This window comes from Vigna unguiculata, chromosome 10 (assembly GCF_037176805.1).
Source record: "Vigna unguiculata cultivar grain cowpea cultivar isolate G323 ecotype 2 chromosome 10, ASM3717680v1, whole genome shotgun sequence".
NCBI classification, from domain to species: domain Eukaryota; kingdom Viridiplantae; phylum Streptophyta; class Magnoliopsida; order Fabales; family Fabaceae; genus Vigna; species Vigna unguiculata.
The window spans coordinates 42025151-42169329 of record NC_140801.1 but is presented as its reverse complement, the minus strand read 5'-3'; the positions used below and the strand labels follow the sequence as shown (position 1 = coordinate 42169329).

Below are 144179 nucleotides of genomic sequence, written 5' to 3'. Positions count from 1 at the left end.
CAATAAGTCTTTTTTTCAATAAGAGAGAAAAAAGAGATGTAACAAATGGAAAAGGAAGAGGGAAGTGTATAGAATTTTTTTTTTCTTTTAATCATGTAACCAAATTGTGTATTTATATACACACACATTGCGTGAAAAATATAAGGAAAGAAAGGAATTGTTCTGATCATAATAGCAGTACATTACAAAAATTAAAATCAAACATAATATCAAAAGTATTGATTTTAGTTATTATCAGAATTATTGTTTTTAATTATTATAATCAAATTAATATTTTCTCTGACTGAACAATTTGGTGCAGCACATAATAGAAATCAACTCAAAGTAAAATATCAGTATATTGTTTCTAACTATTATCAGAAATATTGTTTAAATTATTAAAATCATACATTTTTCTAAAAACAAGTGACATGTCTGAAGAGAGGTGTAAAAAACAAAGAATGGAGATGAAAACATGTTGGGCCATTGGACTAATGAAAAGAAACGTGATAGTTAAAAATTAATTGAGTTTTCCGTTTTTTTGACCTCCTCATATTTTCGTCTCTCTTCAATTTTTTTTTCATTTTTCTTTGTTAAAATTAAAGTTCGAAAATCTTTAAAAACAAAATTATTTCACATTTTATTAGCTAAAAAAATTTATTTAATTTTTTTAAAAAATATTTATCTAAACAAAATTGAATATTTATATATATATATATATATATATATATATATATATATATAAATTCAATAATATAGAATAATTAAATAAAATAAATTAGTAACATAATAATAATAATAATAATAATAATATAACGAAAATGATATTGCAAACATTTCATTAAGTAACGACAATTTTATAAAATAAAATAATATCAGAAACGAATAAAAATAATGAATAAATAAAATAAAATTATAATCATTTTACTAAAAGAATGAATATAAAATATATTAAATAAATAAATAAATAAAATGATACATGTTTTATTTCTGCGGGCATTAGTATCTCATTACAATAAATGGTAGAAAAAATTATAAATAACTTTAGTTGTATTTTTCTCTTTCAAATGTATTACTTTCTCTATTTTATAAATAAAAAATTATATATATATATATATATATATATATATATATATATATATATATATATATATATATATATATATAAACACTAAAAGTGTCTCAACTCTTATACAATAATATTAAGAGTTCACCGTGATATTGTGGTTCACACACAATTCTATTAATCCTATGGAAGAACCATGTAAAGGACAAATATAAGGAGATATGTTTGTCTTTAGCCTTTATACAAACACAAATTAATGGGTTAATTATGTTTTTGGTCCCTAAATTGTTAAGTGATTTTAGTTTTAGTCTCTCTTTCAAAATTTGTTCTAGTTAAGTCCCTAACCTTTTGAAATTCATGGAATTAGTCCTCAATGATTAACGATGTTGGTAATTTTCTATTACGTAACAAATTGTGTTGCACTCAAACATTTTATTTGGAACATGTAACAAATTATTTAATTTAAAAAATAAAATTACTTTTTCACTTCATCTTTTTCTTCTTTCTGAAAACACCCATCCAGAGTTTGTGTATATGTAGGAGAAAAAAATGAAGGTTCTTGATGGTGGGGTTGGAGTAGATGATGGAACTGAGATGGAACTGATGATTGTTTTGGAGCTCTATTTTTTTATTATTATTATTTGTACAGGTGGAAGATGTGTGTGATAATGGATGGTGATGAAAAGGACGAAGGTAATGGAGAGGCATTGATGGGTTTGGTTTTGTGATGTGCTTGTTGGCTAAGAAGAAAAAAAGTATGAAGGTTAATGGATGGTGCTAATGTGGTGGAAGGAGGCAACATGTTTGTTGGTGGTTAATTAGGGGAGAAGGTTTAGTATTGGATGATGTGTGGAGTTGGAGGTTGGTGATGATAGAAATGAAGGCAATAGCTAGAGGTGAAAGGGTGTGTTGTTGGAGGTGCATGAATGCTTTCAGGGTGAGGAAGATGATGGTCAGGAAGATGATGGAATTAATTTCATACCTACTGCATAAAAAAGTCATATCTTAAATTTTATTTTCTAGGTGTCATTAAAATGAAATGGTGACATGGACTTATGTTTGCCACATAAGAAAAAAAAATACTAACATTGTTAGTTATCGAGGACTGATTCCATAAATTTTGAAAGGATAAAGACCTAGCTAGAGAAAACTTTGAAAGATGGACTAAAACCAAAATCAGTTAATAGTTTAGGGACAAAAAACATAGTTAACACAAAACCAATATATGAAATGTGCTTTATACCATGAAACATCAAACCTATTAATTCAACAAACCATCTTATTTCCCCACATATGTGGTATACAAAAAAGGGCCTCAATGTTAGGGTCGTTAAACCTTTTTGGCTAGTGAACTCTAAAAACATAAGGTATGCATGGGTTGGATGTATTAAGAGCTTCCACCAATGGGCAATGCACTCCAAAACTTTCTACAAAAACATCAAAGAGAGATATCTAGACTATAAATAGCTTGAGTCGGGTTAGCTTCTAAAAGTTATATTTCTTATTATTGGTCACTAATCACTTCAAACTAATTCACATGCGTGTAAACAGTGGGATACAATAATTTTGGTATATCAATATTGTAATTCATAGCTATGTGAAATTTTATCCTCGTTGGTAGTAGTATTAACTACCTGTAGTGTTAAGTGCTACTTTAGTAAGTAGCAAATATAACCCAATATAGAATTGGTTATTAGAATTGTGAGATGCATTGTATCCTTTACTTTTATGTGCATTCAAATTTTGGTAGTGTTGTTGTTTGTTTTTAGTTTTCTCCTTCTTTTACAAGCCTAATGTGAGTACAATGCTTGTTAATGGTTTTGCTGGAGAGTATGCAACCTACTTTATCTTATTCAACCTTTCTTTATTATTACTCGCCTTCATATCAGATTTAGGTTTCTAAGTTTCTAGGTAATTGATTTAATGCACTCAATTGGGCATTGACTCCAATTTAGTAAGAAAATTAACAATAAGAATTTGATGTTTCATCCATTCTCAAGTACTTATTGTGTCAAAGTAAGAATTTCTTCTACATCCACTTTTGCTTGCTTAACTATAATCTTATTCTTATGGGACCATTTGTTCCAAACGATTGATATCTATAACCCTTTTCATAGTTTATTTCCTTTGCCATTAAATGCCAATAAGGAGAATTGTTGAAAATGCACAGTTAGCTGGTTATGGTTGATTGTATTTATAGCTACTCATTTTTTACACAAATTTCATGCATACTTAAAATGTTACATGTAACAAATAAATGGGTTATTGTTTCTTCTTTAAAGCACATAGAGTCTCCTAAAGGTGATCCTCTCCTTCTAAGGTTTTCCTTCATCGCCACCTTATTTAGATTTTTCCACTAAGCAAAATGTTGTGCTAATGGAACCACCTTTATGCTTCAAAATATGTTATACATATCATATTGTTCTCCTATATTTAAATTTTGTAGTTTTATATATGAAGATTTAAAAACATATATCTACTCCTCATCTTTCTAGATCCATAAATCATCACATTCTCTCTTGATTGGTTTTTATTTATTACTTGTATGAATTAAACTAATTGAGTCCTTTCCCACTCAAACAAATCTCTTCTCCATTTGTTTGTCCATTCCTACACATTGTCAAACCATCTCCAAGACTCTCTTATTATTTTATTCAATAAAAGAATTTGTGTATACTCTTGGAAACTTAATATATAAAGGAGCTTCTCCAACCCATGTATCTTCCTAAAAGTTAATCTTTGACCTAGAACCGACTTTCCACTCTATATTTTGATCAAACCATCTCCTTTCTTCACCTTCCCCACATAACTCGCTTAAATCTTTCCACCACCTAGGTGTATATTGTTTTCTAGTTCCCATTTAAAAGCCTATCCAAGATCCATATTTTGATTCTAGGATATCCTTCCATAATCCTTGATCTTTCGTACCTAACCTCCATTTCCATTTAGCTAATAAAGCTTTGTTGAACAATTAAATGTCTTTTATTCCAATGCCACCTTGTTTAGGTTTACATAAGTGTTACTATCTTAACCAAGCAATCTTTTTACCCTTGTGTCCCCATCCCCAGAGAAAATTTCTTTAATGGTTCTTAATGATCTTGCATCACTACTGCAGTTTTGGGATTTTGCCTCGCATTATAGGCTTCGGTTATCACGAACACGAAGCATATAATGGCATGATGCATTTTTGCAATTTCTGCCAACTTTTCTGCCTCGGTTCCACAAATACCTAAGGCAAAATATGCTTTTCTGTCTCGGTTACAAAATACTCGCTGCCATAAAGCTTTATAGGCTTCCATTTCATTGACCCAAAGGAAAAAAAGTTCGTTGATATTTCAAAAATTGAACCGAGACTATATACCTAATTAGGGATTCAAAACGCGAATGCATTGTTCTTCATCTTCCACAACGTTGCATCTCCGTTTTGTCTCCTCTGATTTGTGCCTTCGTCAACAATTGTTGTCCCTCACACTACTCCTTCATCAGAACTTCGTCGAACACTTCATTCAACCACGACCCCACCATCCCTACATCAACCAATCGCTTTCAACCTCGACGGAGCAACATCCTCCACACGAGCCATCGCGCAACAAATGGAGACACCTCGAAACCTCCATGGCAGCGCTCGTCACAAGCCTCGTGCAAGCGACGAAACAAACACCATTGAAAGCACATCAAGTTGGAAAATAGAAGTGAAACTACGAGCTCCACTATCAACCACGTCGCCTGAAATGTAGCAAAGTGCAACGTGAACACAAATCTCCATTGCCATCACTCACCAACGTTGGAATGAAAACCTAATGGGGAGAGAGATGGAATGCCACATGTCAAACTCTATCTGGCTTCAGTTTTCAAAAGAACTGAGGCAGAATGGGGTGTTCTACTTCTGTTCACACTCGAGGCCAAAAGCTAACCCTTTTTTGCCTCGACCTTATATACCTTGGTTCTAGAATTGGGGTAGAATGGCAAAATTAACCGTTGCCAAATCACCTTTCTGGACTGTTGCATTCTCTGATAAAAGCTTTACAAAAGGAAAAGTAGTAAAAAGGTAGGGTAGTGATCATTTATTTCATAAGACATATTCGTCCTACAAATAATAGAAACTTTCCTTCCTAACTAGACAATCTATTTGACTTTAGTAACCACTGACTACCAAAAAGAATGCTTGGTTTGGTTACCTCCCAAAGTCATATTTGAATGGTACTTCCATTATATTGCAATTTAAAGCATCTGAGAAACTCTTTACTAAATTTTTGTGCACACCTACCCTAATACTTGAAGCCAACTCGAAGCATCTAAGAATACTTTTTATAGCCAATACATTTTGAATGTTTGCTTCAAACACAAATAATGTATCATTAACAAATTGTGGGAGATTGACCCTAACCTTATTTTACCTTACTTCCATTCATGTGTATAATTGCTTTCTAATAGCTTGATTTACCATTGTTGATAAGCTCTATGCCATTATTAAAAATAGAGAAGGTGTTATAGGACTTGTCTCAACCCTCTTGTAGGATTGAATTGTTTGATTAGGTTGCCATTTACCAATATTGATGGTGGATGACTCTAAGCACTCTTTAATCCAGTAAATCCAACGTCTATAAAACCTACTCTTCTTTTTTTGATCAACAATAACAAATAAATTGAAAGGGGACAATAGGGTTGTCCTAACCCTTATACAAAACTAGAATAAAAAAAAACAAAAGATACCCAACTTATGGATACTACCCATAAAAAACAAAACAGAAACAAAAAGCTCCCGTAAAGATCAAACCCACAAAGCTTTCCTGACAACCACAATACCAAGAAAAAACATACAACCTGACAAATTGACAAGAATGTTTTTCACATCAAATCTTCAATTATATAAACCTTTGGCTATAATGTTGTTATATTGTCTTATCCCATTATCATTCCCATTAAAACTATCTTTAAGGATATTTCTTGGTTTGTCCACAATTAATGTCGCTCTCACTTTCCTTGCTTTTGTCGTTTAATATCTCAAAGGTTTTCAAAAGCCAATTAAAAGTATCATTTAGACACGTATTAAGAAGATGGGCATGGACATTATTTTTTCTTGGTTAATGAAGCTTCAAGTCCGTCAAGTTTGCAAATTGGTGCAATAAAGAGGTTAAAAGACCCAATTATTGAATTTGCACCAAAAGAGAAGAAGAACAACCACCATCCACACAAATAAAAGCAACACAAGCATGTATTATACAATGAAAAAAAAATAAACTGAACAAGAAAACCAATATTTGTCTGCAAGGCCGTTTTCAAGGAAGTTGCCAACTCATCTAACTTCGCATTGAGTTCCTCGACATCCGACCCCCGAGATTGGCACAGATCGAAAGCCATCATCTTGCCTAAAAGCAAGGTCTGGGTGGCCAACTCCATGAAGATATCGTGAAGTTGTTAAATAGGTATAGACATGAAGGCCTTTTGATCAGTAGGGGGAGCACCATGGTTGCCTTCTCAGTCATATGAAGTTCCGGCTTAGAAGCTCCCAACCGAAGGAGGACTTAGATACCTTCTTACCAAATGAAGACTTACCTATGTCCTTCTTTGTTCCCTCCCATTGATAGTTGGGACGAGCTCTCTTGGTCAATGTCAAAGTAGTCCCGATCATAGGAACAATTTGGAGGGGTGTAACATCCTCCAAATTATAAAATTATGAAATTGTAAAATTTTAAACTTGTAAAATCATTAAATTATAAAATCATAAAATTATAAAATTGTAAGTAATAAAATTAACGCAAAAGCATAGCCACATATGTGGGGGGCAACATGGAACTATTAAAATGACTTACCATAAGTCACAACAATACCTTTTAAAAACAAAGTGCATACACAAATCAAATCAAATAAAAAAAATCAACATCTTATACATCATCATGACTTTGACCATCTATAACTTTTAAACTTGACATAAACGGTTCTTTTAATACTATTTTTGTTATTGAAATGAAAATGTTACTTCAGCACGAACTTTATCGACTTTATTAAATACTAGTAAAAACACATACGTTGTTGTGCTTGTGTGTTCGCATTTTTTAATTTTCATAGAAATTTGAGTTAAGATGATAAGAAATATGTAATTAATTTTTAAAATAGTTGTTAAATGTAAAATTAGAAAAATAAAATATGTACACAAAAGAAGTTTTTAAAATAATTTTTAAATTCAAAAGAGGTTTTTAGAATAACGGTTAAAGATAAATTATTTATAAAATAATTTTAGAATAATAATTAAGAGTAAAATAGGAATAACAAAATATGGACACAAAATAGGATATCCTCTTATAGATACCTAAAATACTACATATAAATTTTGTTCTAATAAATTAATATCAACATATTTTAGAGTATTACACTAGCAAAACAAATCAAAGGAGACATTTTGGATGCATAGGAAAAGTATTACCATCAAATGCATAAAATTTTCAGAAGAAGCTGAGAAGAGAATTAATTATTAGCATGCATAATTATGTGCTAGCCTGGTATGTGAGATGCACCAATATTCAACTATTACTCTTGGTACTCAAATGGGCAGAAGATTCAAGAGCCTGTTGTATTTTGATGATGTCCAAGAAAACCAAGGTACAAGAGTATGTTCACACTAGGCTAGAAGCTATGTCTAGAAAAATTATAAAGTCAAGTTAAAATGTTTTTAAAGTTAATATAAACATAGCTACTTGATATAATATTGTAATGGCACGAAAATAGTACATTTTCAAAAAGTACTCATTAAATTGACAAAATAATCAATAAGTACATAATCTAATCAATTAATGTAGTGAAATGGGAGAAAATAATTTCATGATGTATTAATCAATTAATACAATAATATAATCGATTAATCTAGTTCTGGAAATTAGAAATGAATATATTTAGTCGATTACCTCACTAATGTAATTGATTAAGTCATTCAGAAAAAAAAATTTCACTTTAAAATCTACCTTTATGTTTCAAAACAATGATTATCTTCTAAAATAAAAGACTTGAGAAAGAATTTGAAGTGTTTTTGGAGAGTTCTTTCTAAAGTTGCTAGAAAACATAAAAAATTATTCAAGAACGTGTTGATTCAAAAGCTTTTGACTTGGCATAGGTTAAATTTGTAATATTTGCACATAACAGGTGTATTCCTTCTAGTTTCTCTGTGTATGTCCTGTCTTTTAAAATCTTGAAGTGTATTCAAGTGTTCTTGTGTATCTTGAGCGTAGGTATTATGTAAGATCCGTGAAAATTAATTAATTAAATAATTAATTAATTCATAAATACGGGTAGTGAGAGCCTTTATGACATTAAATATTGACAATTGTGACATGGAAAAGTACTAGCTTAAGTGGTTAAGAGTACTTGATTATGTGAGAGGACTTGAGTTCAAGTCCTATATATGCCATTTATAAGTTATTTAATTTATTATTATTTTAATAATATGCTGGATCATGAAAATTGAACCCGAAATTTTATGTTCTGGTATTATTTGCATGATGTATGATGAACACCCGCTAGGCGACGCAAGTCGAGTTGACTCGATTTTGATGTTTTTCGTGTTCTAGGAAGATTCTGATCAAGGAGAAATCATGTTCTAATTGGTTGTGAATGATTAGACATCATATATCCTTGAAATTCGTGGAATTTGTGGTTAAATTGGATGAACTCATACGAGCATAATTTAGGGTTTGGCAAATTGGAAATTTGGGGGTATTAATGTTTGATGCTAGAATTGTGTTGATAGTATGTAAAATTCAACTCTGGTTGGAGCATAGGTACTCTTAGTAGTAATAATTGACTGTGGAAAGTGGGTAAAAGATCATTAAAGGGTGGTTTGGAGTTAGTGAACATTTGCAGGTGTAGTGAAAAGCAAGAATGCTTCCAGACTTCCATGCAGCGCCTGGCGGCGCCTATATCTCCGCCAGGCGCCAGCGCAGTGGATTCTGCACTGTGTGACTGTGATGGCAGGCATTGGGTTTAGATTCTGTTGCAGTCCTAAATGGAACTGGAAGGATGGATTTGGTGACGTTTTTGGATAGTTAATGGTGGAACTCTAATGCATGAACTAGGGTAGTTGGTTAAACTTAGGATTGATTGGATATAGTAGCAAAGTGATGTAAGGGAGGTGTTGATTTTGTTAGTTGAAGGAGGACTAGAATGAATGAGGCCTAATTTGTTGTGGTAATGATTATTCTGAGACTTAGCTTAGGCTAAAGTATAGTATAGTGTAAATTATGGTTGTGGGCAAGCTATGTGAGAAAGGTCCAGAAAATTGATCATGTTCTTTGATAGATTCGGATTTATGACTAAAGTATTGGTGAACGCTTGGGTAGTAGGGAATGGAAATTTGAGATCAAGCTAGTACCTAGAAAATAAGTGGAATATGGCATATTATGAAAGAATAAGGTTGACCTTAAGGAGGCCTAATTTTTGTAGACTTGCGTGGTTGAACTTAAATGGAAGTAGGAAACTTGATAAGGGGTTAGCCACTAGACAAGTGATACCAATAAATTGGTGTAGTTAATCGTAAGCCTTGACGTCTTGAAGGAGGAATGGAAACGGGTCTGAATGACTCTAAACCAGTACTGCGCAAGTACTGATACGACGCTTAGTGGTGGTGTTAGACCATTAGTCGATAGCTTCCAATTCAGAGAGGTACTGAACGTGTGGTGTCTGGCGGTGAGAGTCATTCCGCCAGGCGACACTTGGAGGTAGTGGCACTATAAGCGCTTGGCGCCTAGCGGCACGTGTCCCTCGCCAGGCGGTCTGGAAGCCTGTTGCGCCAGGCAATACTATAAGGCAAAGGTGTTTTACTTGTTTTGGATGTGTGTGGTCTACAAGGCTTTGGTGATACTTCAAAGGTCGGCTTGTTGGTGTTCCTTGAATTGTGGCTCGGAACGTATCCCTTGAGTTGTGGCTCGGGATAAGGGTTAAGCACGTGGCATTCCTTGAGTTTTGGCTCGGAATGGCATCTCTTGAGATGTGGCTCGGGATGGCGGATTAACACGAGGAACTCTTGAGTTATAGCTCGGGTTGGTGAGTGTTGCCGGTGTGAGTGTGCATATTGTGGCGTGTACGGATAGGTCCAGTTAGATTGCCTTTCTCAGTATTAGGCTGACGAGTTTGGTAGTCTTGGGACGTTACGAATGTTATTCGTATTGGGAACTCCACTTAGCGTTACGAAGTGTGGTCCATAGCATGGTTTCCCGCACGTGTTATACTAGTTATGGCTGGTAGGTGTGGCAACAAGACATCTTGAAGTACTCATCAGAAGACGTAGAACACGGTTAACATGGTGGTGGCCATGTGGTATGGAATCAAAGGATGGAATTCCTTTGGTGTGATTGTAATATATGTATGTTTGTATATATATATATATATATATATATATATATATATATATATATATATATATATATATATATATATGATTATTTTAATTGTTAGCTCACCCTATCTGCTTGTGTTTGACGATGATCGTGTATGTGGTACACGGGAACATATGATGTTGCAGGAGGATCTGGTGAGCCTTAGCGTCAAAGCGGGGCTAGATTGGGAGAAATTTTTATCATTGTTTTGATGTTTATGGTTTTGGAATGAATTTGTAAACACTTATTTGACATTTTATACTTCATTCGAGTTATGATTATGGAATTAAGTTATTTTACATTAGAAAAGTTTTAAATTTCCCGTGTTTTTGGGAAATGATATTTCAATAAATGTCGCTTATTTATTATTTATTTAATTTTATTATTTAAATCCGTAATATCCAGTCGGGATGTTACATATTACATATAGGAGAATCTTGTAATATAACTCTAGATATATTAGTGGATTTCTAGCTAAGGTTGCTAGAAACTGGATGTAGATTCTTAAAGAATTTAACCAATATAAAATTTGTTGTTTTGTTTCTTCTTTCATCCACAACTAATTCCCCTTCCCTCCTTCTCCTCCCCCCACCCCTCTCTTGTTTGTGAAATAATTAGAGTTCTAGAACAACCAATTCCCCTTCACCCCCCACCCCCCACCCCTCTCCCCCTCTCTTGTTTGTGAAATAATTAGAGTTCTAGAACAACCAATTCCCCTTCACACCCCTCCCCCTCCCCTTCTTGTTTGTGAAATATTGGCTGCAACTATTTTAACATCAACAACCCACTTTGCTTCTTCTTGTCATCAATGAATTTCAAGATTTTTGTTATGAATCACATTTATTCTCTTAAACCATAAATTCAAGGAACAAGAAGTAATTATAACACTTATTCATGTTCACAACTATGAGTTGAAAGTTTCATATTAAATAAAAGTGAGAAAGTTAAGTAATGTATAAAGAAAATATCCTAACATTAAATCTTAAGATTTTATGTTAAAAATTGTGTCAATTTTCTTATAATTAGTTAAATCTTTTGTGTCTATTCTAGTAAAAATTTTCAAACAATTTGACCATCCATTCACTCACTGCTTTTGTGATGTTACATAAGTAATAGATCGATTCAAATCTACATTTGATTCTTATTTGGAAGATATCATGTGCTCCTCAGTATACTAAGCGAAATTAATGAAGATAAAATACATATTTCTTGTTTTTGGTAAATTTTATTCTTATATAATAATGTTAGATATTTTGGAAGAGTCATGTTAAAATGACAACGGGTTAGGTCGAGTATAGATAGTTCCTATCAGTTACCCAATCTATAAAAAAAAATTGTTTTGTTATCCACCTTGTCAAATATTCGTTAAAGAAATATCCATAGATTTTTTAAAATTCTTGGGTATACCCGCAAATATTTAAAAATAAATAATTTATAGATTATAGATTTGTAAAATGAAATATAAATAAAATTACAAAAAACATAAAAATATAGTATGTAGTATGATATAAATGGATAATGCATACACATGTGCACATGTAGTATGATATTCGTACTAAATTCATTTATAAATAAATAGTAAATTATCCAATACCCATTGTTTCTGGGTACCCATTTGAAGTATCCAAATTACTTACAATTTGTAGCAAATTTTATCCGCAAACATATATATTTTTATCATTATATATATATATATATATATATATATATATATATATATATATATATATATATATATATATATATATCACTACAAGATAATCCTCAAATAAAAACCAATTTTAGAAACAAAAAATAGTTTGTCATTGTGACTGATTTAAATAGACAAAATTAAAAATAATTTGTTACTAAAATAGTCACAAATATAATTAAAAAATTATAATTGGTTACTAAATTGGTCACTAATTAATTAAAAAAATATGTTATTTGGTAGCCAAAACCTAGGTAGCTAATTTTCAGTGACCAATTTCCTTTGGTAACTAAAACCATGGTAGCTAATTTTAAAAACCAAGTTAGTGACCAATTATATTTTTTTTTCATAATAGTGATTATTTTTAGTAACCAATATTTTTTAGTTTTGTAAATTAGTTTCTAAATTAGTTACTAATCATTATTAGTCACTAAATGTGGTCACTATTTATAAGTTTTCTTATAGTATATATATATATATATATATATATATATATATATATATATATATATATATATATATATATATATATATATATATATATATATATATATTACTACAACAAAAATCGCTTTAGGCAACAACACAAAATTATGAGTTAAATTACAAAAACTGTAGGCTGAAGTTTAGACAACAATTTTTTAAGTATAGTCTAGGTGAGCGTAACTAAAGGTATGTCACGGTTTTTAGTACGGCAACAATTTTAAAATCGTTGCTTAAAATTCTCATAAAAGGCAACAGTTTTGATGTACATGTTTTTCAAAACTTCACATTTTCAACGCTATGAATTCTTGGCGTTTTCAACCTAAAATCAAAGGGATGGAAGAAATTCAATTTTTTGTGTTTTTTAAACTAAGTTTTGCATTTTCAGTCAAAAAAGGAGGGAAGGAATATTTCTAATCTAAAAACTATAATTTTTAATGTATTTTTGACCACATTTTTATACATTAGCCCACATTTTTTATAGGTAACGTTTATATAAATGTTTAAGATAATTTTTAAGTCACATCTAAATAAATATTGTCTTTCCTATATTTAGACCACTTTTATATTCGTGATCTCGTTTAATGTTGTCTAAAATTATTTTTATTATAATATATATATATTATTTTACGTAAGAGTACAATAAAAGAGGAAAAAAAGGACAATTTAAAAGAAACATAGTTAAAGATTAAATGATGTACGATCACCGACAACATGCATAAATACTCTTTTTCTTGTCGCAACACAAATGCAGAAGCATCCAATGGAGAACCTAGCTGGGTTAGAGTACTGATGTATGCAAAACTCTCCTAATGTCTAATTTTTTTATTTATAAGAGAATAACTTTGAGGGATTTTATGTGATAATACTCTTACATTATCTGATAGTTTTTTATTAGATTATTCTATAGCAATCTTATTATATGAATCATATCTACAAAATCTTGTATGTCCTCAAAATTCTTTACTACTTCGAGTGAGTGATGTACATCAAAATTGACATATATAGATTTTCCAAATATATGAATCTTTTAAGTTATGCTAATATAAACAAATGAGATATAATAATTGAATAAATAAAATATATATTACGCTAAAAGTTACTTTTTGTTAAGTTCTTACCATTAATATCGGTTAGTGTGCAAATTGAAAGAAGCTTGAGTTGTCCTGAAGTGTAATTTGACAATAAAACTTTGATAATTTTTTTATAATATGAAGTAGTATTTTATTGGTGATTTTAAAATATAAAAAATGAAAAATCATTAAAATATTATCTCAAATTATAAAATAAAATTATCAAAATTTAATTATTAAAAAATTAATTTTCTAATTCAAAAACCATATTTGTTGACCATATTACACCAAATTAAAATGAAAAATTATCCTAATCAACACCAAACTCATTTCAAGTAACTGGTGTGTTACTTGATCAAAAAGCACATTGTATATTATACTAAGGACTAAATTTTTAATTCTTCAAGAAATTGAAATTGAAATATATTCTTTTTTGAAATTATCGTAAATTTTGATTTTCAAATTTTTAAAATAAATAAATATAAATTTTTTAATCCCAGATTAAATTTTTGGTGCGTCAAATGTATGTTTTAATTTATATCAAAATATAGTATGTCAAATAATAACCAATTTAAATATTAATATAAAATATGTTTAACATGTCAAAAAAATTAAATTTTTTAAATTAAAAAAATTATATTCATTTATCTTTAAATTTCTTAAATAAAAAATATATCAAAGTTTAATTTTGTATAAAATTTCAATAAATAAAAACATATTTCATCTTTATATTAATATCGACTCATTAAAGACTAGTAAATCTCTTGATCCCATTAAAGCATTCTAACTACGGTATCTATTTCTGAACCAAACAAAGTGTGTTGTGTTGTGATACATGAGCAGATTCACTACACAATGGGAACTGCAGCATTGAGGTGAATTGATTGGATGAGATCAGAGTCTGGCAGGTTGAGTGGAGGCAGAGAGAAAGGACTCTGAGTGGAGCTACCTTTTCTCATCTCTTGCATTGTAAGTAAAGCTGCAACTGTGTTTCTGAATATTCCTTCTCCTGCAACAGTGATGGCCTCTTTTGCTTCCTTTGCTCTCTCTGCTTCTTCCTCAGCAGGGAACACTGCATCGATTATGCATTCACATTCCTTCACAAGCTTTGAAATTAGATCTGTTGTGTAAAAAGGCTGCTCCAACACTTTCTGAATGAATGGCAAACGCAGAAGCCCCCCTGTCCTCTTGTCATATTTCTTCAGAATTTTAGCCAATCCTGCAGAGATTTCAATGTTCTTATTGTCATGCCGATTAGATTTTAAATTTGACTCAATCTCACAAAATCAGTTTGTAGGATAAGATTTGCATATACTTAATCAGTTTGTAGGATAAGATTTGCATATATATATTGATAAATTAAAAAATTAAATATGTTTTTATTTCTTAAATTTTTGTGAATTTTATACTAATTTAGTCATCTAATTTTATAAATGCGTAAATTTAATTTTTTTTTATCAAATTTTATTAAGTTTATTTGATATTTTAAACTCATTTTATTATAATATTTGAGTTAAGTTAACATTAAAGTGAAAATGTGTCAAACTGTATAAATAATTCAAATACTATCATAAAATATGCTTGAAACGTCAAATAAACTTAAAAAAATTTGATTAAAATGACTAAATTAATCAAAAATTAAAAAAAAAAACTAATTTCAAATTTTACTAAAATATATTTAATCCTAAATTAAATTATCTCTATGAACAAATTACTGAAGTTTAGAACATGGTACCTGTGTAATTGATGTTGCTGTAATTTACTAAGAGAACCATTTCACCGTGGAAGTCAACTATAGCTTTTCTGATTTTTGCCATCTCTTCTTTATAATCTGCTTCTGAGGGTGCACTGCCATTTGGACCCCATAAATCAACTACTCTCTTTATTCTCTGTTGTACTTCCTGCACCAAATATATCTAATAAAAAACACTCTTCCCTACCCATATATATTTCCAACATTGAGTCAGAAATTAAAATAATTTAATATTAACAAGATTAAATTAAAAAAAAAATCTTATTTCTACTTCATAAAGTATGCATTAATTAAAGATTAAATAAAAACAAGAATGTAGTTGATGAAATATACTTAACATTATTTTAAACTTTTATATGTTCCAAGTGAAAACCAATCATGCTCCATTTTCTCCCCCATAAAAGTGGTCGATTTTCTTTGGCAACCACCGGACCACTAGCTTTAGATTCCAACATAATCATATCCACTGTTAACTTAAAAATTCATATTTATTATTGTTCCAATGATTAGTGCTAAGTTCAGAAGACCCATCTATTTTAACTAAGTGACCTATAATAAACTATGAAACATGATTTATATGCATTAGATTTTGATGTATGAAAATGTTGTATCTAATCAACTAATGCATAACAGTTTGTTTATGTATCAAATGTGATAAACTTTCACTTGGACAAATAGTAGAAACGTGTGATCTTAAGTATTATATAGTATGATTCTAACATTCTAAAAATGATATTCTATATTGAAGACAGAGTATTTTGTGTTCGCCTTTATTTCACGGAAGCCTAAAAAATTCTTAAAGAACGCGTTAGAGTTGTTGTTGAAATGTCAACCTCGTAAGATTGTACACTTTTCCCTAATTTTGAAAAAAAAAATTATCTGATTTATATTTGATAAGTCATGTTATGTATTAGAATGTTGTGCGAAGAAAAAAAGCCATATTGTACTTTTTTCAACTTAAAAAACTTTTTATCTTGCATCTATATTTAGACTTAGAGATTAAATTTGTAATCTTTTATATCACTTATTTATTACTTGTTTAATTAGGAATAGTTGTCGTCTAACAATACTTGGTCTTAGTCATAAGTGACTATATTATAAATTATACTCGATCTTAACCAAAAGTGATTGTATTTTAAACAATTTTCGATCTTAGTCAAAAGTTGTTGTAGTCCAAATAATCCTCAATATTAACCATAAATGGTTGGGTCCAAAGAATACATACCTTGTATATTTGCAACATTACTCTATTAGTGAAACATTATCAAAGAATTAGGTATAGTTTGATTTTTCAAATGAAATAATATAGAATCATCGAACGTTAATCTCTTTCTACTTTAATATTTTTTGAATAATATATTATTGATCTACAACTAACTAAAGAATGATAGATTCATTAAAATTAGCTTTAACATAAAAATAGGCATTCATACCACCTAATTTACGTTTGACAACGAAAAAATCCATGTAAAAAAAGTGTAGTGGTATTTTTATAAATAAGTGAGTAATTTGCATCAGACTTTGTAGTGTCCGACGTGAATTATCTAATTTACGTCAGACAATAAGATGTCCAACATAAATTTTTTTATATATCTGAATTAGGGTTCCTTCTTCATTTCTCACTACACAAAAATAGCAACAACGTTCTTGCACATTAGGATTTGATCTTTGACAACAAAATGATGGTGGTTTGAGGATTATTTTACGTCTTTGTTTTCATTGGTTTTGCTTCGTCATTGAGGTTTATTTGCTAATTTTTACATTTTCATTTCTTATTGTGACTGTTTATTGCAGATTTCAATCATAGATTTGCATCATCAATGTCCCTTTTATTTTGTTTGCGGTGTTTGTTTGTAAGGTAAAAAAAGTTTGTGTTTTTTACTTTCACGACATTTAAAACCAAAATTGAATCTTGTTCTCACCTTGGTTCATTTCTATCACCAAATAAAAAAAAACTACATTAAAATGAGTGTTTTTGAACTTGTTTCTATTTAGGGTGTTGCATATGAAAAGAAAGATTCTTTATAAAGTTGAAGAGTAATTGGTGAATAAGAAAGTCAAACCTAGGAGAGAGGTTGGGTCATCCTATAAGAAGATTAAGTTGACCCCACATCTTTTCTAACTTCAAGGGTATCTTCTTCTATTGTGACCCAACATCTTTTCTAACTTTCCCTCATTACCAATCCTTCTTCAATTCTATCAATCCTTCCTTTAGTATGCAACACGCCAAATTGAAACAAATTCATAAATACTTATTTAATTGTAATCTTTTTTATTTGTCGTAAACTTTTTGACATTATCGGATACGCATCGTATTTGATACACGTATTGTATCCTAACATCATAGTCTTTGATTGTCACTACCTAAACCTTTTTAATTTTATTTTTTTACTACTAGTATTTTTCTTTGAGAAATTTTAACATAGAAGTTTTTTTTTTTTTAAATTTACAAATTAAAAAGCTTGATTGGACCGTTTTACCAACATATTAATTTTTTTAAGAAACTAATATGACATGTTTTTATAATTTATAGGCGTAAAAGATTGAATATATATATATATATATATATATATATATATATATTACGATAAAAAAATTAATATATTTGATTGATAAAATAAAAATATAATAAACATTGATTCGTCCAACTAAAACAGGGATTAAATTCACTCTCTACCTTTATTAGGAACTGCTTTAGGTTTTTTTTTTCACCTCATTCCCTCTTCTGTAGAAAAATTAATATACTATATATAAATTTTGTGTTCAACTTCTTCTTATAATGTTATCCCACCTAAAATTGTGCACTTAATTTCACTTTTCATTTATATAAGCTTATCGAACTATGTAGTATATTGTGCTCAAGATTAATAGGTACGCAGTGTTCATTTCCGTGAATGGTACGGTGTAATGTTATTTGAAAGAGCGGATTTTGTCCATACAGCGCGTTCCTTTTCAATGATTTAGGCAGATGTAGGAGAGTGAATTTCGGGGATGGATGGATTAATTCATCCCCTCAAAATTGTGCTGATAGTGGTATAATATTAGGCACATTACCAAAATGACCTTGTGATCATGTTTCCCATACAACTAGAGCAGCTACCATGATCATTGTGAATGTTGGCAACATGGTGGTCGTAGTTTGTTTTGAGAGGTGAGTAATGGTTTTACTGCAACACAGCGTGGGTGTGTGTGTGATTGTTGAGTCCATCCATGGAGGGGGAAGATGAGGTGGTTGGGTGCGGTGGGCGAGGAAGAGGATTAAGGGGTGCACTGTGGTGGCGTAGGAATCAAGTGGTGGTGGCGTGATGGTGATGAAGATATGCATCCGTTAGCTAACCGATGCGGTGCAAGTGTGTGTGTGGATGGCACCGGTTACATAACCGGTGCCTTGACAATGAAGGGAATGACACTGATTACGACACTGTGTGTGTGTTTTCGTTTACTTTTTTTTTTAACTTTTTATAACTTTTTTATAACTTTTTTATAACTTTTTTATATAACTTTTGTTTAAAATTTAATTGTATAATTTGTTTTTTAAATTTAATTGTATAAATTTTTTTAAATTCATAAATTTTAATTTTTTTATTTTAAATTTTCATACAATTTTAATATTTTTTTATTTGTATTAATTAATTATAATTGTTTTTATAACATCAAATTACAAAATCATTCTTTTTTTCATCAAGGGTATTTTGGTAACTTTTCAATTCTATTTATTTTTACAATTAATTTTATCTATCACATCAATCAAATCTCTCACTAACTTTCATAAAACTTGTTTCTAAATTCACTCACTTTACTCTCTAAATCTACTAAAAAATACACAAAAATTCATCCGCCCAAATCTACAGAAATTCATCTTCACACTCTCCCCTATATTCACCCCAAAGGAACACACCCTTATGGTGTGTTTGGATGAAGCAATTTAAGAGAGTAATTCATTTATTTGAAGAATTTGAATTTCTTTGGAGTAAAATGACTTGTTTGGATGAGGAAATTAAAAGGGAATTGAAATTGAAGAATTTTAAGAAGATATTTCAAATCACTAAAATAGTAGAATTTGAAATTCACTCAGAAAGGAAGGAAACTGAAATTCCACAATTTGTGAAATTTCTCATTCTTCAATATTAGAAGTGTCAATTGAGCCTAGACGACCTAGATGAACTAGATAGGCCAGGCTGGTACGATGACCCATACGGGCCCGGCCAACCAAATGATCCAGACTGATTGAGCAAGCCCCACGACATAGACGGGTCGGACAAGCCCAACTACCAAAACGAGTCAGGCAGGCCCGACAACCCAAACAGGTTGGGCGAGCCCGATAACCCAAACAGGTTGGGGGCCTGATGAACCAGACGATCCCGACAATCTGGACGGACCAAGCCGTCTAAATTTTGAAATTCATCCAAATTTGGCCGAGTTGACCTCGACCAAAATTTGGAAAAATTTGGTCTAGTCTACATTGGTCAAAATTTGGTGAAATGTGACTGAGTTGGCTCCGACCTAAATTTGGTCAAATTGAACTGAGTTTACATCAACCAAAATTTGACTGAATTTAGTCAAGTCAGCTCGATCGAAATTTGGTCGATTTTAAAAATTATATATTAAATAAATATTATTAAAATAAAATTTTATCTCATAAGAGAAATTTAATTATTTTATCCAAATAAGAGATTGAAATGTAAAGTATTTCAGTTACTTTATCCAAACAAATTATTTAAAAAAACAAAGACAATTCAATCGCAAGAATTTCAAATACAATATGTTTCAATTTCTTAAAATTATTGAAATGCTTCGTCCAAACACAACAAGAAAATTCAATAGCTCTCGCATATAAAACCTACTATTTTTGGTTATTCAAAATTGCCGATAACCGTTCGTTACTGAGCACCACCTACTTAATACATTATGGAAAATTATCTTTTTTTAACAAACTTTTGACAAAGTTTCTATAAATAGAATTAAATAGATTAATTTTTTATTTTTTAATCAAAATAAAGTAATAATTGTAATACTTATTTTACTTAAAAAGGCAATTCGTCAAAAATTTGTCAAAAATTTTTGTTGAACTATCATCTTCCATATATTATATTAGACGTACTTGCGGAAAATCTTTCCATAAATACTTTTATTAAAAAATACAAAATAATGAAATTAACTTAAAATTAGCTTACAGGAAAATTAAAAGTAAAAATTTAGAAAATAAATAAATTATCTAATTTAATTTATCGTCTTCTTATTTTATTGTTTTAAAAGTGTTTACAAGGGAAAAATTACGCGCGAATAATATAAATAATTTGGTACTAGTTTTGTCGTATTAATTACGTTTTCACAGCTGGTCAACACTACCTCCACACTAATCATAATTACCAACATAGGTAATGCAAAACTTTCAATCTTTTACTCTTAATACTAAACGTTCAAAAGAATATTCCTAAGAATAAACTAGGAGATTATGATGAACAACGAAATGAATTACCACACACAAAATAATTCCCCCTAAAAAGACACTTTTTCGTCTAATAAACTATGACATGTAATTGCGTGATTGCTTAAAACAAGGATAAAGACATGTACACACACTCTACTATTTCACACCATAAAAAGAAAACGAAAACAATAGTTGATAACATAAAAAATAATATCAAGAAACGATCAAATGGGTGTTTGAATTAATATTAATATATAGACATCACGGACCAAAACCATGCTTTATAAATATATAAAAATAACGTATATAAAAGAAATAACAAAACAAGCATACACTAATTTACGATTCAAACATAGCATATGTATAAAAAAAAATAAAAAAAAAAACTAAAGAACACAAATGAATATAATGAAAATATATAGATTATCGGAGTGTGAAGAAGAAGAAGATTACCATGTGGCGAATGATGAAATCCTCTTCTTTCTCCATGAAGAAGCCATTGAACTTGTCTATTTCAATGTTCAACAAGCACATGAACTCAGCCTCGGTTTTGCCATATTCCAAGGAACCATTCAACAACGTTGGTGCCTCCGATATGAGACGCACCAGCTTCTTCAGTTCCTTGTACGACAAGTACTTGTCCCTCCACTCCGGCAACGACTCCTGAATCTGTTGCTTCAGTCTCTTTCCAAACTTCATAACGTTGGGAAAAAAATGTGTTTTTTTAACGAATAAACAGTGTGAAGAAGATGAAATGCAGAAAAGGGTTGGTGTAATATGAATGAAATGTGATGAAGGTAGAAAAAAAAAGGGGTTAGAGAGGGGAATTTATGAGCTAAGTTTGCTAGAATATTAGAAAGCATATGCTTAACGTGATGAAGTGGCGGTTTGAAAAGGGTGGTTGAAGGGAGCATGAGAATTGTTAGAAGCATATTCTGTTACTGTGTTACTACTTCATGGTCGTTATTATGACCAAGACTTTGAAAAATTAAAACTTTGGTTGCTTCTTTCGTTGGTGGAAGCAAAATGTGGTTGAGTTTAGTAACCAGGGAACAATAGGGTTTGGGTTTCTCAAGTGGGTCCTCTACTTTTTCTATGACTATCTTATTTTATGTTCTGTATGGATATTTGTTTCGTTAGAGTTGTCACATCACACTTTCTTAATCTTTTTCTTTTTCTTATCATGATCTTGTAAACAAGGTAAATTATATTGAATTCTTAGCGTATTAAGTGGTATATTAGTCCTAATTCAACGGAAAAAATGAAAATTTAAGCTAGTAAAATATCCTTGAAAATAGTATCATTTTGCAACTTCGAAAAATTATCTTTAACTTGTTTTAGTTTAGTCTTTATATTTCTATGTGATAATTTATATTAATAGCATAAACTAAACATGTTTTTTGTTAACATTGTATTTAAAAAACTTATTACTATATTCAGATAAGTTAATTTATTTTGGATTAGAAAATACAATTTATTATAAATGATATGATATTTGTTATTTAAGATTGTTTTTGACTTTTTTTCTATTATAAATATAAATTTCATGTGTTTAGAATTATTTAGCTTTTGAAAGAAGTTTGTTATATCTTTTTTTTTTCAAAAGATCATTGGTAAGGTTTCTAATAATATATTTCATGTGAATTTGGATATATATTTTAAGATGTCAGCCTAATAACTAACATAACTTTTATAAAAAAAATAAATTAAATTCAAGAGCATTAATAGCAATTTAGGTCCCTCTTTAATTAGTTTTTTCTACAATTTTCACTTCTATATTTTATTTCCATCAAATTCAGTATATTTTCTTCCCCCAGATTCAGTCACAACGTTTTAAAAAATTCACAAATTTGACGTAATATTCAATTTTGTCTATCTTTTCATTATTTACTGATCATTCACGAATGTAGTATTAGTCTAAGATGCATTAGTGAAAAATAAAATAGGAAAAGATAAGTAAAACTGAGAGCTGGATAAATACTGTGGATTAAAATCTCAAATCAAGAATTTAGGGAGACTAGAATTGCAATTTAAGCGATTCAAGTTAAGATTTACTAAGATTTCTGATAAAACATATATTTTAATTTGATATCATGTTAAATTGAAGGTAATTTTATAAGTTAGAAATCAAATTGAATTAATTTAAATAACTATAATACTCAAATGATAAAAAAATAATAAATTGTCAACATAGGAAAAGCCCCATAGTTTGAAAAGGAAAGTCCCTATAAAAACAATATCATTTGAAAATTTCAAAATTTTGACATTAAGATAAATATTGTTGACATATACATATGTGGTTGGAAGGTTTAGTAAGTAATATTGTTCTTAGTAGTGGAAAAAGGTGTCATGTGGGTTGTGGGGGATAGGATGATTCCTTGGAATCTACTAAGAATCGTCCATAGAAAACAAAAAGTGTGCATTCGTGAGTATTAATTAAAGTATACAAATATATGGGGACTTTCGCAATTGTGAAAGCACCCAAATGAGGAATATCTTTCACAAAATGCTTTGCTTATTTATATTATTATTATTCATTGAGTGTGTCATCATCAACCATACTTCTTTGGTTCACAATGGTGGATTTTATTTTTTATTTTATTTTTTTGGCATGAGTGGCAAATTCATAGGGTTTGGCACTTTTTTGTCGAATTGGGTTTGGATTATATATCGATTAGTGTTCTTAATTTTCTTGCATGCCTCTTGGCTCTAACATTGCAATGTTAAGTGCATTTGTTCTTTAAAATATTATATTTAAACAAATTAAAAGGAAAGAAAAGGGAGTGTGAGTAGGGATATCAACAGAGTGGGTAGTAGCTCCCTCGTACCCTACCCATTGGATAAATATCCATTCCGTACTCATATCCACATTCGTCGGACATCCGTTATGCGGGTATCAGCTTATTTTTTGTTCATATCTGTGGGTATCCACAGGTACCAGTGGGTATTTACATAATTCTTTAAAAACCAAATATTTAATCATAAATTCAAATAAAATAAAATACATCACTGTCATAAATTTTAAATAAAATTCAAATAAATTCAAGTTCATACAAGTCCAAATAATTATAAAAGTAAATATAAAATGACGTTCAACATAATGAAAACTCTTTAATTAATGCTTTGATAAAAAGTTCACTTTCTCCAATTGATTCCTGAAAAATAAACAAAAGAAACAAATAATAAACCTCAATTGCCACGTGCCAAGTATTCTTATTTTGATTCCATCATTTGACAACAAGCATATCATAAACGTCACTGTCTATATAGGATTTGATGTATATGCCCAATTTCAAAGAAAGGAAAGAGAAGAATGTCAAGGGATGTACCTGGAAGAAGACAATGTACCAATACTTGAAGGTGAAAAAATGAAGATAGAAGACAAGACAAGATGTGCAACTTAGAAAAAAAATTAGGTTAGAATGTTTTTTACTAATATATATATATATATATATATATATATATATATATATAAGGGTATTTTTGTAAATTAAAGTTTAGCGGGTACGGATACTATGATACCCGTACTCGCCCAGTTAACATGTGGGTATCAAAAATACTGGTACCCGCGGGTAATAAGTATCCATTTTTAATATTCGCTTCCTACCCGTTGTGGATTTTATTCGCAGATACCCGTAGATAAGGATTTTTTTGACATTTATAAGTGTGAGGATGTGGAGAATAAGACAAATTTAGAAGATAATTTGTGTTAACCTATTCTAAGGAATATTTCAAAATGATATTTCCGTATAATCGGTAGAGGAAAATAATACTTATATATACATATGTTCATTTGAGTTGACAAAATTTATCTACATGCATTTTGCTTTAAATTTTGCTTTAAGCATCTTAAATTAGGGATAATCACATGTTAAATCATGGTGGTGTTGAAGGAAATTTTCAAATAATTGAACTACGAGATCGAACCCCCTATACGTATTAAAAAAAATGCTAGATTCTATGCCACGAAATTCCATTGATGTTAATAATTGCTTACACAAGCTATTTTCGGGTATATATTCTTTTGTTACCAAAATATCAATTCCTATATTTTGATGATTCTCGGCCACTACAAAAATTCCTCATAAACATGCACAACACAAGGCATAAGGTGTCCTAAGAGAACTTTCTAAAAATAATATCGATTGAAATGATATATTTAAAGGATATTGATTATAAGAGTCAGAGATCTTACGATCATTAAATACAAAACTCAATCACTATTGAACTATTTATAAATATTTAGTCTTATGTTTCATGGTTAGTAATGGATCGTGTTGAAATAAGAAGTGGTCTTTAAACCTAATTCGGTTTTATAAAATCGGTTTATAAAGTAAAGTTTGTATCTATTTTATATATTATAAATTGATCTTATTTCTAGTTGATGTAAATATTTCACCTAATGAAACTTTTTATTTACAAATTGATTTTATTAGATTGATTTTTATGTCATCATCTTTCTCTAGAAAAATATTCCTCACCATCCATATTTTGTAGCTTTTGCGATACAAACATGATAATTCAACAACCTAAATAACTCATTTCCCCTCTTCTCATTCCGCCTCCTTTAGTAGAAATTTCAAATCTTTAGCATGACTAAGTCCTAAATAATCCAACAATTGATTCATTTTTGGTTAAGTTTTATACTTTTTAAAATAGTGTTTTTTTATTGAAATTAGAAATGTAAAGAGTAAAATTAATTTTAATATTTAGATGGAGTGATTTGATATATAAATTCTAAAATATTGTTTTAACATGTATATGTAACTTATAATTAGGCTTAAAGTGACTAATTTGGTCTTACTTTGAAAAGGGACATAATTGCTCAATTTTAATAAAAACTATAATTCAATTTAGTCAAAATTTTAAATACAGGGAGTGAATTAAATTCAAGGCATTAGTATGTGAAACTGACATTGACATGTGATATTGACACTCACACTGTCACTAACATTGTCATATGACATTACACGACATGAACTTGACATGTGACAAAAACGCTTAAAAAAAGAAAAATAAATAAAAATATCATTAATTGACACATGGCATATAGAAAGACTGTGCTAATCTAACGGTTTTAAAAAAAATTAAGACTTAAGTGAATAATAAAAAAAATAAAGATATCAAATTGAATAATTAAAATGAAAATTAAGACGAAATGAGAATTTTAGGCTAATATATAATTATAGGTGTTATATCATGTACCATTTCGAATCAGACACTCGTATCACATGACATATTTTGATAATACCTACTACCATAAAAACACTAACTTGCAATTAGAAATGTCACGAGTTATGCTCAATGATCAACCCGTCAGCCCAACATGAAAAAGGTGGGTCAGGTCACGAGTTTAAACCCGTCAACCCACTAGAACTCAACGAGCCTGCCTAGCCGGAACATGAGCCAACCCACAACCCGTGTGATGTGTTTTATTTTTTTTCCCTTTCTTCATTCACCCAACCTAAAGCCTAAGGTTCTCTCTTCTAACACTTCACTTTCCAAAACCTTCCCATCACTTCCCTCACAATCAAATCAGAACTCTCTCTCCCCTCACTGGTCTCTTCCACCACAACACCGCCTCCACGCCTCTTGGTAATGCCCTTCGCTCTAGCTTTTTTCTTTCCATTTCCTTTTTGAATGCCTTTTATTTTCATCCATCCTTTACATTGTCTTTTGTTTCCCGCTTGAAGGAAAACACTTACAGCAGAAAGAGGGATGAATAAGTCAGCCTGTCCATTGGCGGAACAGGCTCAAGTTCATAGCCTATTTTCAGATGTCAAGTTGGCTGAGTTCAATCCGATTTTGGCAAGATAGAAACCGAACAAGCCTAAATGAGTCGGACCAAACCATTTTGACACTCCTCCCATAGATGAGAACACCAATTTCTTATTTATTATTAATAATATTATTTAAGACTACCATCTGTATTTGTTCATGTTTAGATGAATTCTTCTATAAGTATTTATCACTAGAAAAAACTAAATTCGTCTCAAAAGTTAAAATGAACAACTATGTAAATCAAAACCATTTTTATGGAAGTTAAATGAGAGATTTTTTTTTTTCAAATTAATCATTAAGTTTATATAAAATAGATTTTTTTTTTTCCCTTAATGTCTTTTCTTGAATGCATGAAGAGTTTATAATCACCAAATTATTTGCCCTCTCCGTCAGATTTATATGGCTATCCTCCATCAAGAAGATGTATGCAATGAGAATGGTTTTACACTTTTGATATAATTAACAGCAAGGAACTCAAAATGGAAGACTGTAATGACATTTATAGCATTTAAAAAAGGAATATAAATGGTACAAAAACAATCAATGAAAAATTAAAATGGAAAAAATTGAGGTATAGGATCTTTCTGAAACAAGGATCAGCAATATCGTTGGTTACAGTAAATTACTCTAGAAAGAAAACTTGAAAGCTCCTGCATTAGCATCTGTGACAGAATCCCAAAAGCAAAGTTTCCTTTGCTGGATCTTTCTCTCTTCTTCTTTCCGAGTCAGTTCATCAATTTCTCCTGGAAAAGAAGCCTCAATGGCATTCTTAAACTTATCATACAAATTCACTCGATCCCTTGTTCCAGATACCAGTGTGCTAGCATTTGGCCTTTTAAGAAAATCCAAGACCTTTACCAAATTTCTCCTGCAACAATACATTTGATATCAGACTATCATATTCACATGCAAAATACAAAGCCAAATTACTAAGACAAAAACAAACACATGTTATTGTTGAGTTTTATATTATGCTTATCATCTGCTTATTAATGACTGTGTTGTAGACACATGGACAAATTGAGTATAACAGTTTAAAAGAAAAATATCATGTTAGTGACCTACTCTCCATAAGCAAACAAAAGAAATTCTTCAGTCATCCTCATCTTCAAATTTAGATTCTCAGCTGGATTTTTTATGTTGTCTTTGTACTGTGCCTTCAACATATATTGATTGACACTAATTTTTGATGTATTAAATATATTAAAAATAATTGTAATATATCAATATCAGTATATTTTTGAATACTCAGCAGAGAACATCACACACAAAAAAAAATCCAATAGAGAATTTGGACACTTCATCTTCATATATATAAAGGATAAGTCATGCAAACTACAGTACTCGACCTAAACATAAAATGAGTAGATGTTGATGTTTGACAATGCCATTACAAACCAGGCACCATTCACTACCTGTCCCTTTATAACCGAAAAATGTGTCCAAATAAATTTTCACATATCTAGCCCAGAGGGTGAATTCTAAAGGGCCAATTGGTATTTTAACATAAAAACCAAACAAATAATGAGTATTCCAAGAAAATGTGTCTATCAAAATATCTGCTTCCTTCAAGATTAACGATTTTGATTTCATATAATAACCAATGAATGCAACTAAAATCAGAAAGTCGACTACTCAACAGAACAAAGACAGAATAGTCGATCCATCATACTTACAATAGTTGAACATGTATCAAACTACAACCAAGGATAAAACATGACTAGAAGAGGTCCATTCAGCAGAATCAAATGAAGTTAGCCATAGCTCTATCAAGTTGTCCTCAATTACTAACTTAAAAGAGCACAGAGTAACAATTAGTTTAGGTTCAGTAGACCGAAAATCCAGTGTAACTAGAAGCTCGATAATAACTATTTGATTAATCAAATATCATATAAATTTTGCAGAAATCAATAAAAGACCTCACCTACTAACATAGTTTTGGGTTATGGCGATAGATTCCTCCAGGTTGATCACCAAATGCCACCATCCACTAGGCACAAAGATGACCTCTCCAGCTTTACACACACACTCAATTGGTTTCTTTTTCCAATTTTTGGTTGCACCATAGAAGTTCATGAACCATTCAATTATTGAAACAGGAGATGCAACATCAGCCCCATCAGGACTAGGATGAACACCAGGTGGAATCACATCAGGAGGAAACAAAATCCATTTCTTGGATCCTTTGATCACTGCATTCCAAGCTGAGGTTGAATTTGGATCAACATGGAAAGAGGATCCAGACCCTGCAGGTCCAATAATAATCCACCTGTAGTCTGGCCTCTCATTGCCCAAAACACCAAACAAGTCTTCCCTAAAGTACACTGGAACTTCATATTCATCACCTAATTTTGGAACCTTTTCAGCAAACTTAGGATCAAACAAATACAGAGGCCTTTCCTCTCTAACTTGATCTGAGTACCCAAAGTAATCTCCAAGCTTCATCTCCACTGGCCCAACTGAAAACTTAACATCACCACTCAATCTTACCAAATAATCCCTATCCCAATTTCCCAATGCACTCCAATTATCAATACACCCTTCCAACAACACCGGTCTATTAGGCTCCTCAAAATTCAACACAAACTCCTCAACCGAAATTCCCCTCTTTCGAACCACATTATCCCTCTCCAACCACTCAGGCTTCATTTCAAGGTTAGCACAGAGCCAACTCTGGAAAAGATAATCCGAGTAAAAGTCTCTAACTTTGAAACCCCGGAGAGCAATAGCAGAGTTAGCAAATGAAGGGTAACAGGCAGATACATAGGTGGATTTCCAAGACCCTTTGTACTGAAACCCAGATAGAAAGTTCTCCAACACGAGATTCTTCCAAAGGGGTTCATGGTTGGTGAACACGTAGAAAGACTTGCTCACAGCGCCCAAAACCCCTAAGGAAGAAGCATCCAAAAACCCAAGCATGTCAAGAACAAGCTCATCTGAAAGAATATGAAGATTACCTAAGCCGGTGTCTCTAGAGTTAACGGAACTGGGGTTCAGATAGAGATTTCCCAAGGGCTGAACACCGTGAGTGTGTGATGGAGCAGAACTTTTGATGCTGAAACCTTCCTCAACAACTTCTTTTTCTTCTTCTTCATGTTTTTGTTCCACTAGACGTGCTAACTCTTTTGATATTGAAATGCAGTTTCCTGTGGTTGTTTTTCGGTTTCTGGTAGTTTTCTTTGTTTTCCTCTTCACTCGGGACAACAGGGTTCTCATCCTGAAGCTCCGCATGGTGGAAACTGACGGCCAGGTTATTGGTCTGAAAATGCGCCGCCGAAGCCTCCCAAAAGAAAAAACCCAAAACCCGAATAAGGTAAATGGAAATAAGGCAATTTTATGATCACATAAATTACATTATTATTTCTATCTAACTTTTTATTGTGATTGATTGAAGTGTTATATTCCAATGTAATTACGAGATGAAAGGTATGGTTTTTAATATCTTGCTTATATATTAAAAGATTAAATTATTCTAAAGTTTTCTATTTTTATAGTAAAATTTATGTAGGTTCTTTCATTTTTATTTGACTCAATTAAATTTTTATTTTGAAAATTTGTTACAGGTATATTCTTATTTGTTAGTAGTACAGTAACAAATAACGGTGTTAACTATATGTCACATGTCAACATGTGATTTTTTAATTTTTTTTAAATTATTTTAAATAAAAGATTAAATAAAAATTAAAAAATTGACACGTGACAATTTTAAAAAAATATATATAAAAGATTAAAAAATTAAAGAAAAATCACGTACCGACACATAATACATCTTGTACTAATAATAGAAAAGATCTGATTACAAAATTTTACAAAATAAAAATTTAATTGAATCAAATAAAGATGAGAAAACCTACTTAAAATTTTACTAAAAAAAGAAACATATGGAATGATATAACCATATTAAAAGGTAAAAGAGACGAGGTAAACAAGTTTTATAATTTAGTACCTATAATAACAAACTTCCTCTAAAGTGTAATAACAATCCTGGACTCCATTTAAACACACCTTGAAAAAAAAAACACCATTATCTATTAATCAATATCGATATAAACAAATTAAATATTATTATCTCATAAATTAAAAATGTTTTTTCTTAGAAGATTTACATAAAATATAATAATATTAATATGAAACATTTTCATAATCATAAGATGCAAAAAAGTTATGTGACAGTTTTATTTCTTAAGAATTTCATATCCCTTCTCAATACATTTCAATTCTCAATATTGTTAAAGAAATCAATAAAATAAAAATGAGTAGTTTTTTTTAACAACAACTAATAGACTTTTTTTTTATATTAAAATAATAAAGTAGTGAAAATATTATATAGTGAAATGTGATGAAAATTAGGTTATATTAATGTAAATGTTATTATTAAAGTAATGAAATAGTAAATCTAAATTATGTGATAATAATTTTAGTTTTAAATATAATAAATCTGGTGTAGATAATTGATTTTTGAAATAATTATAATAGTTTATGAACCGTGGGTGTATACACTTTTTTTATTTCAAATCTTTTTAAAATAATAATATAATTGTTATTATATTTATTTAGACGTTAAAATACTAATAATAATATTAATATAAATTTTTAAATTTTTAAAAGAATAATCTATAATTATATATAAAGATATATATCAATAACAAAATAAATAAAAAGGACAAGTAATTCAAATATGATCTCATAGTAAATAAAATTAAGATAAATATCTAACTATAATAATAATAATACCATTATAATGATGTCCCATAGTGATATAAATAATAATAATACAACAACTACATATATAAAGATATACACATTTTTGTATCATCTTTTATTTTTACAATTTTATCCTCTTAATGATCATTTATTAAATTTAAATAATTATTCATAATAAAAAACTATTTGTCCATTTTATCATTTTACTAATTTTAGTAATTATTTTTTTAACTCAAATAATTACACATATATAGAGATAAAATGAACAACAAAATAAATAAAAAGTACAAGTTGTAACATCCCAAAAACTGGATAACCTCAAATGAAATAACACATCACATACATGAATATTCAGAGAGTACGGAGTTTAGGGTATAAGAGTATTCCATACGTCAGACATACCCAGATTACAAGGAAAGGGTTCCACACGGCCCAAACAGAATACACTAAAAGAAAACAAGTAATTAAACTAGGTCTTATTCGGAAACGAGAAGCATGACTAATAAAATCCTTCATTGTTGGGCCTCACAATGGCCCAACACCCATCCAATCCATCAAGCTGCAGCATCCCTACCATCATTACCACTGCCAGGGGTTCTCACATCAGCTCACATCAACAAGGTTGATGATCATCGCAATAGAGAAGACCACACACAACATACAAGCAAGCAACAGGGTAAGCTAGTGTAAAGGAATCTCATATTATAACAATTCACAGGTAACTTCAAAGTCAAGCATAAATAACAAGCATCACACTAGAGCTATCAAAAATATATGAGACTCTAAGATTTGACTATCCAGATACGTGACTGAGGCACCACCACGTGGCAGTGAAATTACATCCTAGCAATGAGGCGTCACCGCGAGGCCTTCACGGAATTATACCCTTACAGGAGGCACCACCACGTGGCCTTCATGGAATTATGCCATGGCCCTGAGGCACCACCACGACCCCCCGTGGAATTACGTCCTTTCGTCGAGGCACCACCAAGATCTCTCACTACAAGAGTCATAGGATTACGCCCTACCACACTTAGTTCATGTTTCGCAACCAATCAGAAAGTTCTCACAAATACTAACATCATGTATAAATAACTAATCATACAACTCATGCTTTCCAATTCATACCCAATAAAATAACATGTCATTTCCATCTCAAACTCATATATTAATCATGCCATCATCACGCGCCCCTTCTAGTAAAGCATTTGGGTCAGACAAACAAGTCACACATCAGTGAGCCACCCAACAATAACATCCAAACCTACCTGCTGCCTCGCTCAAGCAAGCAGGGCTCGCTCAGGCGAGTGGGATCCTCTCGCTCAGGCGAGTCCTATCTCGCCTAGGCAAGGGCGCGACTAGGGAACAGTGACCTCTGCGGGGTCTCGCTTAGGCGAGCCCCTTCTCGCCTAAGCGAGATTGTACCTCGCTCAAAAATGAAGCCAGGTCGCCTGGGCGACCGTTCGTGCAGGAAGACTTGGGCGAGCCTCTGTCAGTCTCGCCTAGGCTAGGCATGCTCGCTTGGGCGAGAAAACCAGTGCCCGCCACTGTTCATTCGAGTGACAGTCACCCACACTCACCCACACAGTCCAATAGGCATTTTCAACCGATTATATTCACACACAGGTCGTTCAATCATCATATACTCATCAAACAAGAAAATTCTATCAAAAATATGGTAAGGTCTAGCTTCCCTTACCTGGAATAGGCTAGAGCAAGACCTCGATGGTAGACACAGACTCAACAGAACGAGGAGTACGCTTAGGAGCTGGAAAAACACGAAAATAACACAAGGTAAGATCATCACATAGGCTTAGTTGGGTAAAACACGAAAAGATACCCAGAAATGGGCGGCACGAGATGTAGGATGACTTACGTGGAGTAGGAATAGCTTGAGCGGACTTGGAAGAGGCGAGAAGGCAAACCCTAGTAAAGAGTGCGGCTGCTCAAGGAGGCACAAGGGTTCTGTTTTACGAAAAGAGCACAGGATTAAGGTTGGGGCATAATAGGTCTGATCCTCCCCTTTGGGTCTGCCTTTAGGCCCACAAGATGGGGCAGCCCTTTAAAGTAAAAGGCACAAAATGAAAAGTGGGTCTTACACAAGTAATTGAGATATGATCCCATAGTAAATAAAAATAGAATGTGTGTCTAACTATAACAACAACAACAACAACAACAACAACAATAATAATAATAATAATAATAATAATAATAATAATAATAATAATAATAATAATAATCATAACACTATAACAATATCGGGTAGTGATAAAAATAATAATAATACAACTACATATATAAAAAGATAAACATTTTTTGTTTCCTATTTTGTGTTTTCAATTTTATGCTCTTAATTCTTATATTTTAAATTTAAATAATTATATATAATAAAAAAATTAATTTTATTATTTTACTAATTTTAGTAACTATTTTTTTGAATTAAAATAATTGCTCAAATATAAAGATAAATGAACAACAAAACAAATGAAATGAAGTAATTGGAACATGATCCCAACATAATAAAAAAAAGTAAAATGTGTATCTAACCATAATAATAAAAACAACAATAATAATAATTATAATTAATAATAATAATAGTAATATAATAACAAAAATATCCATAGTTAATAGTAATGATAATAATGCTTATAGTTAATAGTAATAGTGATTAGAATAATTATAATTGATAAAATAACGATATTAATAATTGTAGCTAATAATAATAATAATAATAATAATAATAATAATTATTATTATTATTATTATTATTATTATTATTATTATTATAGTTAGAATTGATAATAATAACAATAATAATTATAGTTATAATTATAATTCGTAATAATAATACTATAAAAATAAAATAATTATAATTTATAATAATAATAATTATTATTATTATTATGGATAATAAAAATAATATTAATAGTAATAATTGTTATGATGGTTAATAATATAATATATGTTTTAAATTAGATATGATAGTAATTATAATAATAATAATATAATAATTATAATTCTTAATAATAATAATAATTAATAATAATAATAATAATAATAATAATAATAATACTTTTTCTAGTACTTCTTTTCTTATAACAATAATATATAATAATAAAATTAGTATATTACTTTTTAGGATTAAGTATGCTTTTGGTACCTGAACTTTGGTCCAAAATTGGAATTCGTCCTTGGTCGAAACTTTGATAAATTTTGGTTCTTAAATTTTAAAAATAAATGAATATAATCCTTTTAATCCAATTTTGTTAACTTTTTTTTTAGGTTTCGAACGCATTTCTCATTAAATATTGGAGTTGTTTACGCCGTTTGACAAATCTTCGGCTCAATATGCATTGAGAAATGCGTTCGAAACCTAAAAAAAGGTTAACAAAATTGGGTTAAAAGGATTATTTTCATTCATTTTTAAAGTTTAGGGACCAAAATTTATCAAACTTTTGATCAGGGACGAATTCCAATTTTTGGTCAAAGTTCAAGGACTAAAAACATACTTAACCCTACTTTTTAATATTCTTAATAATAACAGTAATAATTTTACTACTAATAATCTATAACAATATATAAAGATGATTCCCTCTTTTGGGTCCATATTTCAAAATACCAATTTTACCCTTTAAAATATAATTATTTATTAAATTTTTTAAAATTGACCATTACTTTTACAAATTTTTTTATAAAACAATTTATCTCTGCTCTTCTCTTTTTCTCTATTTATCAATAATTATTCTCTCATCTTTTCTGATATATTTCACTTTATTTTTAATAAATATAATTTTATTTTATATATTAAATTAATAATATTACATTATCACCACCTACTAACATAATATTACGTATATTTAAAAAATGTGTACACATAGGCTGTCGCACTTGCGTATACGCTTGTGCTAATAATAATAATAGTAATAATATATAATAGTAACATATAATACTTTTAATAATTACAAATAATAAAACTTATAAAAATATTACAAATAATAATATTACTTATTACTAAGATTGTAGTTGAAATCATAAATAAATGAAAAAATAAAAACAAATTGACTTTTGTAGGATTTGAACCGGGTCCTTTTGTACCCGAGTTTTAAAATGACGAAAAAATTAATTTTTAAGACACTTATCAATAAAAGATAATGGGTAATGTAGTAATTTTGGTAGCATCTTCTTTTCTTAATATGTAACAGAAATAAATGAAAAAATAAAAACAAATTGACTTTTGTAGAATTTGAAGTTGGATCCTTTTGTACCAGTATTTTAAAATCACGAAAAAATTAATTTTTAGGACACTTGTCAACAAAAGACAATGGGTAATGTAGTAATTTTGATAGTTTCTTCTTTTCTTAATATGTAATAGATAACAAATAAATTAAAAAGAGGCAATAAGGTTGTTTGTCCCAACCTATATACAAAAACCAAAAGAAAAGAAAAGAAAAAGAAAGTCCATGAACCAACTTCCTCTTGGACACACCTACAAAATCAATCAAAACAAATCTCGTGGAGACATGTTCTCAACAACACCTCCTTAAGTAAATATAGAACCTAAATGTTGACATCTATCCTAACAAAAGTATATGCAAAATTAAATAAGATAACAGGAAAAAATATGAAAGTGTTGTCATAATGTATCCTCCTCTTGTCAAATATTCCTCCACTTCCACTAAGAGCCTGCCCCAAGTGTACAATTGCATAAAGCAGAAAAATGTGTTATTTTTGTGACAACCCTTGAGTATTAGTGAAAAGTCAAAAAGTAAATTGATAGAACACCATAGACTATGTTTTGCCTATGTTTAAATGGAAATTATGCATGAAATAGTGTTAGAAAATGATTACTCAAATAATATTAATAATAATAAAAAATATAAAATGATATAATAATAATTATTAAATCAATAGTAATACTAAGACATATATATAAAACAATGAATATTAATCAGAGATCAATGATTATAATAACAATAATAAATAAAAGATAAAAGGTAAGGAGTAGAAATATCTTGGGTTGAGGCATGCATAGCGCTATCCTTAGAGAGAAAACGCCCCTACTGCACAGGGTTAAACAAATACACACTCATATGTGTTTCAAATTATATGCGTTTCTCTCCCAAGATACAACAACCCGTCAGATCGATTGAGTGCAGCGAAGGATCTTCGAACCTTATGAACACCACTATCTTAAAGATAATATAGAGAAGAAAAAAAGAACATTTAAGAGAAAACTCTAATGTCTGTTGTCTTTGTTGTTGTTATGTTATGTCTTTCCTCATGCACCTAGGTGGTATTTATAGGTAGAAAATGGAGACAAAGAAGTAAATAGTAATAAGAATATAGCCGTTAGCCATTAAAAGCATTAACCCATAAATTAAAGGTCTATAAAAACATGAGTAATAGTAGAATTTCTATTTTAATTATTTATTTTTTAAATTATATTAAAATATTTCCAACAATCCCCCACATAATTTAAAAAATAAAATAAAACAAAAAAATATTATCTTTTAAAACAAAATATTGTAGTTTAGTGTAAGGAACCTTCCGGGTCTGACCCTTACACCTAGTGCTTATAAACTTCCACCCGAGAAAATGCAGAGACTTAATTGTCTTGAACTACATCCCCTGTGACCGGGTTTTAGTAAATAACACATACAATATCGGTGTTCATTATAGGTTCTAATCAGTAGGTGCACGTTACGGCCTTGTGCATGTATCTTGTTTCATGAGTGTCACTTAGAGACTTGCCCATGTCTCACAATGGCGGCCCCACCATCACACTCACTAGGTAAACCCTCAATGGGTGGTTTGCGACACACACCCCTACAATTAATTGTCATTAGGTTTATTAAGAGGTATTTTATAAAATAAGCATAATAATGCACATACCTCAACCTTATTATTGCCACAATTTATAGTACACCTCGCCATAGGAATGAGACATATAATTTAATCAAATTGTTTGGTGTACTTTAGTCAACAACAACTTCGTTGTTACCCATTGAACTCCATTCCATGGGATCTCCATTCATGTGGAGATGAGTGTCCATTGTTGCAACTAATTTATGGGCTATAGTCTCATTCCCCTCGACGACTAAATACTTGTTGTTGATGCATCAACCTTTTGATAAGCAGATCTGCAAGATTTCTTTCTAACCTGACAAAGTCAAGAGAGACAATACCATGAGTAATTTAATTTCTAATATATTTGTCTCTCATACTCATATGTCAATTTCATTGACATTTTTACTAAAAACTTTAAATATAACAATTTGATTGTCAGGATGAATTGAAAATAGAAATAATTTATGCTTGCACAGTAAATCATGACAAAACAACAACTTTTTAACATTCCATGATATGACACCTTCATCCAAGGTTAAAACATAACCATAACCAATATTTGATATTTTTCCACTAGAATCAATATCCAATTTACATTAAAATATCATTCAATCATCTCAAGAAATTGGACATATTGCCATAACTAGAAAGAACACAAATAATATTACACTAGATGGCAAATTAGTGAAGTATATATTCATTCACTTTATAATATATAACCAAGATTTTTTTTAGTAACAAGTATATTAACCATTGCAAGACACCCCCACACTTTGAAATATTTTAAATGTGGTTCTTTTTTCTTTCATAACTCATAAAGAGTTTTATCACAATATTTTGTGTTCAAAATATGGTAAGCTAAATATAAAGTTTCATCTTATATGATTTTATAGACAAAGACAAGCTAGAACTTGAAGCATAACATTTACTATATCAAATAAAAGCATTTTTTCTTTATTTCTTTCTTTCACTGCACTATTATATTAACACCATACACTATATAAAGATGTTACTTAATGAATAATACCATGAGTTTCACACAAAAACACTCATTTATAAAGATATGTATCATCACTTCTCTAATTAATTAATTTTGCACCTCAAAATTTTATAATTTGAATGGCCTCTAACCAAAATTTCTCAACATCTCAACAGTTGTAGCAATAGCATGTCATAAATCACAACTTAACATTTTGTAATAATCAAAGAAAATTTATAAATATTTTATTACAAGATAAAGGTACTTAACTCAAACAAATCATCACAAATATATCATTTACCAACCAAAACACGTGTCTAGAAATAATAATCTTATTGCACTTGGAAACCATCTCATAACCTTGTTGAGCACAAGAAAGTTTCTAAATTCAGACACATGAAAAACTCCTTTTTATTCATAAATCTGATAATTTTTATTAGTTATTTTTTTTCATATAAATATCAAGCTTTATATATTTTTTTTTCCAAATGCAAAGTTTAGTTCAAGTGTTTTCCATAACACAATAATAGTTTTAGTATGAGAAATTATTTTATAATTGTTTTCATACAAAACAATTAAATTATATTCATGATATGGAACAACTTTATCAATGGTAAGAATAGACAATATTAAAGCATAAATTAATATAACAACAAAAACATTAGTTATAGATATCACAAAAAAAATTATTCAATGAGAAGGAATATCATTTATCCATAATTTTATTTATTGTTACCAATAGGAGTAGAACAATTATACACATAAACTCTTAGGCTTAGTTGAGGATGATTTAATTATAACCATAATAAACACATTAGTTCATAAAATGTGCTTTCAGTCTTCACCTCTATATTATTTTTAATCGTAGAAATGAATACAAATGAGTAATCAAAAAAATATAAATAACAAGATAATACTTTTCTCTTTAAGAATGTTAAAAAATGATTACTCAAATAATATTAATAATAATAAAAAATATAAAATGATATAATAATAATTATTAAATCTATAATAATACTAAGACATATATATAAAACAATGAATATTAATCAGAAATCAACGATTATAATAACAATAATAAATAAAAGATAAAGGGTAAGGAGTAGAAATATCCTGGGTTGAGGCACGCATAGCACTATCCTTAGAGAGAAAACGCCCCTACTGCACAGGGTTAAACAAATACACACTCATATGTGTTTCAAATTATATGCGTTTCTCTTCCAAGATACAACAACCCGTCAGATCGATCGAGTGCAACGAAGGATCTCCGAACCTTATGAACATCACTATCTTAAAGATAATATAGAGAAGAAAAAAAGAACATTTCAGAGAAAACTCTAATGTTTGTTGTCTTTGTTGTTGTTATGTTATGTCTTTTCCCCATGCACCTAGGTGGTATTTATAGGTAGAAAATGGAGACAAAGAAGTAAATAGTAATAAGAATATAGTCGTTAGCCATTAAAAGCATTAACCCATAAATTAAAGGTCTATAAAAACATGAGTAACAATAGAATTTCTATTTTAATTATTTATTTTTTAAATTATATTAAAATATTTCCAACAAATAGGACATAAACACCCGTCTGAATAAGAAAAATGTGTTGTTGGGTACTTATTTGTGATCCAGACCCATGCTCTAACCTAGGCTAGCATAAAAATCTCTTCTACATCAACTATTGCATTTCTAAACATAACATCATTTCTATAAGTCCAAATACCCCAAACGATAGTCACCCACATATATCGCCAAACTTGATTATATTTGTTACTAATCCCTATTAAGTCAAACGGAATAAAATGTATTTCTGCACTATTATGATAAACAGAAGATTGTGCTATCCATGAGTCACAAATATGCCAAATGTGTGTTGCCACCTTGTAGTTAAAAAAGAGATGGCTTATAGTTTCAACCGTATTATCACAAAGAACACATGTGCTACTTCCCAAAAGTCCCCTACTAAGTAAATTATCTTTAATGGCCACTTTATTAATGAGTAATCTCCGTGCCAAAAACTGAGCAGATGGCAATGCTCAAGTTTTCCACAACATATCATATTTAAAACCACCCAGAACATGATCATGAAAGTTTAGTTTTTGTAAGCCGATTTAATCATGTATTCTTGTGTTTCATCATCCCTCCAAACTCACTCATCTTCCTTTCATCTACATAAATTTATCATTTCTAACTCTTTTACCAACTCAATGACCATAGATTTCTCCCACTCAAACCACTCTCTTCTCTAAGGTATAGACCACTGCCACTGGTCATATTTCCAAATACCAAAATCACCTTATGTGCCTTCCTTTAAGTTTGTATTTGAATATAACTTTGGATACAACTCCTTTAACGCCATTTCACCCATCAACACATTTTTCCAAAGCCTTATTTTATTACCTTTGCCTATGCTCCATTTCAAATTACTATCAAACCAATTATCATTTTGTCCTCCCCCACATATTCTTCTTATATCTCTCTACCACCAAGACTCATGATTTGATTCCTTTATCTCATCTAAGACTCTCCAGGATCTATACTTTGAATCTATAATATCTTTCCATAACCCCCTATCCTCCTTTCCAATTCTCCACTTCCATTTTTCTAATAAATCCATCTTAAACAATTTCAAATCATTTATTCCAAGACCACCTTCCTCCTTGGTTTTAAAAATAGAATCTCATTCACCCATGCAATTTTCCTTTCTTCTTGACCTCATTCCCATAAGAAGACCCTTTGTATTTTCTTAATTGATTTTTCCACACTAATAGAAATCTTGAACAAAGATAAGTAATATAGTGGTATGGTAGATAAAACTGATTTTATAAGAATGACTCTACCAACGAAAGATATATGTTTACCTTTCCTTAAGGCCAACCTTTTTCTAATTTTTGTGACCGCATCTTGTCAAAATTCTATCTTTATATGATTTCCCCCCTCAGGTAAACCCAAATATTTGAAGGTTACTTTCATTATACCACAATTTAAAATGGTAGAGAATCTTTAAACCTTACTAACCTATACTCCTAAGCTTTTTGTCTTGCTTTTCTTGAAATTAACCTTCAGACTCGACACAATTTCAAAACATCTAAACATACTCTTTATGACCATTATATTTTGTGTTTTTGCTTTGCATACAAATACAATATCATCTACAAACTGAAACATGCTCATTGGAATCTCTTTTTGGCCCACCTTAATCCCATCCATCAATCCTTTACCCTCAGCCTGTCTAACTACACCAGTCAATCCTTTTGCAACTACAAGAAACTAAAAAGGTGCTAATGGGTCCCTTTGCCTTAGTCCCTTGGTGGGTGTAAATTTTCCCGTTTGACTCCCATTAACTAAAACATAATAGTTGATGATTCTAAACATGCCTTAATCCATCTAATCTATCTGAGACAAAAACCCAATCTTCTAATATATAGAAGAGAAATTCCCAGTTATTTGAGTCATAAAATCTGCCTCAGCAATAATAGTATTTACAACAATAATCTTTGTTTTCATAATATGTATCATGAAATAATAGTTTGCTTAGTAGATTTTCATGATATTTCACCTTCACTTAAGGTAAACATGATCAGTAGTTGATTTTGTGTCACCATAATCAAAATCCAATTTGCATTAATATATTAAGTTTTGCAAGACACCCCCACACTTTAAAATATTTTAAATTAGGTTCTCTTTTATTTCATAACTCATAAGAAATTTTATCACAACCTTTATAAGAAATAATGTTCAAAATACGGTAAACATAATATAAAGTTTCACCTCATATAATAATAATAATTATTATACTATTATTATTACACTATTATTCCTCTTGGCGAGCTCTTCAAGTTAGACCAATCAATTTTTCTATTCGTGTAAGTTGGGTTTCTGCCCACTTTTTGGTCTATTTCTGTTTTCTATCGCATGTGATCATTTTCCGCTTGCATGCATTGTTTTAATCATCAGTACGAGTGTTGATTAGTGATCATAATAGTAGGTCTTGATCGTTCTTGTGATGTTTCTATGTGTAGATAGAGCATCATGTGGAGTTAGATGTGTTTTGGTGTTCTTTGAGCGGTTTGGGTTTGTAAAGACGCTTTGTCAGGTAAAGGAAGCTAATAGCTTTTAGAGTGAGTGAGTCATATCTTGTATGATTGTGAAGTATCTGATATGTTATGATGAATTATTGATGCTTGTGATTATGGTATATTAATCTTTTAAATGATTGAATTGAAATTGATTATATTGTTTGAATTGGGGGTATTTGAGAAAGGTGGAGTTTTTGGATCATGAGTCTAATTGGTGCGACCTACTATAATTTAAAACTCTTTTTGACCACTGTATATAGTAGAAGTACCAATTGGAGTAATGAAACATGTCTAGATTGCTCAAAACTCTTAATTTGATGTTGCTCATATTTGATACAACGCTAAGCCTTATGTGGCAACACTGAGCGCTCATTTTTGTGAATCGATTGGCGTTGAGCGCTGGCGAGTTGGTTGTGCGAATTGATTAGCACTGGGCACCACTTCATGGCACTCAACGCTACTTTGTTTTCAACATTGTGTCTTATTAGTAAAATGAAGATTCCCGCTTCATTAACTGTCAGATTAAGCTGAAATTTTGACAGTTGATTCTAGACACGTGAATCTTCATTTTGATCGATGGGATCTTTGTTTTGAATTTTGTGGTTAGAGAAATGGTTTTCACCATTAGGATGTATTTCATGTATAATGTCAATTGCTTTGTTTTTCTGTTTTTGCTATTTTGGTTACTTTGGATGTTCTGTGTATACTTGACTCGATTTTATAGTCCTTATTGCTATGAATTGAGATAAAAATGTTATTAGAGGTATATAAGATGATGATTGGTATGAAATGTTGTGTGAACATGTGAAGTTATTATGTTTAAGGAATTTGAAGGAGTCATCTTTTAAGTTGATAAAAGGTTTTAGTGGGAGCTGTTGTAAGTGAGTAGTATGTGCTTGGAATTAGAATTGGTCTTTTTAGTTGATTTGTATAAATATTATACTTTTATAGTCCTATCTGTTCTAGGACTGTATTAATATACTTTATACATTAAATTTTCTGTTTTGACTACTATAATGAAACAATACTATTTTATTAGTTTTTATGAAGCTGCTAAATTGAGATGTTACAATTTTTTTTTCTTCAAATATAATAATAATTTATTATTTTTCTTAACGCATAATTAGAAAAAAAAGACCTGTGAGACCTAGTTTAATATAAATCTTGAAAAAGTTCAATGATTTTATGGGTAAGAAATTATATATTATTTAAGATTGATATACATCAATGAGTACCGTAGGAAAACATTTTGATATAATATTGTTAAAATAATTAGTTGTGATTTAACTCTAATTAAAAAAATAATTTGATTTGTTGAAATTGTTCAAATGAAGTCAAGAAAATGAAAATTGGTATAGTAACGAATAGAAATATTTACTGTGCACTTACAGTCTGTGTTTTGTTGATACATTTTATAACACATCTTTTTTATTGGTTAGAGCTTATTGAAAGATACAAATCAACATAGACATTCAATAAATATGATCACACCTGCAAATTAAAAAAGAAAAACGTGTTCCAATTTATATATCTTTTTCTTTTCTTTTCTTTTTTGCTTTGTTTTATTTTATCATTTTTTAAAACAATATTTAAAAACATTTTATGCGCTTCTTATCTTTAAATATTGTGAAACAAAAAAATAAAATAAAATAAGAATATCCTACGATATGTATATATATTCTCGTCTCAGATGAATATACCCTTCGACTTGCAAATTAGTGTTTGTCCGCATTTGTTCTATGACCACTTCAATAATTATTTTTTTTATATTTAAATATTAAATAGAAGTCAGTATCTATTAATCCGAAACTACAAACAAAATATATTGTTTACGCTCTGAACAAGCAAACAAAACGACTATATTGGATAAAAAAATTAAATGAACTTTGGTGTACTGTCTTCTTATTTTAGTACTATTTCATTTATTTATTTATTTATTTTTAATAATGATTAGGTACACTGCAAATGCATATGATATATATACGTAAATTCAGATCGATGAAGACAAAAGAGTTGGAATCATTACACGTAATTTATTAAAATAGAAAAGGAAATTTAAATAATGAAAGCTGAAACAAAATAATATAGCAATTGGTTATTTCATACTTTCACCAAAGAGATTAAGTATCAGCCAAAAGAGTTACCAAACAATTTCAGTGAGCGATTTTACACAGTGCAGAATACGAAGAACCATGATGAGACCAAGCTCTTTCGGCCAAGTGTTTGAGTTCTTTAGCCCTTTTTCTTATCACACAACCTTCTTTGTCATCCTTATCCATTATCTTCCTTATTGCTTTTGCTAAATCCACCCCTTGAACCATGTTTGTAGAGGGTGAAACTTCTACTCGAACTGCGTTGCCAACTTCCTCCACAAGCATTGTAGCATTCATCATTTGGTCTGCAAAAAGAGGCAATCCAACTATTGGCACCCCACATGAAACACTCTCCATCACAGAGTTCCATCCACAGTGTGACACAAAACCACCAATCGATGGATGCTTCAGAATCTCCAACTGTGGTGCCCAATCTGTGATCACAATCCCATTGCTTTCTATGCGATGAAATTCATCGGGAAACAAATCTGATTTTTCCACATTTGACACCGTACCATTACTTCCGGTTTCATCGCCTGCAGAACAACCGATATTAAACGACAACGTTATTAAGAAAAAAAGTCATTTAACATATTACAATAAATATTTTATTAACGACTAATTTGAGTGACAAAAGATTATTAGTGATGATAAATTTAAATATCAATTTATAAAATAAAAGATTATTGATTACTAAAATAGTCATTATTATAAATAAAAAATTATAATTGGTCACTAATTAATTATAAATTAATTTAGAAATAAATTTCTTTGATAGCAAAAATCTTGATAACTAATGTTTAGTGATTGATTTTATTTGGTAGTTAAAACTTTGATAGTTATATTTTAGAAACCAATTTATATAACAATTATAATTTTTTATTTATCATACATAGTGATTATTTTAGTAATCAATAATTTTTTATTTATTTTAGTGATTAACAACTTTTAATCATTAAAATTGATTGTTAATGAAATATTTAGTGATATTTTACTTAAATACTCTTGATAAATGCGTCATGGCGTTGTCATAGAGTGATTAAAAATGAAATGGAGGAGCTAGATTTAACCACTAGAATATGAAATTCAAGAAAAATTTACAAGATTTATAGAAAATTGTGCTTTAAGCTTTCTATAAATATTTACAAAAGGATAATGATATTGGAAAATTACCTATTGACAAATTTTTTTTACAAAGTTAACGAATTTTCCAAAAATGGAATTAACAAACTTAAATTTTTATTTTTAAATTAAAATTAAATAATAAAATAAATTTTTTTTATCCAAATAAGAAAGTCTATCAAAAACTTTGTTAAAAACTTTGTCAACCAATAATAATCCAATGATATTTTGACTTATTTTTTTAACCCACTTTTAATCTATCACTTCAATCACCTTTAGATCATTACATCATATAATTAAAAAAATTAAAATAGATAATTGAAAAATGATCGAAATAATAAATTAAAAGTAAATAAAATAAATAAATCAAAATATTATTATTTTACAAAAATAGGATAAATCTGTTAATTGAGAATAACTACTAAAGTGAAGTTATTATCTATTACACGATGACTTTTTCATAAATTTTGAAAAAATAAAATTGTCATCAATTATAACAAATCTTTTATAGGTAATGAACAAAATTCGTTACGAGTCCTAATAACATTCGGACAAAAAATCGTTATAATCGGTGACGAATTCACTTATTCGAAATTTATGAAAAAGTCGACCATGCATGACTTATTTTATGAATGCACTTGTCATAATTATGTCTCATATGACTTCCTTTTATGAGTGCACTTGTCATAATTATTTCGTACCGACCCATTTTTGTAATTAATGATGAAACTTGAACCACATATGTAAGAAAGCCCGCGTTCGAAGATATTAAATATCATGAGACTTTGTACCACTGACCTGCTGTGAGATAGTGATCATGGCCGGCTTTGTTGACCGATGGACGTAAAGACCAAACAAATTTGTTTCCACTTAGTTCCAAACCCAAAGCCATCTCTTTGATTTCTTCGCGCGACATAGTGTATCCACTCCCAAGTGATACAAACACCACTGACTCCTCTTCTTGCCTCTTCAGCCACTCAACAATTTCACTTCTCTTTCCCTCTTCACTACTCGGGCTCGGGCTTGGGCTCGGGCTTGGTTCCCTTACTATTGGCCCAACCGGGTACACGGGCACCTTGCTAATAATGCCTCCACTACCAAGTGCTTCAAGTGTCTTAGCTTCCAACTCATGAAACGTGTTCACAAAGATCGCATCAGCCAATGCTGCCCCTTCGCACGCGGCAATAAATTCATGGTACAACCTGTGTGTTCTGTCGCTCAACATTTGGAACATGTCTTTGGGATATATGGGTTTGCAGCCAGGGATTGAGATTGGTTCAATCTCATCCACATATTCTCCTTGTATCTGTTTATCCAAAGTGGGGGTGTGAAGGCCAAGAGCAACGAGCCACGCATTGGTCGGCGAAAAAGCAAACATGGGTAGGTTCAGGTTTTGGACGAGAGTTAGAAGTTGGCATATGAAGAAATCGGTGATGATGATGGTGGGGTGGAGGTTCATGGTGGAGATTGTGGACACAAAGAGGAGTGGAAGTTCGTGTAGTAAGATCGCTAGTTGGTCTTCTGCAGAAGCATGAGGGTGAAGTTTGGTGGTGAGGTCAAGTGGGGGCTGTTGGATTACATCAAAGAGGTTTTCTTTGATGGCTGAGTGAAGAACTAGGGTTTCGGCTTTGGAGGGAGTGGAGTTTGCTATTGGAGTGTAAAAGAAGGTGAGTTTGGGAATGATTTGGTGAGTGACTAAACGCTTGGCGAGTTCTAGGGCTGGGATTAAGTGACCCATTCCTGGTGAAGGAAGAAGAAAAGCATGATGAGTTTTTGAGATGGCCATGGATGAGGAATGGAGGTAGATAGAGATCTCTTTATGCTTATTATTTTGTTAGCTACCAATGGTAAGAGAGAGACATGAAATCACTTTTTTATGGACAACGTGTGTGGACAGAATTGTTGGCCACATGTTTAAGATATCATTTCCAATCCACGATGTATATATTTTAAAATGTTGTTGAAAGAACTAGACTAATACTACTTGGAGTATAAATAATTATTGGTGAAGCATGTACATGTCATGACATGTATACTTCAAATTTTCAAATATTAAAAAATTGTTTTAAAACAATTTCAAATATTGATCAGTTTCTTGAAGGTATGTTTTAAATTTTTTTTTATCAACAATATATATAAATAGAATACTTAAGTTATTATTCCAATTCTTATAGTTAATATTTATAAAAGAACTTGTTTTAAACACTTTTATAAAAATATAACAATTGGGTGAGTGATAAACGAGCTTGACCTTTTAATGGAAAAAACATATAATTAATAAAGTATAGATTTGTTATTAAATTATGTAAGAATTTATTGAAATATTAATAGTTGTGAAGTATTGAGAGAAAGAAAGAAGAGTTGCGAACATACAAAGTCTTTCTATTTACCACTAATAATCAAGAAAGAATAGAAGCCATAAAGGAGAAGAGACGGACAAGTCCGACATATCCGTTCTTCACTGGTACCAAAACAACAAAGCAAAAACAATGAGAAAATGTCAAATAAACACTAAAAAAGGACGGATGTCATAGTAAGAGTAATGGGCATTGAAAGAAAATATAGAACACAATTGACCATGAAACTAATAAGAAAAGCCCAGGTTTTGTCATAAATGGAATCGATGTTTAGAGAATTTCACTATCACTTTTTTTTTCTTATATCCTAAAGTTGATAATAAACTTTTTAGTTTTTCCCTTTTTTTTTTAATTTTAAAATAACTTTTTGGTTAAAATATCTTTTTGATCTCAATTTTTGTCAAGTTTTGTCAAATAAGTCCTAATTTTGGTTTTATGTTCAAATAGGTCACAATTTTCGTTAATTTTGTTCAATTGGATCCTTTTTTACTAACACCGATTAAATCATTAACGACCATGAACAATGACTGTGACGTGTCACTTCGTGGTTTTTTAATTTTTTTTAATTTTTTTTTAATTTTTTTAAAATGTTCAAATGTCAACCCAGTAGTGTGTCACATATCAAAGTCAATGTTCTATATTCAATTTGGTTCCTATATTTGTTATTTTTTTTCAATTTAGTCCCAATTTTGTTTAAAATTGACCAATTTTGTCCTTATCGAAGATGTGACCAAATTTAATATTTATATCAAAGTTATAATGATGTGAATTTTAATATATTATATAAAAATATTTAATAAAAAAAATGTGAATTTTAATATAAAAATTAAATTTGGTTTCAATTTGGAGATGGACCAAATTGGTTCATGTTAACAAAAATTGGGACTAAATTGAACAAAAATAACAAATATAGGGACCAAATTGAATATAGAACACTGACTTTGACACGTGACACGCTGCTGGGTTGACACGTGGACATTTAAAAAAAATTCAAAAAAACCACGAAGTGACACGTGACAGTTACTATTCATGGTCGTTAATGATTTAAATGATGTTAGCAAAAAGGGACCCAATTGAACAAAATTGACGAAAATTGAGACCTATTTGAACATAAAATCAAAATTAGGACTTATTTGACAAAACTTGATGAAAATTAAGACCAAAAAGGTATTTTAACCTAACTTTCTAAAGATATTTTTGTTTATCAATATCCCCACATCACTAACATAACAAAGTCTTTTGACGTCCGATATTTTTGACCTTTGACGTCTGTCCAAACTCCGACATCATATAGGGTGACGTCAAAACTAATGTCTGAAACAATGCATGATGTCATTTAACGTCGGTGGGACGAACGTCCGACATCCTTTAACATCAAAGGATGAGGGGCCAAACGCCCAATTTCATGCCCATTGGACCCAAAATGCAGTTGATTTTGACGTTTGGCAGTGAAACACCAGACGTCAAAATCAGTTGTTTTTTGTTGTTTATTTTTAGTTGCATTTACAATTTTCCCACACCTAAAAAACCAGCAAAATTCAAGAAACAATTCATAAATATTTCCAGCGTAGTTCTAGATATCTAATAACCAAATGATTATATCTAATAACACTAAAGTTGTCTAAACTATTACAATTAAAACCATACTAAAAGTTGCATCATCAAAGTGTTGTCCAACAAAGTTTTTAAAAAAATTCCTAATGCTAGTGGTCCTAACTCCATCGTTCCAATAGATATGTTGTCCATTCTTGTTTAGTGTTTGGATAATGTCCTCTAATAGAGGGGATGTATTCTTGAACCGCTGAAAAAAAATAATACAACTTTCTTATGTGTGAATGTCATTGTCTAAAGTTTGATATGATTTATAATATGTGAAGGGTACATATATTATTACCTTTGTCCAATCATCTTTAATTACAGTTCGAATGATTGTTCTTATCCAAGACATGACATAATAGTCACATTCTCATGAATCTTCTTGCTTGTTACACTAAACATGACAAAGAAAATAATATCATATCAAGGTCATAAGTTGACATGTGGAAATTAATAACTTTAAAATGAATGAGTTCCAACCTTTGGATATAATACTTTCAGTTGTTGTGCTTTGGGCTTACCCAAAATTCTAATGAAATTTTGGAAACAAAAAACATAGGTTAGTATTGGATAAGTGTTGAGGATTGGAGGCCAATTGAAGTTGAAAAAGAGAGTTGAGAAGAAATTTGGAGACCAATTGAAGTGGGAAATTAGTAGGAGCCAAGGAGTGGGACACATTGCTATCACCAAGGGACCTAGGTTTGCAAATTTGAGCAAGGAATCCATATTAGGGGAGCTGTAAAATTGTGTTTAATATTGATATTGAAACCGTGAAATTTTTTTAATTTTTTAATTTTTTAATTTTTTAATTTTTTTTTTTGAAAAATTATAATCTGCCACGTGTTAGGTTGACAATTTACGGTCATGACACGTGGCAGTGGTAAAACTTGTTTTCAATTTAGTCTTCTAATAAAATTTTTTGTTCAATTTAGTACCTCAATTCTTTAAAACGATCCAATTTTGTCATTTCAAATTTGAGACCAAATTAGTAAATAAGTTTAATTATAACTTATATATACATATTAAAATTATTGTTTTGAATTTATACATCAAATCACTACACCTAAATATTCAAATTATTTTATTTTTTACAAGTGTAAAAAATTTCAAGTGTAAAAAATTATATAGGTAAAAATGTAAAAAATAAAATAATTTGAGTATTTAGGTGAAGTGATTTAATGTATATATTAAAAAAATTATTGTAATATGTATATATAAGTTGTAATTAAGTTTATTACTAATTTGGTCTCAAATTAAAAATGACAAAATTGAATCATTTAAAAAATAGGAGTACTAAATTGAACCAAAAATTTTAAATAAAGGACTAAATTGAAAACAAGTTTTACCACTGCCATGTGTCATGACTGTAAACTGCCACGTGGCATGACAGTAACATGACACGTGACAAATTATAAATTTTTAGAAAAAGAAATTAAAAATTAAAAAATTAAAGAAAAAATAAATAAAAAATTTCACGGCTTGACACGTGTCCTGTACGAACACTGTGTTAACTCTAGCTTAACATAGATGACCAAATTGAACTAAATCAAAAAATTAGGGTACCAAATCAGTAATTATACCAAAATATAAATATTTTTTCTAGATGACATGTTCATTTATAAGTGAACTAACCTGTTTAATCCACTAATCCGTGATGGATTGAGTCAGACTAAATTTCTTGAGTTCACTATTAAGTGAGTCTAGTTAAGTTGACTCACTTAATGACCGATCTATGATAGTTTAGGTGACCCATTTTAATAATTTTATGAAAATCATGTAAAACATTCTTACCAACGAGACTTATAAATGTTATATTAAAGTTTATCACATGAAAATTACATGCACATAATATTCTATATAAATTTAAAAAATGTAAGGATAAAATAAATATGTATTTTACTTTAGGAAAGAAACACAAATTTTAAAAATAGTTTGGAAACGAAAAATATATTACTCCATTAAAATATTTTATAGTAATTTTTTTTTCTGCGTAGCATTTTTTAATGTTTTTAACCACTTCATGTCTTTCCAAGTGCACAAAACATTCCTTGTTTGAAAACTCTAAGTTCTTCAAAACTAGTATCTAACCTATGTTATGCACGAGTCTTTATTTTTTTTTTTTTTATTTTGTGTTAAGAAAAATAATTAATTTTTACTATATTTGAAAAAAATAATTAATATAATCTTAATAAGTGCTATAGTTATATTTGATTATAAATTTAATATTTAAGTTTAGAATTACAATATAAGAAAGTTAAATTTTGAATTTTGTGTATATTTTTATAATAATAATAATAATAATTTAACTATAAATAAGTAGTATTATTTCAATATCAATTTCTTAAAATTAATGTAGTAGATCATACATACCTTATTAATAACATGAAATATGTATACACAAATTATAGCTAAAATAAGAGGTAGATGTATTATGCGTTAGAGATCCCATACAAAATAATAATAATAATAATAATTATTATTATTATATTATTATTACTACTACTAAGAATACTAATAATGCAAAATAATAACAATAATAATAGAATAACAGTAATTTAATAATAATAATAATAATACCAAATATTCACTAATAGCAAACAAAATAACAATAATATTTATCCAAATAATAACTATAATAATAATAATAGTATAATAGTGTAGACATATTGTGGATCATGAATCCTGTATACAATGATCAAATTAATATTATTAATAATAGTAATAATAATGATGATGAAAATAATAATAATAATAATAATAATAATAATAATAATAATAAATGTTTATTAATACTAACCATAATAATAATAATAATAATAATAATAATAGTAATATATTATTAATTAGATGTAGTAAAACAATATTGTTGTATAATTAAAGATTATAATTAAACTTTTGAGTCATATATTAAATTAAAAGAAAATGTGTATACACAATGATTGTTAAAATGAAATGTAGACATATTATGCATCATGGATATGTGATAATGTCCATTTTTATCTCTTTTTGTGTGTTAATTGTCATGAATAAATCAATTTTTTCCTAACTTTTATCTTGATATATCCTCAAGTTTAGTGTGTTTTCTTTTATTTTGTGTTTTAGTTGTTTTATGATTGTTTTGCCTCTAATCTCTCTTTCAAGTGTGTTAAATAAGTTAATATGAAGTAGTTGTGGTGGAGAAAAACAAGCAAGAACTCAAGGGAACATGATTCAACAAGAAAATATTGATTTTGAAGCAAATACTCGTGTCGGGTGCCACTAGAATCACGCCTAGTGCTTCAAATACATAATATTGTCAAACTGCCCAAGGCTGAGCGGTGGAAAGTGGGGTTGAGTGTCATTCAGTTCGTAAAACCTGGCGCTGAGCGCTGTTGAGGCAAGGCTGAGCAATGGCGTCGCTGACATGTCAAAAAATGAGTTTTAAATCTTGTTTCTCGCGAGGGTTTGGACCATTCCTCATTTTGCACGATAAACACTTTTGAGTGCTTGGAGAGCCTCTTGGAGGTTGTTGGGAGTGTTGGGAATCTCTCTTACTCCTCTTGGGTCTTCTCCTCCATTCATGGTGGTTTTCCCCCTTTTTGGGGTTGGAAAGGAAGATGGGTTGCAAATTGGAGATGGAGACGCGAATGGGAGGCGCAATTGGAGCATGGAGTAGTTGCCAAGAACCTTAGGAGAGGGCTTGCATCTTTTTTTTGGTTTCCATTTCTTCCCTATCTCTTCAATTTGTAAAACCTAGGTTCTAATGGGTTTTAAGAGAGAGATGCAATAAAAGTATAATGGGTTTTAGAGAGAGATGTAAGAAAGGTGCGTATCGTCTCATTCACGCTAAAAAAAATAAATGCAGTACATATCTTTTATACAGCAGAACGTGACTTATTGAAGCGGTTAACAGAAAAGGAAACAACCAGACTTTTAATACAGCTGTCATAACAAATGGACAGTTGTTTATTTTGGCTTACAACACTAACATACCCCCCTAAGCCAAACACCATCTAGCTAACACTTCTGACACCAATAAGTTGTCTTAGTTGACTAAAACGTTTACGCTTCAAAGGCTTTGTGAATATGTCAGCCAATTGCTTTTCAGAACTGCAATATTCCACCTCTAGGCTTCCCTTGTTGACCTACTCTCTTATATAGTGAAACTTGGTTTCAATATGTTTGCTCCTCCCATGAGAAGCAGGGTGATGAGCTAGATTGATGGCTGATTTATTATCAACCAGCAACTTCACCTTCTCATTTAGCTCAACCTCCAACTCCCTCATTAATGAACACAGCCAAACAGCTTGACATGAAGCTTCACATGCAACTACATACTCTGCTTCATAGGAGGATAAAGCAACCACTGATTCCTTCCTTGAGCTCCATGATATTGGTGTTGTTCCTAAGAAAAATATGTATCCCGCTGTACTTCTTCTGTCAAATTTATCACCACACCAGTCAACATCTGAATATGCTGTTAACTTTAGATCTTCACCTTGCTTCTTCTTTGCCAGCAGAATACCAGAGTTGACTGTTCCTCGTGCATACCTCAGAACACGCTTGGCTGCATTCATGTGCGAGACTCTAGGATTCTGCATAAACCTACTAATAAGGCCAACACTATAACTCATATCTGGCCATGTGTTACACAGATACCTCAAACTTCCTATTATACTTCTGTAAGTTGTTGGATCCACAGCTTCCTCTTCCGGCTCTTTTTCTAGTCTCAACCCAACCTCTGCTGGAGTACTTGCAGAGTTGCTGTTGTCCATTCCAAATTTCCGCAACATATCCAACACATACCTTGACTGGTGCATCAAGACTCCATCTTCTGTTTTTGTGAATTCAATTCCAAGGAAGTAGTTCAACTTCCCCAAATCGCTCATTTCAAACTCAATTAACATCTACAGCTTAAACTTAGATATAAGTTTTTCACTGCTCCCTGTGACCAAAAGATCATCCACATACAGGCACACTATCAATTTTTCTAGTTTTCCCTCAATCTCACAGCACTGCACGTATACACCGTGTTCAGAAGCACACTTTTCAAATCCAACCTCACTCATAAAAGCATCAATTCTTTGGTTCCAAGCCCTTGGAGCCTGTTTGAGTCTGTAGATAGCCTTTTTCAGCCTGTACACAAGATCAGGATGCTTGCTGTTAACAAATCCTTGTGGCTGAACTACATAAACTTCTTCTTCCAACTTTCCATTCAAGAATGCCGCCTTAACATCTAGTTGATACAGTGACCAATTGTGTTGTATGGCAATTGAAACCACCAATCTTATTGTTTCTGTCCTTGCTACTGGAGCATAGACCTCACCATAATCAATTCCTTCCTTTTGCAAGAAACCTTTAGCTACTAGCCTCGCCTTGTACCTCCCTATATCTCCCTGTGGATTTATTTTGGCTTTATACACCCACTTCAATGCTATCGGTTTCTTGTTATCAGGTAGCTTCACCAACTCCCAAGTCTCATTTCTATTAATGGACTCAATCTCTTCTTGCATTGCTCTCAACCATTTTTCATCAACTATTGCTTGTGCAAATTCAATAGGCTCGGACTCAGCTATTAGAGCATAGTGAACAAAGTTACCTTCAGTAGTAACTGTAGTATCATAGGATAGCTCATAGTCGCTCAAATGAGGAGGCTGCTGTAAAGTTCTGAAAGACTTGCACACCCCTGCACTTGGGTTGGCAGCATTTACGTCTGCTTCTGTAACATTCCCTTCCAGCACAATTCTTGGTTCTTCTGGCTCCTCTTTCTCCCAATTCCAGTCAGTTATCTCATCCACTACAACATCTCTACTCACCACTACCTGTTTTAGGTTCAAATAGTTTATATCCACCAGTTGTGTGATATCCTACTAGGATCAATGGCACTCTTTTGTCATCAAGTTTCCTTCTCTGTTGGTCTGGAACATGTTTATAGCAAACTGAACCAAACACTTTCGAATTGCTGACACTGGGTTTCTCATTTGACCACGCTTCCTCAGGTGTGATGGCCTTTAACCTCTTTGTAGGTGTTCTGTTCAGAATATATGTGGCTGTTACAGCTGCCTCTCCCCACAAATACTTTGGCAAACTCTTACTCTTCAGCATACATCTCACCATATTTAGCACTGTGCGATTTTTCCTCTCTGCTGTGCCATTATGCTCTGGTGTGTAAGGTGGTGTGATCTCCTGCACTATGCCTGTATCCTCACAGTATCTTCTAAACTCACTGGAGGTGTATTCTCCACCACCATCAGACCTTAGCTTCTTTATTTTCTGGCTACATTGCCTTTCCACCATGTTCTTGAATTTTTTGAACACATCCAGTACCTCACCCTTGTGTTTAAGTAAGTAAATCCATGCCCTCCTAGTCCAATCATTAATAAACAAAACAAAATATCTACTACCTCCTGGTGTATCAACTTGCATGGGCCCACATACATCTGAGTGGATGACATATAGCTTTGCTGCAGACTTTTGAGGTAGCACTTCTTGGAAGCTGTTTCTGGTTTGTTTGCACTCCACACACTCTTTACAAACAGTTTCAAGTACTCTAATATGTGGGAAGTCTTTAATCATTGTACACTGACTTAGCCTGGATTAGTCTCTGAAGTTTAAATGCCCAAACCGTAGGTGCCATAGCCATTCTGAACCATTCCTTGTCATAGAAAAACACTGATGCTTGACTGCTTCCATTACAACACGAAAAGTCCTGTTTTTAGCCAGACTTGCACTCACAACCAGTTGTTTATTCTGGTCAAAGATGCTAAGGCAATTATTCTTCATTGTCACCACAAACCCCTTTTGCAAGAGTTGCCCGAGACTTATCAGATTAGTTTTCAGCCCTGGAACATATAGTACTTCCTCAATCACCACTTCTCTCCCATCTTTTCCTCGCAACACCACTCTCCTGACCCCTCTGCCACAAGACTCCTATTATCAGCAAATTTGATTCTTCCATTAGCTGCCTCCTTCATCTTGACAAACCACTCCTTCTTGCCTGTCATATGGGTTGAACACCCAGAGTCTAGGTACCAGGCAGTGTCAGCAGCATCTTCACAACTTATTCGAGCCATTAGCATCACTACCTCCGAATCTGAAGTGTCATCTTGAGCTAGGTGAGCACGATTCTTTGGCTTGTTCTTCGCACCATCTCCACTCCAACACTCTTTTGCAAAATGGCCGAATTTTTGACAGTTATAACACCTCACCTTACGCTTATCAAACTTCCATTCCTTCTCTTGGTCAGACTCATCATCATTCTTGTGATCTTTACGGTTTTCTTGATCACTGGCCTCTTTCCCTTTCTTTTCTCGAGCCCATTTTTGACCATGTTTCTTCTTACCACCTTTCTTGAAGCCTTTCTTGAAGCCTTTTCCCTTGTCATGAGATTGTGACCGAGCTTGCTCTTGAATCTGTCTACGCTCAACCAACCTATGCTCATACGACTCCAAAGAGTGTTGTAACTCTTCTAACTCCATAGACCCTGTATCACGTGTTTCTTCAATAGTCACCACAATGTGATCAAACTTTGGTGGCAATGATCTCATTTCCCAGATCTCTTTGGCTGTTTCAGCCTTTGAGATTCTGTGAAATACTTTCGGGCCAACACATTGATAAAGGAGGAATCGTGCTTTGCTATCCATTTTCTGCTGCACCTTGAAGTTTCTCTTCTCTTCATCTGTAGCCTTGGATCCCAACTCTGGCAATCCCTCAAGCACTACATCTGCAACGTCTTGAAAGCCAAAAATGGCTTGCATCTTAATGCGCCAGTCGTCGAACGACCTTCCATCAAAGACGGGCAGTGAACCTTGCATCATGCTTCCTAACCCAGCCATCGTACTCGCCTACGCTGCACACTTCTTCGATCAAAATTTGAGACCCCTGCTCTGTTCTTATTTTGCGCACAAGAACCACACACGTTAGGAATTCTCAAATCTTTTTCGCTGACTTTCACACACCCCTAGTTATCGTAACTAGCTCTAGATACCATAATGGGTTTTAAGAGAGAGATGCAATAAAAGTATAATGGGTTTTAGAGAGAGATGCAAGAAAGGTGCGAATCGTCTCATTCACGCTAAAAAAAATAAATGCAGTACATATCTTTTATACAGCAGAACGTGACTTATTGAAGCGGTTAACAGAAAAGGAAACAACCAGACTTTTAATACAGCTGTCATAACAAATGGACAGCTGTTTATTTTGGCTTACAACACTAACAGGTTCTCCACCATGGAGAGCTAATCCTATTTGTTGATATTAGATGTAATGAACTGAATTCTTATGTATTGTGTGGTGTTAATCCATATGCTTTTCCATTTATATGTTAATATTTGATTTCCATGCTTAATGCTTGTTTTGGTTTGGCCACCCATTCATGATTTATGGTTATTAAGGTATTGGAAAATGTCTTTTGAACCTAAAACTGAAATTGAATGCCTAATGGAGCTTGTATCTAGGGATAAAACATGATTCATTACTAAACTTAAGACTATTGAATTTAATGCATGATTTCACTTGTTGAGGATTCAAGGAATTGTAACTTGATGAGTTATTATAGACTCAAAGTCATTAGGAATAGGATCTGAGTATTCTTATGAGTTGATTTTGGCATGAAATAGGAATTGAGATGTTTGTGAATGCATGAGAATAAAGTTAATGAAATCTAGTCTTGACAATTGTAAATAATCTATGTTAAATTTTTGTTGCACACCAACTATTTGATAAAATACCAAAAAGAGTTTCTTTGTGTTTTTATAAGCTTTGTTGTCTATTTGAGTTGTGAATTGTGAGATTTGTCATGTATTGCACAAGTCCCTCTGGAGAGAACTTTATTACTTGCTACGTGCGACCGATGCACTTGTCGTTTTTCATCTAACAATCCCGTACAAAACAAAAGTACAACTGGTGCACTTGCCGTTTTTCATCTAACAATCCCGTACAAAATTTTGTTAATAGAAACATAGATATAAAAACTTACACTAATATTTAAAATAAATTGGGCATATAGAATCGTACAAATATAAAGTTAAAGTTAAATATAAATTACTCTAATCAAAAGTCACACACACACACATGTCGTTTTTCATCTAACAATCCCGTACAAAACAAAAATACAACCAGTGCACTTGCTGTTTTTCATCTAACAATCCCGTACAAAATTTTGTTAAATATAAATTACTCTGATCAAAAGTCACACACACACACGCATACACACACACACACGCACACGCACGCACACACACACACACACACACATACACATACACACACAATGCAAGATAGAATAACATGGAATGCATATACAATTTATTGCTAAAATTAAATGTAGACATATTATGCATTATGGATCGTGTTCAAAATAATAATAATAATACTAAATATTCATTAATAATAATAATAATAATAATAATAGTAATATAGTATTAGTGATGTGAAGTAAAATAATATTCTTGTATAATTAAAATTTATACCATCTAAATGAGATGTCTATGTAGATGCAAGGTGCATTATAGATCCCGTAAAAAATAAATACAACTTCCTTCTAATTCTGTATAATTATATGTGTGTAGAAATATAGAAATATTCATTCAAACTAAGCTACAAATTCAAACTAAGTTTATAGCCACAAATGAAGATTAAGATACAAAACATGAGTCAAGGAACAACACATAATCACTGAGGAAGTTACAATAGCTTTACCCACAATCTTATTTTGTAAAATATCTTTAATCGTGTCTGCTCAACTATTCTTTTAATCACACCAACCAGGATAGACGACTTGATGGATCAGCTACATAGGTCATCAGTGTTCTCGAAGATTGATTTGCGGTCGGGATACCATCAGATTTTGGTAAAGGCCGATGATGTACAGAAGACGGCTTTCAGGTCCAAGTATGGCCACTGCGAGTATGTGGTTAGGCCTTTTGGGGTGACCAACGCTCCGGCGGTGTTCATGGACTACATGAACAAGATCTTTTGACCTTTCCTAGATAAGTTTGTCGTAGTCTTCATAGACGACATCCTTATCTATTACAGAACTCAGGAGGAACATGCAGAACACCTGAGGTTGGTGCTTGGTATTTTGAGATAGAAGCAACTGTATGCCAAGTTGTCCAAGTGTGAATTCTGGATGGGTGAAGTTCAGTTTTTGGGGCATGTGATATCCGCCCAGGGGATTGCAGTGGACCCAGCGAAGATCGAAGCAGTGGTAAAGTGGGAAAGCCCTAAGTCTGCCACAGAGATAAGGAGTTTTGTGGAGTTGGCGGGCTACTATAGGAGATTCATAGAGGGATTCTACAAGATAGTGGCACCCCTGACACTTCTTACTCGGAAGGACGTACCCTTCACTTGGACGAACAAGTGTGATGAGAGTTTCCAGGAGCTTAAGAGAAGGTTGATCAGCGCGCCGATACTAGTAAGCCCAGACGTGGGGAAACCTTTTGAGGTCTATTGTGATGCCTCTCACCTTGGGCTCAATTGTGTGTTAATGCAAGAGAAGAAGGCAGTAACGTATGCTTCGAGACAACTTAAGGTGAATGAGCGTAACTATCCCACTCATGACCTGGAGTTGGCTGCTATAGTTTTTGCCTTAAAGATTTGGAGGCATTATTTTTATGGTGCACAGTTCCGGGTGTTCAGCGATCATAAGAGCCTCAAGTATCTATTCGATCAGAAAGAGCTGAATATGAGGCAGAAGAGGTGGATGGAGTTCCTTAAAGACTATGACTTTGAACTGTTGTATCATCCGGGGAAGGCAAACGTGGTAGCAGATGCCCTGAGTAGGAAGACTGTATATACGACATATCTCATGATTAAAGAGGTGGAATTACTGGAGAAATTCAGAGACATGAGGCTATAGGTAGAGTTGGGGTCCGAGGCCATTAGGTGTAGTACCCTTACTATATCTAGTGACTTCTTGGACTCAGTCAGGGAAAGGCAGTTATTGGATGCCAATTTGAACAGGGTTAGAGAATAACTTGGATCAGATGAAGCCAGAGACTTTGCTTTGGGTGATGATGGCATGCTGAGGTTCCAGGGCAGAGTATGTATACCTTATGATACGAGGGTAAAACGGTTAATTCTTGAGGAAGGACATAAAAGTTGTCTTAGTCTGCACCCTGGCATGACTAAGATGTACTAAGATCTCAAGGAAACCTTCTAGTGGCAAGGGATGAAGAAAGATGTGGCTCAGTTCGTGTCAGCATGTTTAACGTGCCAGAAGGCGAAGGTGTAGCATCAAAGGCCCGGTGGGATTCTACAGCCTTTGGAGATACCAGTATGGAAATGGGACTGCATCTCCATAAATTTCGTGACTCATCTTCCGCGGACTTTTAGAGGACATGACACCATCTGGGTGATAGTGGATCGATTGACCAAGAGTGCCCACTTCATGGCGATGAACTTGAGGATGTCCATGACCAAGTTGGCCCAACTGTACGTCAAGGAGATCGTGAGGTTGCATGGTATACCTTCGAGCATAGTTTCTGACAGAGACCCACGATTTACATCCCGGTTCTGGCAGACCTTACAAGAGGCTTTGGGGACCAAGTTGACTATGAGCTCAGCCTACCATCCCCAGACTGATGGCCAATCGGAGAGGACCATTCAATAACCTGAAGACTTATTGCGGACGTGTATATTGGATCATCTGGGGGCTTGGGATGAAGTGTTGCCCTTGATAGAGTTCACCTACAACAACGGTTTTCATGCGAGCATTGGCATGGCGCTATATGAGGCTCTCTATGGCAGGAGGTGTAGGACTCCTCTATGTTGGTATCAGGATGGAGAAGCGGTGTTGGTTGGACCAGAATTGTTGGAGCAGACCACCGAAAAAGTGAGAATGGTGATGAATAGAATACAGGCATCTCAGAGTAGGCAGAAGGCCTATACAGACCGTAGGAGGAGGCCTTTGGAGTTCGCAGCTAGCGATCGTGTGTTCTTGAGGGTGACCCGAACCACTGGTGTGGGAAGGGCTCTCCGCTCAAGGAAACTTTCTCCTAAGTTCCTTGGCCCATATCAGATCACGAGGAGGATTGGGCCAGTGGCTTATAAGATAGCTTTACCCCCTCAATTGGCAAACCTTCACCAGTATTTCACGTCTCACAGTTAAGGAAGTACGTATTTGACCCGGCTCATGTGTTGGAAGCCGAGGATATACAGATCAGGGAAGACCTCACAGTGGAAGTACCACCCATCGCTCTAGAGGATAGCCAAGTTGAGGAACGCCGAGGAAAGGAGGTCCGCCTAGTTAAAGTCATATGGGATCAGAGGGCGGGTGACTCGACTTGGGAGTTAGAGGAGGACATGAGAAAATCACATCCACATCTGTTCACCTGGTGAGTCTTTATTTTCGATGTCAAAAATTTTCTTGTTAGGCAGAATGTAAGGCCCAATTTTTCCTGCCCTAGCATTTTAAGGGCTGCCTCGCGTCTGTTGGACCTGAGGGTTGGCCCAAAGGTTAAAAACCATTCCTAGTTGCCCTAATCTGCACTTTTCACTCTTACAGAAGAATCAGTCGTCACCTTTGTTACTCTCGTACAGAACGCTCCGCTAGGGTTTACTCTGAACCTTCTTCGAGCCAACTCAAACCCAGCTCCTGCTCCACATAAGTATTTCTCAGCTCATGTTTCCCTTGTTATGGGCCTAGGACCACTGTTTGCCATTAAGGTTTGATAATAATCCGTCGCTGTTCTATTTTTACCGTTCATTTCAGCTCCTTGGCCTTCCTTAGGACCACCGTGTTCACTATGTTCGTGTCGGAGTGTCCCGCTAGCTTGTTTTCCAGGTAAGGGAAGCTAGGACCTTTTGTTATTTGTGTTTTCTGCTATTTTGGACGTCTTTTCGTGTCTGTATGGATTGGTTAGTGTTGTGTCCGTTTTGGATCGAGTTAAAGCATGATTTGGTTCGTGGTCTTGGCTGCTGTATGAGAAAACAGTGGCGAGTACTGGTTTTCTCACCCAAGCGAGCCAGTCTCACCTAGGCGAGATTATCAGAGGCTCGACCAGGTTTTTGTTGCGCGATTTGTCGCCTAGGCGATGCGCGTTCTTTTTGAGCGAGGAGTGCTCTCGCCTAGGCGAGAATGGACTCGCTTGAGCGAGACCTCACAGGGTTCCATGTTCCCTCGTTGCGCCCTCGCCTAGGCGAGATGGGACTCGCCTGAGCGAGAGAGTCCCTCTCGCCTGAGCGAGCCCTATTGGCTTGAGCGAGAGAGCGGGCGGGTTTTGATGTTGTTATTGAGTGGTTCACCGATATGTGCCTTGTTTATCTGACTCAACTGCCTTACTGGAAGGGTTGTGTGATGATAGCATGATTAATATGTACATTTGAAATCAAATGGCATGTTATTTGATTGGGTATGAATTGGAAAGCATGAATTGTATGAATTGTTAATTGTACATGATATTTGTGTTAAGGGAAATTCTTGATTGGTGGGTGGAACATGTTTAAAGTATGGGTAGGGCATAATTCCATGACTCTTGTAGTGAGAGATCTTGGTGGCGCCTCATCGATTGGACGTAATTCCATGGACCCTCTTAAGGGGAGTCCCTGGTGGTGCCTCGACAAAAGAACGTAATTCCATGGGGGGTCGTGGTGGTGCCTCAGGGCAAGGGCGTAATTCCACGAAGGCCACGTGGTGGTGCCTCCTATAAGGGTATAATTCCGTGAAGGCCTCGCGGTGACGCCTCATTGCTAGGACATAATTCCATTACCATGTGGTGGTGCCTCAGTTACGTATCTGGATAGCTAAATCTTAGGGATTTATATGAATGGGTACTGCATATGTGGGTGTCTGCTATGTATGTTTGAATGTGGAATGGTATGTTGAGTGCCTGATATAATGACTTCTTTGCTAGCTTACCCTTTCACTTGCTTGTGTGTTATGCGTGGTCTCTTCCTTTGCAATGATCATTAACCTTGTTAATGTGAGCAGATGTGAGAACCCCTAGCAGTGGTGATGGTAATAGGAATGCTGCAGCTTGATGGATTGGACAGGTATTGGGCCCACTGTGGGGCCCATTACTCTAGGATTTTATTATTTATGTTTTCTTGTCCGAACAAGACCTAGTATCTTTAATTGTGTTCTTTTCAGTACATTTCTGGTTGGGCCATGAGGCCCTTTTCTTGTAATCCGGGTATATTTGACGTATTGTATACTTTCTACCTTAAACCCCATACCCTCTGAATATTCATGTATGTGATGTTTTATCAATTGAGGTTATTCAGTTTTTGGGATGTTACACTCATGACCACTATTATGTGTTTGTCTTAGGTTGTTATTTTCAAAACATTTACTTCAACTATGTTTTAATTTAATTATGAATTACATCAAATCTTGCTCAATTCTGAATAGATTTCATGCTTATTATTCTTAATTCTGTACTATATGTTTACAGTCACAATTTGCTAGCTGAATCAAAGTGTGTTGATATAATTTGACATTGTCAACACCATAATCATGCTAGCTACATGAAATTAATTAATTTCAACAGAGGTTTTTCCTTGTGTTTTTTATTTGTGTATTGGGTTATAAAAAATCGTTTATTTTCACTATTTGTGTACCTTTTTTAAATATATTTCTAAAAATTTATATACCTTTTGTTGTCTATGGTTAATTTTAAAATTGAGTATATATTGCTAGCATAATGTCGAAGTCTTGATATTATTTTTAATGTCAACTACATTATGATGCTAGCTACATCAAAGTCATTAAGTTTTTATCTATGTATATTTTTCAACTACATTATTGGTTTCGCAACATATAAAACTTATTTAATGTCTTCAAAATCATTCTTCCTTCATCAAATATTTTACACAATTCTCCTTTCACAGATTGATTAACAAATAAAAAAACCTAAGTAACTTTTCATTTAAAGAATGAAAGTTTATTTTTATTTTCTTAATCATAATTTTTCTTCTTTATTTTGTGTAGCTTTTCAGATAAAAATTGATTACTCTTACAATTTTATAAAAAATTGTCTACCTCTTTTTATGTTTAGTGCCTTAAATTTAAATTTTCTATTTTTATTTTAAATAACTTTAAATCAAAGTTTAATTTTGTTATATAAAAAGACAATTTTTATAATATTAACTTTTTTTCAATTAGTAATTAGTTATCTTTTTATGAATATTTTTTTATATTATTTTTATCTGTTATTACTCTTTCAACTTCTGATTTGTTTTTATTTATAAAAAATATATATATTTCTTTAAAATATTTTGAAAGTCATTTATACTTTATCAAAATTAATTTATAAATATTCTTAAATATGATTGTATTTTCAAAAACCCTTCTTTAATTTCGCTTTAATTACAAGTCTTTTCATATCTATATAACTGTTTGTTTTCTTAGAATACTATCAAGTTTTATGTTTTTTATAAATCAAGGTAAAAGAACGGTCACTCCCCTAAACTTGCTTCCATGGATTCCTCTTTGAGTGTCACTGCCAAAAAAACTTTAGGAAGGTTCACTACGTATCATTTTGTTCATAATCAGGTACGTTTACTTCACAAAAACTTCAAAAAGTATGTTCTTTGCTGTTTTTTTTTTACGTTTAAACCGTAGCACATTGTCTCTTCATGCATCTTAATCGTTCAAAAGCATGTATTTCTTCTTTCACTTTGTTGACAATATTACTTATTCTCGATTTTATTTCTAAAAATTAAAACTTTGTTCAATAATCGTTCAAAGGTCGGTTTTTTCTGTTTGTTTTCCATGCTTCATGTATGTCAAACTATATTTTCTGTCATCATCTATGCAATTTTTTTTTACTTCTTCTCCAAATCTTACTTCATCTGTTTTTTGGTTATCAAAATGTCATCTTTCTTCAATAATCGTTCAAATCGGTTACATATTCTGTTTTTGATGCATTGTTCATGTATGTCGAACTTTTTTGGCTTTCATAAGACAACTTATATTTTTACTTTCCTTGAACTCTGACTTAGTATTTATTTCTTCTAAAGATGTCAACTTTCTTCATTAAGCCTTCAAATTCACGACTTTCTATTTTTTGTTTCTATACATGTTTCGTCTATGTCGCTTATTTTTTTTGTTTACATCACCCATGCATGTTTTTATTCCTTGATTGAAATATTTTTGCTTTCATCATCAGTTTCACATTTGTCTTATTCATCTTTTTGACCTTTCTATCTGTTTTTTGTCTCATTAGAAGTTCGGACATGTTGATCCAATATATTTTGCTATTTTTGGTCACGAATTAGGACCGGTTTGGCAGTTGGAAGATATTGAAGGGAATCAACATCAGTTAACTTTTAATATGGATGTGAATCATCCCGTGCTCACGGATGGTTGGTATAGCCTAAAAGTTTCTTATAAATTGCAACATATCCATCAAATTGTATTTAGATATGTTGGCAATTCAACCTTCCACATCATTGTATTCTCCAACATGTCTACAATATCGACTGGTGCGAAATTTCTTTCAAACGTAATTGGGTTTCGAAAAAAACATCTGTTTAGAGTGAAATTGTCAAAATCTCAATGCAAAGCCAGCCATCTGGTGAACTTTTCATTTTATATTTTTGTTTTATATTTTATTTTCTTTATATATTTTTTTGTGCTCTTATTTAGTTCTTTTTTTAGGACCTACAATCTGACTTTGCAGATTACGTTCGTAAACGTGGATTGAGGAGGTTGGAATTGTAGGGACGTGACAACACTTTCAGTGTTCAATGTAAGCTTCTGCTCCGTAATACACTTAAGAAGTCAAGTAAGATTGGGAAGGGATGGAAGGACTTTTGCACATTCAATCGTTTGGAAGAAGGAGATATTCTTGTGTTTCTAGCTGACAAAGAAATGAAAAAGAAGAATATCAAAGTCTACGTCCACAAAGAATGCAGTTTTTAATATTGCACTTTTTATTTTAGTTTACTTTTTATATTATGTATGGTTTTTGAAGAACTTTCAAAGTACTTTGCTTTTATTTTGTTTGTAATAGTTTTAGCATCCTATTTTTGTTGCTTCTAATAATTAGAAGCCATATCTATAAGTATTTTATCTAAGTTAATTATCGTCAAGTTTTATATTTTAATTATTTTCCTAATACAATATTTATTTAAATAATGATTTTCTAAAATAATTTTTCAATTCGGATAATAAAAATAATTGAAAATGATTATGATGAGAATTCAAATATCTTAAAAGATTTTATTGATTTTCGTAAAAAAGGTTAGAAGTAATAATAAAGTCAATTTTATATTTTGCAGTACTAATATTTCGAATTACTAACTGAATATAATTTGCATAAACTTTTATTAATTTTTTTACAAAATTTATTTTAATATTTGTTGCAAAATTTATTTTAATTGTTTTTTAGTAATCTATAACTTATTCGAATAATATAGTAACCATGAAAACATTAAAACCTATTTCAGTTTGAACTCTCTTAGAAGTTTTTTAATTTCAATTTAATTTCTTTGAACTTATTTTCATTTCTAAAATTCAAAACAATTAAATTATTTTGTTTTGCCCTTTCTTTAGTAGTTGCATGTTACACTCAATGTAGAAAAAAATGTCTACTTTAAGGGTTGACTATTACAAACCATAGTACTTTTTGTGCTTGCCAAAAAAGGACATATAGCACAAATGCACATTCTAAAATGAAGCTTTGCATTGTTTGCAAATCATCAATTTGGACACTGCAGATCAAATCTTTCTGAAAAGGTACGCTTTTCCAAATATTGAGTTATATGTTCAGTTATGATATTTCCATATCAATGAAATGTTTGTTCTTTTGTGTCAAAAGTTTGTACTAACAGTACCTGAATCAGGAAGAATGTGCGTGGAAAACTAAAAATGTGCCTACATCTATTAATAGCTTTTTACTTGCTTTCTGCTTTACTTTCTTCATAGTGCATTGTTAATTGGTTTTGTTATTACTTTTCTATTATTAATTTTAAATCTTAATCTTATTTGATTTCCAACCTGTTCTGAATTTGTAAAACACCATAATACAACAATACAATGCATAACTTCTGCACACTTTGAACATTATCACAACAAAATGCATTCAAATGATTCAACAAATGGAAGAAGAAAAAGGAAGAACATTGTCTCACAAAATATTTCCAATAGCTTGATGAAGTCCACAGGTTAAATAAATTTATGTTTCTCACATTGCATTTTAAACTTTATTCATTTTTTCTATCTCATTTCATTCGTTTCTCATCCAATTCAATTAAATCCACACTCATACGTAAAAACAAAGATGTAAATACTAATCTTACTTCATGTATGTTATTTCTTTTTGTTCTTTTGATTGCAGTTACAAATCAGGACAAATCCAGTCACAGTGAAGCATTTCCTTTTCCAAATACTACACCTCTTTCTCAATTAAGAAATTGTGGTAATCATTTTTTCATTCACTATAAATGTCATCCAACAAATTTATTATTGCATTCATTATTGTCAATTTGTTTTTAATTTCCTTCACAAATATTGATATCAAAAAGGCACCAAAATCAATTACTCAATGCACTAACACAAATATGGAATTTGTAAGAACTTACAGTGTGATAGTTTTCAATATGTTTATTATTTGTGTTGCATAGTTACATTGCTTATCCTACTAAACTAAAGAAATTTAGATGAAATGAATTTTATCTATTATGTTCTCATTTGACTTTTTAACAATTCTACCAGTATGGAAATAAAATGTTACCCCAAATGCAACTATCAAAACCTACTTATCTCTCAATGAAGATAGACACGTGCATAATAAAAGAATTCAATCTACAAATAGAAAGCCACTTTCCGAGTTGACATATTGTGGTAAGTTTGTTATTTTAATTTAAATTTCATTCAAATTCAGTACAAATGCTAGCACTACAGACTTATTAATCTCATTATTCATCTTTAATGCATATTATACAATTAACACACATGGATATTAGATGACATCATTTCATAATCAATTTGTTTAATCTTTAAATGCATTTCATAATCATTTGTTTAACTGCATTTTGCAGAACTTGACCAAAATAATGGGAAAGCTGCACGAAGAAAAAGGAAACTTATTATGAATCAGAAGTTGGCAGAAAAAAGTTATACCATTGGTGATAAAAAAAATTAATTACTAATTATTTATATATCTCTTATTATCTTATCTTGATTTCAATTCCTTTCATACTAAATTTTACTATTACTACATCTCTTAGTAGAATTTCATGGTTCTACCTCCATTAGATCCACTAATGCTCCAATTTTGCACAACAACAACAGTAACAACACAAGTACAAATCAAATCTATATTTATTTTTTTTAATGCTTTTCTCATAATAGAAAAAGTACAAACACAGTACTTTAATATATTTTAGTCTTTTTATTCATTTTAGTTTTTCAAAGTCAAATTTAAGTTATTTTAGTTATTCAAATGTATAATTATATTTTAGTGATAAATTAAATTAAGAACAGAATTACAAAATCATATATATGAATAATATTTATTGTTTTTATAAATTTAGAATTCAGTTCATTAATTTATGGATGTACTTGCAGGTATTGTTCAATTTGATTGTCATATTGGAAGAAGCAAAAACAATCTGTTTAATACACAAGAACTGTTACATAAAGAAATTGTGGGTAGCAACTCCAGTCATGCTTCACTAAATTGTTCTGCTTTTTCTAAAGTTGTTAATCCTTTTTATGTTCAACAAAACCAAAGTCATGGTAATTTCTAATATAAACATAATTCATTTCATTACTTTAATTTCTTTAATTGTTACAAATTCAGGTTGCTAATATTCATTTTAATCTATGTTGAAGGTGCACAATTCTTTCAGCCTTCTCGGGAGCAGGCTATTAGATCTATTTCGAAGATATTGGATTTTGACAATAATTCTGACGAAGATGAAAATGATGGTAATCAATAATGGTTCATTTTAAATAATAAATACTAACTATTTCTTTATGTAAAATTGGTTTTTCCTTTTCTTTCAAATAATATAATTGGACATTTCTCCTATGATTTGTATTCAAAAGCTGAAATTCAAGCTGCAATAATACTTTTTAGTGTTTTTATATTACTATATAGATATAAATATAAATGTTATTTAAGTAATGACATATATGTTTTTTATGTACTTAGGAAATGTTGATGTTGGGGAGTGTTCACTTGAGTGTCCCTATTGTCAAGCTCAATTATGGTACGAAGAAAGATCTGATAAATGCAAAAGATTAAAACAAGTTGATTTCTCTCTTTGTTGTCAAAAGGGAAAAGTGCAACTTCCATTGTTGAAGAAACCTCCACAATTGCTTCAAAAGTTGTTCAAAGGTGAAGACACTACAAGCCAACATTTCTTACATTACATAAGAAGTTACAACAACATGTTCTCATTTACATCCATTGGTGCTAAGATCCATTCATCAATCAACGATGGATCGGGTCCTCCTCAATTTATTCTTAGTGGTCAAAATTACCATCGCATTGAAAGTTTATTGCCTGAAAAAGGATCAAATCCAAAATTTGCACAACTATATATTTATGACACAGAAAATGAAACAACCAACAGAGTTAGTCACTTTGGGTATGTGTACATAGTTTATTTATGTTTTAGCCATCATTGCACATATAATTGTCTAATTTTTAATTATACAGGTCTGATAGTCAGTAATCCATATTTGATAAATCATTGATCGAAGAGTTGAAGAGATTTTATACATGATGATGAACAATCAGATTTTGGATTGAGGTTATTTCGACATCGCTTTAAGGATCCTAGAGTATACAATACACCAGTAGCAGATGAAGTCGCAACATTGATTGTTGGTGATTTGAGCACCTTAGATGTAGGAAGGGACATCATTGTCAAGAAAGTTTCTGGTCAGTTAACAAGACTACATGAAACACACACATATTTCATTCCTCTTCAATATCCCTTGATTTTCCCATATGGAGAGGATGGTTATCAAGAGGATATTCCAATTATAGATTGTCAAAAATATGGACAAAGTAGAAAGAGAATTCACATTTCTTTACGAGAATTCATTGCTTTCAGAATACAAGATAGAAAGGTTGAATTTGGTAATGTTATAAATTCACGTAGATTGTTTCAACAGTTTTTAGTGGATACATACATTATGATTGAAGCCCAAAGGTTGTCTTTTATACGAAATAATCAAAAACTCATTCGTTCAGATATTCTGAATGGGTTACAAGAAGCTGTTAACAAAGGTGAAACTGATCCTTCTTCCATTGGTAAGCGTATTATTCTTCCAGCTTCATTTACAGGTGGTATGAGATACATGTTCAATAATTGTCAAGATGCTTTGGCAATTTGTAAGAGATATGGCAATCCAGATTTGTTTATAACAATCACATGTAATGTAAATTGGCCTGAAATTCTTGATTTTGTCAAATCAAGAGGATTAATTGCTTCAGATAGGCTAGACATTGTTTGCAGAGTTCTTAAAATGAAATTAGACCAAATGATGACAGATTTCAAGAAAAATAATTTCTTTGGCAAAGTCAATGCAGGTATACCATACTACTTTTCTTAATTTATTTTTCTTACTAGCAATTGTTTTCTCTAATAATTATGTTCCAAATTTAGGTATGTATACAATTGAATTTCAGAAGAGAGGTCTGCCACATGCTCATATATTATTATGGTTGAGTGACTCAAACAAGTTAGAAAATGCAAAGCATATAGATCAAGTCATCTCTGCTAAACTTCCTCATCCAGATCTCTATCCTAAACTTTCAAAGGTTGTTCAAACATATATGATACATGGTCCTTACGGAGCCACTAGATTCAACTCGCCATGTATGAAAGAAGGTCGGTGTTCTAAATTTTTTCCTAAAAAATTTAGACATTCAACTATAATTGATGAAGATGGATATCCTGTATATAGACATAGAGATGATGGTTTATTTGTGTTGAAAAATGGACATAAATTAGGTAATGCAAATGTGGTGTCGTATAGTCCTCTTCTCTTAATGCGTTATCAAGCTCATGTTAATACAGAATATTGCAACAAATCCAACTCAATCAAGTATTTGTTCAAATATGTCAACAAAGGTCCTGATAGAGCAACAATTAAAATTACAGACAAAGAGAATGAATCTACAGAGATGCATATTGTTGACGAGATAAAAAGATACTATGATTGTAGATATTTATTTGCATGTGAAGCAGTTTGGCAAATTTATGGCTTTGATATCCATCATAGATGGCCAGCTGTTCAACGTTTAACTTTTCACTTACAATATCAACAACCAGTTTTGTTTAAAGATGATGATCGAATTAATGATGTATTGCATAGGAATGAGAATATGAACACCATGTTCCTAGCTTGGTTTGAAGCTAACAAAAAATTTGAGGAATGCAAAAACTTGACCTATACTGAATTTCCAACAAAGTTTGTTTGGATGTCTCAACAAAAACAATGGAAACCAAGAAAGCAAGGTTATAGTATTGGTCGACTAACATATGTTCCTCCAGGATCAGGTGAATGCTACTACTTGAGAATCTTACTAACAAAACAAAAAGGTTGTATTGATCATGATAGTATAAAGACAATTAATGGTAAAACATTCTCCCCATACCAAGAGGCTTGCCAAGAATTAGGACTATTGGCAGATGACAAAGAATTCATTGATGCCATTAAAGAGGCTAGCCATCTTGCATATGGAAATCAACTTATAAGGTTATTTGTTGCTTTGTTAATCATGAATACAATGTCTAAGCCAAATGTTGTTTGGGATGCAACTTGGACTTTACTTGCAGATGGTATCCTATATCAAAAAAGAAAAGACTTGAACATACCAGGTACTAAATTGAATTAATCTCCACTGTTTTTTCCATAATTATGTATTAATTACATGTTCTATTTTGTAGATTTTCAAATTGAAGAGCATGATTTACACAATCTTTGTCTCATAGAAGTAGAAGAACTTCTAAATTCAAATGGGCGAGCTTTAACAGATTATAGTTGCCTTCCTCAACCTGATCTTTCAAAGTCATTCAAATTTCACAACAGGTTAATTGTTGATGAAATGAATTATGATAAAGAACAAGTGGAGAAGCTACATCAATCTCTATTGCAGTCTGTCACTAATGAGTAACTACATGTTTATAACAAAATTATGACAACAGTGAATTCAGAAGTAGGGAATTTCTTTTTCTTATATGGTTATGGTGGTACTGGAAAACATATCTTTGGAAAATTTTGTCAGCTGCTATTAGAGCAAAGGGAATGATTGCCCTTAATGTAGCTTCAAGTGGCATTGCATTTTTATTGCTTTCTGGAGGAAAAACTGCTCATTCTACTTTTTGCATACCATTAGCAATCAATGATGAATCAACCTGTAACATCAATCAAGGAAGTCTTCGTGCTAAACTATTGATGGAAGCAAAACTTATAATATGGGATGAAGCTCCTATGATGAATAAGCTATGCTTTCAAGCTTTTGATAGAACATTGAGAGACATTATGAGAGCTACGAATCAACATAATGTTGACAAACCATTTGGTGGAAAGGTGGTGGTCTTGGGCGGTGATTTTAGACAAATCTTGCCAGTAGTAAGAAAGGGATCAAGGTATAATATTGTGAACTCATCAATTAACTATTCTCATTTGTGGCAATATTGCATAATTCTTAAGCTATCACAAAATATGAGGTTAAAGACTGCTGCTTCAAATGAAAGTGCAAAAGATATAAAAGAATTTGTTGATTGGATTCTTAAAATTGGAGATGGAAATATGAATTTGAATGAAAGTGGTGAAGCAAACCTTTCAATACCAACAGATCTTCTAATTCAGGAAAGTGAAACACCTTTACTTTCTTTAGTCAAATTTGTTTATGGTGGTCTAATTGAAAATATCATGACTCCTTGATTCTTTGATGATGTTGCTATACTTTGCCCTACAATTGATAGTGTTGAACAAGTAAATGACTTCATTTTATCTTTGATTCCTGGTGAAGAACAAGTTTATTTAAGTTTAGACAGTCCTTGCCAATCTGATGATGATCAAGAAATTCAAGGTGAGTGGTTTACTCAAGAGTTTCTAAATGATATTAAATGTTCAGGAATTCCAAATCATAGGATTAAATTGAAAGTTGGCGTACCAATTATGCTTTTAAGAAACATTGATCAAGCAAATGGTCTGTGCAATGGTACAAGGTTGCAAGTTAATGATTTGGGAAAGAATGTTATCTCTGCTACGGTAATAACAGGCAAAAATGTTGGTGACAAAATTTTCATACCAAGAATGAACTTGACACCTTCTGATTCCAGCATCCCGTTCAAATTTCAAAGGAGGCAATTTCCAATATCCTTATGCTTTGCGATGACAATAAACAAAAGCCAAGGTCAAACTCTTTCTAAAGTTGGACTTTATCTTCCTCGCCCAGTTTTTACTCATGGACAATTGTACGTAGCAATTTCTAGAGTGACATCAAAGGAAGGACTAAAAATCTTAATTTTGGATGAAGATGGAAAAGTAACCACTACAACTACAAATGTGGTTTACAAAGAAATATTTGAAAATCTTTGATAAAGGTATAAAAATTACTTTAACAACATTCTTAAATTTTTTCAATTATTGTACATTTATCTGTATTTCATTTTTACCTTGCAGATTACAATTGGTGCAGATTAACTGATTTTTTGGGTCCATATACAAATTTTGGTGCACATTACAGTTCATGCAGATTAGTAGTGTATAATATATAGTGATTGATACATGTTTTGATAGCTGCATTAGATATTCTTTTGTTTTCCAGGATCTACTTCATTGAATTCCAGTAATGCTACTTATATATTAATACCCTATTGTTTCTGGTATTCATTATATATATGTTTTTCAATTGTTATTTGTTGCTTTATTGTATTGTCAACAATAAATGTCTAGATACATGTGCTTGGGTGTTATTGAAAAAACAACATTCATTTAAATTTACATAATTGCATTTCATTTCTTTAATTTTCTAAATGTTAAAGAATCGGAATTCTATAATTTTGCTGTTACTTTTGCTGTAACTTTTATACTTTATTTTTTCTGTTACTTTTTGTGTCAGTGAACAATAACAATTTTAAATTTGTTGTCACTATTTGCACGTGATAATGTTTTCTATTCTGACTTAAACTTTCCCATTCCATTCACAACTTTCACTTTACCATTTGATCCACATCCTTCACTCAACATTACATTTGAACCTCCATTTCTCTGCAATTACAAAAATGGAAATGGAGCAAACCCAAGATCAGAGAACAATACTTTGGAAGTTCAACACCATCTACATATTCTCTCATGTATGTCTTCAATTTTAACACAAATACAAATTTAGATCTAATATCATGCATTGAGATGTTCTCTTCTATGTCTGGTTCGCTGTGTTCTGTCTTCATATTGTATCATCATGATCCCCACTTTAGTAGTATTATAGAGGAACACAATCAAATCTACTAACGTTCATTTAACGTATGTACTGCACTTTCATATATATATCTAAAGATTCATAGTTTTTTTGTTAAAATACCTTTTTGGTCCCAATTTTCGTCAACTTTTTTCAAATAGGTCCCAATTTTCGCGAGATGCTCAAATAGGTCCTAATTTTGGTCAATTTGATTCAATTAGGTCCTAATTAGGTAACGCCGTTTAAATTGATAACGTTTCACTGTACAGTTGGCTTTTCCTTGCTACGTGTCGAAATAGTAATCCTACGTGTCAGTTTTTCTTTATAATGAGATGGTTAATTAGGGGGTTAAACACATTAAGTCTTTAATTAAGAAGATTTAACGAAAAATAAAATAAAAGAAAGTCAAATAAAACAGAAATTGCAGCGCGATTAAAAAGTAAAAGGGGTTAACCCATCTTAAGGTTTGTGCTGAGGGAATTGACGATTTAGGTTACTACGCTTGAATTTGGGGAAAAGATTGAAAAGGAATTTCACTTCATTTGTGGTGTGCAATTGCTACGGGGTCATCGTCAATTCATCGCAGATATCGCTACCAGGTTAGGTTTTCTATTGCGTTAGCGGTTTCGATTTCGTTTTTGGTTTTTGCTCGTTTGCGATTTTGTTTTTGGTCGTTTGCGATTGGCTTGGTGTTTGTTTCGAAAGCGGTTTTGTTTGTTTTATTGTGCTATTGTGTTGTCATTGTCTGCTATTTTATGGCATTCTGATTTTCGTTGTAGTTTCCCACTCGTTTGTCCTGAACATCTTTGTCAGTGGATTGGGGTTGTATGCGTGCTTTGTTGGTGTCGGTGCGGTTTGTTTGAAAGTTGTGGTCCCTTTTTTGTTCGTGGACCTTGTGTGTGTTGTTTCAAATGTTTTATGTCATATTAAATGTGTTTGTGGACCCTGTGTGTGTTGCTTACAAATGTTTTTTATATCTTCCAGATATCACTTGTTTGAAAAAGTGGTGTGTAATGTGTGATGACACTTTCAAAGTTGTGGTCCACCATGGTGGACTTTTTAAACAGTTTGGTCCTATTAATTACATAGGTGGGGAAACCATGGTTTGGGGTTGTGACCCAGACACGTGGAGTTATTTTAAGGTGGTAGGGGAAATCAGGGAAATGGGGTATGTTAATATTAAGGAGTTATGGTATGCAATAGAGAATGCCATGTATAAGTTGGAGGATGACAAAAGTGCAATAAATATGATGCACATTGCCAAACATTATGGCCAGGTTCATATGTTTGTTGTGCATGGTATATCTGAAGCAGAAGTTGTGGAAAACGACTTAGAGGATCAACAGGGTTTGCTTTGTGGGGCTGAGTTAGAGAGTGGGGAGGGCAGTCACATAAATGCGGAGGTACAGGAGGTTGAGAAGAAGGTACAGCAGGTTGAGGAGGAGGTTCGAAAGGAGGTTGAGGAGGAGGTTAATGAGGAGGTTCATGAGGAGGTTCGTGAGGAGGTTCATGAGAAGGTTAATATGGAGGTTCATGAGGTTCAGGTTGAAGTGCAGATGAGGGTGATGGTTTAAGTGAATGTGAGGTGCAATCTCACCTGAGGGGTGAGGAAGGAGTTCAACATGAGGATGAGGGACTTGTTGATGTCCATATCAGTTTGGACAATGGTGATCATAATTTGTTTGAAGGGAGAGTGGAGGTGAATAATGAGCAAGAGTCTGACCAGGTGGAACATATTGAAAAAGAGAATGAAAGTGATGAAGAGGAATACAATGAAAGTGAGGAAGATGCTAGTTATGTAATTTTGGATAGAGAGACAACAAGAGGTGAATGGCAATCAAATGACCTCCTTAGTCTTAATGAAAGTGATGATGAAGGATGTCTTGATGAAAGTTCAGGTGATGAAGGGGGCAGTTGTGGTCCTTTTGGCACTTTTGTCATGCCAAATTCCATGGCTGACTATAGGTGGGATGTGGGCACAAATTTCATAGATAAGGAACATTTCCAACAAGCAATAATAACTTATGCAGTTCATTATGGTAGAAACATAAGATGGGTTAAAAATGATAAACAAAGAGTGAGGGTGAAATGTATGGGGGCACAAGGAAAATGTGAATGTCCGCATATGCTGCATATATTCCATTACGCAAGACATGGCAACTAAGAAAAGTGGTTGATAGGCATAACTGTTCTAGGGAGTTTAAACTTAAGATTATGAGTGCAAAATGGCTGAGTAAGAAGGTATAGAAGTCTTTGATTGAAAATCCTAAATTCAAGATTAAGGATGTGCGAGAAAAAATGGTTGAGGAAGTGGAATACAAGTATATCAGTGGCTATGGCTCGTAGGGCAAAATCCTTAGCTTCAGACCAAGTGGAAGGGTCATTCAAAGAACAGTTTCGAAGAATACATGATTATGCTTATGAAATTCTGAGATGCAATCCACGGAGCACAGTCAAAGTTAAAGTGGATGAAATGCAAGGTGAGTCTGTATTTGGTAGGTTTTACACATGTTTCAAAGCATGCAAAGATGCTTTTGTGCTTTGTCGCCCCTTTATTGGGTTAGATGGTTGCTTCCTCAAAGGGAAATATGGGGGCGAGTTGCTAACTGCAGTGGCCAGGGATGCTAACGACCAGATGCTTCCTCTAGCATACGCCATTGTGGAGGTACAGAACAAAGAGACTTGGAAATGGTTTTTGGAAATCCTAGTGCATGATCTAGGAGGACCTGAAGTTTGTGGGGCATGAACATTTATGTTAGATCAACAAAAGGTTTGTATCTGTTCATGCAATTATTTTTATTCACATTAATCATTTTATAGTCATGTACTGTATTAATTTTAATGCATATTACTACTGTGAAATAGGGTTTGTTGCCTACAATTTAGGAGTCATTACCTGGTGCAGAGCAACGATTTTGTATGAGGCATTTGTACTCTAATTTCAGAAAATGGTTTGGTGGCCAGAAGTTGAAAAACTTAATGTGGAAGGCAGCAACTGTGACACACCCTGTGGCCTGGGAAAGGGTAATGAGAGATATAAAAAAGGAGAATGAGGATGCTTTCAAGTACCTCATTGTTATACCACCTAGGTATGTATTGAAATCTCATTTATTTTATACTATTTAATATCAAAACTGACTTATCATAATTAATGTTTGTTTATACACAGGTTTTGGTCCAGATCAAGATTCACTAGGAATGCTGTGACTGACACAATTGTAAATAACATGACAGAGGCATTTAACAGTGTGCTTGTTGATGCTAGAAGCAAGCCTGTTATCTCAATGTTGGAAGACATACGAATATACATGATGAAGAGGTGGCAATCTAAAAGACAAAAGCTGGAAAAAATGGAAGGGCAAATCTGTCCTAAAATAAACAACAGACTACAAGAAGAATCCAAAAAAACTAGATACTGGATCCCAAGGTATGATTTATTTAAGTGTTGTTCATGTATAACCTGATCTGTGTTGATGATTTCTGCTGTAGAATCTGATATGTCTATATGAATTGTAATGTAGTTGTGCTGGGGGGCAAAGTATTTGAAGTTGCACACCTATCAGTGCTAGGTGACAAGTATGTTGTCAACCTAGACACCCAAGATTACAGCTGTAGGAAGTGGATGATAACTGGCATCCCGTGCTGCCATGCACTTGCTGCCATCAGGTTCTTGAACTTGAATGCAGAAGATTATATCCCCTTATGTTTCAGGAAATCAACTTTTGAAGAGATGTACAACTCCATTATCTACCCTATCAATGGACAAAACATGTGGCCCACCACTGATTTCCCAGATGTCATGCCTCCACATAAAAGGATTATGCCTGGGCGACCCAAGAAAAAGAGAAGGCTGGAACAATGGGAGTTGAGGAAAGATGACACGCAATTACGAAAATGTGGCCATAGAAAAAGATGCAGAGTTTGTCGTGAACTGGGGCACAATAGAACACATTGCCCACAACTGCCTACACAAGGACAGTCCTCACAGCCAACTGATGGTCCTCCACAACCAACCCAGCCATCTCAGGAACCAATTTCTGCTACTCCACAAGCAACCCAGCCATCTCATGAACCAACTTCTGCTCCTCCACAACCAACCCAACCATGTCAAGAACCAACCAATTGTGCAGTCTGATTCACTTGTTTAAGCGACCTTTTACTGTATATGTAATCTGGTCTTTAAGTTTGAATTTTGATGGCTGTTATTTTGTAAAATTCATTAGCCATTTTTGGATCAATTGGATCACAGACTTTTTCATTTTGTAAGTTGGTTAATTCAGGATTATGGTGAAGGAGAACAACTTGTTTAATCACAATTATGAGGATTTTGGTTATTTATGAATTAAAATTTTATTAGTACTGACATTCTTATACGACTTACAATGCAATTTATTCTGTTGAGAACATTATTAAACAGGAAAAGTTTATCCAGTATACAATCTAATTAAACAATTTTTTTAAATTTTGGGACCTATTTGAACATCAATTACAAAAGTAGGGACCTATTTGAACAAAACTAACACAATTGAGGACCTGATTGAACATAAATAACTTAATTCATTCATAATTTTGGAAACTTCGTACATCATAACCTTCACAATTACAACCCTTTTCTGTTAATCTTTCAGCATCAACGCCAACATCACAACGTTTATCAACGCAACGATACTAACCACTACGGCTAATACATTAAACCATTTTTTCAGATCCCTAACTACATTCTCGAGATCTTCTATCTTCATGTTTTGGTTCACAATAACAACTTCTTTTTCTTCATCAACGTTTTCATACCACCATTTAAAAAAATTGCAGCAAACACCACCACCTTCACTCTGCCACTGTTAATGAACAAAAAATACATAAAAGATTCATTAAATCAGACATACCCAGAACAATAGCAATTAAATCAATCTTACCTTGTAGTTAGCACAACCCTAGAACTTTCTACCCACATTTCTCGGAGTTCTTGTTGTCCTCAGAACTGCAGCTTCCCCACAATCACAAATAGGTCTTAAAGCTTAGGTGCGAGAAGATGGAACACTACGCTGCACGCAGTTATTACAGTATGAAGAAGATGATTGTGTCCGAGACATCGCTGCAACAAAGCTTCAACGTTCCAACCATGAGCAAGGTCACACACGAGATGGTTTCTTCGACTTTTTATAAACCCTAACACTTTAATTTTTAATTTTCATTATTTGCATTTAATTAAAAACTTAATGTGTTTAACCCACTAATTAACCACCTCATTGTAAAGAAACACGAACACGTAGGATTAGTATTTCGACACGTAGCAAGGAAAAGCCAACTGTACAGTGAAACGTTATCAATTTAAACGACGTTACCCAATTAGGACCTAATTGAATCAAATTGACCAAAATTAGGACCTATTTGAGCACCCCGCGAAAATTGGGACCTATTTGAAAAAAGTTGACGAAAATTGGGACCAAAAAGGTATTTTAACCTAGTTTTTTTATTTCAATCTTTTGAGTTTTTACTTTATTTCATTTTTTTATTTATTTTTGTAAAGAATTATTAATTCTGGATTTAATTTTTATGAACGTCTGTTTATATATAATATATTTTACCCTTCTAATTTATTTTTTGTTTAGAATATTAGATTTTGTAATTATAATTTTAAAATAAGTTATATATAAGTATGTTCATAACATATATATGTTTTGTTTATGTTTCTATTCTTGCAGAAAAAAAGATTGATAATGTCTTTATTGTTTGAAAATAATTTAATGTACTCATTATTTTGTTGTCATTTTTATTTGTCGATCGACACTTTGTTGTTGGTTATGCACACGAATTAGGCCCACAGTGACACTTGGTAGATGTAAATGGTAAGAGCACAACAATTACCTATAACATGGATTCAGATAACCCAAGGATCACTGAAGGTTGGTTTAATATGAGAAATTTGTATCAAATTCAAAGTGATTCTCACATTCAGTTTCAGTATTTGGGAAATTCTTTATTTCACCTAATAGTGTTTAAAGGTGGATGTACAACAACAAGTTTGACAACATTTATGCATCGTATTACTCATCAAAATACAAGATCTATATTTTCAGTGAAATTGACAAAGTATCAAAGCAAAGCAAGTCACTTGGTATATTCCTTCTTATTTATTCTTATGCTTCTTACTATAATTAAATTGAAATACTTATACTAACAAAAAAACGTTTGAATCATGTAGGATTTGCCATCAAAGTTTGCCAACTTCATTCGGGAGGTGAAGGTAGAAGACGTCTTTCTTATAGGACCTAAAAGTATAGTGAATTGCAAAATACTAATATCGAACAAACAATGAAGTTCAACAAAGATAGGTCAAGGTTGGAGGCTATTTTGTTCTGAAAAGGAATTAAAAGAAGGAGATATTGTTATCTTTCAAGCAGATAATGATTTCATCGAATCAAATGTTGAAGTCTTCGTTAATGATTGTTGTTGTGATTAGATTAAGCATAATTTTGTAATGTTGATCAATTATGGTCATTGAACTTTTTTATATGGCAATATAGTTGTATACTTGATCAATTATGATCATTGAACTTTGTTATATAACAATATAATTGTTTATAATAAATTGTTAAACTTTTTTTAATAATTTTATAATTTATAATCATTATTAAAAATAATCCCGTACATTGCACGGGTAAAAAAACTAGTTGTGTGTATAAATCCAACGAAATAAAATAAAGAATATATATATATATATATATATATATATATATATATATATATATATATATATATATATATATTCTAAGAGGCACAAGTAGAATTAATTGAAAGTGGTGTATTGTTTATTACCATGGTAAAACACATCCTTAAAACACGGCTATTTCTTTTTAGTTCTATAATTTGGATTGTTGTAAAGTAAAATAAGGTTAAATATGTGTTTTTTATTTTTAAACTATTTTAAAAGTTGTATTTAGTTACAAATTAAATTATATACCAATTTTATTTTCATATTTTACGAAAATTATATAAAATATCCTGTTTATATTTCAATTGATTCTATTTAAAATATACTTATTTCTGGTTTTAGTTTCACTGTCTCTTTTTCAACTCTGTCCAAACAATTTCTACAGTATAGAGAGAAAAAAATGGACTGTAATAAAATATAATAAACTGAGATATGCACAAAATTGGACTGCATACCAAAGTGAAATCTTCATGAACAGACCATGATCATCTCTGCAACTTCTTAAGCAAACACAAAAAACAAAACGAAAGCAAACTCGTTCCAATGGCTCACCACCAACTCATCGACTCGCTCACCTCGCACATCTCCCTCTACCACTCCCAATCCCCAAACCCCAACCCTAACCCTAATCCTAACCCTCGATCCTCCATTCTCAAATGGTTCTCTTCTCTTTCAATTCACCAACGCCAGGCCTATCTAACCGTCGTCGACGGGAATTTCGTCCAGATCCTCCTCCAGATGCTGGCCAAGCTCCGATCTCACGGCCACGGCTCCTTCATTCTCCTCCCCGACCTCCCCTCGCCCAATAACCTCCCCACCCTCTGCTTCAAAAAGTCCCGCGGCCTTATTGCGCGCGTGGCTGAATCCGAAACAGCAGGGCGGGCGGTGTTCGAGTCCGCCCGGTTGTTCGAGTCGCGTGAGGGCGAGGAGGCCGCCAATTCACTGCCGCCCTCGGCGAGGCGGCTAGACGCGCTGACCTTTGCCGAGGGGTTTGTTGGGAATGTGGACCAGTTTGTGGAGGCAATGGACCGGATCTCCGGTGGTGGGTTCCTCCGGGGGGATGAGGCCGAGCTTGGAGAGGATTGGGTCGAGCTGCATTGGCTCAAAGCTAAGGGGTATTATGGTATTGAAGCGTTTATTGCGAATAGGGTGGAGGTTTCGATGAGATTGGCTTGGTTGAATTGCTGTGGAGGGAGGAAGAGAGGTGTGAAGTTGAAGGAGAAGATGAGTGCTGCGGGTGTTGGTGTGAATGTATTTTGGAGGAAGAAGGGGTGCGTTGATTGGTGGGCGAACTTGGATGCTGGCACCAGGAGAAAGGTCTTCACCACCTTCTTTATGAAAGCTGCAAAACCCTTGGTACTTCCATGTGAACTTATTGAACTTTTAGTATGATGTGTGAATTGCACAGTGGAGCTTTTAGTGCGATGTATGAATTACATAGTTAGTGACAACTGGTTAACTTATTTCCATTTTTACATTTTTGTTAGCTAATGTGTTGCCAGTTTAAAAGTCAAGTATAAAAAACAAGAACTTATAAGTTTCCATTTCCATTTATACATTCATTAGTTGAGAATGAAAAGACGAGAGAAGTTAGGGTATGCAACTTTTTTTTAAGTTATATCAGTTAGTTTTGTTTCTTTCTAAATCTTTTCTTTTTTTCATGTTTATGTTTAGTAAAAATTAAGCTTCTTAATTTTTTTACAGTTTTCTCCATATTTGTTTGACAGAACTTTTTTTTTAAGAAGTTAACTCGAATAAACTGGACTAGATACAACCTAAGTTGTAAAATTTGTGGAGAGTTAATAAAAATTGATAATGGAAAACATATATTTGTGGGGAGGCTAAGCAAAGATTAAGGATTCGAGAGTTGAATGCTTTTATATGAGAGGGTGGCAGTTAGTGTTCCTAATGCATGTATTGTAGTTTATGGAGAAAAATGTGTTTATTGTTTCTTTGATAAACGCACTGTGATGGTTCAACATGAATTCATTTTGTTGTGGCATATATGAGTACTGGTAATGTCGTGTTTACACTCACAACTGCGGGTTTAATTGGATAAACTATAACTTTATATCTGTGCAAATTTGACTACCTAAAATAGTTTGGAGCAGTGGTTTGAGGAGGGCAAGTTTTTCTTGTTCCATATTACGTTACAAATAAAATCTGAAAAATGTGACTAGTTATTCAAAGTAATATGCAATCATTCTTTCTTTAACTATATTATATTAGAAAATAATTATGATTCTACTAGATTCTTCATTCCTCAAAAGGAAACCTTTGCATTGTCAAAGAAAAGCCTAATATTAAAAACTGATATATTTTGTAGTGAACTTTGGTATGTGCACCTGTGGTTTTGGGATCAAAATGCAGTTTCCTTTTGCTTTTCGTTATAAGCCTTATTGATTTGTGAATATCGAAGGAACTGGTGGCGTTTACTGGTCATGATGATGTTAATTATTATTACATTCTTTTATAGTCATTTTTGGCTACGTAAGACTAATTAGTCTTTCATTTGTGGGTGGAGAGAATTGCTGACTTTTTAGGGGGGAAGGGGGCTGAAGGAAAAGAAGAGGCTCTCATAAAAATCACCTCTACCTTTATTTTTGAAATTGGACTTATTTCATATTTTAGCAGGAGATGTTTATTGTGCCACGTTGAATTTGTTGTAATGAACTAGAATAATTAAAGATATACTTTGTGTATTGATGGATGGTATCATGGATAGATTCAAAATGATATATTAATTTCTCAAGGAATACTTAGATTTGTCTTTTAAAGTTTTAGATAGCACTTGATAATTAGGAATTTGTGTTTTATCGAAAATTATATTGACTGTAATAGAAATATAGGAATGGGATTGATATGTGTAATATAAAGAGAAGAATACAATGATGTAGAAGACCAAGAAACTCCCACTTTTCTCTCTTTCTATTTTTTTAAATGATTGCGGATATTCTGAGATTTTTAAATGAATCTTTAAATAGTGTAAAAGTTGTTAAAACCAGACTAACCCGGGGCAGGATTTGTTGGGTAGACTAGGTCGACTTAATGTTCACACTGATACCCAGTTTGACTGTCAGGGTCAATTGATAACCTGGTTGGCCCAATCCAAAATTTTTAGTTTTTAATTTTTTTAAATATATAATATTTGTCTTTTTAATTTGTTTATGGAGTTGTGGTATGGGTTTTTGTATATGGATTTGTGTTGTTTTTAAGAATTTTATTTTGGATATTATTTCTTTTACTATGATAATGTTTTGAAATTTGAACTATGGAATAACATTGTCTCGAACATTATTTATCTTTTCAAATATTAGTACTTTATTATGTAAAAGTTTTAACCGTAGTTAGATTGTAATTTATGTTAGACATGTATAATATCTTTTTATTTTTTAATGTTGACCAGGTCAATCAGTAACTCAATGGTTCGGCTATTGACCCATTGACCCAATACGTTGACTAGGTCAATAACCGCACCAGTTTTCACAACATTGTGTAACAAGTTGGATAAAACTTAGTTGAACTAAATGTTAATGTTGCTAACTACTTTCATATTGTCAACGCATTAGATCTCCTTTGCAATATGTAATCTTGGATGTGGTGGATACTTTTCTACTTTCTGTCGACTTCTGAGTCCAATACTAGGGCTTATAATAAGTTATAGTATATTCTTACATGTTATGGTCTATGCTAATATATTTTTGTAGCCTTCTCTAAGTTCGAGGCTGACTTATTTTTCACAAGTTTTCAGACTCGTGATGTTTTGGAAGTGTCAAGTAGTGCCTCTGATGATGAGATTTGCCTATACAGTGCGGGAGTGGATAAATTAATGCAACACAATCGACCTATGTCAGCTCAACGGATCATCTCATCTCTTCCTGTTGATATGGAATTTGGAACAGTTATTTCACCAGTTTCTTTATGTAAAAAACCAGCTGCTTTAGCCAGAGCCTTCAATTCTTTATTAGTACTTCATGATGTTAATATGATGGTAGCATCAAATCTTAATAGTGAATATGACATAGGAAAGCTTTTCTTTAGTTCTTTGGGTTCTGTCTGTACGATATCTGATTGTATATTAAGAAAAATGCGAGGAGTTTTTATGGTTATTTCACTTGACTGCACAAAACTTGAACTATTAGGAGAGGCACTTGAAAAGTCTTCATCAGATAAACCTAAAGAAAAGCTTAGTGTTTCGAACCGGAAAAAGAAGGGACGAAATCGCAATACTAAACGGCAAAATCCTGTCTCAAAGACATGCACAGATGGTATTTCACATGAAAATCCACTCAAGGTACTAATATTTATTTAAAGAGGTGGCTCAAATAGTTTTATCAAATTAATGCTACCATTTGCAATTCTGTTTTGTTCCATTTGATATTTCAGGACACTGATTGTAAAGGGGATAATAAAAAGAAGACTGATTTAGTGGGATCCAGAGAACTTCCTGCTGTCTGTATGGGGAAGGAGATTTCCATGGAGTGCTCATCATCAACTGTAAAAATGGTTGCAAATCTTTTTTCTTTAATCTAATTTATATTTTTTCTTGTAGATATAAATAATTTTTAACAAGCCACTTATCATCAGGATCATACTCAAGGATTGGATGTTGGCACAGTAAAAGTACGGACCACTTCAAGAAGAAGTAGAAAAGAGAAAAATAAAAGTAAAAACATCGTCATTGATAGTGCAGGTGGAAATTCTCATAAATCAATTATGCATGCTGCCTCTACCACTGTTGTTTCTGAAGGTGAGGTGGCAATATGTGATAGATTTTTGAATAGTTCTACCATTCAGAATGTCAAAAATGACAATTCAATTGGTAATGACATCCTTACTTCAAATTCAAGCCATTGTAGTAATCTTAGTGGGCTTACTAAGGAGAACAGTTCTACTGGAAAAGTTGAAGGAGAGACAGAAGATCTTGCTGAATCTGGGAATAGTTTAGGGCCTCAATGTTGTTTATTATCAGATGAAAGGAAAACTTTATGTTCTGGATTAGATACTTTTACATGTGATTTAGATTGTAATGCTGTTGTAACTCCTCCTGTACCTGCATTGAAACAAGGTAGCTTCTTCAGCAAGGAAGATACCTGTCATTTGAACTCATTGCGTGTTGCCAAAACCGATATAAAGTCTACTGCTCCTGACAAACCAATTAGAGAGGTTAATGTAAAAGAATTTGGGCGGTTGAATGAGCATGATAGATGTCTATTTGAGAGTAGAAATTCAGCTTTCTCAAAGTGCAGTCCATATGAGTGGCCTGGGGTACCTTCTATTTATTTTCCATCTTTTAATTCACACCTCCCTCCTGCCACGGATAGATTACATCTTGATGTTGGGCGGCATTGGCACAATCACTTCTGCCATCCATTTGTTCCCACATTACAGCAGGCAAGAAATCCTTCTATTGAAGGTGGATGCAACCCAATCCTCTCTCGTCCTATTCCTATGAGTTTTGACTGGCCCCCAGTCTTCCGAGGATGCAGGTCCCCATCACCAAACTATAATTATGACTCTGGTCTTATATCTAGGAAGCAATGCACCTTTTCAAAAGGATTGGCTGTTCACAGTATGCAGGTTGATGCAACTGCTCCTGATGATGAAAGAAAATATTCTGGGGATGCATGGGATTTACCTGACCTAACAAACACAATGGAGCTAGCAGATGAATTTGACAATCACTGTTTATCTGAGGAAGAATATGAGGTTCATGCTGTTTCTGGTATAGATTATAATCAATATTTTGGTGGAGGCATAATGTACTGGAACCCTTCTGATTACCCAGGAAAGGGTTTCTCCAGGCCTCCCTCACTTAGCTCTGATGACAGTTTATGGGCTTTGCGTGAAGCTGACATGAATAGGACTGTGGATGATATGGTTGCTTGCACATCTTCATACAGTACGAATGGTTTAACATCACCCACAGCTGCTGCATTTTGTTCTCCTTTTGATCCTGTAGGGACTGGGACCCAGACTGTTGGTTACATGATGTCAGGTAATGAAGTACCTGGAAAGATATTGCATTCTTCTTCAGTTACTGATCCAGCAGTGGATGAAGATACTTCTGGTTCTTTGGGTAGTGGTTTACCTGGAGAAGTTGAAGGAAAGGCAGGTGATTCACATCCATATCCCATTCTAAGGCCAATAATTATTCCTAACTTGTCAAGGGAAAGGTTTGATCATAAAAGTCCCTGTGTTCCTCCCACCAGGCGGGAGCAGCCTCGCATAAAGCGGCCTCCATCACCTGTTGTGCTTTGTGTACCACGTGCACCACGTCCACCCCCTCCTTCTCCTGTGAGTGACTCCAGGAAACACAGGGGTTTTCCAACGGTTAGATCTGGTAGTTCCAGCCCAAGGCACTGGGGGATGAGAGGCTGGTATCATGATGGAAATAATTTGGAGGAAACATGTTTAAGAATGGATGGTGCTGAAGTTGTGTGGCCTTGGAGAAGTAATAATCTTGCAGTACGACCTTTGATTCAGCCTTTACCTGCTGCCTTGCTGCAGGACCGCCTGATTGCATTATCACAGATAGCACGTGACCAGGAACATGTAAGAAAGATCCTTACACAAGTCTTACTTAGTGTGTATATGTTAGTGTTGACTATAGGTTTTCAATTATGCAGCCGGATGTCACCTTTCCCTTGCAACCTCCTGAGTTACAAAGCTGTTCTGCACAGGGTGTATCTTTATCTGTGATGCATGGTATTCTCCATGATGAGATTGACTCTTTCTGTAAACAGGTACTGGGCTTATATGTTGATAATGTTACTAAACGTACTTTCTCAATTCTCAGTACACTCTTCTGCAAGCTAGTGGATAACATTCTGTCCATTATAGGCTTTTTCCTCCTGCATTGTCCATATTTTGAATTTCGCATAGCTTGTTTTAGTATCTTTATCCTTGTTTTTTTTATCAGTTTTTTATTTGCAGTCCAGTCCTTTGTTAAAATCTTGGCAAATAGAATTGCTATTGAATCTGTAGAAACTTTGTATTTCTTGATATCATCACCAGAAGACAAAGGAAGCTAATCACGTTGCTTATAAAATTTACAATGGAATCCAGGTTGCTGCAGAAAATATGGCCAGGAGGCCATACATTAATTGGGCTGTCAAGAGAGTGACCCGATTTCTGCAGGTTCTATGGCCTAGATCACGGACAAACGTATTTGGTTCCAATGCAACTGGTATGTCCCTTCCGACAAGTGATGTTGACCTTGTCGTTTGTCTACCTCCAGTGAGAAACCTGGTAAATTTTATACCTTTTTACATAATTGTTTACTTGGCATCTCATTATTCAGACAGATTATCATTCTCTGTTTTAACATTTCCAATAAAAAAATCCAGGAACCTATTAAAGAAGCTGGAATACTGGAAGGTCGTAATGGGATTAAAGAAACATGTCTTCAGGTATATTGGCAATAAATGACGCCCTTTTTGCTGCCTACACTTGACTCTACATCAATTTGATGTCAATGTTGTTAAATGGAAGTATCGTGCCAGAATGGCATGGGGGTATTTGCTAGCTGCTATATTCAATTTGTGAAGGGAGGCTTGCTATTGCTAGGCTCAAGTGGCTTGTTTATATGGCATAATTTTGGCCCTCAGCATATTCTGCTACCTGGCATTGATTACTCAGTCTGTTGTGTGTTCACATCTACATTAATAGGATTAGTATAAAATTGAGTCGTAACACTTGCCATGAATATATGAAGTGCAGTTTAATGTAAAATAATCTGCTCTTGCCTGTTCATTTGTCTTGTTTTTTTCTCTTTCAAATTTTACAAACTGGTTTATTTTATTTGGAAAAAATAGAAATCACATGAGATGATTGAAAATAAAGATATTGGTATGATAGTAGTTGGTGGTTAGCACCTTTATGCTCCGGAATTCAGACATTAGAATGTGTTGCTTTTCCTCTCAATCTTCATGCACTGTGTGTCACAGATCTTGTGAATTGATCTTTCTGATTCGGTTTGGATGATATTTATTTGATCACATTTTAAAATAATTTCTTACTGTGTTGTTTATTATTCTTGGCTCACATTGACTTTTGGTTTCCATAGTTTCATCAATTTATAACTTTAATCCCATTATTTAATTGCACTTTTAGTGCTCCAGTTTGTAAAAAATTAAGTAATTCTGGTCCATTTCTTATAGATGATCCAATATTTAGCAAAAAATGTTAACGTGCCTGTCAGTGATAATGATAGTTACTTTTTCTCGTAAAATATTAATGCAATGCTTAATAAGCTTTACATCTGTTATCATCGAAAACATAACATTTTGTCAGCAATCAGATGATATATTAATGTTGGACCATAATTGCTTAATTTTTGCAAACTGGAAGACCAAATGTACTATTTAATCTTATAAGTACCAAAATTACACATTGATTAAACTATTGTGATAAAAAGTGGATTTAAACCTTTATTGTTTCATCTTTCTTTATGATGAAACAATATAGAGATTTCTGCTTTCTAGTGTATATGTATATTTTAGCAATAGTAATACTGAGAGTCAAAGATGTTCAGTATTACAGACAATTGATGCTATTAAATTTATGTGCCAGCATGCAGCTAGGTATCTTGCCAATCAGGACTGGGTGAAAAATGATTCTCTGAAGACAGTGGAAAATACAGCTGTAATACCCGTCTTCTTTCTTAAGCTTTTAATTGTTAGTGTACTCTTTTTATTTCTGGCCTGGTAATATTCTGTATCTTTTTTCTATCAGATTCCTATTATTATGCTTGTGGTGGAAGTACCTCAGGATGTTATTACCTCCTCGGCTCCTATTATACAGTCATTAAATGAAAACCCACATCGTACTCCAGGTGAACATGGTAGCGATAATAATTCTGATACCATCCAGTTAGAAGATTTGGCTTCGCCAAAAGGCTCCCAAATGAAAATTGATGCTTTGAAATCGAAATCAGTTCGTCTGGACATCAGCTTTAAGACCCCTTCTCATACTGGACTCCAGACTACAGAAATGGTGATTCCCTAATGTCCATATGACTTTTAATTACATAAACTAATCTTGTTTCAGTGGTTATATTTGCATTTTTTCCTATTCTAGTTCAAAATCTTGAATTTTTTTATTTATTTGGTCAATAATTGCTTTATTTTATTTTATTTCCTAAACCTCAATTAGGAAGTGTGAATACTTTCTTTGAAGTTAATTGACTCAAACATACTAGTTTGTTACACTTGGTTTTTTATTAAATTTTATTTTTTCATAAATTTATATATTAATCCCAAGAGGATACTTAGGGTAGGTGTTTAGGATTGCTCTGATACATAAGTAGAATGCAGAATTGGATTCCTACGAGTGAAGTGGTCCACTTATTTTAACCTTTTTAATGAGGAGAAATGTAACAAGTAGTGCAAAGAAGGTTGTTAGCATATTTATACAGGGTCTTATTGTATATCTTATGTTTCCTCCTATACTTCCTCTCTAGAATTTTTTTTTTCCAAATAATTCAGCTTGATATGACGCAATAAATTGGATGAAGAGCACCAGATCTGAATAAGTCCAATAGTATGAATTGTTGATATCCACTGGTCTATCAACAAAATCAACTTTTTTAGTGAATGAGTCGTGGTTCTATATTCAGCTTTGATAATATACTTGAGTTCAAATGTATCTTGTGGTTCTTTTATTTTGCCTCTTGTAGGTTAAGGAGTTGACAGAGCAATTTCCTGCTGCTACACCTCTTGCTCTGGTACTAAAACAATTTCTGGCTGATAGGAGCCTTGATCAATCCTACTCCGGTGGCTTAAGTTCGTACTGTTTGGTATGCATGATTACTTACTTCCTTACGGCCAATTTTCATTTCTCAATGAATTATCCGAGTCCCTTTTGTACTGTTGTAGCAAAAATTGGTGTAGCTTTTTATATAACCAATGAAGATTCTTGATTTTATTACATTCTCAGATCTATCAGCTACTGACATGATAAGTGTTTCATATAATCTTGTTCTCAGTAGTCTAGTGATGATGTGGTGGAAAAAAGTGAAAAAAAAAAGGTTTTTTACACGGTTTCTATAGGAATTGTTCTTTTGGATTCATTTTCTTTTTGAAATCGTGGTGGATGTTGCGTAGGAAACAGTTTAACATATCTAATCGCCTTCATCTTAGACATGATTTGTTTTGGCAATTAAGTTTCTTGAAAAATTGTAGTCTAGATCCGCTAAAACCATATTTGTTTTAATTTTGCATGCAGGTCTTACTAATTATACGATTTCTTCAGCATGAGCATCATCTAGGCCGTCCAATCAACCAAGTAAACTCTAATCATTCTTGTTATTCAAGTCTGTATTTGTGGATAGACTTGGAGGACTAATAATATTTTTCTATCATCATCTGAACTATTCTGAAACTAGTGTAGAATAGAATGCCACAATTTAAATGGATTGAAAAATCATATTTTACTCTTTATTTTTCTTTTAATCAATGAGTATTTAGTATAAAAGAATCAAACTGGGCTATGGAGGGCTGCCATTCTTACTTCCTCAGCTCTTTTTTATTTCAGATATTTTACTGCTACTAAATAATCGTACATTTTTTGGCAGAATTATGGAAGCCTTCTGATGGATTTTCTCTACTTTTTTGGGTGAGAGAATTAGACAAATATATATTTATAGTTGCTACTAGAGAGGACTTATATAATTGTACTTTTGTTAGAATTCAATTCAATGTATTTTTCTTTTAGGAATGTGTTTGATCCTCGCCAAATGCGGATATCAGTTCAGGGAAGTGGACTTTATATAAAGAGAGAAAGAGGTTGTAGGTAATGTATAGAAACCAAACTTTCTATCTACAGTGTGATTATCATTCCTTTTCCTATTGCCAAATGAAAATTACCTTCTTTGCAGCATTGATCCAATTCACATAGATGATCCCCTTTTCCCAACTAATAATGTGGGGAGGAATTGCTTCCGAATTCATCAATGCATTAAGGTATTGATTACGAATAACTTTTTCATATTTCAGTTGTCATACCTGGCCTTGCTATGTCAGGACGAAAAGAGAAAGAAACCTATGACTGATATTATGCACAAGCTGTTGAACTAAATCTTTCATGTATTTTTTGGCAATAAAGCAGTTCATTGTGGCTTTATTAACCAATAAAGCTGTCTACAAATTTTTCTGCAATGATGTGGCTGAAAGGCCCAAGGATGACAAATGTACTTTGAATAACCACGTAGAATGTGTCAGTTTGTTATTTTCTTAGTCAAAATGTTTAAATGGTTCTTGAAAATTGTGTTTAATGGACAAATTTGGTTAAGGTTTGTGTCAAGCAAGCTTTGTAAATTTACTATACAAAATTAGCTTGTAAGATGATAATTGTTTAAGCTTTATGATCTCAATGTAAGTCATGTCTCTAGTTGATGTAAGCCCGAACACACCCTAAAAATTGTCTGTGGCCAGCCAAGGGTACAGCATAATCGACAGTAAAAGATTAAGTTGCAGTGTACCCACAAGGTGTGATAGAAATGGCAAGTAGCTTGGACCCATATAAGCATATGATAACCACAATTAAGGGGGCTTGTATTTGTTGGACTCTAGTGGTTACATTTATGATATTTTTCTAAGTGTTTTAACTTGATGAAGTTCGTAAAAATCATTGCATATTATTGGCAATTCATGTTTTCATCCATGAAGTTGATCCGATCACCTAATATTGAACTAATGTAAGATTCTGGAGATTATTTATGTTTGTGTTGATTGCGTTGGTTTTATTTAAGTTAGGGCTTTGATGAATTTGGCTTTTCTGGTAGTATTTCTCAAAAGTTATAATATTTGTGCAGGCATTTTCAGAAGCTTACTCTGTTCTTGAAAATGAACTCAAATTCCTAAGTAGTGATGGTGAGTCAAGTTCAAGGCCACCTTACAGACTGCTTCCAAAAATCATTCCAAGTCTTGATAAAGAACATGAAGACTGAAATGTTGTTTTGTCTAAAGGTATAGTTCAAATCACCAATAATCGGTGGCTATTACTAAAGTATTTCTAATTTGATTTTGCTTCATCTTAATCCAGATTTTGTGTACCTTCACTACAGTAGGGGAAGTGTTCTCTTTATTCCCCTCAGCCAAAAATTTTGCCACTTGAATTTGGGAGAGGGAAATGAATGCTTTTTCAGTTAAGGAAAATTATTCATACACAACCAGTATTTCACTCATGTTTTATTTTATACTGGTAAATAGTGTTAAACATGTAATATTTGCTTTGAAAGCTAGTAATTTATACCCCATCGTTACTAGTGTGATAACCTGGCAATACTAGATTAACCAAGTTTTGTACATTCTTAACTATTGTCAAGTGTGAAATTTTGGGAGTGTGTTGAGCCCTTTTTGGTTAACAATGTTGACCATGGACTTAGCTTCTCTGTAGTGCTGTCTCACAAAATAAGTATGCCTCCCACTTGCTGGCAGGGTGAATGAAAGGGCCCAGCCCCTTGTCTGACACTTTAGTTAGCAGTGGAAATTAGTCTAGCCCTTGTTTGACAGGCTACTGAGTAGCTTAATCACCAAAGCATACTAAGCCAATCAATGATATCATGTTATCTAACAGATGTTGATTGAATTTATTTTATTTAAATACTGTCGCAGCAATAACCTGCTTCATCTGCATCCATGTTCCTTGAATTATCCTTTGTTTTGCTAACCTTTCTTCACCGAATCCTAGCAAAAGAGACGATGTTAGATGTGTCAATGAAAAATATGGTCAGTCTCTGAAAGTTAAGTTCAAAAGTGTTTAAATGGATATTATTCTTAATAAATTTTAAGTACAAAGAACACATCTCAATATACAATAAATAATTACTAAAGTCAAATACTATAAGAATCGTCTGATTGGTTGAATGTGATTCTAGCATGACAATAGGTTAGTAAGAAGCTGATTCAAGTTGTTCATGAAAAATATATTTGACCTTCTCAGTTTCTAGATGAAATGCTAATGATTTATTTTAATGTTTTCCCTTCCAGTTTGTTATGTATAAACATTCCTTGTAGAATGTTATATTTAGATTGTGTGCATGTAAGTTCTCATAAATTAGAGTTGTTCTATGAATTGCTGTATTTAGTATGATTCTCACCTGAGTGTTTTACTTCCAAGTTATTTTTAGTTATGTATTTACCTATTAAATATGAATGTTTATAGTAAAATTTCTCTGTTAAGCAGGTTCCTGGCTGGTGCAGAATGCTTGCTGAAAAATGCTGTCATTCTCTGCTTACGCAGAGTACGCATGGAAGATGATCAGATAGCTGGCATGACAAATGGAAAATCTTGAACTTGAACAATGTAACATCTTTGTCATTCCTTGACTTGACATCCAAGCCCCGGTTATGCCAACTTCCAAGAGATGGATTAAGGACTTTATCCTAGATATTATGGTACTGATTGAGGGTGGTTGATGGTCTGGTCTGCTTGATCATCTCGGTTGGTTTAAGGTCATAATGCTCAACCACTGACTGATTCAGCTGACTTCTCTCAGACATATTGTAAGATTGTATGCACATTTTTTTAATCGGAAGTAGTTTCTGCATCATTTACTTTTAAATATTTTTTCTTTTAATATTTAATATTTTCTTATAGTTGATTTGAGAAGGCAAAGATGGTAATTTGTTGCCCAAGAGACATCTTTGAGTTGTCTTTGTCGCCTGAAGAACTGTGAAGTCAGGCAAGTTTTTTCTGCCCCTGAATCTACCTGAACGCATTTATATTTTTGGTATCCTTTGATTGTTATTTTACCTTGTTATTGCTGATATAAGCATTTATACTCCAATCTGCTTCCAACATTTGATTTCTTTAGTATTTGTATACTTTCTTGGGAGTTATTTCGGAAGCCAAAGGGTCTTCACGTTAGTTTTTCTGTTTGATATTTGATGTATTTTTTTCTTTTTTCTAAATATGGTAACATCAAAATAGTTTTTGGATATATTAGAAAACCCTCGTATCAAAATATTTAATAATCCATGAGATTAGGATATTCATTCTCTTGCAGCTGGTCGGAATAAAGATCTTATTATTGTCTTACTCTTGATTTATAAAAATGGTATCATCTTTATTTTATTTATTTTTGCTGCTTAGTATTCAAGATATACCAAGTCTTGGTGCAGTGGTAATGTTTCTTTTTTGCATGGTGATTATGGATCCACGTTGCGGAAACAGCCTATCATCTAATGGAGCAGAGAATTTGTACCTTTGAACCTGTTAGATCCTCAAATGGGTTGCGAGATCGGAAAGAAAGACGGGCTCAACAATTTCGCGTGGGTCAAAAGTTCCAAGGTTTACACCTGGAGAAAGACCAAGAGGAAAAGTGTTATTTACTGATTAGTGGACTGTGATGAATGTATGAGAAAAGTTAGGGGCGTGATGAGATGGAATCTTAGTGTCTCATTCTGTTAGATAAATCCGCAAATCTGCTCGTTGCTGGGGAAAAAGAAATCATTCTAGTTCACTGGTAATGTAATTTTCTGTTGTATAGTACATTACCCTACTTTTCGGATTGTCTACAAGGAGGAACATTGTTCATCTTGTTTTGCTTTGTTTTTCACTTCTAGCTTTCTATCGTTACAGGTTGTTTCTGCTGGATAAGCAGGATCGAGCATGGAAGCAACGGTGGAACAAGTTAGACGTACTTGATGGTTTCAGAAAATGTTGAGTAATAAACTGTGCTAGCTGCATCAAGTAATTGTTGTCTTGTTTGGTACGGATTTGAAATGGAGGAATAATTCATATTTTTCAAAGCTCCCAGAAGTTGGCAAAAGTAAGCAAATATTTCTTTAAAAATGAATTACCATTTGGTATAGTCCTCTACGCCAATTACCCATTGTCCTTTGTTTCTCGTTGTGCCGATTAAATTGAGTTCAAGAAAGGTTTGAGGTTTAGACAGTAGAACCCAGAATAACTATAACTTGAGTTCTACACAAGGGATCTTTTAGGGTTGAAGAAAGGAATAGTGATTTGAGTCTTGCATACTAACTTTACTATTTCCTTTCATTTCATCACATGGCACCTACCCTGGTCTTTAATCTAGAGTGTTGATGATAGCTCTGTTGCCCCAATATTTCATTTCATAATCTGGAGTGTCCTATTCATACAGACAGTGCAAAAGTTTCAGTAGAAAAAGCACATCAAGCTGGAGTGAGTTAGTATCAAAGACACAATTTTATATCGAAATGACCCTAACTGCATGAAACGAATATTCATTACATTTCTAATTTCTTGGAGATAGCATGCATATCTCTTCATAAGGAAGTCTCCTTATGAATGGTTTTAATTTTAAATTACCCAACTCAGTTAGGGTTTTCTAGAACTAAAGAACTTCAAAATGATGCTGTGATAATACGATTCAATTAGTTCATTACAGGGTATATCGTCATCAATTTCCCTTCATGAAGTATATGAGAAAAGGAAAATGCTATGACCATTTTGTTGTAGAAAAAGAATATTTATGTATTTTTTCTTGAAATTAATATGAAGTTTCCTTGATTAAAAATAATATTTAATTTGTAAAATTTTTTATTGTTTTTTGGGTAGTTAAAAATAAAGAAAAGCAAGCTTGAAGAATGAAGTTTAATTTGTTTATTGCAGTGGTGAGAAGAAAAATGTAATGAATGATAAATAAAAGGTTAAAATACCTTTTTGATCCCAATTTTCGTCAAGTTTTTTCAAACAAGTCCTAATTTTGGTTTTGTGTTCAAATAGGTTCCAATTTTCGTCAATTTTGTTCAATTGGGACCTTTTTTGCTAATACCGTTTAAATCATTAATGGCCATGAACAGTGACTGCCACGTGTCACTTCGTGGTTTCTTTGAAATTTTTTGAATTTTTAAAAAAAAAATTTAAATTTTTTTTAAATTTTTTTTTAAAATGTCCACGTGTCAACCCAGTAGCATGCCACGTGTCAAAGTCAATGTTCTAAATTCAGTGTGGTCCCTATATTTGTTATTTTTGTTCAATTAGGTCTCAATTTTTGTTAACATTAACCAATTTGGTCCCTCTCCAAATTAAAACCAAATTTAATTTTTATATTAAAATTCATATTTTTTATTAAATATCTTTATTTAATATATTAAAATTCACATCATTATAACTTTGATATAAAAATTAAATTTGGTCACATCTTCTATAGGGACCAAATTGGTTAATCTTAACAAAAATTAGGACCTAATTGAACAAAAATAACAAATATAGGGACCAAATTGAATATAGAATATTACCTTTGACATGTGGCACACTACTAGATTGACACGTGGACATTTAAAAAATAATTCAAAAAAAATAAAATAAAAAATTCAAAAAAACACAAAGTGACACGTGGCACACTCCTGGGTTGACACGTGTACATTTAAAAAAAATTAAAAACATTTTTTTTAAAAAAATAAAAAATAAAAATAAAAATAAAAAAAATTCAAAAAAACCATGAAATGACATGTGGCAGTCACTGCTCATGGTCGTTAATGATTTAAACGGTGTTAACAAAAAAGGACCCAATTGAACATAATTGACGAAAATTGGGACCTATTTGAACACAAACAAAATTAGGACTTATTTGAAAAAACTTGACAAAAATTGGGACCAAAAAGGTATTTTAACGATCGATATAGATTACTCAAATTTTGTCCTTTTATCTTTTTTATATTACACTATTTTGATAGTGGAACCTAGGAATAATTCTGATAATTATTGTAAGAAATGTAGTAAAAACATTTAATTTGTAAAAAAAAAATACCTACTTTTACTTTTATTAGATATTCCTAAATTTTCTTAAAGTAAAGTGATAGTCGCGCCTTATTTTATTATGTAAATAGTGATTTGGTACACTAAATATTGACATTTTATTTCTACTTTAATAAAAGATAAATAATGTTAATACAAAAACTTTAATTTTTTTAGTATAGGTTGAACTTCATTAATGATTGAAGTTGTTACATAAGTAGAATAAATCTACTAAATAAAGTATCACATAATTATCATATAAAAGAGCATATGACATGAGACATACATGTCTCATTCCATAACAACACATACATCTGAATCCCATTCAAGCATACATAACAAGCATGGTCACATATTGTGAGCATTGAAAGGTAATTAAAACAAGGTTTAATTATGCTTTTGTTCCCCATTTTGGAGTCAAAATCTCAAAATGGTACCCAAATTTTTAAAAGTCTCAAATTGGTTCCTTTTTTGTTAAAACGTCTCAAGTTTGCCTTTTCTGTTATACCAAGGTTGACGCCGTTAGAGGGAGTACAACATGTCAGTTCCTCGATTTTTTGAATTGTTTTATTATTTTTTTTTTGAATTTTTATTATTTTTTTGAATTTTTTTGAATTTTTTAAAAAAAATCAAAAAATTGTCACATGTCAAGCTGTCGTCGTGCCACATGGCAGTGACAGAGTGATGTGGCAGTGACACGTGTCAGTATTATGCCAGATGTCATTTCCTTAGTCCCAATTTGGTCCCTTTATTTTAATTTGTCTCAATTTAGTCCCAATTTTTGTAAAAATTAGCAATTTTGTCCCTCTCCAAATTGAAACAAAAATTAATTTTATATAAATTTTATAGAAATATTTTTATTAAATTTGATATTTTTATTATATATTTTTAACATAGCTAAGTTTATTTAAAATAGTGTTTCACATTTAACTTTACTTAAAATTGTTTTCAAATTTTAAATTTATATGTTTTATTGTTACATGAACTAGTTAATTTATGAATTTTTTTCTATTAACATTATTTTCTATTAACAACTTTAAAACAATTTTAAATAAATTCAATGTAAAATATTAATTAAATGAACTTAATTTGGTTAAAAATATTTACTTGAAATATCAATTTTGATGGAAATATTTTGTACATTTATATAGAAATTAAATTTGATTTCAATCTGGAGAGGGACAAAATTACTAATTTTTACAAAAATTGAGACTAAATTGAGACAAATTAAAATAAATGGACCAAATTGAGACTAAGGAAATGACACCTGGCATAATATTGACATGTGTCACTGTCATTGCCATATCACTCTGTTAGTGCCACATGGCACGACGACAGCTTGACACGTGACAATTTTTTTTAAAAAAAAAAAATTCAAAAAAAAAAATTCACAAAATCGAGGAACTAACACGTCGCACTCCCTCTAATGGCGTCAACCTTGACTTAACAGAAAGGGCAAACGTGAGACGTTTTAACAAAAAAGGGGACCAATTTGAGACTTTTAAAAATTTTGGTACCATTTTGAGATTTTGACTCCAAAATAAGGACCAAAGGCATAATTAAACCTTAAAACAAACATGGAACAACATCAGCCAGCACAAAACCTTATGTCCGAGATTTCGCCTAAGCTAAAGGTTCTTGTTCAGGCAAAAGGGTCCTTTCGCTCAAGCGAGCCCTTTTCGCCTAGACGAGAGCTCGACAGTGGTTACTACAAGGCTCCAGCGAGTCCTCGCTCTGACGAAAGTGTCTCGCCTAAGCGAGATCACTTCTCACTCAAAAGACATTTAGTCGCCTAAGCGACAACTCAAGCTGGAACCAGGGGTGAGTCCATGCTACTCTCGCTATCCGCTTGGGCGAGATTAGCAAGTTTCGCACCTGTTAGCACCTGCAACACCTTGTTCAACTAGACACACACACACACACACACACCATACAGTTTCATGCAACCAACAACCTCATTCAAGCACCAAAGTCATAAAATAGACCAGAAAATAGGCAGAATATCCTAAAAACGTAAATCCTAGCTTCCCTTATCTTAATAAAACTTAGCCAAATGAAACAGGACTCCAAGGAAGAGCATCACAGCTGAACAAATTAAGGAGCTGAAAATATTGACACCAGAATCAAAATAAGGTTACTAAGACGAACCCTAGGCAAGATCACAACAAAACAGCTAGAAAAAGAAGGTTGAGAGATATGAGTTCAAGCAGTTCTGTACAAGGAAGATTCACTAGCTCATGGAGGCAAAAATTGGTGCCCTAGTAGAGCTCTTGCAATACTACAAGGGAGGGGTTGAAAGTGTTTTCAAAAATGAGAAAAGTAAGAGCATTAGGGCTGAAAGGGGGTCTTGGGAATCCCAAAATGGACTGACTCTGAGTCCTCAAAAGTTCAGGTCAAACCCCTTCTTAGGCAAAAATAAATAAAAAAGGAGTCTCACATAAGTAATTGCGTAAGTAAAATTTAGGATTTAGTAATTTACACTTAAGTTTAAAGTTTAATATATAATCAATGTTGAAGAAATATATTATTTTTATAAATTTAAGATCTCTAAAATTAATTATATGTCACTTGTATTTTTTTTATTAATTTTATTTCTAATGAGTATACATTTATGTCCTTAATTAATCATTAACTTTTAATTTTTTAATTAGTTTTTTGTGTTTAAAATGTTTTCAATAAATTTGAGACATAAAAATATATTAAAAATGATTTTTTAATTTAAGTTCATGAATGAACTAAGTTAAAAAAATCAAGCCAAATAAAAAGAAACATGAAAAAAAAATGAAAGAATGATTTTGCTGAAAAGCCAATTTGACAGGACACTAAAATAGGAAGAGGCAACAAAATTAGACTTATACTTTTTTTCTCCCTCTTTGCCCAAAAAAAACTAATTACAGATTATAAGATAATTTGAAAAAATTATATTTACAAATATTTTATTTGATATTTTTAAATAATTATGTTATTTAATTATATCAGAAACGTATCTTTAATTATATGCATACCTGAATCCAACAATACTGACTAAAACCTTGACAGATATCGTCATAAGCTTAATAAAGTTTCAAAAACCAAATCTCATTTTCTAGTCTACCATCCATTATCTTTTAACTCTTTAGAACAGGTTGGGTAATCGAAATTTGCTCGGCGTAACATGAAGATCTATACACACGTGAATAACCGATGACTGATCCATAAAAAATGTCTTTTCAGCAGCCCAACAGCAAAATCTCTGACCGATATAAATCTCTTTTCAGTCCAACTGGAATATCGTTTCACCCAGAGTTGTGCACATTGCAGTGACTACATGGACTTTTGGGATATCCTAAAATTGCATTGACAGGCAAAATTCATACAATTCATATCCCAACAATGTATGTAAATATCTTTAAACCCCCGAAAATGAAAAAATTGAAGTGCGGGAGAGAATTGTTGAGTATTCTTTAGTCCTACCAAGCAATGGGAGCTACATATTCCGAAAATTTACAGAACCCTGTCGTTTAGTTTACAGCTGAACCATCTTGAGGAAATTTTACAGCTGTTGTTTACTTTCAGAACCCTCTCCACTTTGAGGGCTGACACTTGCACCTGCCTTAGTTTTTTTTACCTCAGTGGGACAGGCAACAGTTTTTGTTTCGTCTGAAAGATTTTCTATATCAACATGGTTTTTACTTTCTGATACTTGAGCTTTGGTATCTGATACTTGTGTCCGCATCAACTGGGGTTCACAACTTGGTCCAGTCATAAATGGGGGAGGCAATATCTCAGCAGCTACCACAAGCCCAGGTTTTGTTTCACGGGAAGGATTTTCCATCTCAACACGAGCTTTGATTTCTGATACTTGTGACTGCAACAACTGGGCTTCATAACTTGGTCCAGCCATAGATGTGGGTGCTGCCAGTATCTCAGCATCCACTGCCAGCTCAGTTTTTGTTTTGCCGGAAGAATCTTCAATCTCAACATGTGCCTGGATTTCTGGTGCCTGTGTCTGCAATAACTGGGGTTCAGAACTTGGTCCAGCCATAGTTGTGGATGCTGGTATCTTAGCACATGCTTTGATGTTTGATACTTGATTTTGCAACAACCGAGGTTTATAACTATGTCCATCCACAGATGTGTGTGTTGTAAATTGTTTAGATAGTACAGTCGTCAGGAGCTCAGCAAAAAGTACACTATTACCATCACCTCGTTGAACTTGATTATTAATTGCATCAGACACAGCCTGCTTGAGACAGGCTACCCTCCTCTTACGACAATACTTTACTTTACGGAAGTGAACAGACCCATTAATATGCGAGTAGTAATCATGTTTTGACAAATTGTGGACACGGCAAGCTTTACATGAAAAACCCCCTCCTTTAACTCTTTTTGCTTTTGACCTGGCATTGATGTCAGATCGGTTAAGTCTTCGAGGCCGCAAGAGCTTTCCAGACACAGCTCGCTTATCCTCCCTGCGCAAAATGTGCTTGTCTTTACTGGGCGAAATGTGCTTATCTTCTCTGCGCAAAATGTGGTCATCACGTCTGTGCCTTGGATTTGACAAATGGTTTCTCCCAGCCACATTACTCTTGTGAACAAATTGTGACTCAGATTTAACATCACACAAGTCATTTCTAACAGACACACTATTTGCGGGTTGCTTTGAACCATCATTAGTTCCCATGTATTTACCTCTTTTCTTCATGCTTTTCCCTTCAGGAGCTTCAGCTGGAACTTCAGAAATATTTTCTACATTACTGTGTAGCTGTATGCCCCTCGTGTTGTTATCATTCATAAACCCAGAGGCAATATCTTGTGTGGAGCATCTGTTTTTTTTAGACTTCAGAACTTTCTTAGGATGATCTTCTAAATTTAATTGAGAGACACGAACCTGGGCACTCTGTTTTCCATGTATCATTCGTACTAATTCTTCACATACCCTCTTATTCTTCAGATGTTTCTCATCATTCTTGTCTTGCTCCAACATTCGTGGCCTATGGTAGTCAACCTTACACTTTTCACTTAATGTCTTATCTGGTGGTTGCAATGGTGCTGGTGACACTAGAGCTGGTTTAGGTAGTGGTGTCTTCTCAGAGAATGATGACGAAGTTTGTACCACTGAAGTAGCCTTGGAAATATCAGGTGGACTTGATGCATTAGAAATGACAGGTGCAGAAGATGGTATGTGTCTATCACCGTGCACTCTACCTCCGTATTCAGATGACCGGGTCTGTAAATAGTAATTCACAAATGACTTCAAACATATATAAAAAAGGGTGCAATACTGAGCAATGAAGGGGAAGATCTGAGGAAATTTATAAATATAGTTAACTCTATCTCACAATTTTTGTTTTAAATGCACATTGTTGCGGGCAACTATAAATACGACTACTGTTAATCCCTTCCGATACCAAATTAACAATCATTTGACATTTCAATAACCATTTCGGTAACCTCATGAGACAACAAAGCTAACCCCATTAGAAATTTCCAACAGAATCGAAAACACAGTCAACCACACATCACACATCAATAATCATATTGAAACAAAATTAATCATATCTTATCCTACACGACAGTTTCGACAAATGAGACAATTCAGATAATATGAAACCAGTCAAAAGCAGCAAAGCACGTTACACATCCATCCAGAAAACTAACTACGCACATTGAAATAAAAGTCCTAAATATAATAAACAAATCGAACCCTACATTAGCAATGATAACAAGTGATTGTGATGTGAAAGTATGGAGAGACCTGATAGGTGTGACGCACATGACGATCATCGCGAATGGGAAGTCTGGACTCAAATTCCTTGTCCTGAAGCCTAGCAGACTTTGTAGAGGGCGGCACAATATCTCCTTTTTCTTTTTCCTCTGTATCTTTTCTCATTGATGAAAAATGTTCGATGGCCTTTTGCCTCTTCGCCTCTCTCCTCAGGTAGGCATTTTGTCTCTTCCGCTGATTCCGCGTCCACAAACCCTCACTTTGGTGGGAGGGGTTAAGATCAGAAGCACTTTTGTCGCCAGTGATGGGTCGTTGTTCAGTTAGGGATTTGGCTTTGGGGGATGCATAGGAAACAGAATCAGCAACGGAGGGAGAAGACATGGCGGCGGAGACAGATTGAGAGTGAGAGAGAAGGAGAGAGAGATTGTGGTGGTTGGAAGAGGATGATTGAGGTTTTATGTGTTGACGGCGAAAACCTTTTTGATATCTTGCAATCTCAAAACCTAATTTTGGCTCCTTCTTCCTCCTTTTACCAACCGAGGATTGGATTTTAGGTGGGAGTGACAGAGTCTCCTAGAGTCCTCAAATCTGGTGCGTTTTTTAATTTACTTTCCTGAATGGGTAAAAATTTTAATTATTATAATTTAATGGTTACAAAAGAGTAAATTAAATTCATGTTTTTTAATTATTATAATATAATTTGACATTAATTTAATTAGTCCATTGTTGAGATTTTTTTCCGTTGGGCCTAGAGGGTGAGATCTCTGCCCTTTTCTAGGGGGGCTTCTCCCTGCACCTCCAAGACTTCTTCTGTACCCCCAAAAAAGACCCTTATACCCTTGTGGTGAAAATCGTTAGACTGCGTCACCAACCTCCTACACCCCCAAGCGTTTCGTTTCTTCTCCAGTACTTTCTTTTAAAATTTTGCCCTCATTCTCTTCTGTTCCGTGGTCCCTAAAATTTTTCATTTCATAAACTATATAATAACGCATTTCAAACTTTTACTAGAAAAGTCGTTAACTGGGAAAATCAAAATTTATGGGAAACGGATTACAGAATCCGTTTCATACACTGTGAAACGGATTGTGTAATCCGTTTCATAAAAAAATTTGCAAATTTTTTTATGAAACGGATTACACAATCCGTTTGACAGTGTATGAAACGGATTCTGTAATCCGTTTCGTAAAAAAATTTCAAAATTTTTTGAAATCCGTTTCAATCACTGACTCATCTAATAAAATACCCTATTATGTGACAAAAAATTGATGACAAATTGGAGAAAGAACAATCCGTTTCACAATCCTTTTTTTCACAATCATAAATTTTGCAATCCGTTTCACAATCCTTTTTTTTTTCTTCCTGCACCCCATAAAATTGGTAATTCTCAAATTAGTCTTTATTAAAAATATAATAAAAATCTTGCACGTTTTTTTTTTAATTACGAAAGTATTTTCAAAAAATATCTTTTGAAACTCAATCCAAAAATACAAAATCATATTTTCAAGTATTTTAAAATATATTTTTTAATTCAGAAATACTGTAACATATCTGATCCAAAAAAATATTTTTATATTCAAACAAGAGATATTTACTTAAAAAGATAAGTGTAACCAAAAACCAAAGATAAGTGAAACAATCTGAAACGGATTTCAAAAAAATTTACAAATTTTTTTATGAAACGGATTACAGAATCCATTTCATACACTGTGAAACGGATTGTGTAATCCGTTTCATAAAAAAATTTGCAAATTTTTTTATGAAACGGATTGTGTAATCCGTTTCATAAAAAAATTTGCAAATTTTTTTATGAAACGGATTACACAATCCGTTTCACAGTGTATGAAACGGATTGTGTAATCCGTTTCCCATAAATTTTGATTTTCCCAGTTAACGACTTTTCTAGTAAAAGTTTGAAACGCGTTATTATATAGTTTATGAAATGGAAAATTTTAGGGACCACGGAACAGAAGAGAATGAGGGCAAAATTTTAAAAGAAAGTACTGGAGAAGAAACGAAACGCTTGGGGGTGTAGGAGGTTGGTGACGCAGTCTAACGATTTTCACCACAAGGGTATAAGGGTCTTTTTTGGGGGTACAGAAGAAGTCTTGGAGGTGCAGGGAGAAGCCCCCCCTTTTCTACGGGTTCTTCCACCCCACGTTTTTTTTAGGGGCTTCTCCTGCACCCCAAAGCATTTCTCCTGTACCCCCAAAATTTTTTTTGTTTCCAATTTTACCCTTAAATGAAGAAAGAGAAAACACAGTAAAAAAAATTAACTGCACTCTTACACCCAGTCAACACGAATCTGCTTTTGTTGTAGGCCTCTGCACCCCCAAAAAATGCCAAAACAGATGACAGAATCCGCTTCAAGATTTTAAATATATTTTTTAATTTTTGTTTTGTTTATTTATTATGTTTTCATATATTTTAATATATATCTAAAAATAAAGTAATATATATATATATATATATATATATATATATATATATATATATATAATTTGATTTGTAAATAACTTTTTCAAAAATAAATGTAATTATAAAAATAAATAAAACTAAATGATAATTAAACTTTAAATTAGATAAAAGAACGAAATTCCAAATCCGTTTCTGTTTTTTTTTTTTTAATGAAACGGAACGTGGAATCCGTTTCGCACAGCTGAAACGGAATTCCAAATCCGTTTTTATTTTTTTTTTAACGAAACGGATTGTGGAATCTGTTTCGTGTTTATGTTTTTCGTGCTAAAACGGAATATGTATTCCGTTTGGTGTTTTTTTTGGTTTTTCTGAAACCCGTTTTAGCGTGTTTTAAACTAGTTGGAGAGGTGGAGCGTGTTTTAAAGTGGTTGGACAGGTGGAGAGAAGAGTATTAATGATTGAATTTGAATTGGTAAAGGAACACAGCCTAAGGGAAGAGTGGGGTGTGTGCATGATTGATGGGCCATGGGAGAGAGAGATTTGGGAGACGGAAGACACATTCCGTTTCATTTTTTTAATTTTTAGCAAAACAGATTGTGTAATCCGTGTCGGAGGAAGGTGAAATGGAATCCGTTTTGGTGGTTTTCTTGGTTTTTTAGAGTGTGAGATTCGTTTACGTAATTAATGTAATTAAGGAGTGAGTGTTGGAGTGTGAAATGAAAAAAAAAAAAGAATACTTAGAGTGATATAAAGGAGAAAGAAGACACTACCTGATAAGAGGGCTAGGTACACCAAAAACATCAAAAACAAATGTATTCTTGACTTACAGCATCCCCACAACCACCTACGAACATGAGTAATAAACATATATATATAGATATATATATATATATAGATATATATATATATATATATATATATATATATAGATATATATATATATATATATATAATTTTGTAATGGGTGCGAAAATCATAATTTATAGGAAACGGAATACAGAAACCGTTTCAAAATATTATGAAACGGATTCTGTATTCCGTTTCAGAAAAAAATTTGCAATTTTTTTTATGAAACGGAATACAGAATCCGTTTCATAACGTTTTGAAACGGATTCTGTATTCCGTTTCAAAAAAATTTGCAATTTTTTTTATGAAACGGAATACAGAATCCGTTTCAAAACGTTATGAAACGGATTCTGTATTCCGTTTCATAAAAAAAATTGCAAATTTTTTTGAAACGGAATACAGAATCCGTTTCAAAACAATTTTTTTTTATGAAACGGAATACAGAATCCGTTTCATAACGTTTTGAAACGGATTCTGTATTCCGTTTCATAAAAAAAATTGCAAATTTTTTTGAAACGGAATACAGAATCCGTTTCAAAACAATTTTTTTTATGAAACGGAATACAAAATCCGTTTCATAACGTTTTGAAACGGATTCTGTATTCCGTTTCATAAAAAAAATTGCAAATTTTTTTGAAACGGAATACAGAATCCGTTTCAAAACAATTTTTTTTATGAAACGGAATACAGAATCCGTTTCATAACGTTTTGAAACGGATTCTGTATTCCGTTTCCCATACAGCTCTCACGACCACGAACCAGACAAACCACAATGAAACTGAGCAAAAATTTTAATGAAAGCTGGATGATGGAGAAGAAACGGAGTAGAAGAATACTAAATAGTAACGTATAATAACGTTTTGGGGGGTGCAGGGACGTTGACGCAGTAAATGAAATTTACTGCGTCCGTACCCACTTTCACCCATTCTCACAGTATATTAAATAAGGGCATAAACGTAAATTTTGGGGGTACAGGAGATTTCTTGGAGGTGCAGGGAGAAGACGCCTTTTTTTTATCTGCATCCCCAAATTTTACTGTAATGCCCATAATAACCCTAAAGAATATATATATATATATATATATATATATATATATATATATATATATATATATATATATATATTATTATTATTATTAAATTAAGGATTAAATATACATTGGTTCTTTATTTTGGTTGTTTTTATTTAATTTGGTTTCTATTTTTGTTTTATGTTCAATTAGATCTTCATTTTCGTCAAATTTTGGTCAATTTGGTTTTTTTCATTAAGAGTGTTTACATAGTTAACCAGTTTGAATAATACATGTCACGTGTCAACTCCTGATTTTTTATATTTTTTTAATTTTTTTAATTTAAAAAAAAATTATCTACGTGTCAAGTCACAAGTGTGTCATGTGTCAATACTAGTGTCACATGTCAACTTGTGGTTGTATTATTTTTTTTTTGTTCATTTTAGTTCCTATATTCGTTATTTTTATTTAATTTAGTCCCAAATTTTATTAAAATGGAATCATTTAATTTTTAAAAGTGACACTATTATTAGTTATTTTTTAAATTCAATTATAAATTATAATATTTAATTATAAATTGAATATAATTCTTAGATTCAATTGTTAAATAAAATATAATTATTTAAATATTATTAAAAATTTTAAAAATATATATTAACATTTGTAAAATTGACATTTAAATCTAAAATATTTAATATTTTTATTCCATTTTAGATATTAAAATCTAAAATATTTTATATTTAAATGTTAATTTTACAAATATTAGTTTACTTTTCTAAAATATTTTGAATATTTAAAATATTTTTAAATATCAATTTTAAAAGTATTTTAGAATATAAATATTATAAAAAACATTTAATAATTATATTCTTATAATATTTTAAATAATTATATTCTATTTAGCAATTGAATATAAGAATTTTATGCAATTTATAATTAAGTTTAATAATTTATAATTGAATTTAAAAAGTAATAAATTGAAATGTCAATTTTAGAAAAAATATTAATATAATTTGTATAAAAGATATTATAAATTTGAAATGAACAAAATTGATTTATTTTAACAAAAATTGTAACTAAATTAAACAAAAATGACAAATATAGGGACTAAATTGAATAAAAAAAATAATACTATTACAAACTGACATGTGACACTAGCATTAATACGTGACACAATTGTGACTTGACACGTGGAAATTTTTTTTAAAATTAAAAAAGTTTAAAAAAAATAAAAAAAAAGGAGCTGACACATGACATGCTGTTGAAAAATATTAACTATTTAATCACAGTTAATTTGAGGAAAATGAAAATCTAATTGAACATAAAACAAAAATGGATATCAAATTGAATAAAAAAAAATAGATACCACATGTATATTTAAGTTTTAAATTAATTAGAAAAGCAATAGTTACTTACCCATATGTATTTACTATCGTTGCTATATCTACTTTTGCCAGCATCCCCAAGTCATTCTTGAAGCAGACTCCAACTTCTCTTCAGCATTCTTCTTCTTCCTTCAACAATGTTCTTCTTCACGGATTTCGTATTCAACGGATTTCATTTTTGGTTGAAACATAGAATTATGTATTCACTTTGTTTTTCTTCATTTACACAATTTTTTTGAGTTTTTCAATGAAAATCAGCCATATAATTATTTTTCATTTTTTGTCTATATGTATCAAATTTTGAAATTCGATCGAGAAGTATCCTAGATTTCAAAATCCGATTAAGTGTACCGGATTCTAAAATTCAGTTAAGGATTGTACTGAATTTCAAAATTTGGTTGAGGAGTGTAACGAATTTTGAAATCTGGTTGAGAAGTGTACCAATTTTCAAAATCCTGTTGAGGAGTGAACCTGATTTTGAAATTCGATTGAGGGTTGTCCTGCATTTCAAAATTTGGTTTAAAATGTTCCAGATTAGGAAATTTGTTTTCTATTCTTCCATATTTCGAAACTCAGTAAAGAAATCTCCCGAATTTCAAAATCCAATATTTTTATTTTTAGGTTAATTATGTTTTATTCCTAAACTATTCTGTTAACGATGTTAGTTTTTTTTTTTTACGAAGCTAACATAATGCCACGTCACGATTCTTTTTCTGAGATACTTATGCAATGAGTGTTGGAGAGTATAAAGAGACTTGGTTCCAAAATCCAGCTTATTCTTCTCCTTCACTTTCACGTTACCATTCGAACCAATCTCGTTAGCCAACGGAAGCACCATTAATGTATTTAACTCAATTTTTATATACTTCAAATGTTAAAAATAAAAAAATTAGTTCTTTGTTAAACTTTTTAGTGTTTCAAACTTATGACATAATGCTCCCTTATACCATTTCATTATTATTATTATTATTATTATTATTATTATTATTATTATTATTATTATTAACTCAACCAAAGTACTATTTTCTTTCATTGAACTTTTAAAAAGTCGGTCTAATTCTAAAACCATTTATTTACTCATTTCATTTATCTGCACTCTTTTAGAATAATTTCAATTCTTGATCTAAAATCTAAATCCTTCATCATGATCACAGATTACTGGAATATCTTTCTCTTTTCTCAAAACCTTCTCATGCATAATTGCAATTTGTCAACATGAAGGAATGGTACATACAAGTAAGCTGCTGCACAATATGTTATCAACCCTTGCCAGGCATCACCATAAAATTCACCACAGAAGATGGATCACGGCAAACATTCTGAGATTAATCTTCATCAGAGAAAAAATCAACATCTTTGGGAGGGCCCCTTTGAAGCTTTGCTTGTAATTCTGGATTTTTGGGCAGAACAAGTTCAGTACCCTGACCTAAAGTGGAGAAATATCTCTCCAGTACCATCTGGTACACAAAATATATATAATAAAATCAATATTCCAGAAATGTGTCTTTTACTGTGATTGCCATTTTAAAACAGATAGAGCATGAAATTTGATATCCCAAGTTCATACAACTCTGTATAAATATAATATATTGCTAAAAAAGCATCATATATAAGAATCACTTACCATGGCAGCAAAGGCATCAAGTTTCTTTTGTTGACTGGACTTACTCAAACCCCTGAAAGAGTAGTGTGTTAATTTCTCCAATAAAATACTAAACTCCCACACAAAATTTTCATTGACAACTTTTAAAAGGGATTTTTTAAATCTCATTTGACTTTCACATCCTATGATACTATTTTCACTATGTTGGAAGTCTCAAGTCAACTAAAGATATGATTAATTTGAGTTAAGCTTACAGTCCCACTTCTTAACGGTTTGATACCAACAACCTTTATCTCACATCCTTCAGCATGTCATTTCTCCAATCCCCCATTAGAACACAGTAGGGTCTCTTACTTAAATACACTAAAAAGGAGTTCAGAAGTTAAGCACATAATAGTTTCAATGGAATAAAAACCAAAAAGTCTCAATCTACATATAAAGAAGTTATAACATGTTTCTAATTGGAGACAGCATGCATATTTCTTCACAAGTAGGATAGTCTGCACAGATGATGGTTTTAATTTCAGCCTACTAATTGAGTTTTTAACACCGAAGAACTTCAACATGGTGCTCTGTGAGAATGAGATTCCATAAGTATACACGGTTCTTTTCCCATCAATTTCCCTTCATGAAGCATGTCATAACTGTGTCCATAGACTACACTAAATGAATAGTGAATGAAAGACCCAGCAGACAGTATAAATTTTATTTAAACTTTACACATTGGTTATATTGTGACAATGCACCCGATGCCAAATCATTGTCAACAATACCACATCACTTATGAAATTACTTACTATTTGTAATTTAATTCACACAAAAGAGAGAATTTCAAAGGATATAATACAATCAATAAAGAAGTTTGAAAACACTTACATGTTGACCATTCGATCCATGGCTTCTGTCGTTGTCCCATGTTCATCTTGTAGATATACTCTCCAACCCCTGAAGTAGAGTTGATATAAATAGAAATTAAACTAGTAATATAAGTAATTAACAGTTCAATAAAATCCTATCAGGAGCCATCCAGAATTCCAAATATGCCATTCAAATCTATTAGTAACTTAATGTCAGTAAATATATTTGTTATTTGCTAAGGTCAATCACTTAATATAATTCAACATTTGAGGCAATCTCATAACTCACGGTTTTGGTGGCTTATCAGCTTCAAGAATGAATATTATAACATATAAAACTGAGTCTGATGCTATTGCTTTCATATTCTCATTATGGAATTCATAAATAAAGATAGAAGAATATAAATTGTCAAAGCTTCACTAAAATGGCTTACCTCTCAGCAGCTTGAACAGCAAGCCTTCCAGCAACACTTCGGACTTTGTTTGACTGAGGTGTTTCCTTCCCATCAGCAGATTTTGGAAGCCCAATTATAAACTCATCAACCTCCTACAGTTTCAAAATCATGTCGATTTGAATGTTATGTACCCTCAGAGATAAATATCCAATTCTTTAGTAGAGAACATGAGAAAAAAAGATGAATTCAGACCTCTTGTTCAGCAATGTTAATAATCTGAACCTCAAGCTTCTGTCCTCGCAGTTCCAACACCTAAATCAACTGCAGGCTTGTCAGGATTGATGGCTGATAAAACACAAATAACATAATTCATAATTGCAGTAGAAGTAATGAGCACATATTAATGTTGTCACAGTTAACTGCAACATTTTCTTATCAATTGTAGCAATATGTGCTCCAATGGTAAATTTTATGCTTTAGCATGTTTTCTGTTCTTATAAATGCCTGAATTTTGGTTTTAGTCCCTCAATGATTTTGGTTTAGACCACCAATTTCATCCTTGAAGGATTACTTTCTCTTCTAAGTGGTCTCTAATGTTAAAAAAAGCTTAAATAGTTGTAAGATATATACAGAAGTAGTCCCCCAAATATTAAAAGACACTTCTAATAGTAATTAGTCTCTAAACTTTATTAAAATGCATCAATTTAAGAACAAAGATGATGAATATACAACACTTTAAGGATACCTGAAATAGTTTTATTACTTTAAAGACTATTAAGGAAAGAAGATACTACTCCAAGTATCGCTGACAAAACCAAATATTCTGCTAAATGCTGATGTGTTACTCAATCAGTTAAGAATTCATTTGGCATGTCATGTCACTACTATATAACGCTAGCTGACCTTTCAACATGACTCCCTACGATAAAAAAAAATGACTTCCCCTCAAACCAAACACGCACTAAGAAAATCTATCATATAGAGAGAAACAAAGGACTCATTCCATCCAAATTCAATCCCAACAACTGGAAAAGATGGTTACAAAAATGGACAAACAACCCAAAACACAGTAAAAAAATTACATCTTTAATTCAGCCAAATTTCACAGAAAGAGGAAACTTTTACAAGTAAAAGAGTAAAAGAGAAATTGTTACGGTTAAGGGGCGAATGGAGAAGCCTTTGCTTAGGGCAAGGCCAGTGCGAGCCAATCCCAAGTCAAGCCCAAGGCTGAAACCTCCTCTCCATTGCGGTTCTCTCTTCCTCCGAAGTGCGTTTGGGGGAAGTTCATCCAAAGTTAGAGCATTTACTGTGCAGTAACTATGAGCATACCCATTTTTACAATTCACAAAAGATGGGATTTTTCTAACATTGAAAGGGGAACAGGAGAAAAACAGTTTCTGGGGTGGTAGATGCAACACTTGCTGTGTCAACATTGTTGCAACTGAAGACTGAAAGAGTTTCAAAGAGACTAGAGAGAGGATAATGTATATTGAAAGATTACATAAGTTGGTAATTATAAAATTTACCCTAATATTCCCTAAACTTAGGTTTATATTGAAATTGACATTTCTAATTCTTTTTATTGTGTGTTGTATTCATAACTAGTCAATTAAAATATTTTTACGAAATATTCATAATAGATTAATTATAAATATATTATAATCTTGTTTATAATTTACTTTGACTAACATTTATGTAACTATTATGTGGTATTATATTTTAATATTTATATAATTATAGTTTGTCATTTATTAATAGGTATTGTGTGGAAAAATATGTGTTAACTTATCATTAAATTTTAATAATATTTTTTTTTATAAAAAGTGTTATTTAATTAATATTTGAATAAATATAAAAACAAATAGATATGTTTATTTTGCCATACCTATAAAAATAAAACAAGTTTTAAGATAAATAATCAATTTAATATGATATATAGTGACATATTTCGTATTTTTAATACAGAATTATAATGTTAATAAAATTTACAATATTTCATTAATATATGATAACATTCAATTTGTAGTATTATTTTTTTTAATGAAGTTATTTTGTTATTACCATGTTGAGTATTTGCAGTTAAAAAAAGATAGTGTAAAATTTTTAAAATTTTTAAACCAAAAGAAAAAAAAAGAAAAACAAAGGTGGTGTTTTATGTTAGTGTAGTAGGTATTTTTCTTTATTTTTGTTAGTGCACTAGTATTACGAAAATGATATTCGAACAAAATTTTTTGACTCGTTTTTTACAATACTGACATGGCAAGGTAATTTTAAATTTTTTATTGCAAATGCTTTAATGAGACGAGCCGTTACATGTGTGGGAATATTTCTTAGGCAAAGTGAAAGAGAGAGAGCGAAATACAGAGAGAGAAGGAAGTGTTGGAGAGAGAGAGAGAAGGAACTGCTGCAAAGGTAGAAGCATTGCAGCCCTTTGTATGGGTAACAGGAGACAGCGGCCACCTGAAGTGCTCGACGACAACCATTTGATAGTCCACAGCGGAGGCCACTTCCACTATTGTCATTCAATATCATTCATCGAGACCGTTGCATTGTGAGTTTGTTGTGATTTTTTAGCGGTCTGTGTGGGTTTGTGAAGACTACGGTGACCTGCTGTCGTCGATGGGAAGGATTTCATCATCCACAGCGTTGCATTGTAAGTTTGTTGTGCTTCCATTACACATTTCCCTAGCGTCTTTGATGATGATGAGTGGTTTTTTTTTTTGGTAAAGTTTGAGCTTTGGTGCGAAAAAGTTGTTGTTTTTTTCGTTTTTTATGGAAGTTTGGAAAACTGATTTGGTGGTCTTATCGTCACTGTTTTGTGCATTTATAGTGGCCATTGGTGTAGTTCACTTTTGTGTGTTGTAGAGTTGTGGCTCTTTGCAATATTTGAAGAAAGCAAATTTGGGGATTTTCGTATTTGGGTGCTTGAAGTGGTCTCAATTAATTTGAGCGGAGTGTGATATTTTGGTAAAGTTATTTGTTTTGTTGAGTAAAAACATATTGTAGATCCCCTGATTCTTTGTAATGGGTGCCCACGTGAAGGACATAGGTGTTGTTGAAGTTCTGCTGAATATTAATTCGGAACTCTGTTGTACATTTATATGTTGACAATTTTTATAAATCAACAACTGAAATGTAGAAATTGCAATAATACTCACCACATTTTAATGCTTGAGTCCTCACTTATTTAAGCTTTGACGTAATTTATAATTTTGAAAGACCAAAAGCACCCACGTTAGTCAATATTCAATGTTCAGGTTATGGAAATTGTATTATGTAAAATGTGTGTAAGTGAATGCATTGTGTGATCACAAAACCATGTTGAATTTTTTTTAAAAGATGCAATTGCAGTCCAAAATTTACAACACTAGTCCCCACATAATAATTCTTAACTCCCAACTTACTGATGAGTTGAGGATTTTGACAATTTTCAAGCAACATAAGCACGAACTATGGTGGATATGCAGTGTTTCGGTTATTGAAATTGTATGAAGAACAATGTGTGTTATGATATTTTAATTTTTTAACCACCTGCAAGAGCAATTAGGAATTTGCAACACTCCTCCCCACATATTAATGGTTGACTCCCCACTTACGGGTTGAGTTGAGGATTTTTGACAATTGTCAAGTAAGACAAGCATCGATGTTAGTAAATGGAAATTGAATGATGAAAAATTTGTTAAAGTGAGTTAATTATGTGATCCCAATACCATATTAAAATATTTTTTTAAGATGCAAATGTAGTCCAGAATTTACAACAACACTCCCCATATATTGAAGCTTGACTCCCCAGTTACGGATGAGTTCAGCATTTTGGCAATTGTCAAGTAAGACAAGCACTCACATCAATGAATGGAAATTGGATGATGAAAAATTTCTTAAAGTGGGTGAATTGTGTGACCTCAATATCATATTTAACTTACTTTTAAAAAAAATCTGCAACCACAAAACATAATGTCCTACTTAACTCCCCACATATTAAAGCTTGACTCCCCACATATTAAAGCTTGACTCCCCACTTAAGTATGACTTGAGTATTTTGGCAATTGTCAAGTAAAAAAGCAACCACGTCAGTGAATGAAAATTGGATGATGGAAAATTTGTTTAAATCGGTGAATTGTGTGATCCTAATATGATATTTAAATTAGTTTTATAAAAATCTGCAACCTCAAAACATAATGTTCAACTTAACTCCCCACATATTAATTCCTAACTCCCCACTTAACTATGACTTGAGTATTTTGACAATTGTCAAGTAAGAAAGCACCCACGTCAGTGAATGAAAATTGGATGATTGAAAATTTGTTTAAGTGGGTGAATTGTGTGATCCTAATACGATATTTAAATTAGTTTTATAAAATTCTGCAACCTCGAAACATAATGTTCAACTTAACTCCCCACATATTAAAGTTTGACTCCCCACTTACGTATAATTTGAGTATTTTGTCAATTGTGAAGTAAGAAAGCACCCACGTCAGTGAATGGAAATTGGATGATAAAATATTTGTTTAAATCGGTGAATTGTGTGATCCCAATACAATATTTAAATTAGTTTTATAAAAACCTGCAACCTCGAAATTTAATGTTCAACTTAACTCCTCACAACTTAAATGGACATTGTATGGTGCAAAATTTGTATAAGTGACTGCATTCTGTTATCATAAAACCATATTTCAGCTCTTGTAAAATCTGCAACTTCGCTCCACAATTTGTAACTTGGCTCCCCATATATGTAGTCTTTACTCCTCACTTACGGATTACATGACAAATATAACAATTTGAAACTGCCACAAACACTCAGTTTACTCAACAACCTATTTAAATATGAAATGACATACAATAGCAATAAACAAACTTTTGCATGTTCAAATTTCAGGTCCTCTGTTCCAAAAACTAAAACAGACAAAATAAGGGTTTTTGGAGGAACACCTTTCGATGAATACGTAGGGAGGAATAGGTGTAATGGACTCACAACAACGGTTCAATGCTACGGTGGGGATGGTGCGATGGTTGTCATCGAGGACTTTCGGTAGCCGCTGTCTCCACTAACCTACACACATGGGTGCAATTCTTCACACTTTCCAGCACTTCTCAGTGTATGTATGCAATGCTTCACTTCTCTCTCTCTCTCTGCAATGGTTCTTCCTTTCCACCACTTTCTAGCAACTCGTTCTCTCTCTCTCTCTCTCTTTCTCTCTCTCCACCACTTTGTTCTCTCTCTTTCTCTCTCTTTGTCTTTCGCTTTGCCTAACCAATGATCCCGCACGTGTAACCTTTCCTTTCATTAAAGCAATTACAATAAAAAAATTTAAAAATCCCTTGCCACGTCAATATTGTAAAAAACGAGTCCAAAAAATTTGTTCAAATATCATTTTGGCTAGTATTATGGTACGTTGCAATTCTAGTTATGCTTCGGTGACTACAATAAAAGGTTACTTCAACTTGGTAACATATAAATCATTTCATCTTGGCAGGATGACAACTTTATTTATAGTATTTTTAAACTTATATTCGTATCAAAATGACACACTTTTAATTTAGAGTATTTTTTTAAGCTGAATTTGTGTCATTCTAACAAGATTTCTATAGAAACTAAACTAAAATTTCGTTATGAAAATGTGTCAAGATAACATAATTTTAATTTAGAGTAGCTTTAAAGTTGAACTTAGTGTTATTCTGACACGGTTTTCATAAAAACTAAACTAAAATTGTGTCATCCTAATATGATTTCAGTTTAAAATGTATTGATTTAAAATTGTGTAACGTAAATGAAAGAAAAATAACAAGAAACAAAGAAAATAAATCACTTAAGAATAACTTATGAATTTGAAGAAAAAATTAAATCTTTTAAATGAAATGTGAACAAAGAAAAAAGGAAAAAAAATAAAAGAACTACAAGGACTTTTATTTATTTACTTTTGTAATAGCGATGTTATTTTACAATAACTCGTTGGATATATGAAATTCCATCTTATTAATTTAACACATATTTATATTTGAATTCTAAATTTTAAAACATTCGTCATAGATAAATTGTTACCTCTCATAGTCAATGATCTATATGTTACCTTATGAAAAATAAGCAATAGTTCTTAAAAGGATTGGTATGGACAAATAAAATTTATACCTTAGCTAAACTTAAAAAGTATTGCTATTCCCCTCTCCATCTTCATGTGCATGACTCACTCGTGAAGCAAGTAGCCTCTCTTTTCAGATAAACTAAACACACATTGTGGACCTTAGAGTGATGAGGGATCTTCACACTCAAGTTTTTTATTTCACTCTGGATGAGACTTTTTATCATATTATTTTTAAGCCACTCACACTAAACAAACAAGATTTCTTCCATTTTTTCTTGTTAAACATTATTTCGTATAAAAACATGTTAAAATTCTAGAATCTCTTATTATCATATAAATTAAATTCACTGCGATTTTCTATAAAAATAAAGTTACTGTTTTTTTGTTAACCAAAAGATTAAGGGCTCCACCGAATAGATGTCCTACGGTGCATGGTGATGGCGAGAGATGAAATAAATTACGCATACAGAAAAGAGAGAGAAATAAAAGAAAAGAAAATAAAAAAAATAAAAAAAAGTAAAAAGTAAAAATTTCATAAAGCCTACTCTTGTTTAGGGAGTATGAGCGTGATAGTAAATGCTATATTTTACTACTGCAATATTGAGGCCAGATCAAAATCATAGTAAAAATTACATTTACAAAGTAATGTGAGTACTTCACCATCCTCCACTGTTCTTTCATTCCCTAGCCATGCATTTCTGTTTCTTTTATGATTCAGGTTTTAAAACCTCTTTTGCAAATACAAAATCTATAGAATGTAGTACGTTTCGACACACATTTTTACAACTAATTTTAGAAAAGAAACAAAAATATGTTTTAACAAATTTTTTCATAAACTACCATGTAAAAAATTGTAATCTATATAACAAAGTACAAAAATTATATTTTTTATAAATTAATTTAAACTTAAAAAAAAAACATTATCAATCTTTTCTCTATCATAAAACTCCAGACAAACCCTCAAACACAAATCTCTTAAGCTAAAATACATAACTTATGCATAAATTACAATGTAAAAGTTATCTTATTGACATTCTCCATAAATATCTATAATTTTTTTTCATAAATTAAAGGTATACATGAACTAATTTGTAAATCCTTTATATTAACTTCTTTACAAATTAAATTTAGCTTATACATTAACTAATAACAAAATTACTTAATCTTTTCTTCAAATTATTTTTTAAGTGCATATAGCAAAATTTTCAAATAAGTCCCTCGGATTTCTTAAATGTTAAACAGCATTATCCTTACGTATTCACGTTCACTGATCCGCTCCAGACTTCGATCACTCAAAGGTAATTTTCACATTGCAGTAACATAAATCAAAGGATTTCTAGCACCTCCCAACATCCATATGAGCAAATTCCTACAATATTCAAATCTACCTCTGAGAGAAAAGAAAATCCCAACAGTTATATAACCACCCTTTCGGGAAGAAAAAAAGTGGAAAATTAAGAGAAAGATTAATCATCTTTGGCCTACTAAGAGGTGGGAGATTCACATTCTGAAATTGGCTGTAGATGTCGCAACAGAAAGATATCGGGGGAATTTTACACCGGTTGTTTAGTTTCAGAACCACCACCTTCAATTTGGGTGCTGATACTTTAGCCTTGCTGCGCTTTTGACTCCAGTGATGGATCAGGTAACACCTCAGTTTTTGTTTCCCCAGAAGGATTTTCCAAATTAGCATGTGGTGTGATTTCTGATACTTGTGTCTGCAACAACTGGGGTTCATAACTTGGTCCAGCCATAGATATGGGTCCAGGCATCTGAGCAGCAGTGACACCTGTCACTTGGGATGCTGCTGTAACTTGTGCTTGAGATAGTACAGTCATCAGGAGCTGAGCCAAAAGTACCTGTGGATCATTATCACCTTGTTGTACTTGAGCATTAATAGCATTAGACAGAGCATTGATGTCAGGAGGGTAAAGGGCTTGAAGCCCCAAGAGTGCTCCAGACAGAGCTGGCTGCTGGCCTACTCCAGATGAAGCTTGGGGATCATGAGCACGCCTTAGTTTCGATAAGTGCTTTTTCCCAGTCACATGACTCTGGTAAACAACTTGTGACTCACATTTAACGTCACACAACTCACATCTAAAAGACATGGTTTGTGCAGGTTCCACAGGCTTTAAACCATCATTGGTTCTCATGTATTTAACCCCTTTTCCTCCTCCTTTCTTCTTCCGCTTTATTCCTCGGCCTCTTGTGGCGGCAGAGTTATCCGTGTTTTTTGCCTCAGGTGCTTCAGAAGCCTCGGAAATGTTTCCTACATTATTCTGCTGCTGAGTTTCGTCCTCGTGATTATTATTAACTATAACCCTCGAGCCCATATTTTCTGCTGGGGATCCATTATTCTCAGACTCCTGAACTTGCTTAGGTTGATCTGTCAAATTCAATTGAGAGGTAGGAATTTGCGCATTCTGTTGTCCATTTAGAGCATTGCGCCTTTGCAGTTCTTCATGCACCCTCATATTCTTCTGATGTTTCTTCCCATTCTTGTGTTGCTCCAAGATTTCTGGAGTATTGCACTCAACCTTACAAATTTCACAGCATACCTTACGTGGTGCTGGTGGTTGCACTCGAGCTTGTTTAGGTAATTGTGTTGGCACAGAGACTGATGATGAAGGGTCTATCGCTGAACCAGTCCCAGCAGCTGCAGGTGCACCTGCCGCATGAGAAATAGCAGCACCAGAAGAATGAGATGGCGCGTGTCTACCACCCCCCACACCATGGCCCCTACCATGGCCCCGACCACGACCAGCCCCTCTAAATGGTCTACCACCCCGGCCACCCCTACCTCTGTATTGAGATGGTCCAGTCTGTAAAGAAGAGAATTCACATATGAATTCAAGAATATATTGATATGGTTACAGTAATCAGGTACGAATGAACGAGAAATTTGAGAGTATATTATTAGAATGACAAGATGTGCACACAAAAGATACAAAAAGAGAAATGTGGTAATGTTCCGATAGACAAATGTCAAAGGAAACAGTTATAAAATTGAAATCTGTCAATATTTGATTAGCATTTTCATAATTACCTTTGAAGATTTCATCTCCAAACAAAATAGCATTATTATAAGATGAATATAGAAAATCATACTTGTTGATAAGCCATTGTGACATGTAATTCCCTCATTATGGTTTAGATAACACCATGAATGGCTCACAGATAATTTGTTAACTTTCTAACCAACAAAATACACCCACCCTTTCACCAGGGACTTGGCTCAATTCATGCCTATCTCTATGAGCCTCAAGATACTGTTGATCTAGCAATCCTTGATAAGTTGTCAATTTATGGTCCTGAAAATATCATCAACGCTTTCCTAAGTCTGAAACTGAAAAGAAACATCCTCTGACAAAAGAAACCAAACCATATCAAATAAAAGTTATGTTCAATGAATAACAAAAAGAGACAAGTTTCTAGTTCTAAACTGTGAGGCACTGATTATTACTTTGAAAGGCCAAACAGTTAAGAAGAGAAACAAAATTATCTGATGCCCACATCAGCTCTAAAGCAACCAGCAAAGACCCACCAGCATTAGGCCTTATTGTGACTTCAAAGATATGATATGAGCCACAATAGATTGTGCTTATATTATGTAACTCCTGTCTTTATCTGGTCACTCTAGGGTGTTGTGGCCAAGTTTGCAGAATTCTCAACACCTTCTGAAGGTTTTAAATGAAAAGCTGAGGATATAATACCTAATCCAGTAACGACCTTTTGTCCAGAGAAGTTCCCAAAAGAAGCTGAGGAAGCACCGCACGCTATTTGCTCTAAAAGCATAAGAAAATGTTTAAAAAATAAGTGTTGCAAAATCTTCAATCAGCCTTCTCCCTTTACTTCTTGAAATGTTATTTTCCCCTTTTTGTCAGGAAATTAAGATACAGACATGTTGATGTAGCAGAGAATGTGTTGAATCGAGTCAAGGAGGAATAAACCATACTATATGGCTTAACTTTGGCTGAATCGATCTTATGTCATCTTGTTTCAGTTACACCGAAGCAACTTACAAGAGCTAAATAAAAGCTCAAATTGATTGGCATAGAATATAATACAACAGTTCAAAGATGTCACCGGAGCAATATTATATACAAAGCCTTTGCTGTGTGTAAAATATCCTATGCCAAAGCCTTTATCAGAAACAATGACGTGGAAACCCATACATTTGTTGATTCTACTGATCTTCTTTAGTGGAAGAGATACAAGCAAAAAGGAACAGGATGACCACTACTTTAAATGTTATAATACAAGTTACAAATAAAAACCAGAAAAAATTTAAGAAGTTCATGATTAATAATATCACAGTTTACAGAATGACCATCAATCTAGAATCAATAAGAACAAAGTAATTAACCAAAAATGAAAGACGATGGAGACATTGATATAAAAAGAACATAACAAAATAAATAAAAAAAGAAAAATGTGAACTTATGAAGTCCGAGAGGAGGAAATAAAAACAGAACACATGGGAAACAGAAGTGTCTTATAAAGTGTGAAAGAACAGAGGTAACCTTTTGTGGAATATTTTACCCCAACAACACTATATGTTCTAGGGCTAAAAATTGTGTTTTCAAAGACTGTCATGGTAGTGCTGCTACTGCAGCTGCACCAGCCTTAATTCCAAACCACTTCACGGTTTGAATCCTGTAGCAGTTGCTGGATGCATTGCATGACACTCCACTATATCACACCATCGACTAATATGCATAAAAAAATAGTTTTGATTAAGCCCAATGACATTAATTGATCCGTGAGAACCAATGGATATGAATTGAGTTAGGGGTAGTTAAGATAGCTATTGGCAGTCTATGATGTCAATTGCGGCCAATCATGGACAGTGATCACAGAATTTGAAGCTATACGGCTCCAAAGAGGGTAGCATCGCAAGTTTGAAAGCAGTTGTGATTTTGAACCAACTTGTGCCTCTCCAAGTATGAGTTTTTTTGTCACCTGCACCATCATCTGACAAACTCAGTGACCTATGCAAAACACATGTATATGTCACTTGCTTTGTGGCCAAATTGACGGCTTCTTCCAAATTAGGCCAAAGCTGCACCTTAGGAAAACAGCCGACAAGCAGATGTCACTGTCTTTTTACTTAACCACTAGAGCCTTTGCTGTATTCTTCCTTCTTTTCTTTGTGAAATCAATATATTTGCCTCTATTTGTTTTGGTAGTTTAGTTTTTCTAGGCCTTTCTGTAAACAATTGGGGACAAACAGTTATCCCATGAGAATTTTGTGGGTCATGCATCCCACCTTTTAGTCAAATTTAAGAGCCAGAGTTGCAGGGCATAACCCACCCTCACGCTCAACAAATCATTATCTTTTAAGATGGCAAACACCAATACACGGTTTAAATCAACCAAAAAACCCTACTCAGTTTAAAAAACCGATCAACAATCGCAATTTCATTTGCAATGTCCAAAGGTCTTGAGGCTTCGCTGACAGCAATGCGAACACAATTGTGGAGGCAATTTTGACAGCAAACTGTTGCCAGAAGACCACATTTGTTCGCAATTTCCCATAATATCAAGGAACACAGAAGAATCACGACCACAATGGTGGCTGCAATTTCCATGGCAACCTTTGCCTCAATGACCACAAAAAATCACAAACACGTCCACAAAAACTTGCTAATCACAGGTTGACAAACCCCCTTCCATTTCCAACTATCAAACATATCACAAACTCACTATTCACAGCCAATCCCACTGTAATAAACTCTTTTACAGGGTTAGTTTAGGACTTTTATAGTTGTTGTTTAACAGGAATTGATAAACTGTTATATCCCAAACTTAAAATTTGAGGATTAGATGGTGTATATAAACACCTCCAGGGGAACTTGAAGGGGATTATTCAATCAAAAACATATATTCAGTTTATTAGCTTGTGCACCTATGTGTGTGATAGGGAGTTTTGGAGAGAATCTATGTTCGGAGATTAGAGCTCTGTGTGTGCAGGCAGTGCAGGGATTGAAGTACTTGTTAGTAGAGAGAAAGAAGTGAGTTGGTGAGAGTAATAAAGAATATAAAAGATTATCACATTGGTATCAATTTAGCTAGGTGACGAAGAATTCTTATGAGCTCTTTGATCTTAAAGAATCAGTGAGGCAATTTTTAGAAATGGTAAAAAAGTCAATTGCAGACCCCACGGCAATAGTTGGAGCTTTCAAGATGACAAAAAAACCATAAAAGATGATGAGATGAAGGCTGAATTTGTAGAGATGGCTGTTTCACCGTGGTTGATGGTTGAGTTTCAACGTTGCTAATGAAAATGTAAAGTTCTTGACCAGAAAAAAAGTGTGGATGATTCAGGCAGACCTCCCCGGTACTATCCTTAGAGCTTCAACTTTCTTGTGGTTCCCAATTTGTTTAAGGACCGTTTTTTATTTTTTGCAATATGAAAACTCAAGAAATCAGTGGAACATTCTCCTTACCGAGGGAGAAGTGGAGGAATTAGCACCCATTGCCATTGGTCATGATATTGACAACTGTGTCTACTTGCTTTGAGTTTCCTTTTAGAAAAAATTATCACACCCACCCACAACTCCAATTAGGTCACGATCCATTAACGTAATTTTCTCCATAAAAATTTCACAAGCAAGCTAAGCACATGAAAACTAAACAGAACAAATGAATTTAACCATAACGTGATGAAGAATTGGAAGGGTTAAAGGAAAAAATTACCGGGACGGACTCCGGAACGGTGGGGTTGACGCCGGGAGGGTGAAGAGGAGCGGGTTCGGATTGGAATTGAAACTGGCCTTGATGTGTGTTGGGAAAATAAGCGTATTGGGAATTGTATGCGTAGTATTGTTGATAGGCATAGGATTGATCGTAGGGTTGGATTTGGATCTGAGAAGGGTCGTAGCCATAGGAATGTTGTTGTTGCTGCTGCTGGTAGTTGTAGCCCGAATAATCCATCTCTGCAACACGCAATTTGGTCTGAGTTTCGTGATGATGATGAAGAAGAAGAGATAAAATCAACGGACACAGGTGCTGCGTGTTCTATTCTACCTTATCGAACGCAGGGTTGGGTAGTCGTTTTGCTTGCTTTCAACACGGACCCATAATAACATTGAATTAACGGCTTAATTAAATTTTAGTTACTTCAAAAAATAAATTTGAGTATTTATAGTTTTGTTTTTATTAAAAAAGATTGTTATACGTTTAAAATATTTAATATTTTTATTTAAAAATTAGTTTCCAATTTATTTGTAAATTTGTTTCTTTCTTTTAATTTTTTATCACGCAATTTTTAAACATTGAGTTGATTGATAAATTGGTAAAGATTTGAGAGAAAATATGTAGGTTGAGATCCCGAAGTTAAAAATAAAAAGACAAAAGCAACAATCATTTCAACTCTTGAGAGAAAAATTAAAGAACAAAATACTTAATGAAATAAAACATATGTTTAGCATTCATCAAAATTAATAAAGACTTAATTAAAAACACTATAAGGTACTTAAAATTTAAATAAATGTTAATCAACTAAATTTGTAATTTTTAAGTATTTAATTTACCAGATAGTTTTACATTATTAATAAAAAGAATATTGTCATGATATTTTTAAAATAATCATTATAGAAATTAATACATCTATTTTATATAATAACTTTTTACTAGAGTAGTGTAAAGTTGTTTTATCATCATATTTTCTATCTCCTCGAATTATAATTGATTATTGCTATATCCCATAAATCAAAATGGCAATACATTTAAGAAATTATGTACTCTCGTAATGTTTAACAGAAGGAAAAGAAACTTAAAAGAAATAAGATATAATACAAAAAGAATAACAAGATAATAGATTCTAAGAAGGTTTAGTTTGAGATAAAATGTAAAAAAGAAAATAAAAACTTTTTTTTATTTAACAAAAAAGTCATTTATAATATTGGTAAGACTGAATTGAATATAACATAAAATATAAGGATAAACAAAATTTAATGTTGAAAATAAATTTACATGTTTCTTAACTTTGCATACCATCACTAGTGCAAAAGAGAGATATATAGCGCGGTGGCATTTTTGCAATTTCAGACAACTTTTATGCCTCAGTTCAGCCTAACCCGAAGCAAAAGAGAGATATATGCTTCGGTTCGCCAAAAACCGGTGCCAAAGGAGGCTCATATGCTTCGGTTACACAAACCCGAAGCCAAAAATCCACTAGCTGTTACCTCTTTGGCCTCGGGTGGGTCTGAATCGGTGCCAAATAGGGTTATATGCCTCGGTTCAATTAATAACCGAGGCCATATGGTTTAATTAGGGCACCAAATTCGCGAGCCCCCTTTCTCTTCTTCTTCCCCGCGCCCCCTATCTGCAACAGTACCCTTTCTCTTCTCCCTCTGGCATGGTTGTTCCATGGCTCGTTGACGTTGTTGTTGCAGGTTGTGTGTCGCGGCGCAATGAAGCTATGCGTGAGCGTTAATGGTGCAAATCAGTGTTGGAGCGTTGCGGAGAATGCATCTTGCTCTCGCTGCTGCAATGGAGGTGTTGGTCGCAGTTGCAAATATGCGCAGCGTTGAGGATCGTTCGAATCTGGCTCGCGTGCAGGCAGTGGATCTGTGTTGATGGTGAACGTTGCAGGTGTTGCCTTGGTGGTTGCAGGTCCAGATAGTGTTGTTGCTGTTGCGGTGCCGGAACTCGCGGTCACGGTGGTGCTGCTGAGCATGACGTAGTGGCTTCCATGGAGGTTGGTCGTGGTTATGGTTCGTTGCAGGTGGCACGGTGGCTGACAGCGAACATATGCAGATCTGGTTCGCTCATGGCGAGGAAGATGGTGGTGGTTGCTGCGTTTCGTCGGCGACGCGTTACGGAACACTATGGCTCCGTTTCATTTAGAACCGAGGCATAAAAGGAACTTTATGGCTTCGGGTAACGACCGAGGCCAAAAGGGTTGCCTTTAGGTCTCGTCCCAATATGTCTCGATTCCAGACCCGAGGCAAAATGAGGAAAATAACTGGGACAAAAAGCCCTTACTGCACTAGTGCATATTTAAGAATATGTGTAAAATTCACGAGATACTATGTCAACTATTGAGGGAAAAAAAAAGATAGCTATAAAAAAAATACATTTCAAATAGTGTAATTCATTTTTGTGTTATAACATTGGTTACAAGTTATACATGTAGGAATAAGTTATAACCAACTAACTACTTTACGATAAAACTAACAAGAGAGATAAAGTTCGTGTAAAGTAAACTACACATAAGACTAATACAAAATAGAAATAAGGATAATACTAACTAATTTGAAATAAGATTTATTTTAACTATTGATACTAATTAAAGATAAAACTAATATTAATTCATTTATAATAAGATTTATTTTTATATGAGATAAGGCTAATATTTCCCAAAGATAAGGAATGAACATCGTTGATGTTTAGCTTAGAAATAAAATGAAAAATTTCAAAAGTTAAGGCTTTTGCATAGCGATCAACAAGTTGTTATGGTGAATTAATAGGCAAAAACTCAGTCAAGTCGAAAAGCAATTTATCACGAATCAAGTGATAATTTTAATATAAGTGATTCTCTCATGGAAGATAATGTTTGTTCCAATGTGAATAGCAAATATATTGTCACAAAAATAACAAGGCAAATTTAGGAGAAATACCAAATTCATGAAGCAAATATATGAATCATGGAATCTCACAAGTGACACTAGCAAAAGCACGATACCTAATCTCAGAAGAACTTCATGAAATTATGGTTGGGCCTTAGATTTCAAGGATATAAGAGAAGAATAAAGGTAGACAAAGAACCTAGTTATGGATTTTGTATCAATACAACCAACCCAATCAGAATCATTGAAACTTTTAAGTTGAAGTTCATTGGTAAAGGGAAAGAAAATTCCCAATCTCAGAGCAACTTTAAAGTACCGAAGATTATGGTAAAAAGTTGTATAATGATCTATAGGAGGATGAGAAATGAACTGAATCAAGCGTTGAACAATATAAAAATAATATCGGGTTCAATATTGTTAAGACATATCAACCCGTCAATCAAGAATCTAATTGAAGATAGTTGTAAGTCAGAAAGCAAAGACCTAGAAGATTGATGCAATCTAGTGTAATAATTAGAAGGAGTAAAACATGTTTAGAATCCATCATGTTAGTGTGAGAGAAGATCAAAAGCATATTTTCTTTGACAATTATTGGTAACAAAAGCTTCACAAGCAACCTTAAATATGAGGAAATATCTTATATCACCGAGATCTTTTATCTTAAAGTGTCATAATAAATTTGTAATGTGAGAAATTACAAATAGAATATTTCCACTAAGAACAATATCATCAACATTAAACAATAAGGTAGTGAAGGAAGTCCTATTTTTCAAAGTAAAGAGAGAATACTTAGAAGAGGATTGTTTGAACCCGTGAGTTAGAAGAAAGGTGGATAATCGAGAATACCATTGACAACTAGCATGTTTCAACCTATAAAAAGATCGTTGTAACTTACAAACATGACTAGATTTAATAGATTGCACACATGAAGGCATGACAATACACACCTCTTCTTTGAGATCATTGTGAAGAAAAGCATTATTGACATCAAGTTGTTTGAGGAACCACTTATCCGAAACAACTAATGCTAAAAAAAGCCTAATGTGGTAATTTTGGCTATTAGAGAAAATGTATCTAAGTAGACCTATCCTTCAATTTGAGTATAACTTTTAGCAATCAAGTGAGCCTTATACCGTTCAATAGAACCATTTGAATGATGTTTGATCTTGTATACCCATTTGCACCCAATAACCACTACAAAAAAAAAATTATTCAGTGGGGGTTAATTTCTAAAGGTTATAAAAATCTCCGCTATTTAACATTAATGAATATGATTATGTTGGATTGTTTAAGTACCGAAGTTACCGAGGGTTTCAACGGTTTCTTGAAGAGGTCCGTAAATTATTTTACACTTTTGAATTTCCATCAATTTTGTCACTCTTTCCCTCCAGTGTTTTTCACTCATTGCTCACTTAACGTTTTCCCCCACATTTCCAAAGTTGGGATTCTCATTTTCGTTATCGTTCTGAAAACTCTTTCATCAAATCAATGTTCTGAATGCTCGATTTGGATTCATCAAATCGATGTTCATCTCTGTCATCTTTGTCTTCGCTCGTCAACCATTTTTCGTCAATTGGTGCTCTTCGATCAATGCCCGTTGGTAGACGTTCAGTCAATCTCGCATTTCATCTGATATCGTAAGTTAAACAAAAAAATTGATTTAGGGTTTTCATCGTTTTGAAGAAGTGAGCTACGATTCTAATTTGTGTCTTCGAAAGCGGCGATGGGAGTTTGTGAGTAATCCTCACGAGGCACTCTTCCTCTCTCTCAACCCACTTCGGTCTCTCGCTCACTCTTTGCAATCAATGTTGTTTTGTTTTTCTATTTCAATTTTGCGAATAACAATGTTGTAATATCAACAAGTGAAGTGGCTTTGCCAAGGTAGAAAGTGATGCTAGGTGAAGTGGCTTTGTACAGACAACGTTGAGAGAGATTTTTTCTTGCATATACTTGGATTGAGTGATGATTTCTTAACTAAATTAGGTGTTGCTAGAGAAAATGTTAATGATACAACTGGTGTTGCGTAATATATTTGTATATCTTATGTGACTTTAGATTTTTCTAAAGTAGAGAATAATTTTGTTTTCTGTTTTCCTTAATGTGCCGTAAGATTAGATAATAACTTCAAATGGCCTACATGATGGTGGTGCAATTGCAAGCATTCAAGCTGCACAAATCTATGGATTTAATAATGTACTTTGAATTTCTCACAAAGTATTAGGGAAACTTTGTGAAATAAGAAAGCATGACCCTGAAACCAGAAAAAATGAATTGCATATTCTAGAGGAAATATAGTTGTTGACTAAGCAATATGTACTTCAACTTATACTGGCAACCTATGGCCATTTTAGATTGTCTCCATCTCTGTGTTTCCCCAAATAAACTAGACACTTTCTTTTCTCTAATTATTTCAATGTGTTGAACAACAGTTCCCCTAAAAGGTTATGTTGTTGTTAGCTAGAACCCCAAGAACGGTGTTTTGTACCTCTAAGAGTAATAAATGCAAGACAAAAATATGTGAACCAATCGCAAGAGCTGGAGTTGCTTTTTGTTGGCCTTTCCCTATAAATTGTTGATGATTGGTATGTGAACTTTAATGTTAATTAATGCACTTTCTATGGGATGGATTTTTGAATTTTACCTTATGACGATTAAACTAATCATTATTCAGACAATGTAACTTACTGCTAATTTTTATTATGGTGCTCTTTCCTCGCTCACTCTCTTGTTGTGTGTGTTTGTTGCAGTTGCTCTTGCATGCAATTCATACATTCAAGGCCAATGTTGTCTTGGTTTTAGGTCAGGTCTGTGCCTTGTATATTTATTTTAATTAATATTTTTAAAATAAAGTTATTGAAGAGGGTATTATCACAAAAAAAAAACTGAAAAAAATGGAGGATTTAAATAGTTGCAAATAAAAGAGGTTTTAAACCTCCATAAAATAAGTCACGAATAGGAGAGGTTAAAACCCTCCACAGAAAAACCTTTGTAATATAACTCAGATACCAGGGATTGTCTAAAACCTCCACAAATAGTTTGTGGCAACTCTAATTGTGGAGGTTTTAAAAACCCCTCGCAAATTAATTTGCAAAGGGTAAAAAACCTCGCAAATTGAAAAAACAAAACCTTCGTAGAATAACATTTTTTTTGTAAGGAACATGTTTATTCAAAGGTAAATACGTAAACAAATACGTGTGATTTGTTTCTATAGCATAAATTTCATCATTTATAGCTCAAACCTACGAATCATATTTACAATTCTCAACATTAGACAAAGGCCCAAATTGAGAAAAAGCATTAAGAATAAATATGTGACAACGTGAAAAAACTTTGTTATATTAAATCATAAAAGAAATATGATGTTTAGTACTTAGAGGACTAATCATGGTAGTTGATGCGAAGTTGGTACAATAATCATTGTATTTAGGATGTCTAGTTTGGATTCTGTTAGATTCTAAGGGAATGTTTAGAAGAAATAGGTTTAGTTTGAGGAGAGGAAGGGATAAGGGAAGGAGAATCAACATGTGAAGAAAAAGATTTTCAATTATGAGTAGTGATGGAAGGGTGACCAAGGATGGTAGGATTAATAATGTTGATAGTGGAGAAGGGAAAACAATCTCTTAAAAAATAACATTTTGAAAGACTTCAATGGTTTATGTATGAAGATTGTACAAAATGTAACCTTTATTATGAGACTTGAACCTTAAAAATACGCAAGGTAATCTCTATTATTTGTTAGTATTAAGAGTAAAGGTGTAATGAAGGCACCCAAACACCCAAACTACAATAGCATAATATAATTGAAAATAGGGTTTTTGATATGTGAACATGTCAAAAAAAGGTGTAAGAATAATGTTTATTAAGGTAGTAGCATGAAATAAAGCATAAAACCAATAATGATGGAAAGGTTAGACTGAAATAGAAGAGATGGAGTCATGTTAAGTAAATGTTTATGCTTCCTTTCAACAATGCCATTATGTTGAGGGTTTTAGCACATGAGATTGATGTATAATATCAACAGATTGAAAGAAATGACTTATGTTATATTCAATACCATTATTTGATCCAATAATTTTGACTTTTGTATCAAATTGTCTTTCAAAAAAATTAACAAATCCTTATAAAAGAGTGATGACGTCCCAGTTCGGGATCAATCACACCAACAAGTGTACTAGTTCGGCTGTAGTACCAAGTGTCGTATCCACACGATTTGATCAAATTCTTGTCAAATACTCGTGATATATTTAGGATTTATGAAAATAGATGTTTGTTTGTAAATTAATAGAAATCTAGAACTAAGAATCAAAATAAATATGTGACAGATAAAATAAAGTGTGTTGGGATTATATTTCACAATTATGTTCTTATGCACAATTACTATTTCATTGAATTATTAATGTTAACTCATTGTTCCTAGTTGTACACTAATGTAATCCTAGGCTCATGATTGGTTCATTAAGATCTAAATACATTTAAACTTAGTGTGATGTCTCACCCTTAACGAATGAACTCTTTGCATTAAGATTGAGACTATTTACACCAACTAAGTCATACAAGGACATGTCTGCCTCCTAACAACCTTAGATGATTCAATTGAATCTATAAGATGAATTAACTTTCACCTAACTCAATTTATCTATGTGACATATGATTGACTAGTTCCTCATACATGAAACATGAATTGAATCACTAACACATGAAGAATAATTGAATAAAACAGTAAAATAACACCATTACATAAGTTCAAACGAGCTACATCCAATCCAAACACTTGGAAGTTCAGCCACTCATGATGATTCTAACAATTGATCCTAGGAGAAGTTGCACCTTCCTCATGTCTCCTCTAACTTAAGATTTTACAAGAAAAATGGAAGAGGGAGGCTCTAGAGAGAGAAATTAAATGTACAATGGAGTTCTAAATTCGTTTCTAGATGGAAAACAAGGGGGGCATTGCCCCTTAATTTATAGAAAATTAGGGGTTGGTTGAAGCTTCAATCCTTGTGGTCAAACTAATGAGGTTTCCTTCCATTGAGGGTTTCCTTGTAGCTTGGATGTTGGTTATGTTGTTTGTTCGCAAAGCTTTCTTCAATGGTGGGTTTCCTCCATGGTTGAGCTCCAAAACTTGGTGCTTGAGGTTACTTCATGGTGAAGTTTTCTTAGTATGGCTTAAGCACCATATCTCCTACTTGAACTGTGGAGGAAAAAATTGAATCTTATAAAAATCGCCTTATAGTTGCCTAAGCTTGATTCTATAGCTTAAGATATTATGTTATGTTTCTTCATATACTGTAGAAATTCATCAAAATATATATTAATTTGCCACACATGATTATTTCCAAATGCTTTTAGGAAATTTTAGATAAAAGGAAGTAAAATCCTCAAGATATTCAATGAAATTAAACTAGATATTCGCTAAAATGCATTTGTTAAATAGGTAAAATGAGCACATATCAAAGAGATATTGCCTTAGCTTTAAAGACATTGGGAAAACCCAAACAAATATAGTATTATCATTGATAATAGTGAGAAAATATTTATGACCATGTATAGATGTATTCAAGCAAGGGCCCAAAATATCAACATGTATTAAGATAAAAGAAAAAATAGATTGAAAAATTTTAATTGGATTTCTGTTGTTTAGCATTATGATAAATCACAAAAAATATCTGTAGCTAAACTTGAAGTGAGATAATGATATTTCTTGGCCAACATTCTTTCATTGGATAAATATCCTAATCTACAATGTCATATATCAATGAAACTTTATTACAAGAATTGACATAATTGGAATGATTCAATATAACAAAAGATGCATTATTAGGAAGGCTAGAGGTTGGCTTGAATTTGTATAGACCAACTTCAATATTAATTATATCAATCATCCTCTTGGTGGAGATGTGCTACATGAAGCACTTATTACCCACAAACAATAATTGATAATTCATGGAATTATTTAATTTGGAAATAGAGATAAAAATGAATTTGAAAAGAACGTCACTCAGAACAACAAACTCTTAAATGTGTATGATTCCATAATATTTAGCAATCAATTGCTCTCCATCTGGGAGGCTAACAATGATGGGTAAAATTTTTCTTTATTCACTATATAACTCGAAAAAGGATGCACTATGGTTAATAGCCCCTGAGTCAAGAAGCTAGGTATTGAAATTAATATCATTATTTAGGGTACAAACAATAGGTAAAATATTCTTACAAAAAATATTGATTTTAGGACCAATACCAAATTGATTAAAATGGGCACTTTGTGTAGAGGAAAAACATCCTGTAGTGGATGTCTATTATAGTAAACTCATTATAGTTTGAATTTTCATGAAGTTAATTTCAATTCTGAATTTCGTGCTTCTTGATAATTTGGTTGTTGAATATTCATTAGTTGTTGTTTATGTACAAATGATGTTAATGTTATAGCTTAGTGTATTGTAAAAACGATGTCCTAATCGATATCCATGTTTCTTAAAGCATTCCACCTAAGTGTGGCCTATAATTCCACAATAATTACATACCTTCCTCTTTTTGTCAAGATTTGAACCTCATTACCATGAGAAGTTTGACCCATTCTCCCTTTATTCGATGATAAATTATTTGATAACCACTATTTTTCCAATAATCTTCAACAACATGTCCATTTTATCCATAATAACTACAAGATTTCTTGAATAAGAAGCACTAGCAACTTTAAGTTGACTCTAGTACCATATTAAGAAGTAAACTTTAAACCTAACTCAACCCTACAAAATTGGCTTGTAAGGTGAGATTTGCACCCCCTTATATACTGTAAAATGTCCTTACATCTAGTTGATGTAAGATCTCCAACACACCTCTCGCATCACAACATGTACATGTCAAGCGTGAGAATGGTTATTTGTGGGTGGCTTAATAGCAACCCAAAAGCGAGTGACACAATATACCTAATAAACAACAAATCTTAGTAGAATAAGATCTAAATGGATCTGATATAATGTAACATTTATGGTATATCATATTCAAAGACTGAAAAAGAAATAAAGGATATATTAGACGAAAAAGAATATTGTATAAATAGTATTACTCACTCTCATATGCTAGCACGATTACATGTTATATATATAGGAATTAATTATAATAGACTAACTAGATTAATAATAAAGATAAGGCTAATGATAAATATAAATAATGCTAATAAGTAGTTTAAATAATTTATAAGTGTTGATTATATTTAAATTATGATTAAAGATTTAATATAATTAAAAAGTGTGTGTATGATATGTATAGAAAAATTTTAGAGAAAAAGGAAGTATGATAAATAAAAATAGTCATTAAGTAGTATTGAAAAGGAGAATACAACATACTTAAGATGCTTAAGATGGATTGGAAAATAAACAAGATCAAGAAGAAGAGAATGTGAGAATCATAAATAATAAGGGTGTCTATTACTCCAAAACAAAAGAAATCGGAAAAAGGAATCTCTTCCTCCAACTTTTTTTCCTTTACCTCATTCTCCTAAAATTCTCTTCTTTTACTCTCAACTTTCCTTTTAAATTTCACATTTCGAGCTAGCTAAGGGTGAGAATTTTGTATATAGTAATCCTTTTTTCCTATTTTTCTATGTTTCACTTCTTCGCTTTGAGAGATATCCGTGAAAAGTTTTGTAGAATAGTAGGATATTTAAGTTAAGGTTTAACTTTTAAGTATTTTGATTATTTGAATTGAAAATTTGATGTGATCTAATGATTCTTTAGACATTTAAACTTCTTTATCTTCAACCCTTAAGTTCCTTAACAAATAAGGAGCTTGAAATTTTAATTTGTATGGGATGTCATGTGAATTTATATGACATTGTGATTAAGTAAATAATGTGAAAAAAAATATCATGATATGCTTGATTGAAATTTAGTGGATCACAATGGTGTTGAAAGGTAATCATAATAATAATGTATAATTTTTAATGTGTTTTGGATGTCCATTACATTGTATTTGCTTGGCATAAGTCAAATTTTTCAAAAATAAGTAGGAAAGTGATCATGTGTGAACTAATTATATTAAAGTAAAGTTACATGTATTATATCTTTGAAATAAAATTTTACAAATTCAAATTTTTACTTCATAGATATAGAATTGAACTTAATTATAAGGTGAAAGTTGATTATTGTATTCGATTTGTTAGAACAAGTATTGAAATTCATAAGATACTGAGATCGACTTATGTGTTATGTTTCAAAATAAATACTCAATTTTAATTTTTAGAGTTCTTGTTCTATTCATGAAAATTAGACCATTCCACCATAAATGTTTTAAAACAAAGACACGGTTTTGATGTTTCAAAAATACTATAACATGGTTATTTAGAGACAAAAAGAGAGAGAAAGAGTCAAGTCAAGTATAAAGGAGGCAAAAATAAAAAAAAATGGAAATAAACAAAAGGTTTATACAAATCTTTGGAGTTAAAAAATATGGTGGTCTTATGCAGATATTTTACTTGTACAAGTGGTTCTACAAGTGTGGTTTCATGTGGTGAATTAAAACTTATTAAGTCAAATTATTTTAGTTTTGAAGATAATAGTATTAGCTAACTCAACTAATTTGAAGTTGAGATTTTAATTTTGCATTTATAACTTAAGTGAGGTTATCCTCACTATTTTGAGATAGAGACAAGAGTAAGACTTTTATCATTGGAACTTGGAGATGACAAAAATATTTGTGTCCACAAGTATCTGCAGATAAAATCTGACATGGATAATTGGTATCCGCAAATATTTCTTACTCGCGGGTATTTTAATACACGTTTATCAAAGGGTCAAGTGTGGGTATCATACTATCTGTACTTGCCAGTACCCGTTACCCGTAAAAAATTAAAATTAAAATTAAATATATGTTTTATCAAGTTAAATTTAATTAAAATTAAATTTTAATTTATATTTTATTATATTAAACTAAATTAAATTTATATTTTATTTTACATTATTTTTTGTAATTTTGTTTAAATTTAATTTAAAAAAATTATAAAATATTTTTTTTAAATATTTGTAGTTATCCACGTGTACCTGTGGGTTTTAAAATACCAACGGGTACCCGCATGGGTAGCGGGACGAGTAGCAGGTGGATATTTTTGTTGCGGGTCGGATTACGGGTAGGCATTATATGTGTCCAACTTGATCTGTTGCCATTCCTATTGGAACTCCATACTCAAGTGACCAACTATCATTCAAGCATTGAGTTGCATTACTTAAGTAACAACTTGTCATTCAAGCAAGGAGATACTTGAGAGAAACCTCAATTTTATAAAGAATAATGCTCAAGCTAGAGTTCATTGTTCAAATGATATCCCTTGTGTTGAAGTCCTAGATTTGTTTATTTTAAATGACTTAAAAAATGCGTTAATGGTTACATGTTTTTTTTATATATGTTATAAAAGTATAGTTGTGTGTACTTGATGAATTGAAATGTGTTTGGAAAATGTTTGGGATGAAGTATATGGTAGAATTGTATGAAAGACAGTAACCTCAATGGTAATCTAGTAATCTAACTTAGTTTACGTGTGGTGTGAGTACCAAGTTCTGTGATCATTAAATGAATAAGATATTTAGGATTTACTAATAATTTGAACTCCTTTTGACTAAAGAAGCATAATAAAATTAATGTCATGCACAAAACACAAAGAGTGTTTTTCCCCACTAGAATAGAAAAGAGATATGAGGAATACACAAAACTTTATATTGATTTGATTCTACTTTAACCTACATCTAGTCAATCCAACTAACCTTATTTTTCACTAAAATTGTGAATTATCAAATTATAAGAACTCTTATATAACTAGAACAAGAAGTACAAATCACTCGTTGAAACATCATTCAAGAAGATTTACAAAGCTATTAGTGCAGATTAAAAAAGAAAAAGAAAAAATATGACGTGAACCGTGACAAATTTATAATGAAAGACCTGTTATGATCACCCCTATTGATGAATCTTCAGCAATTATTCTTCTTACCATGATGTAATGTATAAATACTTTCAGAATATCTCGTTTGAAGATTAACAAAATTCTCTTTTCGAAAATTACAAATTGTGTTAAAGAAAGAGAGAAAGTTTTCCTTTTAAAAGAATTTGAAGTTATCGACCAAAATAACTTATTATTATCAATGATAATTAATTAATTTTTTCATCATATAACCCATAAATAATTTTAAAATAGTTTAATCATTATTTCCAGAAGGTTGAGTTTTTCGAAAAATCTTAGTATAATCAATTATATATTAAGATAATCAATTATAGTGGAAACATGTGAAAACAATTTTTATACAAATATAATCAATTAACACTTTACATAAAATGCAAAACATGAGAAACCAAATTTTTAAAAACTATAATCAATTATTAGTGAAAACTAACTTTGCCCCAATTACAAACAATCGATTATATGTTCATTAAACATGGAAAAACAATTTTTGTTGAAATTTTTTTCAAACAATGAATGACTGAAAATAGAACTAAAAGGAACATGAATTGATTTTAAAAAAATGACTTTAAGAGATTATAATTTTTTTTTCTTAAAACTATTATTTATGATGGTAATTGAGTGTATCAATCAATGATTAACAAAAATAATCCAAAATAATACGAGAAAGATGAAAAAGAAAGACATGCAAGATTTTATACTAGTTTGAATCTACATCTAATTAATTCATGCAACCTTAGTTGAATCTTCCACTACCAATATTGAATTAACTAATTACATGTACTCGTTATGGAACTAAATCAAGAAATACAAATCACTTATCGAAACACTCTTCAAGAAGGTTTAAAAATATGATGAAAATATTCTATTACCTATAGCAAACACACCAAACACTAGCACAAAGTTATTAATATAGAAAAATATCACTTGAAATGCGACAAATTTACAATCAAAAGGTATATAGTGTAATCACCCTTTTTCTATGAATCTCAAGCAGTTCTTTCTCAAATAATATTAATGTGTAATACGTTGAGAAAACTCTTCTTTAGAAAGCCATTAAGTTCTTTTCACAAATATTGAAGAATGTTCTTATGAAAAAAAACTTAAATGGTTTTTCTTTTTAAAGCAGTTTGAAAGAGTTTTATGTAACAAGATAATATAATTGATAATAATGAAACATAGTCGATTATTATGTTTCTCGTATAATCTAATAATTATTTTAAACCATGTTAATAAATTATTCATAGTTGATTATTTCTGAGGACAAATATTTTAGATTTGACTAACATAATCAATTATTCACTAGTCATAATCGATTATCCGTGAGAACAAACATTTTAGATTTAGCTAACATACTCAATTCATAATTGATTATCTATGAAACTATGTGAAATATGAGAATGGTATAGCTTTAGATAATCAATGATAAACTTAACATAATCAATTATTTTGTTTAAAAAGATTGAAAACCAATTTTTAAATGCAAATTGCTCAAGAGCATCTTAAACACTATTCTTGCTTTACATTTGATAATACAAAGATAATGGACAACACAAAGAGGAACCATCAACAAAAATGTGTATTCATAATCAAAATTACCTAAAGAGCTAATTCAATCAATTAATTTGTCCAAAATAAGGAAGGATAAATTTTAATATAATATTGATAATTGATCTTTATCCACTAAAATGCCCATAACTTTAATTCTACATGTTTTGAGGTGAACTAAAGTCCATTAGTTTAGATTAAATAAGTTATAATTTTCAGGAAGATCATTTTTTTAATATTTGATGTAAAATCATCCTTAAAAATGTCATAATTATTTTATAATGATATATATTCGTCAACATTCCTCCCAAATTGTTATGTCTAAAGCAGAACTTGTGAATGGAACTCTGATTTATTTCTCTTCAATGCATCGTTCAACACTACAAAAAAATTATTATTTAGTGAGAATTATTTTGCGGAGGTTATAAAAACCCTCCACAAAGTAACATTATTTAAGATGACTCCTTTGAGTTGTCTAAAAGCTAGGAAAAGTGGGGATTTTAATTGTTTTCTGAAGAGGTTTGTGACCTCGACAAATTATAATACATTTTTCATCCTCCCTCATCTTTTTGGCCTTTCCCTCCAAGGTTTTATAGTCACTCTACGTTTTCCCCTAATTCCCAAACCTAAGCATGACTTCATCCCCAATTCGTTTTTGTTTTCGACTTCAAACATGGCGTTCTTAAAGCATGATTGATCTCGTCATCGACATTCTCCAAATCTCGTCATCTTCGTCATCACTCGTGGGCTAGTGCTCGTCGGCCATTGGTCGTCAGGCAATGCTCGTTAGCCAATGCTTTGTCATCGCTTGTGTTTGCAATGCTCACAGTCCATCACATTCTTAAGGGCCTTCAAGGCACAAGATGTATTGGTGTGAGTGTGAGTTGGACAATGTTGTTGGATTTTGAGGGGTTTTTTAACTTGAACATTGATTTGTTTGGATTTGATTTTGAGGGGTTTTCCTTATTTTGGAATAAGGACACTAGTGGTCGGGTGAGAGTCAAGGAGGTGCCCAACAAGGATTCTTCTTTTACGAAAGTTGTTTCTCTTGTTCCTTAGTCTCATCACCCAATAGAGCAAACACAGGTTTGGCTCTTAATTTTGCAACTACCCTTGCCTTTGGATATTACAAGTATATAATAGGTTTCATAATGTTTTCCTTTTGCCATTTTTGGCAATTATGGGATTTGAGGCAGTTGTCAGGTTGATAATGTATTAAAGATTGCACATGAGCATGTATACACCATTACCATAGGTTGTGTTATTTGCCTTCTCATGAGTCTACTAGTATTTCCAAATTGGTCAAGAGAAGACCTCCATAATTCCATTGTTACAAGCTTGAGGTCTTGCCAAATCTATAAAAAGTACACAAACTCCTAATATTACTCATCAAACTTTAGAAAAATAGTATATGGATTTATCATTTTTACAATATATGCACACATATTCTCATTCATAATTTAAGATTATTACTTTGTTTATATAAATTATGTGTATTGTTAATGAAGGTTTGTATATCTGTGGTGAGTAACTGTGTTTGAATGAGTGAAAAAATAGTTAATAATTTGTTATATAAAGATTCTTGAAATCATATAATTTCAGATCATGTAATAATTTCTTTAATGAAAGTGTATGCACATGGATGTACATTTTGTGTATTTACAGTCATGTTAATTTTAATCTCCCTATGTCTTTTAGCTATAATATAGTAATATTAACTTCAGGCTTAATGATTTATAGTTTTATAAACTTTTCCTTTAGATTTCTCACTGAAGAATTATTTATTTTGATTCTTATAAATATCAATTCAATAATTTTTAGTTCATGCATATACATATCAGTGTTAGTTTTCTATTTTACTTTTCATCCTCTAAAATTGCATAGATTAAAAATAATGTATTTACAAATTAAAATAAACTACTTTGAAGTATAAAAACTAAAAGTTAAAGTTATATGATCAAATCAAAGGTAAAAGTTAAGTTATACATATCTTCTTTACCATTTCTTGTGAAATTAACACATTGAAGGTAATTAAAATGTTGCAACCTGTGTGAATGAATACTTCTATAGAGAGCTAGAAGGATTGGGAAATATAAATTTTCCGAGGATCCAATATACAAATTGGAATATTGAAAACTCATGAAAATATGTCAAGACATTTAAGCGATGACACAATCACTCAAATGTTATTGGAATGGCGAGTGAAATTGTAGAACTTATTGGACGAAATCCAACATTTAGGTATTGCTCAAGTGATGGACACTCAAATGTGATCATTGATGCTTAAGTAAGGATAAGACAAATTCAATTAATCAAGATATTTTGAGGTATCTTGCTCAATGTTAACCAAGACTGTCACAACAACTAAGTTGAGGCTTTGCATTGCCTCCACTGGCCTTCGAGAAAATTGATGATGAAGGCACTACACTAGGTGGTAATGTAAATCAAACCCCAAGTGGGAGAATTGTTAGAATTATAGTGCTTGATTTAGTCCCACATCGCTTAGAATAGTGAGATGTGGTTCTCTATTTTACTATATAAGAGACTCTATGTAAAGCCTTAAGATACACCAAAAGTACAAATACTTCCTAGTGTAGTCGTGGACGTAGGCATACACATTGTACGCCGAACCACGTTAAATTCTCTGTGTCTATTTTTCTCTCCTTTATTCTTTCCTTTATTGCCTTGTTCCTAACAATTGGTATCAAGAGCCATTTTTCTTAGTATGCTCTGTGGTTGCAACATCGTCTGATCTTCCGCATCAGAAAAGATTTGGTTTCTATTTTTTCTTCTTGGGGATCTCAGTTTAGAGAAGTAGTAGGAGCTTTAGTCAAAGGTAGCAGGAGCTTTGGTCAAAAGCCGCAGCAGGAGCTTTGGTCAAAGACAGCAGAAGCTTTAGTCAAAAGCAGCAGGAGCTTTCGTCAAAGCAGCAAGAGCAATGGCATTGGAAGAAGGGAAGGTGAGGATTGAGAAGTTTGATGGCAGTGACTTCGGGTTCTGGAAGATGCAGATAGAGGACTACCTGTATCAGAAGAAGTTGTATCTACCCTTAACAGGGCAAAAGCCAACTGACATGGAGCAGGCGGAATGGGATTTGTTAGATCGGCAGACACTCGGTGTGATCCGGTTGACATTAGCCAAGAATGTTGCGTTCAACATCATGAACGAGAACACAACCGTAGATTTGATGAAGGCATTGTCAAATATGTATGAGAAGCCATCTGCAGCCAATAAAGTGTATTTGATTCGTAGGCTAGTCAACCTAAAAATGGGTGAAGGTAACTCGATTACTAATCATATTAGTGAATTCAATACAATTATTGCGCAGTTGACATCAGTGCAGATAACATTTGATGATGAGGTGAAAGCATTAATTTTATTATCATCTCTTCCGGAAAGTTGGAGTGCAACTGTTACTGCAGTTAGTAATTCTGCAAGTAATAGTAAGTTGAAGCTTGATAACATCCGTGACTTGATCTTAAGCGAAGATGTTCACAGGAAAAGTTCAGGGGAATCTTCCAGTTCTAGTTCCGGTTCAGCATTGAGTACTGAAACTAGAGGAAGAAGTAGCCAGAAAGGTCGTAATCAAGGCCGAGGCAGATCAAAGTCTAGAGAGAAATCAAAACCCAAATTCCGGAATGATATCACTTGTTGGAATTGTCAGAAAAGGGGTCACTTTACAAATCAATGTAGGGCTCCAAGGAAGAACAACAACAACAAGAGGCAAGATAGTGATCAATCAGCAAATGCAGCAACTGATGAAATTGAAGATGCACTATTATGTAGTCTAGATAGTTCTATTGACTCATGGATTATGGACTCAGGTGCGTCATTTCATACTACACCTTCCTTAGAACTATTATCTAACTATATTCCAGGAAAGTTTGGGAAAGTCTACCTTGCAGATGGGAAATCTCTTGATATTATAGGAAGAGGTGATATCAATATCAGAACCTCTAATGGAAGTGTGTGGACTTTGAATAATGTCAGACATATTCCTGCCTTAAACAGAAACTTAATATCTATAGGGCAGTTGGATGATGAAGGTCATTACACCACCTTTGGAGATGGACACTAGAAAGTAATGAAAGGTAATCTTGTTGTTGCTCGTGGGAAGAAGCGAGGATCTCTTTACATGATTGCAGATGAGGATATGATATCAGTTGCAGAAGTTGGCAACAGTTCCTCTTTGTGGCATCAGAGGCTTGGGCATATGAGTGAGAAAGGAATGAAGCTCATGGTCTCAAAAGGTAAAATACCTAACTTGAAGCATGTTGACGTTGGACCTTGCGAACATTGTATCTTTGGAAAGCAGAAAAAGGTTAGCTTCTCCAAAACAAGTAAGTCGTCTAAAGTTGAAAGACTAGCACTAGTGCATACAGATGTTTGGGGGCCAGCTCCAGTGAAATCTCTTGGAGGTTCACAATATTACGTAACCTTCATTGATGACTCTACAAGAAAGGTATGGGTTTATTTTCTTAAAAATAAATCTGATGTGTTTTCTGTGTTTAAAAGGTGGAAACAGGAGGTTGAGACTCAAACAGGTTTAAAGATTAAATGTTTGAAGTCTGATAATGGTGGAGAATATGACAGTAATCAATTCAAGGAGTTTT

At 32.4% G+C, this 144179-nt stretch overlaps 10 protein-coding genes, 1 long non-coding RNA gene and 1 pseudogene across 18 annotated transcripts; 4 read left to right on the top strand and 8 right to left on the bottom strand.

The window, feature by feature from the left end:
- Positions 1–14329: 14329 nt before the first annotated feature.
- On the bottom strand, positions 14330–21752 carry SPX3 (SPX domain protein 3). Its single transcript, XM_028051149.2, has 3 exons — positions 21294–21752; positions 15392–15557; positions 14330–14875 (listed from the first exon to the last, which is right to left on the bottom strand). The coding sequence occupies exons 1-3, from the start codon at positions 21537–21539 to the stop codon at positions 14505–14507; spliced, it is 783 nt and encodes a 260-aa protein (XP_027906950.2). The 5' UTR covers positions 21540–21752; the 3' UTR covers positions 14330–14504.
- A 4524-nt stretch (positions 21753–26276) lies between these two features.
- Positions 26277–26764, top strand: LOC146883238 (uncharacterized). Its single transcript, XR_014985057.1, has 2 exons — positions 26277–26435; positions 26534–26764. It is a non-coding gene; the product is annotated as an uncharacterized LOC146883238 (long non-coding RNA).
- Positions 26765–27101: 337 nt separating this feature from the next.
- Positions 27102–29950, bottom strand: LOC114167532 (transferring glycosyl group transferase). The gene is made up of 2 exons (XM_028052635.2): positions 28546–29950; positions 27102–27489 (listed from the first exon to the last, which is right to left on the bottom strand). Exons 1-2 carry the CDS (start codon positions 29850–29852, stop codon positions 27249–27251), a joined length of 1548 nt encoding a protein of 515 aa, XP_027908436.2. The 5' UTR covers positions 29853–29950; the 3' UTR covers positions 27102–27248.
- Positions 29951–44295: 14345 nt separating this feature from the next.
- On the bottom strand, positions 44296–47297 carry LOC114165855 (UDP-glycosyltransferase 72D1-like). Its single transcript, XM_028050467.2, has 2 exons — positions 46239–47297; positions 44296–44854 (listed from the first exon to the last, which is right to left on the bottom strand). Exons 1-2 carry the CDS (start codon positions 47224–47226, stop codon positions 44379–44381), a joined length of 1464 nt encoding a protein of 487 aa, XP_027906268.2. The 5' UTR covers positions 47227–47297; the 3' UTR covers positions 44296–44378.
- Positions 47298–53517: 6220 nt separating this feature from the next.
- LOC146883237 (secreted RxLR effector protein 161 pseudogene) lies at positions 53518–54279 on the bottom strand (annotated as a pseudogene).
- Positions 54280–56238: 1959 nt separating this feature from the next.
- On the bottom strand, positions 56239–57207 carry LOC146883236 (uncharacterized). The gene has a single exon (XM_085667481.1). It carries the CDS (start codon positions 57205–57207, stop codon positions 56239–56241), a length of 969 nt encoding a protein of 322 aa, XP_085523607.1.
- Positions 57208–61091: 3884 nt separating this feature from the next.
- LOC146883235 (uncharacterized) lies at positions 61092–73991 on the top strand. The gene is made up of 15 exons (XM_085667480.1): positions 61092–61302; positions 61878–62038; positions 65539–65677; positions 67654–67734; positions 68357–68443; positions 68886–69056; positions 69153–69248; positions 69475–69660; positions 70066–70863; positions 70940–72118; positions 72227–72368; positions 72485–72928; positions 73268–73374; positions 73420–73556; positions 73971–73991. Exons 1-15 carry the CDS (start codon positions 61092–61094, stop codon positions 73989–73991), a joined length of 3960 nt encoding a protein of 1319 aa, XP_085523606.1.
- A 3041-nt stretch (positions 73992–77032) lies between these two features.
- On the top strand, positions 77033–78883 carry LOC114189747 (uncharacterized). The gene is made up of 4 exons (XM_085667479.1): positions 77033–77479; positions 77635–77837; positions 77918–78114; positions 78270–78883. Exons 1-4 carry the CDS (start codon positions 77033–77035, stop codon positions 78881–78883), a joined length of 1461 nt encoding a protein of 486 aa, XP_085523605.1.
- Positions 78884–81910: 3027 nt separating this feature from the next.
- Positions 81911–96295, top strand: MEE44 (Nucleotidyltransferase family protein). Of its 5 annotated transcripts, none has more exons than XM_085667919.1 (19): positions 81911–82819; positions 85215–85757; positions 85850–85969; positions 86051–88018; positions 88093–88209; positions 88532–88714; positions 88813–88875; positions 90038–90109; positions 90200–90460; positions 91143–91262; positions 91691–91750; positions 92040–92080; positions 92180–92257; positions 92343–92427; positions 93279–93432; positions 94652–94971; positions 95066–95150; positions 95642–95933; positions 96050–96295. In XM_085667919.1, the coding sequence occupies exons 1-15, from the start codon at positions 82007–82009 to the stop codon at positions 93411–93413; spliced, it is 4659 nt and encodes a 1552-aa protein (XP_085524045.1). In that variant the 5' UTR covers positions 81911–82006; the 3' UTR covers positions 93414–93432; positions 94652–94971; positions 95066–95150; positions 95642–95933; positions 96050–96295. The 5 variants fall into 5 exon arrangements, with proteins under 5 accessions (XP_085524045.1, XP_085524046.1, XP_085524047.1 ...); XM_085667920.1 differs by having other exon boundaries at positions 95561–95933; XM_085667921.1 differs by having other exon boundaries at positions 94652–94979.
- A 5072-nt stretch (positions 96296–101367) lies between these two features.
- LOC114167107 (uncharacterized) lies at positions 101368–104457 on the bottom strand. The gene is made up of 2 exons (XM_028052065.2): positions 103932–104457; positions 101368–103403 (listed from the first exon to the last, which is right to left on the bottom strand). The coding sequence occupies exons 1-2, from the start codon at positions 104280–104282 to the stop codon at positions 101727–101729; spliced, it is 2028 nt and encodes a 675-aa protein (XP_027907866.2). The 5' UTR covers positions 104283–104457; the 3' UTR covers positions 101368–101726.
- A 6153-nt stretch (positions 104458–110610) lies between these two features.
- Positions 110611–113889, bottom strand: LOC114166430 (Polynucleotidyl transferase, ribonuclease H-like superfamily protein). Its single transcript, XM_028051165.2, has 6 exons — positions 113566–113889; positions 112664–112723; positions 112451–112563; positions 112036–112104; positions 111181–111232; positions 110611–111013 (listed from the first exon to the last, which is right to left on the bottom strand). Exons 1-6 carry the CDS (start codon positions 113842–113844, stop codon positions 110882–110884), a joined length of 705 nt encoding a protein of 234 aa, XP_027906966.2. The 5' UTR covers positions 113845–113889; the 3' UTR covers positions 110611–110881.
- Positions 113890–119774: 5885 nt separating this feature from the next.
- Positions 119775–125535, bottom strand: LOC114166604 (uncharacterized). 4 transcript variants are annotated; one of them, XM_028051351.2, is made up of 3 exons: positions 125191–125535; positions 121707–121802; positions 119775–121313 (listed from the first exon to the last, which is right to left on the bottom strand). In XM_028051351.2, exons 1-3 carry the CDS (start codon positions 125425–125427, stop codon positions 120099–120101), a joined length of 1548 nt encoding a protein of 515 aa, XP_027907152.2. In that variant the 5' UTR covers positions 125428–125535; the 3' UTR covers positions 119775–120098. The 4 variants fall into 4 exon arrangements, 1 of the variants encoding a protein (XP_027907152.2); XR_014985389.1 differs by lacking the exon at positions 125191–125535 and adding an exon at positions 122205–125184 and having other exon boundaries at positions 121271–121313; XR_014985388.1 differs by lacking the exon at positions 125191–125535 and adding an exon at positions 122205–125184 and having other exon boundaries at positions 121286–121313; positions 121707–121854.
- Between the last annotated feature and the right edge of the window lie 18644 nt (positions 125536–144179).

Coding starts and splice junctions, on each gene's coding strand:
- SPX3 (XM_028051149.2), bottom strand. CDS start 21,539: ATGAAGTTTGGAAAGAGACTGAAGCAACAGATTCAGGAGTCGTTGCCG. Junction 15,558..21,293: donor ATTTCATCATTCGCCACATG/GTAATCTTCTTC, acceptor TATTTGGTGCAG/GAAGTACAACAGAGAATAAA. Junction 14,876..15,391: donor CAGCAACATCAATTACACAG/GTACCATGTTCT, acceptor AAATCTCTGCAG/GATTGGCTAAAATTCTGAAG.
- LOC114167532 (XM_028052635.2), bottom strand. CDS start 29,852: ATGCGGAGCTTCAGGATGAGAACCCTGTTGTCCCGAGTGAAGAGGAAA. Junction 27,490..28,545: donor ACCCAAAACTATGTTAGTAG/GTGAGGTCTTTT, acceptor GTATTGTTGCAG/GAGAAATTTGGTAAAGGTCT.
- LOC114165855 (XM_028050467.2), bottom strand. CDS start 47,226: ATGGCCATCTCAAAAACTCATCATGCTTTTCTTCTTCCTTCACCAGGA. Junction 44,855..46,238: donor TGATCACTATCTCACAGCAG/GTCAGTGGTACA, acceptor GTTGTTCTGCAG/GCGATGAAACCGGAAGTAAT.
- LOC146883236 (XM_085667481.1), bottom strand. CDS start 57,207: ATGGCTGGGTTAGGAAGCATGATGCAAGGTTCACTGCCCGTCTTTGAT.
- LOC146883235 (XM_085667480.1), top strand. CDS start 61,092: ATGGCGCTATATGAGGCTCTCTATGGCAGGAGGTGTAGGACTCCTCTA. Junction 61,303..61,877: donor GGAGTTCGCAGCTAGCGATC/GTGTGTTCTTGA, acceptor TCACTCTTACAG/AAGAATCAGTCGTCACCTTT. Junction 73,557..73,970: donor AGAATGTTATCTCTGCTACG/GTAATAACAGGC, acceptor TTTACCTTGCAG/ATTACAATTGGTGCAGATTA.
- LOC114189747 (XM_085667479.1), top strand. CDS start 77,033: ATGTGCGAGAAAAAATGGTTGAGGAAGTGGAATACAAGTATATCAGTG. Junction 77,480..77,634: donor ATGATCTAGGAGGACCTGAA/GTTTGTGGGGCA, acceptor CCTACAATTTAG/GAGTCATTACCTGGTGCAGA. Junction 78,115..78,269: donor AAAAATGGAAGGGCAAATCT/GTCCTAAAATAA, acceptor ATTGTAATGTAG/TTGTGCTGGGGGGCAAAGTA.
- MEE44 (XM_085667919.1), top strand. CDS start 82,007: ATGGCTCACCACCAACTCATCGACTCGCTCACCTCGCACATCTCCCTC. Junction 88,715..88,812: donor TACCTCCAGTGAGAAACCTG/GTAAATTTTATA, acceptor AAAAAAATCCAG/GAACCTATTAAAGAAGCTGG. Junction 88,876..90,037: donor TTAAAGAAACATGTCTTCAG/GTATATTGGCAA, acceptor TTTATGTGCCAG/CATGCAGCTAGGTATCTTGC.
- LOC114167107 (XM_028052065.2), bottom strand. CDS start 104,282: ATGTCTTCTCCCTCCGTTGCTGATTCTGTTTCCTATGCATCCCCCAAA. Junction 103,404..103,931: donor ATGTGCGTCACACCTATCAG/GTCTCTCCATAC, acceptor TACTATTTACAG/ACCCGGTCATCTGAATACGG.
- LOC114166430 (XM_028051165.2), bottom strand. CDS start 113,844: ATGTTGACACAGCAAGTGTTGCATCTACCACCCCAGAAACTGTTTTTC. Junction 111,233..112,035: donor ATGGATCGAATGGTCAACAT/GTAAGTGTTTTC, acceptor CTACTCTTTCAG/GGGTTTGAGTAAGTCCAGTC. Junction 111,014..111,180: donor TTGATGCCTTTGCTGCCATG/GTAAGTGATTCT, acceptor TTTGTGTACCAG/ATGGTACTGGAGAGATATTT.
- LOC114166604 (XM_028051351.2), bottom strand. CDS start 125,427: ATGGATTATTCGGGCTACAACTACCAGCAGCAGCAACAACAACATTCC. Junction 121,803..125,190: donor CCGTTCCGGAGTCCGTCCCG/GTAATTTTTTCC, acceptor TGATATTTTCAG/GACCATAAATTGACAACTTA. Junction 121,314..121,706: donor GCCAAGTCCCTGGTGAAAGG/GTGGGTGTATTT, acceptor TCTTCTTTACAG/ACTGGACCATCTCAATACAG.